This window comes from Lepidochelys olivacea (assembly GCF_965140295.1).
Source record: "Lepidochelys olivacea isolate rLepOli2 genome assembly, chromosome: 3".
Lineage (NCBI taxonomy): Eukaryota > Metazoa > Chordata > Testudines > Cheloniidae > Lepidochelys > Lepidochelys olivacea.
In genome coordinates this window covers 27953495-28097673 of record NC_140413.1, presented here as the reverse complement: position 1 = coordinate 28097673, position 144179 = coordinate 27953495, and the positions used below count along the sequence as shown (strand labels likewise).

General features: G+C 42.7%; 1 long non-coding RNA gene across 1 annotated transcript; it reads left to right on the top strand.

Annotated features, from left to right (window-relative positions):
• Positions 1 to 35957: 35957 nt before the first annotated feature.
• LOC311518930 lies at positions 35958 to 124715 on the top strand. The gene is made up of 3 exons (XR_014711147.1): positions 35958 to 36149; positions 42655 to 42757; positions 124598 to 124715. It is a non-coding gene; the product is annotated as an uncharacterized lncRNA (long non-coding RNA).
• Positions 124716 to 144179: the final 19464 nt, after the last annotated feature.

Below are 144179 nucleotides of genomic sequence, written 5' to 3'. Positions count from 1 at the left end.
TGTTCTCAGATCCAAGGGTTTGGGTCTGTGGTCACCTATGCAAATTGGTGAGGCTTTTTATCCAACATTTCCCAGGAAAGGGGGGGTGCAAGTGTTGGGAGGATTGTTCATTGTTCTTAAGATCCAAGGGTCTGGGTCTGTAGTCACCATGTCAAGGTTCCTCCCCCACTCTGAACTCTAGGGTACAGATGTGGGGACCTGCATGAAAAACCTCCTAAGCTTATCTTTACCAGCTTAGGTCAAAACTTCCCCAAGGTACAAAATATTCCACCCGTTGTGACAGCAGCCCTTACTTAGTAATACTTAGTATTATGAATAGTTAGAGTGACCACATGAATGAGTAATGGTTATTGGATAAGGACTTAAGGCTAGATTTTTTTATTAATAAGTTGCCTATTAGTCACCCTCAGTGTCAAGGGAGAAGCCCTGGAGCTAATCATTTGGCTAATGAAGTTACAGGTATTAGAACTGCGTGAGCTGTCCATAATAATCCAGCAATAAGAGGAATTTTTTTGCATGTAATCAGGACCGTTCAGCCTGCAAAATTACTATCCATTATTGACAATTATTGTTCTCCTTTGGAAAGAAACCCCATCCTGTTGCTGCAGAGAAAAATGAAGCTGGTAGAAAAGCAAAAGATACACAATGATATCTTTGATCTTTTGTGGCTTCAAGGAAAGTTGTTTCATCTTCTTTGCTAGTGAAGAGTAAGACATCTCTCCTCAGCAGAAGGATATAAACTATGAAGTGAATGAAACTATTAACTCTTACAGAATCACTAAGATCCTATTTGTCACCCTTGTAAAATAACAGTGCCTTTTAGTCTTCTGACAATACTAAAAATCCAACCAGCTGGTGGAGCCAACATTTCATTGGCCTCCTCAGGCAGTCTTGACTGTGGACACTCTTTAGGGTTTTTTACATGTCAGGGGACACCTATAGAAATATTTAAATGTATTTGACAGTGCCTTTGAGAAACTCCACAAACTATGTATGAGGGAGAAGATACATATTCAAATTTCCAAAGCCACCAGAAGTAAAAGAAGAAACAGCTCAAAATAAGCACTTGGAGGCATAAGGTGACAGTCTCATAAATTAGTGAAAGAAAGTGTATGTCTACACAGCCAAAAAAAGGTGTGTTGACTTGGGTTAGCTAACCTGGATTAAAATAGCAGTGAAGACATGGCAAATTTGCTTTTAACTCATATTAGCACTTGTGTTACAGCCTATCGGTGAGCCTGAGATTGAATTTGAGCGGTAACCCAATTAAAAGCTGAGTTGCCCTATCTCATTGCTATTTTAACCTGAGATAGGTAACCCAATTTAAAAACACACCTTAGTTTGCATTGTAGACATGCCTAAAGACTACATCGAGACAAACAGGGAGACTTTCAGAGTAAAGAAACATACCATAGCATATATACTTTTGGTATGGGCTGCAGAGGCTTACAAAATGTGGAAAATTAGGGTCTTAATCCAGAAATTCCTCTGCACAGTAGGGCATTGTTGGGGTATGGGTATAGAGAGCTGGGAGTGAGGACAGAAACATGTTCTGGATCTCTGCAGATTTTCAAGTAGACAACTGCCTAGCAGCTACTGCTGGTTTGGCCAACAGGCTGCAACTCTCTGCCAGGGAAGGGGATTGGTGCAGCTACTACAGTAAAACCTCTGTTTTGCTCCTGAGAGAGCCGTGTTGCCGCTGGAGAAGGAAGTAGCAAAGAAATCAGTACAGATACTTTGGGTCTCTGCACTGCCCCATAAAGGTTCCTGCCTCTATAATTGGATGGGAGCAAACTCCCCAGTTAAACAGTTTAGAGGGAACTCCATGAGTGCAAACTAGTGGAGTTTTTGTTGCGCCCATGAAGGATTTTGCTGTGAATGGAAACATATAAGCCAATTATCAGGATATAAGACCTCCCCTCAAAAACCAATAGCACCTGGTGAATTTATCATGACAATGGTAAATTGTAAGCAGCTTGACAGTGACTAGACCTATAGTACAAAGGAGTTTAACTGAAATGTAACAGGGAAATGAAAATCAATACAAGTGAATGTTGAGAGATATATTGTCCTACAGAAAGGGCCATTCAGGGGGAAAAAATGAATGAGGTAATATCCTTAGAGTTTAAGGAAGGTAAATCAATGAGAAAAGAACACTTGCAGGAACTGTAAGTGAAGTGGAACATGATGATTCAGAAGTACAGGTGTAATAAAACCAACTCCTAGGATTCTAGGATCAGGGGGTAGCCATGTTAGTCTGTATCTATAAAAACAACAAGGAGTCCGGTGGCACCTCAAAGACAGATTTATTTGGGCATAAGCGTTCGTGAGTAAAAAAACACTTCTTCAGGTACAGAAGAAGTAGTGTTTTTTTACCCACGAAAGCTTATGCCCAAATAAATCTTAGTCTTTAAGGTGCCACTGGGTTCCTTGTTGTTTTCCTAGGATTCTGTCACATTAGGAATTTGCAGTAGACCAAAATAACCAAAAAGAAAAGCATGGTCATGGGAGAAAAATATACTGTAGAAGTCTGGAAAAAGAAAAAGGTAGTGGTAAAAAAAGATGATTTAGTTACCCAAACATAATCCAGGACAAAACAAAATACACTATCTGAGTGATGCATTAATATTTGTAGACGTAGGAACATTATGAATGACATTATGAATTATAAAATAAGTAAAAAAATGAAATAAAAAGGATAGTTCTTGAAGATATGATTGGAGATGCAGGCGTGAAGAATCATTCAATAAGAGACCTTTGATAAGTTAAAAATTAAATGAAACAGAAAGTGGGAAATGAGGAAGTTGAAGTTCAGCAGAACAAATTTTGAATAATATGGGAAAGAAAGTAAGGCAATTCTGGTGAGAGGCCACAGAGGGGAACTGGAAATATGCCCACAGCCTATAACAGTCACTTGATAAAATTTATACCGTTCAAAGAAACAAACCCAGTATGAATGAATAAATGCAAATGTAATCAAATAAAGAAGCAGAATTATAAAACCTCAAGCAACAAGTAGTCCTCGTTAGGCAACAGAATGAAAATAAAGGAAATAGGAGACAATAATAAGAAAGAAGAAGATGGAGAAGAAAAGTCAAGGCAAAGAAGGAATGAAAAATTGTATTAACCTATTTAGGACATTAAAAATGTATTATGCTAGGAATAAGAAAGTGCTGAATGAAGGAGAAAGAGGCTGTTAAAGATTACAAGTGTAATTTTATTGACCGAAAAGCTAATACATTGCTAAAATATTATTTTCTTATCTTTCTGTTTATAACATAGATCTGAAGACAAAGACTATAAAGAGGGCTATATTAAGGTTAGATTTAACTTTCCCAAGGGAGGAAGAAGGAATAGTAAGTAACTGTGCAAACCTGAATGGAATAGTAAGGAGAGGTGTTATTTAAACTGTTATTAAATACAAACCTACATCAGCTGAAATATTGCTGGACACCAAAGGATTTCATCAGAGGAGAGTTCATACTATATGGAATAATTGCAGTAATCTATAACATAAATACAAGTAGCTAGTATAGGCTTTAACAGGAATTAGACTCAGAGTAATTGGAGGCTAGTATAATGAAAGCCACCCACTAAATCAAAGGAGAAGGCAATGGACCCAAGTGGGCTTCCCAAGCTCCTTCCAAACATGCTGTCATATGTTATAGACTAGAATACATTCTCAGGTATTCTGGTTTAATCCATCTCCTAATATCAGTAGCAATACAGCTGTTCAGATGCTTATTGTGACTAATGAGAAACACCAGTTAGGAAGGGAAAAAAAGATACATTTCTAAAATGCCTGCAGTCTTGGTCAACGGAAACCAAGTTTAGTTCAACATTTCCAGATCTCTGAAATTTCTTGGGCTATCTTTCAGCCTCTACTATTTACCATTCGTAGCACACATTGCACATTTTTAGCTACTTATTGAGTAAACATTTACTTAAAAACATATTGCAGCCCTCTTAAGACGCTTCTTCTGCTTCAGACATGCAAGGGATTCGCATCTGACTCTCTTAATTTGATATGCTATGGTGTGGCTATGTTTCCTGTACAGTTAACAAGGACTTTTACTGCAGCTGGCACTAGTGTTTTGTGGTTAAATTTGGCTGTGGTGGTGTTAGGTCATGAGTTACCATTAGATTAGGAGATCACTCCTTATCTTGCTCTCCAATGTTGTTTCGTTGTTCCCTTGTTCTCCTCAAGTCTGAATGGATCCATCTATTGTCTCTTGTCCGACACTTGGATTATAAACTCTTTGGGGCAGGTATCATCATTTTATTCTTTGTACAGCACCTAGCACAATGGAGTCCGAGTCCATGACTAGGGCTCCTGGGCACTGCCACAGTACTAATAATAATAATGTGATGTGTGGTTCTTAACTTAATTACATAACTTTCCACCTATATTTGACTGTGACATGAGAAAGTTCAGTTTGCTTCAAGTTTTATTTCCATATTTTGGAAATAGAATTGTGGTGTCTATTTTGAGTTTCATACTTCTTGTAATTTCACTGTTAAAGGGTAAGATCATAAAAAAAATTGTGCTCAGACCTCGTTACACAAGGAGGTTAGGTAGATTTATATATTCTATTAAAACTCTCTCCTTTTGGGTTTTGTCTGAGGCCTATCCAAAATGACCATTCCTGACAAGTTTCATAGGCTTTTGTTGATTTGAATTTAAAACAAATTTATTTCACTGAAGCATTTGTGCATTTCTACAGCAAATTAGCTAGTGCAGAGAAATGCAGCAGCTCAGAATATATATATTTCTGGTCTTGGTAGTATTTACAAGAATGGGCCCCAAGTCAGGTGACACTTTTGTTAGGGCTTGTTTACATGGGAAATTATTCCAGCATTATAGCAATTATAGTATTACAGCAATTATACCTGTATAAACCCCTGTGTGGACATTCTTATTCCTAAATAAGAGTACCTATTTCTAGTTTTGCTTACATTGCTCTGGAACATAGCTATGCTGGTAAAATTCACCATGTAAATGAGTCCTTAGATTTCTCCAATTGGATTATTTAAAAATTACCTCTCTTGTTTTAATATGGTGGGTTCATCCCTTTGTGGGCTATTTGCATCTTAAATAGATAAACCAGTAGTTTACTTGTGTCTACATTCTGAAAGCATTTTCATTCCTCTGTATATAAACTACCATGGCAATGTGACATTTCCTCAGCAGTGAAGAAGGGAAAATGTTAAAGGTACATATCAGAGAGGAAGATGCAGCTAACAGCTGCTAGGAGTAGAATGGCCACTTTAGGACTGCAATTGTGTGCCTATGCCAAATTTAAAGGACCAGAACCAGAAAGACATGCTTAGAGGAAAAAAAATCCAATTAAGGAGCGTTCGTATACCAGGGAGAGTAAAGAAAGATTAGAAAGTCAATGAAAGGTGCTTTTGAGCAAGAGGTTGCCTATTGTGGTACCTTATCACAGCTACAAATGACAGATTTTGGCCTTGAAAGTTGTTAATTATTTGCTTCATTTTGGCCTTGAAAGTTGTTAATTACTTGCTTCATTTGAAAATTAATTTCTCAACTTTTAAAGCTACTTCTTTGAGCAACAAGATAATTTACCCTTCAGCAATTTACCCTTTAGCTGCCAATCTTAAAGACAGTTTTTGACTTGATAAAAATAAAAGCTAATGGAAAACATAATCTTTGTCACAATATTACAATACAGACGCTCTCCGCGTTATGCAAACCTGACTTACGCAAATCCGCACTTATGGAAAAAGTTCCGTAAGCTAGAAATAGGAGGGTTTTTTTGTTTTGTTTTGTTTTTTTCGTAATGGTCGGAGATACATTTCCGATTTACACAAAATTCGAGTTACGCAAGGCATTCTGAAAGGGAACACTTGCATAAATTGGGGAGCGTCTGTATTAATGATGAAAACATATAAAGGGGAATCTTCCTAAAGTATAAAGATTGATACTTGGATATGGATGCAAGGGGTCAGATTCACTGGTATCTTCTGGCTGCTTTGCATTACTCAGATAATGCAAAGCAGACAGATATGTTCATAGATATGCATATAAAATACTTAATGTAAAGATGTCCTGTTAGGATCCAAATACATATATACAGTATTGCTTTAGTTTCTTCACTCCATTATAAAAAAAAATCCCACCCTTTATACTGCCAAAATATTCTCATCTGTTTGCTGAAGTTTAAAATCGAGATTTTACCAGAATACTATAATGTAGTCCAGCCCACCAGCAGAACACTGCATTCTGAGTACACTACAATATGAAACTGAAAAAACAGGTAACCAAAAAAATCGTTAATAGTTACAGGTCTCCCGAGTCAGTGCCAAGTGCCATTTGAACGTGATGAAAACCAGGGCCCCAATCTCGCACACAAATACATGCTTACACTATTGTGAATAGTCCCATTGATTTCATTGGGACTATTCGTGACAGTATAGTTAAGCAGCTGTGTAAGTGTTTGTAGGATCAAGGCCCAGGAATTGACACCAATAGTATATGCAGCTACAGTAAGAACCATATAAATCGAGGGTATATATATAAAACTTCCTTTAATAAGAATAAATATCCCATTTTTATCACAGAGTAAAAATATGCTGAGAATGATGGAACCTCTATAAGCACTCATCAAAACAAATTCACATTTTCAGTATGGAGGATGATCAGAAATTTTTCAGAGTAATATAGGAACTTTTAAACCTGTGTCAAAATACTAGTCATTTAAAATATATATTAGATATGCCTTTTCAAATATGCACCTGAAATGTCTTCCTTTCACTCTAATTTCTTATGTCCTTCCCTGAAAAATATATTCATTCAATGCACTGATAATACCACCATCTTCAAGGTATTTGAAGCTGGGAAGAATGCAGAAATTAGCATACATTATCTTTGACTTCTTTGATATGGTTTCAAAGAGGAAACATCTGTAAGCAAAACAACAGCTCATCTGAGAGCCAGAAATAAGTTAATCAATACTCTCTATGCATTTAAGTGTCAGGTTATTTTTTATGATTACCATTTGAGTTAACTTTAAAAATCTCCCCTAAGAATTATCTTGTACACTTACACAGTACACAATACAAACACCAGTGAACATTTCAGTGCTGGCGGATATGAAATAAAAGATGTATTCATGAAACAGACCTAGGAGTTCAGGTTATGGTAATGGCTCTTGTTTTTTTAACTTTGACAGCATGAAGACTACAGAGACTCGTTCTTTTAATAATTCAAATGCCCTAGTGTATTGATTCAGTCTGAGCAAATACAATATCCACAGTTAAAATATATATGTGGTTTTAACACATCAAAATCTCTCCCAATAGTGATAAGATTTTAAAGACTAAAATGACCCAAGTGGCAGTGTTAAAGAAAACTTTACGAAAGTTTCATAGAAGAACTGCAAGGCATTGACTGAAAGACACAGCCCCCATAATTGTGTATTATAGGAGTGACACATTTTTTCCATAGCCAGGACTACTTCTTAATATAGATTGAGCTTCTCAGGCCACCTCTCTTCCCATTCCCAAATCAGTGGGCTACCTCCCCTCCCATCTGTGGTGACACAACCCACTTATCACAACTTCAGCAATTGTTTACCAGGAAAAAGGAAACACATAAGCAGGATTTTTACTTGTCGTAATGAAGTTTAACATCTGCAAATGGGAAAGAACCAGCACCATGTGACCAGCCAAATCACTGTGGACCACCAGCAAATGCTATGCAGACTAGCCCACTAAGAGCCCATGGCCAATAATTTGGAAACCAATGTTTATTGCGTTTTCCAGTGTATCTCTATGGAACGAAGAAAATTATAAACAGTGTACCAAACATGAAATTTCACTATGTGAGATCATTTCTTGGCCTTCCTAAAATATGACAAAGTAGCCACATTACTATTTAAAGGATTATAAGCAATTCATCTTGTAGAGAAATGGGGGAAAGACTTGAACATGAAATAAAGTAAAACGTAAATTGAAATAATCATACAAATTACATCTTAGGCATTTGAGCACCTAATTCTGTTAGGCTCCTTGGAAAATCCCAGCATTAGAGCTGTATTCTGATTCATTTATTTATATTGATTAATCATAGAATCATAGAAGATTAGGGTTGGAAGAGACCTCAGGAGGTCATCTAGTCCAACCCCCTGCTCAAAGCAGGCCCAACACCAACTAAATCACCCAGCCAGGGCTTTGTCAAGCCAGGCTTTAAAAACCTCGAAGGATGGAGATTCAAACACCTCCCTAGGTAATGCACTACCCTCCTCCTAGTGAAATAGTGTTTCCTAATATCCAACCTAGACCTCCAGCACTGCAACTTGAGACCATTGCTCCTTGTTCTGTCATCTGCCACCACTGAGAACAGCCTAGTTGCATCCTCTTTGGAACCCCCCTTAAGTTAGTAGAAGGCTGCTATCAAATCCCCCCTCACTCTTTTCTTCTGCAGACTAAACAAGCCCAGTTCCCTCAGCCTCTCCTCATAATTCATGTACCCCAGCCCCCTGATCATTTTCGTTGACCTCCACTGGACTTTCTCCAATTTGTCCACATCCTTTCTGCAGTGGGGGCCCCAAAACTGGACACAATACTCCAGGTGTGGCCTCATCAGTGCCGAGTAGACGGGAATAATCACTTCCCTCGATCTGCTGGCAATGCTCCTACTAATGCAGCCCAATATGCTGTTAGCCTTCTTGGCAGCGAGGGCACACTGCTGACTCATATCCAGCTTCTCATCCACTGTCATCCCCAGGTTTTTCCTGCAGAACTGCTGCTTAGCCAGTCGGTCCCCAGCCTGTAGCAGTGCATGGGATTCTTCTGTCCTAAGTGCAGGACTCTGCACTTGTCCTTGTTAAGCCTCGTCAGATTTCTTTTGGCCCAATGCTCCAATTTGTCTAGGTCCCTCTGGACCCTATCCCTACCCTCCAGCATATCTACCTTTCTTCCCAGCTTGGTGTCTCCACGAAGTTGCTGAGGGTGCAATCTATCCCATTGTTCAGATCATTAATAAAGATGTTGAACAAAACCGGCCCCAGGACAAACCTCTGGGGCACTCTGCTTGATACTGGCTGCCAACTCGACATTGAGCAGTTGATCACTACCTGTTGAGCCTGACAATCTAGCCAGCTTTCTATCTACCTTATAGTCCATTCATCCAATCCATACTTTTTTAACTTGCTGGCAAGAATACTGTGGGAGCCCATATCAAAAGCTTTGCTAAAGTCAAGATATATCACGTCCACTGCTTTCCTGTTGAAATCCATTGGACTGCTCACATTGGACTACTCACAAAGCAAGACAGAGAACAGCTCTGCATGCATAGGGTGGCAGAGTTAGGCCCTTTGATAATTTCACTCTCTTCTGGGAAGCAGTGACTCTGAAAAAGATTTGGGGGTCATATTGGTTAATCAGCTGAACATGAGATCCTGGCATGACACTGTGGCCCAAAGAGCTAATGTGATCCTGGGATTCACAAACAGGGGAATCTCGAGTAGGTGTGGAGAGAGAGTTTACCTCTGTATTTGGCACTGGTGGAATACTGTCTCCAGTTCTGGTGTCCACATTTCTAGAAGGATGTTGATAAATTGGAGAAGGTTCAGAGAAGAGCCATAAGAATAATTAAAGGATTAGAAAACACACCTTATAGTGATAGACTCAAGGAGCTCAATCTATTTAGCTTAACAAAGAGGTTTAAAGGGTGACTTGATTGCAGTCTGTCAGTACCTACATGGGAAACAAATATTTTATAATGGCATCTTCAGTCTAGTAGAGAAAGGTATAACAAGATCCAATGGCAGTAAGTTCAAACTATTCAAATTCAGACTGGAAATAAGGTGAACATTTGTAAAGATGAGAGTAATTAATTATTGTAACAATTTATCAAAGGTTGTGGTGTGTGAAGAAGTGGTGATTTTCCCTTGTTGTATGTGAGCCAATGTGAGTCTTACTGTTGAGCCTATGTGAGTTTTACTGTTTTGCATGAATGCTGTATGTGCCTGTTTCCCTGTGCACTGCACCAGTGCCTAGGTGGTATGAATAAGGGTGTGTGACTTTTGGCTGGGACCCTCTGAGGCAGGTGATGCTACTCCAACTGTCTGCACATATGCTATGGCCAGTGCCCTTCCTAACCTGAGACCCAGGAGGGGGTTGCAACCAGGTGATGACCAGGTGACTCTTTGCCCGGGAAGCAAGACAAAGACCAGAAGGAGGAGCAATGGGGGTGTCTGAGGTCGGGTCACTGGAAGCTGGGCAGTCTGCCTGGGGGGACTGGAAGAGGGGGAGCCCAGGGCATCTGGCCTGGGACTCCCCAAGATGGAGTTGGCTGAGAGTCACTGATTTCTGGGCTAACAAGTTCTGTTCTACATTGTGTTCCTGTTGACTAATAAACCCTTCTGTTCTACATACTGGCTGAGAGTCACTGCTGACTGCAAAGTTGGTGTGCAGGGTCCTCTGGCTTCCCCAGGAACCCTGTCCAGGCAGACTCGCTGCGGGAAACACACAGTGTGGAAAGGGATGCTGAATACTCTGAGGTCAGACCCAGGAAGGTCGGAGCTGTGTAAGCTTCTTGCCCTGGTGACAGTATGCACAGGTAGAGGCAGGAATGCTACACCAGAGTCCTGGCTGGCTTCATACAGAGTAGTTCCAGAGCATTGCTCAAGTGACTCCGTAACATGGTGGATTCTCCATCACTGACCATTTTTAAATCAAGATTGGATGTGTTTCTAAAAGATATGTTCTAGGAATTATTTTGGCCAAGTTTTGTGTCCTGTGTTACATAGGAGGTCAGACTGGATGATCATAATGATAATTTCTGACTTTAGAATCTATGGGGTTGGTCCTGCTTTGAGCAGGGGGTTGGACTAGATGACCTCCTGAGGTATCTTTCAACCCTAATCTTCTATGATTTTATGAACCTATGAAAAAGAAACTCAGCAAAAAGTACCAAAGAACTGAAATGCATCTGTTGGGCTGCAAGCAGAACCGTCCCTTGGGTAGGGCGAATCAGGGTGGCTACTCTGGGCCCCATGCTTTGGGCAGCCCCATGGGCTGGTGCAATTGGCCGGCATGGTCGGTCCCGGAAGAGATGAATCTGTCACTTCTGCCCCAGGCTCCCACCCCCCTAGGGATGGCCCTGGCTGCAACTGACTGGAAGACAATATTTCTGGAAAAATGTGTCACTTATTGAAAATCAATAAGAACAAGAATTTTTAAAAAAATTGATTTGCACTAAGTACAAAATGACATGTGTCAAAACAGAAGTTGAATGTTAAGTGTCAAGAGGTACATTCAGTGGACTACAGAATATCACGGTGGTATGCACATATGCTTCATGATTATTTAGGCTCACAACCAAGATTTTGAAAAAGTAGAAGTCAGGATCTTTGGGTTCAGAGAAAAAATGAAGAGAGAAAGGCTTGAAAAAAGAGGGGGTGTGGCATGGGATATGGTGAAAGAGGTTACATACTAACCTTCCTTAAATTGGCATAGCTTCACTGAAATAGATCTGGCACAAAGTGATTAATGGTGAAGTTTACATCCAGGATAATATCAGTATGATACCATTTTACATCCATTTTTCACTGATTAAATGATGAGGCAAGATAGAATCTAGGTGTTAAGTCTCCCAAAATGAAAAATAAAATAAAATCAGAGCAGAACAATAAGGTAAAATTTTGAAAAGTGCCTAGGTCCCATTTTTGAAAATTTTACCAGATTGCTCTTTTCTGCTACTGAAAATGTCACCCTTACTGTTCTGCTCTGAATTATGTTTTGGTTCATGCTTATTTGTTAGCATTTTATCTATATACAATGCCAGGCAATGGAGAATCAGTTCCCTGGATTCTTGGTCAGAAAAATGAGGAAATGTTGCAAATTTCAGATGTATTCCTGGAGAGATAATCTGAGAATGGAGATGGGGAAGTACCAATGTAAGGAGGGAAAACCAGAATGGGGACAGTATTTGAGCCTGGGGCCACCCTCCAAATGGAGGAATAACTACAAAATGATGCAAGAAAATAAAATATTGGTTTCTACCATCCTCTACCATGTACAGATTCTCATCCTATGAATTGCTTCTTCATTGTGAAGGGGCAGTGTATAGTGGGAAGCAAGCAAGACCTCCATAAGGAAGGGATATACTCTCTCCAGGGACATGGAAGCTGTCCACAAGCACCTGAGCTGGCCTGTAGGAATCATGCTTTCATTGGCTGTATCACCCTGTAGCAGCTCAGTACCCATTACAGAGGGAACCCTCCAAACTGTATTTACTCCCTCTTCGATTTCCACATAAGCATCCATAAGCACTGCAGCAGATGGTACCAAAAGGTGTGACGTATCAAATCGGGTGATGCAATATTAGTATGGGGGTGACTATGCTAATACCCGTGAAGCCTATGAGCGTGCTCCATGTGAACTAAAAAATTCTAGAAGCCAGAACAGGTTTCAACTGAGTGGTGTGCTCCTGTAGTCAATAAAAGTGCCCATGAAGTCCATTTTATGCTGAGCACCTGCAGTGTAATACCTGACAACCATTTGTGTTATTCCACCCAGTGCTACTGATTAGGTCCATTGGATTGTGTATGGGGAGACCCTAAGTACATTGGGTATTATTCTGCATGACCCTAACATAGGTCATGCAAAAGTGGAAGGCTCCTTACATCATTTTCCCCTTACTGCATGCCACCCACATAAGGGGCAGATACAAACTGCCCCTAAATGTTCAAAGGCTGCGATACACTGATCAAGAAAAAAAATGTCTGGTGCAATAGCGATTAGTGACAACACTAAAACTATCAGCTCAATATCTGGTAGCAATCAGGAAAAGAAACAGAAGGCCAGAATGTACTGCAGTAGCAATTTAGGGGTAGAGAACATATCAGAGCAATGATCTTGGATCTTGGCACTATATATAGAAAGCTAATGAGACCTTACCTGGAGTATTGTACATAAATCTGGGCAATTTGTTACAAAAAGGATAGTAGCGATTTGGAAATTGTATAGAAAGAGTGTGAAAAGGATGATGGAGTGCCTCAGGGATTATAATTATTGTATGGAGTGAGGTTAGGAAAATTAGATTTATTGGCATTAGAAAAAATTAAAAGGGGACACGATTAAGGCACATAAAACTTTGAAGGGCACAGAGAAGGTTGATGTCGTAAAGCTATTCAGAGGGTAAAAGTCTCCCCAAATAAGAATTAACAAACTAATAGCTAAAAAGGACCCTGGGCATTAAGACTAAGTCTGCACAGGGATAAAAGACCTGCAGCTGGCCTGGGTCAGCTGACTTGGGCTGGTGGGGCTTGGCTCTGGGGCTGTAGATGCTTTGACTCGGGCTGGAGACCAAGCCTGAGTGTCTACACAGCACTTTTTCATCCCTGGAGCCTGAGCTCTGTGACCTCAAGTCAGCTGACCCAGACCAGTGTAGACCTAGTTTAAGGGAGCTCAGGAGATACTTTTGAATGCAGAGTGCCATTAATGTGCAGAATGGACTAGCAAATACATTAGCAGAAGCTATAAGTATATAAAATCTCAGAGCAAATCAACTGGGATGGATGGGAAAGTAATTACACCCCCATCCCACAGATATTTGGAGGACTGAATGGGAATGGAGACTCAATTACTTCTCACCTCAAAAAGTGCACCCTCTAGAATAGGATTGCAGATTTGGAGCACATTGCTGGCGCGGTGCACAGAAATTTCAGAGCCTCTGTACATGTTTTGTGGATGAACAGACAATTTCAGTCTCTATTACTATCTGTCCAGTGCCTTCCATTTTCCATCCCCTTTTTCTTTTAAAAATAGTGCTAATGAAAGGTGTCAGACAGAGAGGAGTTCAGGTGTTCCCACACTGTCCTATAAATACCTATTTGCTCTTTCAATGCTTTGCTCAGGCTGCAGGCACCGTTGCCATCTCTGATGGTGATGCCTGTCTGCTTAACACTAACTCATTTCACAGAAACTATCGGAAAGCTCTCAGGTGGTAATAACTTTGGTCACTCCCTTCCTGGATGAGATTCAAAGTGATAACCTAGAGGTGAAAGACACTATATCCCATTTCCATTCCCCTGAGTCATTCAATCCCTTATTTGCATCTTTTCACAAGTATTAACTAACGATTAAAAAGAGGATCTATATAGACTTCATCTCCTCCTTCCATCATGAGGTTCCAATCCTGCACTGCACAACACATGAGCAAACTGCTGTATGCATACAGAGCCCCAATGAAGTCAAAGGGGTTCTGTGTGGGCACAGCAAACCACTTGTGTGTTGTAAATTGCAGGAGCAATGCCTTATTGCACTAGTGTAACACATAATATTTACTAGTGTCTACATTTTATTTTTCTAAATTACCAAAAAATATCAAGACCTTTTGCATTTTTTTGTAAAGAGACTCTGAGGAGCTAACTGATGTAATCATGTTATTCTGACTCCTTTCTCTTCTGTTGAAAGTTAGTATGTGAAAGCAGCATTGAACTTGATTTATATTCAGTTTTTTAAATGTACTATTTCAAAGCTCTACATCAACGGGAAAATAGAGACTATAATTGGTTTTTATTTTTGTGCTATTTAGCAATTTTTACAAAAGCTCAGGCACTGGTGAATCATCATAAACTTCCCTGAGAAATGTTTCTTTTACAATTTTCAAGCAATTTCAGTTCTAGGGCAATGCTAAAGTTTAAAGTTCTATAAGTAAAGCCATTCAGTAGTGATATATTTGTGGAGCGACAGAAACCTCTAGGATCCAATATACTGTATATACATGCTTTGATGACAAAGGATAAGGGTTCAATTTCATTTGCACCAATAAATAGCATCGTTTAACACTCTGTGAAAATACTGTACTAGCCTTTGTGTTTTAAATGAACAGACTATATTACAGTGTCTTTTTTATGGTGCAGAAGTAATGTAATTCATGTAATTATTCTTTAATAATGTAATTGTGGCCAGGTGGAGTGAGGACCATAAAAAATATCCAGTAATGACAGGGTTATTTCTGCCTTGTAAATAGTATAGTAATTATAGTTGGAGTTAAAGTACTATGAACCACCTAGCATAATTGCCTTTGGATTTGTACTGGTGGCTTGAAGATGGAGGATCCTCTTTATTTATAGGCACAGAGGTAGCCACACAATTTCCATGTATGTAATGTAGAGCATTTATAACTGAAATTGATAGGGAATCAAATTATTAATTGCAAACAATTTACCTGCCAAATTTAGCCTCTGCGTGCATGAGTTGTCCATGAAAAGATCATGGTGCCTAATAATGAAAAGATTCCAAATTATCTGACATACTTTGTGTAAACAAATTTAGGATACTGCCTTGCTCGGAAGCTGTTTACCGTGAACATTCATTTGACTGTTCCGTATTCAGAATTCTGTAGCAAAGTGGTGTGTCTGGTCATTAACATTGCCTGGGGCTTTTCCTGTTTCATGACTGGAGGACCTAAACTTTATAAAGAGCTGCAGTAGCTGCACAAATCACTGAGGGTTTGGTTCCCTGAGGGACAGGCAAGGGAAATATTTTAGAGAGGCACTGCAAGAGTAGTAGAGTTCTGCTGGCTGGTAGCTTCCAGCACATCCTTAGAACCAGTCCGGGGCGCTATAGAATCAACCATATAGGAGAAAAATGAGCCTGACATCTAAAGATTCCCGTTGTGAGTAGTCTCCAGCTGCTGCTCATTCTCCTTGATGATGGTGACAGCACCAGTGGCCTCGTTTCCCATATGACAGCCCTTTGACATCACACTGACAGCAGATGTCCAGCCACAGGACAGTAAACATGTCCCTGCACCATCACAGAGATGGTTCCATAGGTTGGTTACTCCTGAGCTATGATTCAAACCCCACCCACATATCTGCCACAGTGCATATTAGGGGGTGCTGATGCATAAGCAAAGACTTTTCATAGAAAGAACATTTCCGTGACTTATAGTGTATCTCAAACACCCTTTCCCTCAGCCATCCTCTTCTCAGCACTGCTACCCTCCCTGGTCAATTGTATTTAATATTTTGTTGTTTTTAAAAACATTTGTTTTCTCCGTGGTGTGAAGGGGTGTATGGGGAGGTATTAATGGCAAGTCAAGCACTCCCAGCATGAATGGTGTTCTTATGCAAATAATAGTATTTGCACTAATAGGATCTCAAACATTTTCACAAAGTCTATTCAGAAACAAGAAAGCAAAAATGGTCAAATGGAGAAGAGATTCTCACATTAAATCACGAAGAAACATAGTTATCAGTTCTCCCAGCTTTATTCTGAACCAGGTGACATACAAGTAATACACATTCTTAAAAACAAACAAAATACAATTGTTATAATAATACCATCTACCGCCTATATACTGCAATTACTCTGTTTATAGGTTATTAATACAGAGCACAACCCTGCAAAATATGATTTCAATGAAATTGCTTGTAAGGGTAATTCATATGAGGAACTGTTTGCAGGATCAGTCCCTTGAAATTCATGATTGTCAGATGTAACATAAGAATAAAAGGAAAAGAGGAAATAATCTGGTGTCTTAGTGGCTGACTTGTTTGCTATAAAGGGGAGTGACAACATGCTTCTTTTGTAAGTTTGTACAAGGCATTGTTTCTCTCCTTTAATTACACTACTTTGAACCGCTAATCAGAGCGGTCCAGTATGGCTGCAAATCTGGCTGCCTAGCAGCTATATTACAGACTTAATAAACACATGTTGAGAACTGCTGCAAATAAGGTGTGCAACCATTCTCTCTCCATGGATGACGACAACCTTCTGGAGGCCAAGCTGAAAATCCACCACACTGACTGCAATGCAGTAACCATTACACTGTAGTTTGCAGTGGCTCATCTGTTGTGTGGTTAAAGTAGGTAATCAGGATGCCAGGTTAAAAAGATGTTTGTCATTCAAGCAGTCATTGAAGATAAAGGGGTGTAAGTACAATTCAATACTTCTTTGAAAATAAAAAGAAATTCCTTTCAAGAACGAGAACATAAAAAAACAAAACAAAAAAGAGGACAATGCAGCTTCAGGAAAGTCTTGATCAAAGATCTGAGTTAAAACCAAACTGCTGTAGAAAAATAAAACTGAAAACAACCATGTAGGACTATTTGGCAGGTAAAAGAAAAAGGGGGTTATTTTCCATTGCCCTGGACATTGTGTAATCACTTACACCAATGCAGTCTAGGTGTAAAATGCTACCACATCAGAACGGTAACACTCACTTTGAACTCATAAATGACAATGCAAGATCCAGGGCAATGGCGGATCAGGTCCTTGTGCAGCACAAATGAGAATAAAGAAAAGGAGTACTTGTGGCAACTTAGAGACTAACCAATTTATTTGAGCATAAGCTTTCATGAGCTACAGCTCACTTCATCGGATGCATACTGTGGAAAGTGTAGAAGATCTTTTTATATACACACAAAGCATGAAAAAATACCTACTCCCACCCCACTCTCCCGCTGGTAATAGCTTATCTAAAGTGATCACTCTCCTTACAATGTGTATTATGATCAAGGTGGGCCATTTCCAGCACAAATCCAGGTTCTCTCACCCCACCACACACACAAACCCACTCTCCTGCTGGTAATAGCTTATCTAAAGTGACCACTCTCCTTACAATGTGTATGATAATCAAGGTGGGCCATTTCCAGCACAAATCCAGGGTTTAACAAGAACGTCTGGGGGGGGTAGGAAAAAACAAGGGGAAATAGGTTACCTTGCATAATGACTTAGCCACTCCCAGTCTCTATTCAAGCCTAAGTTAATTGTATCAAATTTGCAAATGAATTCCAATTCAACAGTTTCTCGCTGGAGTCTGGATTTGAAGTTTTTCTGTTGTAATATCACAACTTTCATGTCTGTAATCACATGGCCAGAGAGATTGAAGTGTTCTCCGACTGGTTTATGAATGTTATAATTCTTGACATCTGATTTGTGTCCATTTCTTCTTTTACGTAGAGACTGTCCAGTTTGACCAATGTACATGGCAGAGGGGCATTGCTGGCACATGATGGCATATATCACATTGGTAGATGTGCAGGTAAACGAGCCTCTGATAGTGTGGCTGATGTTATTAGGCCCTGTGATGGTGTCCCCTGAATAGATATGTGGGCACAGTTGGCAACGGGCTTTGTTGCAAGGATAGGTTCCTGGGTTAAAAGAAAAGGAGTACTTGTGGCACCTTAGAGACTAACCAATTTATTTGAGCATGAGCTTTCGTGAGCTACAGCTCACTTCATCAGATGAATACTGTGGAAAGTGTAGAAGATATTATATATACACAAAGCATGAAAAAATACCTCCTCCCACCCCACTCCCCTGCTGGTAATAGCTTATCTAAAGTGATCACTCTCCTTACAATGTGTATGATAATCAGGTTGGGCCATTTCCAGCACAAATCCAGGGTTTAACAAGAGCGTGGGTGGGGGGGGGGTAGGAAAAAACAAGGGGAAATAGGTTACCTTGCATAATGACTTAGCCACTCCCAGTCTCTATTCAAGCCTAAGTTAATTGTATCCAATTTGCAAATGAATTCCAATTCAGCAGTTTCTCGCTGGAGTCTGGATTTGAAGTTTTTTTGTTGTAAAATAGCAACTTAGTGGTTCTGTTGTGTGGTATGTGGTTGCTTGTAAGGGTATTGTACTTGTAAGAACGCTAGATAGAGATCTTGTAGGTGTTTGTCTCGTCTGAGGGGTTGGAGCAAATGCGGTTGTATCACAGAGCTTGGCTGTAGACGATGGATCGTGTGGTGTGGTCAGGGTGAAAGCTGGAGGTATGTAGGTAGGAATAGCGGTCAGTAGGTTTCTGGTATAGGGTGGTGTTCATGTGACCGTCGTTTATTAGCACTGTAGTGTCCAGGAAGTGGATCTCTTGTGTGTACTGGACCAGGCTGAGGTTGATTCTTACAACTACAAAACCCACCTGCAGAAGTGAAGAAACAGATTGATAGAGCCAGAAGAGTTCCCAGAAGTCTCCTACTACAGGACAGGCCTAACAAAGAAAATAACAGAACGCCACTAGCCGTCACCTTCAGCCCCCAACTAAAACCCCTCCAACGCATTATTAAGGATCTACAACCTATCCTGAAGGATGACCCAACACTCTCACAAATCTTGGGAGGCAGGCCAGTCCTTGCCTACAGACAGCCCCGCAACCTGAAGCAAATACTCACCGGCAACCACATACCACACAACAGAACCACTAACCCAGGAACCTGTCCTTGCAACAAAGCCCGTTGCCAACTGTGCCCACATATCTATTCAGGGGACACCATCACAGGGCCTAATAACATCAGCCACACTATCAGAGGCTCATTCACCTGCACATCCACCAATGTGATATATGCCATCATGTGCCAGCAATACCCCTCTGCCATGTACATTGGTCAAACTGGACAGTCTCTACGTAAAAGAAGAAATGGACACAAATCAGATGTCAAGAATTATAACATTCATAAACCAGTCGGAGAACACTTCAATCTCTCTGGCCATGCGATTACAGACATGAAAGTTGCGATATTACAACAGAAAAACTTCAAAACCAGACTCCAGCGAGAAACTGTTGAATTGGAATTCATTTGCGAATTGGATACTATTAACTTAGGCTTGAATAGAGACTGGAAGTGGCTAAGTCATTATGCAAGGTAACCTATTTCCCCTTGTTTTTTCCTACTGCCCCCCCAGACGTTCTTGTTAAACCCTGGATTTGTGCTGGAGATGGCCCACCTTTATTATCATACACATTGTAAGGAGAGTGATCACTTTAGATAAGCTATTACCAGCAGGAGAGTGGGGTGGGGGGAGAGAAAACCTTTTGTAGTGGTAAACACCCATTTTTTCACGGTTTGTGTGTATAAAAAGATCTTCTGTACTTTCCACAGTATGCATCCGATGAAGTGAGCTGTAGCTCACAAAAGCTTATGCTCAGATAAATTGGTTAGTCTCTAAGGTGCCACAAGTACTCCTTTTCTTTTTGCGAATACAGACTAACACGGCTGTTACTCTGAAACCTGTCATTTTACAAATTAGACATCCTCATGTTTTATTACTTTACCTAACACATCTATCTCCTCCCAAGGAAAAAAATATTTAACCTATGATTGTAACTACAATATCACTCCATATTAAACTAAAACTAAATTAAAAATTTTGTCATGGGCCTGATCCAAAGCCTGATGACCTAGCTGGGAAGACTCAAATCCTGGACCCCTTCCGGAGGGGTCTGCTTAGAGCAATTGCCTTGAGAAAGAGGCTGGTGCCACTCAACCTCCACTTACTACATTATCTTGTTGTGTCTACCTGTTTACTGTGGAGGTTTATTTTGAATTTTTAGATGGATCTATCATTTTAAATTGGAAAACGGGATTCAGGGTGGGTATTCCTGCTTCCCTGTTTTTTTGGGTAGGATTGTGTCTGCTTTTTCCAGTAGACATTACCCCTTCCCTAGAGGGGAAAGGCCTAACAAGATTGAGAGGCTATGCTATCTGAAAAACAACAAGCAAACAAATCACACTCTTTCCAGGGTAAGAGGCTTGCTGCAGCCTTGATGTCATGTGGAATGAATGAGATGTGCATTCCTTAGAGGGGGGAAAAAAGGTGACTGAAAAATCTGAGTCAGCCTGAAAGATGTTAAACAGGAATTTTAAAGACCTGTGAGGTGCTGCTGTGTAACTACCATAGACAGAAGAAATAAACTAATGTCCAGAGTAAATACTCTGAAGCAATGTATTGCTGGGATGAAAACACAACTGATTAAACATGACCATAGAAACAGTATGTGGGGAGAAATTAAGCCAAGCAGATAAAATAATTCAATGTGCTTATGAAAGATAACGAGGCACTAAACACAATGGAAAGGTTTGAAAATAAAACTAGGTCCCACGATATGTTTGTCTTAAGGATGACACCAACTTTCTGATGAAAACTTTGTTCAAACCAATACATTTGTACAAAGTGTCTGAGCTTTGACAAGACAGCATATTTTGGCAAAATGTCATTGTGTCAAAGTTATTCTGACCAGCTTTAAAGCTTTGAATGCTGATATCTATGGCTATAAGGCTGTGGTTTGTGAGAGCCTGCAGGAAAGGCATAATAATGAATATTTACACAAGTAATGCATGGAAGTGGCAGCCATGACTGAGATGACCATGTAACGCTTAAGACTGATATTATACACAGACCCATGTGATTTAGGGATTGATCCAAAGCCTTCTATGGGTATGGGGACAGGCCCATAATGAGGACAAAAGAGATAATTGCTAATGGACCCAAATTCTAATGATGTAGAAAGAGAGAGCCTGAGCCTGTTCAAGAGGCCTAGTGTAATGCCGAAGGCCCAAATGGAGTAAAGCCCTGCTAACATAAAGCAGAGTTAGCAAGAGTCAGGCCATGTCAGGCCCTGAACTGTGCCTGCAAGCAAGCATCTGCTTTGTGTGTTTATCAGATACATGAACTTGGCAATAACAGGGCTGGCATTGCAGAAAACACAGGCACTCCTAAACACTAAGTATTCATGTGAAAATATACCAGAAGGGTAGTACCAGAACACCCCAATACAGGGTTATGATGTAAACACGCTCCCAGAAGATGAAACAAGGACACACTTATCCTTTTAAAGATAAGGGCAGGATGATAGGATAATGGATAGATATGTATTGATTGACTGAACAGGTACAAGGTAAGGGTGGTAACTAACCATGTCAGAGGGGCAATACGTAACTTGTTTGCATCAGTTTATAAAAGAGGGGCCTCAGAGGGAGTGTCTTTGTCCAGCTGAGGGGGGAATGGAAAGCCCTGCCATTCACTGAGCTGAGTCCGTTCTCATGGGCATACATGTGCTGTGTAACTGTAGACATTGATCTGGGGAGCTAGTACCATGTCGGTAATAAACCTAGCCAAGTGCCTTCACTACGGAACCTGGTATACAGGCTATCTGACCAGAGCCAGTGCAGCACGTAGGCCCAACACACACACAGCCAACAACTGACAACTCCTTTTATTAGAAACTCATTTTAAAAAGTTAATCTCTGAATGGAGTGTTTGCAGCTTTGTTTTTTATAATTTTGGCACCACTCCTTGTTCTGCTGTTTGCTTTTGTTGTTAACATTTTTGATGTTCAGTGAAATGAAACCCTGTTAGTACATTTTTTAAAATCTTTTACTCGATCTCTAATCTCTGGCATTATGCACATCTCTCACATCCTGTTATACAAGTGTTGTGCTATGTTTCCATGCTTAATGTAATAACCACTGCATCCCATATAAATGAATGCCTTCAGAACAACCTCTTTTTTTTAAAGCTTTCCCATGAATATGTATTGTTTGTGCTGCAGTTGGGTTTACCAATATCGCTAAAAACTTGTGTTTCTAGATATTTTAAAAAACACACCTACACATCAAGCATGTAGCTGGTCTATGCAACCATTTGTTCTGATCACAGTTCCCTTTGTGACCACTCAGTATGTATATTACATTCTGTTGTTGTCTTGCCTTAATATAGGCATTAATCCTGTGCATGTGTATATTATCCCCATTGACTTAAATGAGACTCATAAGAGTAAAGTTAAGCACATACTTGTTTATAGGATCAGAACCCTAGACTGTAAACCGTAAATTCTATTTTCTACTTTATGTATGCTAGTACAAAGGGGCACTAATCTGACTGGAGCCTTTAATCACATTACAAAATATAAATTTTAAACAGTAGCAGGGTTGGCCAATATTTGGAAAACAAATGACATTTTTCCATGGACGTTTTCATTGAAAAATCAGATATTGTTGACCTCTCCCTCCCTAGAGAATTTTTTTGGGGGATGGGGAGAATGGGGAGAGACAGGGGTACTTATATATTGCATGGCTGATTGAAGTTGCTTGATTTTTGAGACGTGTCAACATTTTGAAAACCTGTAAAGTCTTCAAAGATTGACAAACTTTTTTGACTGGATGTGACTAGGTCTCTAGAAAGACCCCTTTGCTGTCTGTTAGTATTAATGTCAGATATTTGTAAGACCTTAGAATTCATTAACTATTTGGTGGAAAAAAAGATTAAGGTACATCCACAGGTGAAAGATTAGAATGAACAGCAAGAGCTAGGCGTGATTAAAAAGTCTGGCCATGTTCTAGCAACAGCTATAAGGGGGTTGGTGGTTTGGGGTTTTTTTTTGGAGGCGGTGGTACTTGAATTTTTTGTGGGGGAAATATTGAAGTGTAGGTTTTTATTATTTATCATTTTCTCAAGGTATAGTGAATAGAATGTAAAATTAAATGGTGTCCCTCACTGTCATAAGAAACTCTTCTTCCATGATGCCAACAATTAATGATTGAGAATTAAGAATAAATATTAATAAGCCAGACTCTGCTTGATGGGTGTTAAAAAATATCCTGAGTCCAGAGAGTGAGCTGTTTCACTGGTGACAGAGGAGCAAGGGGGTGGTCCTAGGTTCAGAGGGCCTCAGACATAAAGATGCCTAAATGGAGGAGATGGATGGACTCAGATGGGACTGACTAAGATTAACTACCCCCTCCCAGCTAAAACAGTGGCATGAAGGCTTGTTTGCCTACCACATTTGACCTCCAGTTACTTAATCAGGCCTCTGAAGGGGCACTGTTCTCTACATCAGTGTGTCATTGAAAGTCCATTAGGGGAAACAGAGACAGAAATGTACCTGAAGTTCTGGTATACCTGAAGAGATGTATCAGGTGCCACCAGCGAGTGTACAGGGAGTCATACTAGCCTTGACAGAAGGGGGTGCATCAGGATAAGTACTCACCATAACAGGGGCACACAGGATATGACATATGACTATGCCCTCCTGAGCTTGCATCTCTAGTCTTTATACAGTAAAACATTCAGAAGTTTGAAGTTTGAGTAAGAGTTTGTCTACATGACTACTTGTTCATGGCAAGTTAGGCTGTAATCTACCCCACCCTGTGCATTGGTGTAAGGGGTGTCACTCACCTCTTGCGCACCTCCTAGCAGCTCAGTGTGGTACTGAAGTCCTTTTGGCACCCCCTGCAGGCTGGCCAGTCTTGATGGGTCTTTCATTGGCTGGCCCTCCAGCTAAATCACAAAGTTCAAATGAGCCTCTTCCAGGATAGGGAAAAGTCCAATAAATGAACAGTCCTGTTGCCCTCATGAGGGTCTTCAATTACAGCACTGGGTCCTTTAAATACAGCCCTTTGTTCAGGCTCTCAACTAAGCTCCTCCCATTCTTGGGGTTTATGCAACTGTCATCAGTAGGGCAAACACAGGCCTGCCCACTACTCCAGATTCCAATCCAGAGACCCTCTAAAGAGCAGCTACATACTGCTAAGTTTCAGTCCATCACTTCTTCCCTGGGCCTCTTCCTATCTGGCCTCCTTTAGCTTCACCCTTACCTCAGGGTTAAGCTTCTCAGGTCTTTTTTCCTCCTGCAAAGCACATCAGAAACAAACTCTGGTTTTCCCTTAAGATCTTTGGCCAGAGAGGAACATCCTTCCTCGCTCCTCTAGTCCCAACCTGGAACTGACCTACCAAGGCCCTGCAGCTGTTTTTATCTGAGCCTGCAGAGCTCTGATTGGCTGCTTCTGTGAGGCCACTCTAGGCAGGCCTGGAAGATCCAGCTTCACTGCTCTGTTCCTTCCCTATCACTGCCTTCTGGGGTGGGGTGTTGTAGGATTATGGGACCTCCTGAAGGGAATTGCAAAGACCAGGTACACCTCATTACAACTCATTAACAATTAACCTACTGTCTGTACCCATATATCCCAACTCAAAGGGTTGATTGGATTTTGTACCAAGTAAGAATTCTATTTCCTGCCAATTTGCAGGGAAGAACAATATACAGTAAATTGTGAGACACTTTCTCTGCTGCATTCATAGTGAAGAAGGTCAGAGTCAAGAAAAGGCAGAATCATATGATCTAGAAAATTGGAAAGATGGAAAAAAATCAATATATTCATAAGGATACAGAAGCCACAAATGTTAATATTGTTTGACTATTGATGTATTCAGCATATAGGTTTACCTTTCACATTTGCTGCTTACTTTGTGGTAGCATATTTTATGTACATGTAACCCTTCTGCCAGGCCGAGCTGATAGCAGCAAGGGCCGGGTTCAATACACAGGGGTTCCCTCTCATCAAAGCAAATGCAAAACTGGCTCGAGCCCCCACCCAGTGACCTGGGAAAATCTTACACACACCCCTGGGCGCCTCAAAGAGGCAATACTTCCCCTCTCGCAAGCACAGAGTCTCGGTGTAGCAGAGAATCATTAATAACATGAGGTAAACGGCATCAGCATTAAATTGGGAAAACAACACAACTAGTGTTTGTTAACCAAACCATGAGCAAAGACCCACCTCAGCAAATTGGGCCACGTCCTTTCCCTCGGGTTCTTGAGTCCTACAACCCAAACGTCTCTTGAGTCCAGCAATCCAAAAATCATCTAAAATCCAAAAAGTCCAGCCCCAGAGTTCAAAAGTTCATCTGCAGAGTGTTACTCCCCATAGAATCATAGAATATCAGGGTTGGAAGAGACCTCAGGAGGTCATCTAGTCCAACCACCTGCTCAAAGCAGGACCTATCCCCAACTAAATCATCCCAGACAGGGCTTTGTCAAGCCTGACCTTAAAAACTTCTAGGGAAGGAGATTCCACCACCTCCCTAGGTAACGCATTCCAGTGTTTCACCACCCTCCTAGTGAAAAAGCTTTTCCTAATAACCAACCTAAATCTTCCCCACTGCAACTTGAGACCATTACTCCTTGTTCTGTCATCAGCTACCACTGAGAACAGTCTAGAGCCATCCTCTTTGGAACCCCCTTTCAGGTAGTTGAAAGCAGCTATCAAATCCCCCCCCATTCTTCTCTTCTGAAGACTAAACATCCCCAGTTCCCTCAGCCTCTCCTCATAAGTCATGTGTTCCAGTCCCCTAATCATTTTTGTTGCCCTTTGCTGGACTCTTTCCAATTTTTCCACATCCTTCTTGTAGTGTGGGTCCCAAAACTGGACACAGTACTCCAGATGAGGCTTCACCAATGTTGAATAGAGGGGAACGATCACGTCCATTGTTCTGCTGGCAATGCCCCTACTTATACATCCCAAAATGCCATTGGCCTTCTTGGCAACAAGGGCACACTGTTGACTCATATCCAGCTTCTCGTCCACTGTCACCCCTAGGTCCTTTTCTGCAGAACTGCTGCCGAGCCATTCGGTCCCTAGTCTGTAGCGGTGCATTGGATTCTTCCGTCCTAAGTGCAGGACTCTGCACTTGTCCTTGTTGAACCTCATCAGATTTCTTTTGGCCCAATCCTCCAATTTCTCTAGGTCCCTCTGTATCCTATCCCTACCCTCCAGCGTATCTACCACTCCTCCCAGTTTAGTGTCATCTGCAAACTTGCTGAGGGTGAAATCCACACCATCCTCCAGATCATTTAGGAAGATATTGAACAAAACCGGCCCCAGGACCGACCCCTGGGGCACACCACTTGATACCAGCTGCCAACTAGACATGGAGCCATTGATCACTACCCGTTGAGCCCGACAATCTAGCCAGCTTTCTATCCACCTTATAGTCCATTCATCCAGCCCATACTTCTTTAACTTGCTGGCAAGAATACTGTGGGAGACCGTGTCAAAAGCTTTGCTAAAGTCAAGGAACAACACGTCCACTGCTTTTCCTTCATCTACAGATCCAGTTATCTCGTCATAGAAGGCAATTAGATTAGTCAGGCATGACTTGCCCTTGGTGAATCCATGCTGACTGTTCCTGACCACTTTCCTCTCCTCTAAGTGCTTCAGAATTTTTACCCAGTCTGGGTAAAAATGTGCGTGGGGGGGGGGGGGAAGAAGAGGTAAGGGGCACCTTACATGACCTGAATCCGACTGCCCCACAGGGCTTCACTCTGATCCGCTCCGCCAGCCCATCCATGAACAGCACCACTGCGCTCTAGATCTTCAGGCTCCCCACTACTTGGCACAATGCTCAGTGCTTTCAGCTCTTAGTAATTTTAGCTCTTTAGTGATTTCAGCTCATAGTAGTGGGAGCCTTAGGGCTGCTGCACCATAAGGCCAAAGGAATTCAGCACTATACCTGTAGCTAGACTCTTAATAGACCCAAAATTAGCTCTGACATGCCACAGTGGAGAGAGGCAGAGATGCAATTGATGTTTCAGGCCCTCACAAAGGGGCCCACACCACCAGGTACTAATACCTGTCTCAAGCTTCTCTCAATTCACAGAGTTTTGGCACCCATGTCCCTTGCCTAGCGAGTGCTACTTAGTTGATGGTGAGTCCCTCCATCATACAAAAGCAAATACAGTTCCACTCTCCTTTATTCCCTTAATCAGGGTAATAACAATTTATACTTCCTGCCCCAATAATAGAGACACTGGGGATCCCACAGCAGCCAAAGTGACCATTTGGGCAGCTATGGCCTCATTCTAGGCGGGGTGGGTGTGCCTATGCAAATGAGATCAGCCCCTGAAGTTCTTTTCCACAACTTGCCACACCTCACCACCACATGTCAAGGTGGAGCTCATCCTGACTCTGCTTACATCCATATTACGACTCAGAGCATTGTTTTAAATGTCAATGTGAGAGGTCATATTTTGTGGCATTCGACTAGAGAGGAAGCCATTGGTTATGTCTATGTTGTATCATATTAACTTGACTTTATGTTTTCTATAACCATGCTGGACTTTTGCCTCGATTTTTCATTGTTTTGCTGAAATGTCCATAATATTTTTGAAGAGGAATACACCATGTGGATTTATTACTACTATTTATTGCGGTCTGAATTGACTCCCACCAAAAGTGTGAGTATGGGACTTTTTCTGAGCTGCTCAGTGATGTGATATATGATTTATCCACACCAGGAGAAAAAAGTGACTTGGTTTAGAGTTTTTCACTTCTGTCTCCATATACACAGATAGAGTGAGTGATAACCTATTTCTTTTTTCGTGACATCTGAGATTATCAGAAAAGTTTAAATGCCTAAATCTGTCTAATATTAGTTATGATTGATGACTGATATCTTGTACCAGTAACTACCTAGAGATTACTTTCCTCAAAGATCTTTAATATACATATTTTTCTTAGAATGTTGATGCTCATAGTAAACTCCTTTGAAACAAAAATCTGATGCATTAACAATCCTGGCAGAATTAAACTGATTTTAATTACTTCTATTAATATCCAGATAAACATGTAAGGTAAAATATTCTAAAATTCTCTCAATCTCTCCTGTTGGAGCTGTTCCGTTTGTGTAAATAATTAACTATTTCATGGAGCAGGGACTTGAATCTTATTCCTCTATCATATGTGAGTGGCCTAACCGCTGGGCTATAAAGTACATCTCTTGACTGCTCTTTGGCCCAATGGATACTTAATTATTTATACAAAGTGGAATAGATTCAACAAGAACAACTCACTATAGAATACCCAATAATCTTATGGTTTCAGCACCCTCCTAGGATGTGGGAGATCTGGTTTCTAGTTCCTTGTCCATAACAGGTATTTGAAAATAGGTGTCCCATATCCCAGGTGATGCCCTAACCACTGAGCAATAGGCTACAATTGTGTAGGGGGTTCCATTATTTTTTCAAGAAGAAGGCTGATCTGGATTAGGTGTCTAACTGCAGGAGAGGTTTTGTGGCTGTGAATCCCAGTTGAAGAGAGGTGCCACCCTCTAGCTCCTCAGTTAGGTGCCTAAATACCTTTGTGAATCTCCTCCTCCTCCTCACCATTCCTATGCATTTAACTCTTGATTAGCTTCAGCAGCTCCTCACTTCACTTCTGTGAATCCCTTTGTTAGGTGCTTAGCTTTCTCCATACGGTGCATGGGAAACTTGGGTGACTAACTTGAGCTGTGAATTCCCCTGGGAAGCAGGACATGTAGGAGTTAGGCATTGTAATAATTCACTTTAGTGAATCTAGCTCTTTTCAAGATTTTATTCACCATCTTCACTTAATCCAGATCAGAGCAATGGTCTGTTCTACACAGTCCTGTATCCTGGCTCCACCCTGGCTAGAACTAGATGTTGCACAGAGGAACATACAAGAATCTTTGTAATGGGCTGCTACGGAATAACCTGTCCAGACGGAAAGTTTCATATGGACCTTAGGAAGTTAGTGGTTGGAATATATATGCAGAAGCATGAAGGTATATCCCCTTATATTTTTTATCCTTATGAAGTATAATTAGCCATATAGATGTCTAATCTTCTTTTGATTTTTGCTTTGAATTGCAGGAACAACAACTATTACCATGGTCTGTGCATGAAGTGTGGAGGGTAGAAAATTGAGGAAGACATTTGGCAGACCCACAGAGGGGAAAAGCAGAGGCTCCACTGAATTCTCTCATGGCTTATGAAGAGCAGACAACGAGCAAACAATGACTTAGGCATGCTCCCCTCAGCTCATGCCCAGTCTTCATTATTAATATTAGTGTAGCTGTTGTCTGTTGTTGGCTGCATGGGTGTTCTCTCTGTGTCCTGCGCTGGCTCTGGCCACATAGCCCATAGAGCAGACTTTAATTGAACTACCCAAGACCACACTCCGTTCAGTGGCGAAGGCACTTGGCCAGGTTTATTGTTAACAAAGCGCAATACTAGAGCCCAGTAGACTCTACAAGGATACTAACACGTGTGCCCATTACAATGGACTCGGCTCAGTGAGTGGTGGGAGTTGCCACCCCTCCCTTCCCCCTTGGATGGACAAAGACATGGTCATCATCTTCATACATTTCCACATATCCCTTCCTGCAGGTTGCATGCATGTGGGGTTGGAACTGTCGAGGGACTTGTTCTTAATGTACAAGAAGCAAGTACATGTGACAGGAGGTGTGCACACAGGTGTATTTTGATTCAGGGTACCATGTTTATACTGGCATAAAAGTTTCAAGGCTTGCATTACCACTAAAATATGGATAAAAAGGGTGAAAGTGCCCATAGGAAGTCCCATTTTCCTGAGATCTGTTTCACTACCTGAGTCTTCCTTAACACACAGGAACTGGAAATATTTCTATACTTGCTTTCTTGAGCAGGAAACCCCTACCCATTCACTGAAATCTGAACATAAAGCAAATGATTTTCTGCTTTCCAATCAACTCTATATAAATATTAAAATATTAAGCCGCCTCCTCCTTCTTCTTCTTCTTCTTCTTCTCTCTCTCTCTTTCTCTCTCTCTCTCTCTCTCTCTCTCTCTCTCTCAATAGAACAACGTTTTGGAAGCATTATTCTGTTATTAATGCTTATTTAAGCCATGGAAAGTGATTTATCCTGTTTCACTAAGAAACCTTGGTGCTTATACTATTCTTCCTAGGACATTGACATTTCAAGGATAATATAATATTCTCTCTGAGGAATAGTCGGTCCATGAAATTACTGAAAGAATACATGCTTATTCACTTTAACTAGCTATATTCTGGGGGAATTTGCCAGGTGTTGCCAAATTTATACTCTTCTAACTTAAGGCTAATACTTAGATGTTAGGGGGCTTATTCCTTCACCCACTTACTTCCCTGGTCATTCTCGCATGAACAGAGAGCAACAATACGCAAAGTCCAAAGGTGCAAATAATTCTATGTTTATTAAGGTGAACTTCCAGCAAGCATGATTCCAGTTTCCTTTCTTAGTGTCCCCCTTTCCAGCTCTGACACCACAGAGCCTTACCTGTGTCCCTGTTCCCATTCCCCCTCTTACTTCCTGACTGACTGCAGACTATATAGTAAAACTTGAGTTCTGCTTAGCTATACCTTAACCAATCATTTTACTGAAATTTAACTAACCAATCCTAACATATTGTAACATGATTATGTAACCAGTTATATCCCACCACCTTAATTAGTTTACACCCAGCAAAATTAATTATACAGCAGACAGAAACAATCACAGAACCAGACAGAGACTCTGCAAATAAACAATAGCAAAGTGGAACTATAATGACAAAACAATACAGAAGTGAGGATTTCACATCCCAGCTATTGATAAGTGAGTTCTTGCCAGACAGGATGCTATCAAACTAAGTTTCCTTTTACATTTTCTAGGCCACTTCCCTTTCTCTGAAGGTGATAGGACAGGATTGTATTCTTAACAGCCCAATAGCACCTTATTTCAATGTGACTAGGTTGGAAAGTAAGGATGTGACCGGTCGCTTCCCAGCTTATGGCTGCCTCTGCTGCTTAGCCAAAGGCCTTAGCCTAAGAACAGGGCCTCAGACTGTCACAGTAAGAGAAGGCCATTACACCGGCAGACAGTGAATTTATACCTCTATAACTAGCCAAGTGATAAGAATACACTAAACTCTTAGAGTATAGGCCTTTACAGACAGGCCTGAATATCTATATCCTAACACATACTAACATAAATTCTGCTGCACCAGTTAATTTTCAATAGACATGTACAATCTGATTATAGCTGAGCTGCTCCGTGGATTTAAAGGGCAGCATTTCTCACAATGTTTTTTACTTTTAAACAATTCAAAAAACTTAGTTTAAACACAGCTATTCTATCATGTGAAGCCTGCAGGCTTTTGTCAATCTTTACTGTTTCAAATTTTAAAAATAAAATATTTTTCTGGAGCTAAGAATTTCTGTCCCTTTTGATAAGCTGTATGTTTTTGTTTTTTTTTCTTTTTGTTTTGTTTTGTTTTTTAAACAGGCAGGCCTAGAATGAACATCTGTTTGTGCAGCTTGTGAATCTGCATATTACCCAAGATTTTAACTATGCAAAATAATGAGTAATACTTTAATCCATCTCTTATCTCATATATACTCAAACAAATTATTTCATGATGTTGTTTTCAAAGTATTCCCCATCTTCCACCTTTGTCAGAATTGATCAATTTGATTTTGCAGTGGTATTGATTATTAATGCAGCCTAAAGTAGTTTTAAAGAACTATTCCATGATGAGATTTGCAATGTGACTTCCTTACTGGCACTTGGTGTTAGTATTTTGAGCTAACAAATCTGTATCTCATTCCACCACATTTACTTTTCTTCAGTAACTGAATTCCTCTCTTCGATTTGGAATTTTATATATTCCATGGATATAGGGGCTGATTTTTTAAAAGAGTATCAACATGGCTTCACATTTGTTTGCCCCCTAGTAACAGTGGGCACCCCATTCCAGGGGAATTTACTTTTGGTGCAAATGATGGCATGTAAAATTCTAATGACCTGACTTGTTAGCTCAAAAAGGGAATCTAAATCAGAGTCCTCACATACAGGGTGGGCATTCTGTTAACCCACATGTATTTCCTGTAGTCTATAATAAATCCCTTTATGGTCTTTATACCCTCACTTCACAATACTGTTTGATTTGTCCTTTCATACTATTCATCCTCCAAACCATCCACTGTGGATCTAATGAACAAAATATGTGATATTTCCTTTTAAATATACTTTAAAATGATACTTGTCCTTTTCATTTACTTAGATAGTTAGCTCTTTGGCACCCAGACCATCTTTTTGTTATATGTGTTACAGTCCCCAGCACAACAGGGCACTGATCCCATGCAGGGGTCCCTGAGGTGCAACCACACTGCACAGAATAATACTGCCATATTGGTCATGCATTGGTTCAGGGGTGGAAGAACAGTGAATCAGGCACTTAAACCCAGATCCACAAAAGAATGTAGGTGCTTAACTCCTGGAGAGGGGGCGGAGCTTGTGCATCTATTGTTTGTTAGTTTTGGAAGCTCCTAGCCCAGAGCTGGGCAAACTACGGCCCGCGGGACCATCCTGCCCAGACCCTGAGCTCCTGGCCCGGGAGGCTAGCCCCCAGCCCCTCCCCTGCTGTCGCCCCGCAGCCATGCCGCTGTGAGGCGCAATGCTCTGGGCGACGGGGCTACAGAGCCCGGCCTGACCCAGTGCTCTGTGCTGCACGGCGTGGCTGCCTCTCCTAGTGCAGCCATGCTGCCAGCCACTGGTGCTCCAGGCAGCTCGGTATGGGGACACGGGGGGATTGGATAGAGGGCAGGGGAGTTAGGGGGGTGGTCAGGGGCATGGATAGGGGTCAGGGCAGTCAAAGGGCAGGGAACGGGGGTTGAATGGGGGCAGGGGTCTCGGGGGGGCAGTCAGGAAGGAGAGGAGTGGTTGGATGGGGCAGTGGGGAGTGGTCAGGGGACAGAGAGCATGGGGGGTGGATGGCGCAGGGGTCCCTGGGGGGGAATCAGGAAGGAGAGGGGGATTGAATGGGTATGGTGGGCAGTTAGGGGCGAGGAGTCTGGGGGCGGTCAGGGAGAAGGGGTGGTTGGATGGGGCAGGGGTCCCGGGAGTGGGGGGGTGGGGAGTCAGGAAGGAAGGGGGGTTGGACGGGGCAGGAGTCCCGGGGGGGGCTGTCAGGGGGTGAGAAGCGGGCGTGGGATCAGATGGGGGCGGGGGCTGGGCCATGCCTGGCTGTTTGGGGAGGCATAGACTCCCCTGTCTGGCCCTCTATACAATTTCAGAAATCCGATGCGACCCTCAGGCCAAAAAGTTTGCCTGCCCCTGTCCTAACCTATGGTGTTGGCTTTTGTGAATCCCATTCTTAGGTGCCTGTCTCTCCCCACACACTTTATAGGTGCCAACTGTGGATTATAGCTTTATGGATTCCATTGGATGACTAGGCACCTAAAACATAGGTTTAGCAATGCTCAGTGTTGCAATGTCTAAGTCATTTTATGGAGAGGAGCTCTAGTTTCATGATATATATTATATTTTGATGGTTGTAACACACTAAACACCGTGATGTACCAGACACTACTCATAAATAATAACAAAGCCATATTTTTCTTAAATCTTCCCCATTCCCCCTTAACTCCTCTTGATGTATGCATACTGCCTAAATTGTTCCTATTCTGCTGATTCTTTTTATACCCAACTCTGCAAACTGTGGAGTATGGAAAAGAAAGTAAATTCCATGGAGAGAAAAGGGCCTGGCACCCTGCGAGAAATAGGAGGGAAGCTCTCAGATGGCCCCCTGGTGGGAGTACACTGGTGGAATCTCCATAATCTGGAACTAGGAGGCATGACTCAGACTCTAGGGGATTACAGCACGGTGAAAGGATACTAAAACATCCCACAAAATCTAGGTCAGTTGAGAGGTATGTTCTTCCCCCCCTGGAATGGTAGATTACAATACATGAGTTTAAGGCACAATTCCACCTTCTGATATGCACACACAACTCCAACTGAATGCAATGGAAGTTAGAAATGTGTCCCTGAGATTAAAATTTGGCCTGTAGCTATTCAGAAACAAGTTTTCATAACCTACATTACCACATGCATGAACAGAAGCAGACCACATCAAGACTGAGGTTGCTGTCAAAAGAGGGTGGCAGAGGAGGAGATCCTGCTAGGTCATGCCCAGCCAAAAGGGGCATGCCAGCTGCTGAATCACTCTTCTAGGCTGCAATATTGTGAGCCAAATTAAAGCCTGGCTAAGAACATATTCCTTCCCCTCTGAGATGATTTATTCTGAATGTATTTTGTAATTCTCACTTTATGTAGAAAGTACAAAACATAGAGCTCTTTGTGGGCATGTCTACACTGCAGCTGGAAATGAGCCTCCCAGTGCAGGTAGACAGGTTTGGGCTAGAGGGGCTTGAGCTGCCATGCTAAAAATAGCAGTGTGAGCATTGTGGTTTCAATGGTGACTCAGGCTCTCATGCCCACCTCACCCCCTGAGCATGGGTGGCTAGATAAGTCTCTGCTGGAACTGCAATGTCTACATTGCTATTTTTAGCATGTGAGCTTGAGCTGAGCTAGCTTGAGTCTGTCTACTCGCACCAAGCTCCAATGTAGACATATCCTTAAAGTTCCTGTTTGTATAGATAGTCTTCCCCCTTTCTTTCAGCATCAGAGTAACCACTTTTTTTGTATTGTTTCTCCTTAAACGCCTCAGTTTTACTATTGCAGGGATTACCATCTTTACAGCAGTTAGCATGCACTAGTTGATTGACAGTGTAATCCACATTTTTATGTGATTGGGTGGCTGCTGTCTCCCAGGAGTGATGTGTTCAGGATCATGCCTTTTAAACAGAGATCAATGATAAATCTCCCATTTTCAATCGTGATGTTTACTCTAAGAAATTGACTCGGCTTTCTCTGTACTCAAGGGTAAACTTTTAAACTGGGGTCAAGTTTTGTGGAAAGCTGTTAATCACTTTGGTCTCCTCTATGGATGTTATCATAAGAGGATTTTAGGTTTAAGAGGTTTGATTGATTTATTATGATAACTCTTATGCATAAAAATGAATAGTCAAGCAGCATTTGCATTCCAATTGCTATTATTTAAAAGTAATCCTGGTTTATTCATTCCAGTGAGGTAAACTCAATCACATTATGAACATTTGACTCCCGTCCAGCAAGGTGATTTGGTGTCATTAGGTACTCATCATATATGAGTTTCACAGGTGGATAAATTATGATCCCCAGTGTTGTTTGTGTGTTAGGAGCTTTGTCCATGTGTACAAACACCTTGGTTATTGGGTATGTATATGGCTGCTTGGGTACACTTATTAAAAACCTATAGTATGCTGATGTGTATATAAAATGATTTAATGGCTTTCCCACAAAGAAGGTCTAATATTTAAATTCTTAACAAAGAGAGTTATTTGGATCTCTCTTGATAGTCATCTCTGGCCAATTTTGACAGTGTGTTCATACATAATATCATTTGGGTTCACTTCTCTATTAATTACTATTATTAATAGAGTTTTTAAAGATTTCTACTTTGCTCACCTTGTTCCCAGCTTTATATATTATTAATTCCCTATTATAAAATGACCACTTGTGTTCTCTTTAGATGATCATTTGCTTTCTTATTAAAGGCATATGTTTTAGGATCTTGTATCTTGCATGTGCAAGGTTACTAGTATTGAACAAGTCTGAACATGCCCAAGGTAATGTTGGTAGTGAGCATGTGCAGTAATTCTAAAGGTTTGACAGTATAAAAGGCAGTGTGCTGACAAGTAGTTGGAAAGTCAGGAGACGGCAAGTAATGTAACCGGGAGAAGTGTGACAGAAATTGGACACCAGCAAGAAGAGCTGCTAAAGAAGAATCAGAAACTGTGGCGAGAGAGAGAAGAAGAAGACCAGAGCAAATGGAGCTGACTGACCAGATATGAGCAGCAACCACGATTAAAGAAGAATACCAAAGAATTTATAAAGCAGCAACAGAGATTAAAAGAACAGGATGTAGAAAGTAAGCCTGTTAGGTTTTTTTAAACTATAATTTTAGTGTAGTCTACTCTACCATAGTATTTAATATATGTATACTTGAAATGTGTGTGTGTATTTTACTTGTATTTACTTATATAAAAAAAGTATAATTTAAGAACTGCTCTCAGTGATGTGTTACAAACTAGCCATTTGTAGCAAAGTGCTTGACTTAGAATCCTTTAAACTGTATAAAAACAACGAGGAGTTAGGTGGCACCTTAAAGACGAACAGATTTATTTGGGCATAAGCTTTTGTGGGTAAAAAACCCACTTCTTCAGATGCATGGAGTGAAAATTACAGATACAGACATAAATATATTGGCACATGAAGAGAAGGGAGTTACCTTACAAGTGGAGAACCAGTGCTGACAAGGCCAATTCAGTCAGGGTGGATGTGGTCCACTCCCAATAATTGATAAAGAGGTGTCAATACTAAAGAGAGGGAAAATTGCTTCTGTAGTGAGCCAGCCACTCCCAGTCCCTATTCAAGCCCAAGTTTGCAAATGAATTGTAGCTCTGCAGTGTCTCTTTGAAGTCTGTTTTTGAAGTTCTTTTGTTGAAGGATGGCTACTTTTAAATCTGTTATTTGAATGTCCAGGGAGACTGAAGTGTTCTCCGACTGGCTTTTCTATGTTATCATTCCTGATGTCTGATTTGTGTCCATTTATTCTTTTATGTAGAGTCTGTCTGGTTTGGCAGAGGGGCATTGCTGGCAGATGATGGCATATATCACATTAGTAGATGTGCCAGTGAATGAGCCCCTGGTGGTGTGGCTAATGTGGCTGGGTCCTATGATGGTGTCACTAGAGTAGATATGGGGACACATTAGGCAACAGCGTTTGTTACAGGGATTGGTTCCTGGCTTAGTGTTTCTGTGGTGTGGTGTGTAGTTGCTGGTGAGTATTTGCTTCAGGTTGGTGCACAGTTGGTAAGTGAGGACTGGCCTGCCTCCCAAGGTCTGTGAGAGTGGGAGATCATTTTCCAGGATAGGTGGTAGATCGTTGACGATGTGCTGGAGAGATTTTAGCTGGGGGCTGTATGTGATGGCCAGTGGTGTTCTGTTATTTTCCTTGTTGGGCCTGTCCTGTAGTAGGTGATTTCTGGGTACTTGTCTTGCTCTGTCAATCTGTTTCTTCACCCCCAGGTGGATATTGTTAGTTTTAAGAATGCTTGATAAAGATCTTGTAGGTGTTTGTCTCGGTCTGAGGGATTGAAGCAAATGTGGTTGTATTTTAGGGCTTGGCTGTAGACAATGTATCGTGCGATGTGTCTTGGATGGAAGCTGAAGGCATGTAGGTAAGTATAGCGGTCAGTAGGTTTCCAGTATAGGGTGGTGTTTATGTGACCATCACTTATTTGCACAGTAATGTCCAGGAAGTGGATCTCTTGTGTGGACTGGTCCACGCTGAGATTGATGGTGGGGTGGAAACTGTTGAAATCCAGGTGGAATTCTTCAAGGGCCTCCTTCCCGTGGGGCCATATGATGAAGATGTCATCAGTGGTAGCAGATGACAGAACAAGGAGTAATGGTCTCAAGTTGCAGTTGGGGAGGTTTAGGTTGGATATGAGGAAAAGCTTTATCACTAGGAGGGTGGTGAAGCACTGGAATGCGTTACTGTCATAAATATAAAGGGAAGGGTAAACCCCTTTGAAATCCCTCCTGGCCAGGGGAAAGCTCCTCTCACCTGTAAAGGGTTAAGAAGCTAAAGGTAACCTCGCTGGCACCTGACCAAAATGACCAATGAGGAGACAAGATACTTTCAAAAGCTGGGAGGAGAGAGAATAACAAAGGGTCTGTGTCTGTCTGTATGCTGGGTCTTTGCCGGGGATAGACCAGGAATGGAGTCTTAGAACTTTTAGTAAGTAATCTAGCTAGGTATGTGTTAGATTATGATTTCTTTAAATGGCTGAGAAAAGAATTGTGCTGAATAGAATAACTATTTCTGTCTGTGTATCTTTTTTGTAACTTAAGGTTTTGCCTAGAGGGGTTCTCTGTGTTTTGGAATCTAATTACCCTGTAAGATATCTACCATCCTGATTTTACAGGGGGGATTTCTTTATTTCTATTTACTTCTATTTTTTATTAAAAGTCTTCTTGTAAAACACTGAATGCTTTTTCATTGTTCTCAGATCCAAGGGTTTGGGTCTGTGGTCACCTATGCAAATTGGTGAGGCTTTTTATCCAACATTTCCCAGGAAAGGGGGGGGTGCAAGTGTTGGGAGGATTGTTCATTGTTCTTAAGATCCAAGGGTCTGGGTCTGTAGTCACCTAGGCAAATTGGTGAGGCTTTTTACCAAACCTTGTCCAGGAAGTGGGGTGCAAGGTTTTGGGAAGTATTTTGGGGGGAAGGACGCGTCCAAACAGCTCTTCCCCAGTAACCAGTATTAGTTTGGTGGTGGTAGCGGCCAGTCCAAGGACAACGGGTGGAATATTTTGTACCTTGGGGAAGTTTTGACCTAAGCTGGTAAAGATAAGCTTAGGAGGTTTTTCGTGCAGGTCCCCACATCTGTACCCTAGAGTTCAGAGTGGGGGAGGAACCTTGACAGTTACCTAGGGAGGTGACGGAATCTCCTTCCTTAGAAGTTTTTAAGGTCAGGCTTGACAAAGCCCTGGCTGGGATGATTTAGTTGGGGATTGGTCCTGCTTTGAGCAGGGAGTTGGACTAGATGACCTCCTGAGGTCCCTTCCAACCCTGATATTTTATGATTCTATGAATGTAATGCAAATAGAGGACAGGCGCTAGGGGACGAGAGCTGTATGTGATTGAGGTTTGAATGCTTTTTAACTTGCAATAAGGTTTATGTCTGATTTCTATTTTTAGATTATATTGTGTGGTAGACCCAGGCCAGTTGGGTACAGCAGAGTAGTCGAAGGCTAAACAGTTTTCTGTTCCCTGAGTGACCAGAGCAGGGGCTGCGCTAGAGCAATCAGGAACCTGCTAGAACCAGTTAAGACAGGCAAGCTAATTAAGACACCTGGAGCCAATTAAGAATATACTAGAATCAATTATGGCAGGCAGACTAATCAGGACATCTGGTTTAAAACGTACCTCCCATCAGTTAGTGAAGTGTGTGCAAGGAGTGAGAAGGCATGCTGCTGGAGGACTGAGGAATACAAGTGTGATCAGGCTTCAGGAGGAAGATCCTGCTGTGAGGATAAAGAAGGTGATGGGGGGTAGCCTTGGGGAAGTAGCCCAGGGAGTTGTAGCTGTCACGGAGCTGTTACAGGAGACACTGTAGATAGCTGCAATCCACAGGGCCTTGGGCTGGAACCCGGAGTAGAGGGCAGGCCCGGGTTCCCCCCATCCTCCCCAACTCCCTATTTGATATAAGAGGAGTTGACCAGGACTGTGTGTCCCACCAGAGGGGAAGGTCTCTGGCCTGTCCCCCAACCCACTAGGTGGGCCAGCAGAGTCTGCGGTGATTGTTCTCCTCCTTTTCCCCATGCTGGCCAGTGTTGAGGTTAGCCGAGTGAACGGCAGGTTTAAGCCACTGGCAAAAGTGGCCAAACTGAGGGCTGCCGTGAATCTCTGAGGTGAGCAAATCCGCCAATAAGTGCAGGACACACGAAGGCAGAGGAGGAACTTTGTCACAATTATAATAGGGATTATTAGCTTCTTTAATGAAATGATACTTTGTTTTGGAAGATATACTGCCTGTGTCAATCACGTTATCACAAGATTACATCTGTGTCCTCTAGTGTTTCCTTAACGACCCTGGAAACTCAGACCTCCTAAAGAATAGACTAAGGGGGCTATTCAGTGGGTTATTATAAGGGCATCCCCACATTCATTTTTCGAGGTAATAGGGTTCACTAACCACAGGCAAAAGCTTTCCTGCAGCTAGAGCTTAGCTAAAAAATACTGAGACCTAAATAAATAAAATGAGTCCAACTTTTTGTCTTGCACCTAGCAGTAGCAAGTCAGAGTGGTAGCTTTTTTACCCACTTTGCACTGATATAAATGACACAACATGGTGCAGGGCAATGCTGAATTGAGTCCAATATAGTCTTCTTTCAGCAGGTCACCTTGCACTTACATTCCACTGTGGGGCTAGCTCACAGCTCAGCCCAAACCGCAAGATATATTTTTGCAAGAGCTCACCATGCTTAGATAGAGTGATGAGCTCTGCTGCATTCCCCTCATAATGGTGTAGCTTTTTATGTGTAATAATTTTTATATAAACAACTTTTTGACATATACATAAATCAAGATTGAAAAGAGCAATTTTGCAAACAAATACAACTACATGGTCGAGGTGAATTCCTTCCTGAAGCATAAGATTTTTTTTAACTAGTTCTTCTGATAGTGTAGTTGCACAAAGGGACTTGCTGTGGTAGTGTGGGATTTGTTTTAAAAAGCTGTGTTTCTGTACTGTTTTCTTTGTCTCTGACCTTTTAGATGTAAGAATTCAGCTGTATTTCTGTAGGGTGCAGTGATGTGAAAGGATTCAAGATGGAAAATCTAACAGAATGGGAAATAAACTCTGCTGTAACATTTCATGAGGCACCAGATGGTGATACAGCAGATTGTCTTGCTAGTTCTCTTTGTCTGACTGTATTTGTGTTAAAGCTTAGGAAAATGCTTATCGTCAGTTGTGAGGCAGGTTTTTTAGATACTGTGCATATCTTCAGTAATGTCTCTTCTGCTTTATTCTCTCTCTGACTGGTTTATTGCTTAAATGGACTCCTGCTGTCTATTGGTTATACTTTCAAGTAAACTCAACATCAGATAGTGTCAAAATATTACCTGGTATTAGCAGTCCTGTAAGTGAACATTTCAGCACAACCAAGTGTTTTTAAATAACTTATTCCTACCCTGGATGCACTGTAGTCAATTAGGAAATCAGCACTGACTTTGATGGGTCCAGAATCAGGCTTTAGGAATCCATGTTCTTTTTAAGATAAAAGAGAGATACTGGAACTGTGTAAATGATAGTGAAGGAGATGGGAAAGTTGCCTCAGTCAGAGTCACTGGTCTCTTTGTGAGAATGGCAGGTGGTGTTACTAATTGGACAGCCATTTCACCATGGTTTTATCCTATTTCTCAAAGCAGTAATGCACCACCACAGTATCACTTTTCAACTTCTACTTCTTTAAGTCGGGTATTCTGCATCCAGCTATTTCCAATACCATTTATCCCCAATGATGGACCTAAATGATCGTGCAATACTTCTGAACCACTGCAGGCAATGCCCTGAAACTTGATCACACTGAGTAATTTCTGCTGCTTTGTAGGCTGATCCATTTTTTCTTTCCTGCAACAAATTAAAGGTGCCACGTAGCACACCACCATTGCTAAGTATACTGTCTAGATCGTGAAAATCCTGTACTTTGACTAATAGCAATAACCTTCAATTGACCTCTGGCTAAACACTGAAAGTGTAACATTCAGCTCCAGATTTCCTAGACTACCTTTCACTTATGCTTGATTACCCCAGTTCTGCTTGCCATATCCCTTGGAATAAAGGTGGAAGGCCATCTGCACACCAACACTTGAGTCTCATGATTGTTTAAATTGAGTCTTCTTTCCCCAGCCTGCAGGAAGGCAGAATACAACTCTGAGTTCTCAAGAAACCTTGAGAAGTAACAACTGGCAGAAACAGGCCTCTTATTTTTAACAGCAGTACAAAAAGGTAAAGATAAGTGGATGGTTTTCCTTTGCAGGCCATGATCCCTTTCATTTTACAGTGGTAGAACAATGACTGTTATTGACATCATTATGAGTAATGTCCAGAGAATATTTTTTTGTGTGAAAGATCTTCTGTTAAGGAGAGATGTGCTTACTATGGGCTAGACATTCTTCTGTGTAAATGCTCTTAGTCTTAAACAACTTTTGGTGTAATTCAGGCCAAAATGTCCAAACTTTCTGCTGAAAATAAATATATTTTGTACATCATAATATACACATGCTGCATAATTATTGATGCACTGAGGCACATTCTTGTGCCTTTGTCTGATTTATGATTTATTTAATGTCTTCATTTACACAAGCTGTGGGTACCCTCGATAAATGCATGTTACCCGTAGAAAAAACCTAATCTGGGAGCAACATAAAAGAGTTTTAATGAACCCCACTAACAGGGTCTGATCCTGCAAACATTAACATGCGTAAAGTTATGCACATACATGAATAGTCCTATTGACTTCAATAGAACTACTCACATATGTAAAGATAAGCCTGTGTTAATGCAGGATTAGGACAAAAACCACCAACAGAATCTCCTCCAACGACACCCATCTTCCAGTGGGCTGTGCATCCTGCCCTGAAGGTTAACACACTCAGTCTTTTGAAAAGAGAAGCTCCATGATGCCAGGGAGGGCAAGAAACAGTGGGTAGATACAGAGTGTGTACATAGATGTGTCTGGTTTTTGCAATTCTCAGGTGATCTGAGGATTTCAGGAACAGATCCCTTGCCTGAGAAAGATGAAAACACTGCCAGTACATATTCAAGAGTTTTCTCTATCCTATATGTGCTTTTGCTATACAGGGAGCACAAATGGAGTTAGGTGACATCAAAAGAGAGACCTGGTTACGTGTGAGCATGAGCAAGACAGTGGTGATGCAAATGAACAAGAGGAAGGCCTTCAGCGGTAAGTCTAAAATTCACACTTTTGCCTGTTAATGTTACATCCCATTCTTGCTTCAATGCCAAACTGCAAGATAGGGTTCAGAGAAGAGCTACAAGAATGATTAAAGGATTAGAAAACATGTCTTATAGGTATAGACTCAAGGAGCTCAATCTATTTATTTAGCTTAACAAAAGGAAAGTTAAGGGTGACTTGCTTACCATCGATAAGTACATACATGGGGAACAAATACTTGATAATGGCATCTTCAATCTAGGAGACAAAGGTATAACATGATCCAATGGCTGGAAGTTGAAGCTAGACAAATTCATACTGGAAATAAGACATACGTCACTGAGGGTTATTAAACATTGGAACAATTTGCCAAGGGTCATGGTGGAGTCTCCATCACTGGTTATGTTTTAAATTAAGACTGGATTATTTCTTCAAAAGATATGTTCTAGATATTTTGGGGGGTAGTTCTTTGGCCTGCGCTATACAGGCGGTCAGGCTAAACTATTACAACGGTCCCTTCTGGCCCTGAATCTATGAGAGCTGTCTGTGGGAGGAGTTTCAACCATGATTTGTAATTTCTTTGGTTGTTTTAGTATTGTTGATACCAATGGGTTCAATTATTTTATTGATAAGACATCAGATAAGTCAGTTCAATCAGTTTATTAAAACATAGAGAAATCAGCACAAAGAGACAGGTTCATACATTACCAATCTCTGGAGGACAGGCTTATAGCTGAAGTCTGTTCCGAATTTCTTACAACAACTACCTGTTTTTATACCCCACTTGTTTACAACAGATACAATATTCTACAGAATCCTCTTTATTAATTAAAGATCTTTCACACCCCTTCTTATGTAGTTTCCAATTATTTTGCAGGTCACAAGGACATCTGAAGGCATCTTATACGAGTTATCCCTAAAACAGATAACTAGCATTGCCCATATTTGGCAGGCCTTAACAGAATATATATCTTGTTTTTGCCATTTCCCACAAGTATAAGGAACAAGGGGCATACATAGTTTAACTACCCATGTATTTCCACTATAAATTTAAAGCATGCTGGGAGCATGTTTCATAGTTAAACAAGTTAGCAAAAATACAAAGCCTTTTAAAAATATATGATATTGGCTAACAATATCTTGTAAAAATTCACATAATTTAAATGTTTTCTGTATTTATTGGGGGGAAAGTTTCAAATACAGTACTTTTCATAATCTGTGTATCTCAAAGATACATCATCAGAGTTAATTACATTACATCATCAGAGTTAATAAATTATAACACACTATATTTTGAATTCCATGCTTTTCATAAAGCAGCTCAACATTAGTACCCTATATATTCTTACTTCATTGTAACTGCACAAATTGCTGCGGGACTTGGGAGTTTTATCCATAGTAACTCTCAAATCTCTTTCCTAGTCAGTATGCAGGAAGGCAGCTACTCCCATTTAAAACTCCTCTTTCTTCATTGTTTGCTACAGTATATGACTGGTTAGAGTCATTAATCTGTATTGAACTGCTGATTTCTGCAAATATTCCACCAATAACTTCTCTCTCACGTCTTGCAGTTCTGTTAATTAGGGTTGCCCTTTTCATATTATTTTTATTTTAATTTGTAGGCCACTTGCTAATTGTTTTTTTTCCCTACAATGGTTGCATGTACTTTTCTAGTAATTGCTACATCGTCCTTAAATGCTGCTTAAAAATGAAGTACATAATTCAAAGTGTGCTTTTTCCCCAATGCCCATCTAGGTGTTAATATAAATTCAGTTGGCACAGCTCTGCATTGATGATTTAGTACTGACCCCCAGAAGAAGTTCAGTTTCTTAACCGCTCAGAAACTATAGTAAAGGGCATGGTATAAGAACCTGAACAGAATAGAACAGAATCATTCTGCTCTGAGGTCAAGAATTTATTTAATTCCCTTCCTTGTATATTAATGGATTACCTTTTCCCCATAACATGTCTTTCCCTTGATATATTTTTAAATTCCCCTTAACCCTTTCAGTAGTATTAACTCATTCTCATTTGTTTCAGAGTAACAGCCGTGTTAGTCTGTATTCGCAAAAAGAAAAGGAGTACTTATGGCACCTTAGAGACTAACCAATTTATTTGAGCATGAGCTTTCGTGAGCTACAGCTCACTTCATCGGATGCATACTGTGGAAAGTGTAGAAGATCTTTTTATATACACACAAAGCATGAAAAAATACCTCCTCCCACCCCACTCTCCTGCTGGTAATAGCTTATCTAAAGTGATCGCTCTCCTTACAATGTGTATGATAATCAAGTTGGGCCATTTCCAGCACAAATCCAGGTTTTCTCACCCCATCACACACACAAACCCACTCTCCTGCTGGTAATAGCTTATCTAAAGTGACCACTCTCCTTACAATGTGTATGATAATCAAGGTGGGCCATTTCCAGCACAAATCCAGGGTTTAACAAGAATGTCTGGGGGGAGGGGGAGAGGAAAAAACAAGGGGAAATAGGTTACCTTGGATAATGACTTAACCACTCCCAGTCTCTATTCAAGCCTAAGTTAATTGTATCCAATTTGCAAATGAATTCCAATTCAGCAGTTTCTCGCTGGAGTCCGGATTTGAAGTTTTTTTGTTGTAAAATAGCGACTTAGTGGTTCTTTTGTGTGGTATGTGGTTGCTGGTGAGTATTTGCTTCAGGTTGGGGGGCTGTCTGTAGGCAAGGACTGGCCTGTCTCCCAAGATTTGTGAGAGTGTTGGGTCATCCTTCAGGATAGGTTGTAGATCCTTAATAATGCGTTGGAGGGGTTTTAGTTGGGAGTTGAAGGTGACGGCTAGTGGCGTTCTGTTATTTTCTTTGTTAGGCCTGTCCTGTAGTAGGTGACTTCTGGGAACTCTTCTGGCTCTATCAATCTGTTTCTTCACTTCCGCAGGTGGGTATTGTAGTTGTAAGAATGCTTGATAGAGATCTTGTAGGTGTTTGTCTCTGTCTGAGGGGTTGGAGCAAATGCGGTTGTATCGCAGAGCTTGGCTGTAGACAATGGATCGAGTGGTGTGGTGTGGATGAAAGCGGGAGGCATGTAGGTATGAATAGCGGTCAGTAGGTTTCCGGTATAGGGTGGTGTTTATGTGACCATCGTTTATTAGCACTGTAATAAAAAAAACTCAACCCCCCCCCCAAAAAAAAAAAGATCAGCATCCATTTGAGCACCCAAGTAAAGTAAGGACCGGAGTTTCAGAAGTGGTGGTCAGAGATCACACAGTGCATCACAGGCTTGCAAGAGCTCTACTTTCTTTGGAGTGTGGTTCTAACTGGCTGGACATAACAAGAGTTTCACAGCACCCTGCCTAGACTCTGTCTGGAAAGCTCATTCCTTAAAGGCACTGCCCCAAATACTACAGTCCCAATGAGGTCCTGGACTGATCGTGAATCATTCATAAGAAAGATTAAGAAGAGGTAAGCAGTTCTGACGATGGAGGGAGCCTTGAACAACAAGGAAACCAAAGGAGAATTTTGTTATGTTTGGATCCAACAGAGAAGGAGATGGAGCTCAGAGAATCCACAGTCAAATCATGTTAGGGAGGATGATAGTAAGGGAAGCAGACCTCTTAAACTGATGATTTTAGAAACTTCTAGCAGGAGGGGCCCGATTCCGTTCCCAGTTGAATCAATAGGAATGTTGCCATTGTCTTCAGTGGTAACAGGTTTAGGCTAATATACAGAAGCAGAGGGGAAGGAAGGGTGATCCAGTGGACATACTGTATTTAGGTTTTCAGAATGCCTTTGGCAAGGTCCCACACCAAAGACTCTTAAGCAAAGTAAGCTGTCAGGGGATAAGAAGGAAGGTCCCCTCCTAGATCAGTAACTGGTTAAAAGATAGGACACAAAGGGTAGGAATAAGTGGTTAGGGAAGTAAATAGTGGTGGTCCCCCTTGGACAAGTACTGTTCAACATATTCATAATCTGAGAAAAGGGAGTAAACAGTGAGGAGGCAAAATTTAAAGATGATGCAAAACTACTCAAGAAAAGTCCAAAGAAGACTGAAGAGTTACAAAGGGATCTCACAAAACTGGGTGACTGGGTAACAAAATGGCAGGTGAAATTCAATGTGGATAACTGCAAACTAATACACACTGGAAAACATAATCCCAACTATTCATATAAAATGATGGGATCTAAATTAGCTGTTACCACTCAAGAAAGACCTTGAAGTCATTGTGGATACTTTTTTGGAAACAGCTGCTCAATGTGTAGTGGCAGTCAAAAAAGCAAACTGAATGTTGGGAATCATTAGGAAAGGGATAGATAATAAGACCGAAAATAACATACTGCCTCCATATAAATCCATAGTACGCCCACATCTTGCATCGTGCATGCAGATCTGGTCGCCCCAACTCAAAAAAGATATATTGGAACTGGAAAAGGTACAAAAAGGATGACAAAAATTATTAGGGGTACAGAACAACTTCCTCACAAGCTGTTAATAAGAACATAAGAATGGCCCTATTGGGTCAGACCAAAGGTCCATCTCGCCCAGTATCCTGTCTTCTGACAGTGGCCAGTGCCAGGTAATGAATGAACGGAGGGAGTAATCATCAAGTGATCCATCCCCTGTTGCTCATTCTCAGCCTCTGGCAAACAGAGGCTAGGGACACCATTCCTACTCACCCTGTCTAATAGCTATTGATGGACCTATCCTCCATGAATTTATCTAGTTCTTTTTTGACCCCTGTTATGGTCTTGGCCTTCACAACATCCTCTGGCAAGGAGTTCCACAGGTTGACTGTGCATTGTTGTGAAGAAATACTTATTTTTATTTGTTTTAAACCTGCTGTCTATTAATTTCATTTGGAACTTTTCAGCTTGGAAAAGAGATGATTAAGAGGGACATGTGCCCCATCCCCTAATCATTTCCATTGTCCTCTGCTGGACTCAATTTGTCCCTATACTTTTGGTGGGGGGGGGGACCAAAACTGGATGCAATACTCCAGATGTGGCCTCACCAGTGCTGAATAGAGGGGAATAATCACTTCCCTCGATCTGCTGGCAATGCTCCTACTAATGCAGCCCAACATGCCATTAGCCTTGTTGGCAACAAGGGCACACTATTGACTTATATCCAGCTTCTCGTCCACTGTAATCCCCAAGTCCATCAATGGCTATTAGCCAGGATGGGCAGGGATGCAAACACATGATCTGAAGTGTCCCTAGCCTCTGTTTTCCAGAAGCTGGAAATGGGCTACAGAGGATGGATCACTTGATGATTACCTGTTTTGTTCATTCCCTCTGAAGCACCTTGCATTGGCCCCTGTCTAAAGACAAGATACTGTGCTAGATGGACCCAGTATGACTGTTATATTCCATGCATGCAGAAAATACCCAAAAATAGGGTTTCAAGAATGTGTTAAAACAGGGAATTAATTGAGTGACGTGAATGATGTGATTTGAATAAGAATTTGTTTACTTTACCCTAATCGCCCCTGACAAACAATGATTGCTTAATATCCTGATGGCATCTATGAGCAGGCTAACATAAGCAAAAGGAGTTGTTGGATGAGAAGGTGACTGATTCTATAACCTTGGCTGTGCAACCTTGCAGTGAATCACCCCAAACTGAGACTACTTAATCCCCTCAGTAAAGGGATCAGAAGCGGGAAAGCAGCTGTAAGGAAGACCTGGCTAAAACATAGGATTTCTGGTTTGTGAGAAATTTAAATATTTGAAACTTGGTTTAGTTCCAATTAAAAATATATATATATTCTAAATCCTCACACTGGAAATCCTGAAAACATTTTGTTTTGGAAACACTGGCACATGGTGTTTCTGAAACAAAATATGCTCCACAGGACCAGCTACTGAAACTGAGTCCAAGTCTACACTTACAAGCTTACAGTGACACAGCTGCACCAATACAGCTGTGCCACTGTAAGAGCACTCAGGTAGCCACATTATGCTGACAGGAGAGCGCTCGCCCATCGACATAATAAAACTGTCTCAACAAGCAATGGTAGCTGTGTCGGCAGGAGAGTGTCTCCCACCAGAACAGCACTGCGCATATGAGTGCTTATGCCAGCAAAATGTATGTTCGCTCAGGGCAGTGTTTTTTCACACCCCTGAGTGACAAGTTTTGCCATCATAATTGCTAGTGTAGACATGGCCTGACATTGTTAATTTCACATGAAAAGAATGCAAGAATGTCAAGTCAGCAGCTTCCAGAGTTGCCAAGTTTGGTAGCTCTGGGACAGTCCCCCATATAGATTATCCTGGAACTGGGTATCCCAGAGCTTCAAGGCTCTTGGGCCAGTCAGTGTGGTGGGGCTACTCTAGAGCTATGGCTTGACGCTTGAGGCTCCCAGCAACCTTCCAGGTGCGTTGGCAGGGTACTAGAATCATGCCTGTGATTGAACAAAATTTTGTCAAACCCAGCTGGCTTTTGAGACATCTTGTGCTCAATTAACTGGCATTTTCCAACAAAACTCTATTTTTGTCATACTTTCCAGCCACCTCTAATCTAACATTTGGCCTGAGTTTGACTCCACAACCCACTTGTGTTAGTGTCTCTGTTATCCTCATATGTATCATGGCTGAATCCTCATGCCTGTGTATGGGCCTGATACAAAGTCCATGGAAATCAGTGAAGAGACTCCCTTTGACTACCATGGGCTTTGGGTTATACCCTCAATAACTAGCACTTAGGCTTGTGTACTGGGCTTGTGCCACTTTGTGGCATTTGGTTTCGTTTTTGTCCTGGCCTAGCCTTTCTATACCACACATCTTATTATTGTGGCTGAGCAATGGCCATGCTTTTGCTGCCCAATGAGCACTGTGATGAGAACTTTCTTACAAAATGGTGTCTAATACTCTTTCCTTTTCACATGATGCAACTGAGATCTCCCTCACTTTTGGAAAAGAAGCCTCCCTCTCTCTATGCATTTTGTAGGTTTGATATACTGTCCTCCACAAATACAATGTATGCCCCCCCAAGTTTCCAATCTATAGAATATATCCAACAGCTTTGACATACCCTTAGAGACAGGTATGTGTGTACACACACAATAGTATCACACTATCAGATCTATCAACACCTCTAAATCTGTACACCTCTTTAAAAATATCTTTGAATTGCACAGAAAATATTTACATACTCACTATTCTGGCAAACATGGAGCCAGGTATAAACCAAGAATGCAGTTTTACTGTAACTGGCTCTAGTGTGATACAGGATTACATAGATCATAAAGTAGTTTTGGATAAAGTCTATTAACTGTCCTTGAGGGAGAGGGAAAGGAGTCCAGCCATGTCTTATGTTTACACTGAAACATTAAAAAGTAATATACAGTCACTCACATCTCTGCTTTCTGGTGAAAACTCAAACTGTAAATTCATTCTCTTATAACCAGAAAATTAAATCAGGTATCTTTGCAGAGTGAACAAAGTGACCTTTGATCCATGACAACTAGCAGAAAATCAAATTAAGCACCACATGGTCTTTGACTCTGTTGCTCATTAGATCAGTTCAGGGACTGAAGGAGAGTAAGGAAATTTTGGTTATTAAACTCTATCTCAGACCCTCATGCAGTAGATTTCTCCTCTTTCTCCCAGGGCAGAGACTCTTATTCTATCCAACAGGCAAGTTGCAACTGTCACATTGCCAAAGAGATAGGATTGTTTATTGCAAACATCTCTTACTTTGATTGGGAATAAGAAATGTTTCTTTGTATTCAAAACTCTGATTTGCTTCTCTGAATTCCTTCTCTGTGCTTACACCACAGGAAGGAAATCAGGACAGAAAGATGTTTACCTTTTATTTCCATTTTCTTGTCCTAGGCTTCTGCTATCAATAAGTTGCTACTGAATATGAACAAAAGAAACTACAATCATTACAGTCTCCCTCTGGATTTCCTTTTTTTCTGTAGTATACACTATGATTTTTACTCAGACAATATGGTCCTTAGTATTTAAAGCCAATAATTTAGGCGATACTATTTTGAGAGAGGGAATAGGATCACTTCCCAGGGGATACCTTACATTCCTGGATCTTACTTGAATCCTGCTCCCATTGAAATCAAATGCAAAACTCCCATTGAAGTAATTCTTCAGGGTCAGGCCACTGGCTTTTAGGAGAGCTGGTCAGGTTTTTCGGATAGAAATTTTGCTGAAAATTAATATTTGTTTTCTTTTTCACAATTGTTAACAGAAAATCTTGACTTTTCATTGGAAAACCAAAAAACAAAACCAAAAAAAAAAACCTACTGAAAACTACTCAAATTGTCAAGTTTTGGGTTTTCAGTTTTGCAACAAAAAAATAAAGGAAGGCAGACACTTTCCATAAAAATTGTTTACTTAAAAATCCAGTTTTCTGCTATCAAGGTTTGATAGCATTTTTGAACAGCACTATGCTTCAGTTGTTCCAAACAACATTCCAGAGCTGTATTACTTTTAGCTAAAAGTTTATTTTGGTGCAGATTCTGTTAACTGTAGAAGTCTTATTCCCCAACAGCCTACGAAGGAAGGGTCACACTGAATCAGACCAATGACCTATCTATCCTAGTGTCTATTACTCCAACAGTGGCCAATACCAGGTGCTTCAGAGGGATGAAAAGAACAGGGCAATCATCAAGCGATCCATTCCCTGTTCAGTCCCAGCATCTGGCAGCCAGAGGTTAAAGACACCAGGAGCATGGGGCTGCATCCCTGATCTGGGCTAATACACATTGATAGACCTATCTTCCATGAACTTGTCTAATTCTTTTTTGAACCCAGTTATACTTTTGGCCTTAACAACATCTCCTGGTAACAAGTTCCACAGGTTGACTGTGTTGTGTGAAGAAGTACTTCCTTATGTTTGTGTTTTAAACCCACTGCCTATTAATTTCATTGGGTGACCTCTGGTTCTTGTGTTATGTGAAGGGGTAAATCATACTTCCTTATTTACTTTTGCCACACCATTCATGATTTTATGTAGCTCTATAATATTGCCCCCTTAGTGGTCTTGCTTGTAAGCTGAAGAAGTCCCAGTATCTTTAATCTCTCCTCATATGGAAGCGGTTCTATGCACCTAATCTTTTTTTTTTGTTGCCCTTCTGTATACTTTTGCCAGTTCTAATATCTTTTTTGAGATGGGCTGACCAGAACTGCACACACTATCCAAGGTGTAGGTGTACCCTGGATTTATAGTGGCATTATGTTATTTTCTGTCTTAGTATCTGTCCCTCTCCTAGTGGTTAATATTCTGTTCACTTTTTTGACTGCTGCTGCACACTGAGCAGATGTTTTCAGAGAACTAGCCACAGTGATTCTAAGATCTTTCTTGAGTGGTAAGAACTGTTTAGACCTGTAGCAAGGCAATGACTCACCGTTGCAGCACCTCCTGCTAGTCATCCTGGGAATTAGCCCTTCCAACCCCAAGCACGCTCTGCAGGCCATTATCTTGCTTGCCGCTGGCACCCATGTCCCTCCCGGACCCTGGTGACCCTTTGCCTTGGGGTGCTGCCCCCTGGCAGTGTCACCACACTCTGGGTCTCCCCTCCCAGGGGAACCCCCCCAACCCTTTATCCCCACCTTGCCTCAGTGGCTACTGACGGTCATATCTAGCCCCCACACCCACTGGGGCAGACTGCAGTCTGTAAACCACTTATCAATGTGGCACAGGGGTTTGGACCTGCTGCCTTTGCCTAACCCCAGGCTACACCTCTGTAGCCTCAATACCTGTTTTGGGCCTTATCCAAGGCCTCAGCCTGGGGAGTTGCCAGGCTGGAACTCCCCAGCCCCTCTTGCCTTTCCCCAGAACTGGTCTACTCGGGTAACCTGCTCAGCTCCCAGGCAGCCAGATCCACCTCTCTCCACAGCTAGAGAGCTAGTAGCCCTTTTATAGGACCAGCTGTGGCCTGACTGGGGCGTGGCCCGAGCTGTGGCTGCTTCCCCAATCAGCCTAGCCTATTGGCTCCCTGGGGCAGCCCTTTCCCAGGGCTGTTTTAACCCCTTCAGGGCCGGAGCAGGTGACCACCCCGCTACAAGACCCCATCATTTTCTATATATAGTTGGGATTATGTTTTCCAATGTGCATTACTTTGTATTTATCAACATGGAATTTCATCTGCCATTCTGTTCCCTAGTTACACAGTTTTGTGAGATTCCTTTGTAACTCCTCAGTCTGCTTTGGACTTAACTATCCTGAGTAATTTTGTATCAGCAATTTTTGCCACATCACTGTTTATCCCTTTTTCCAGCTCACTTATGAATATATTGAATTGCACTCTTCCCAGTACAGATACCCGTGGGACAGTACTATTTACCTCTCTCCATTCTGAAAACTGGCCATCTATTCTATCCTTTGTTTCCTGTCTTTTAACCAGCTACTGGTCCACAGGAGGACTTTCCCTTTTATCCCACAACTGCTTACTTTTCTTAAGAGCCTTTGGTGAGGGACCTTGTCAAAGGCTTTCTGAAAGTCCAAGTACACTATATCCATTGGATCACGCTTGTCCATTTGTGTTTGACCCCCTCAGTCTTGTGGAAGTTAGAGGGACTACTGTCATATATGGAGTTAGTAAGTAAAAAGTGTTTTCAAAGGTATCAGAATTTGGCCTTTTGTGATGAAGCTGCTTCTAAAAACTGGATTCGAAATTTTACCTGGTGTGTTGTACCTACAAGTCAGTATTCTAATGGCTCATCCCTTCTGTTCAGCTTTTTTGCTATCAATTCAATTCTTCCTTCAGTGGATGTCTGCTGTAGCTAGCTGCATTTTGTGCAGATGAACGAGTATTTGCTCAAATATTTTTTGAATTCCTATAGATTCTCCCAGCCAAATTTCTTCCATACTGGGGTTCAGAGGGTGGCAACCCAGGTTAAAAACATTTTGAAAATGTTTCTACCATGCCAAATATGTAGGCTGATCAGGTCACCCTATGAATCTGGTTCTCTTTTGCCTCTACAGAGCCCTAAGGATTCGGACTAGGTCCCATACAGTAACCTTTATTGTCTGTGAATAGGAATCATCTGTGGAAGTCTTCAATGTTTGCTGAAAGAAAGGACTATGATATCCATTACTTTCCTGACTAGGATTTTTCCCAGCACAGAGATGGTATCGGGCTGATTGCATTATGGCATGATCAAAAACTTGGCTACTGCATCAATATCTGTTCTTCAGCAACCCACCAGTATATTGACAGACTAGAAGCCAAAAATGAATTTGCACTGTGGTTCGGGGTATATGTTTCATGTGTTATCACTTATGCTGAAGGGAACATAGGTAATGCCATACCAGATCAAAGCAGAGGTATGAAATACAAATTTTTCAGCCATAACCATTTCTGCACTCACTTTGATGTTGTGCTCTATGCATAGAATGGCCTTTCAGGACACCTGCCATGCCACTTCTCTCTTTCTCCCCATAAAAGCCTCTTCTGCTGCACCCCGTGTTAGAGGCTGGCTGACTAAGGATAAGTTCTAGGAGTTGGGGATAATTAATATATTATGCCCTCCAAAAAAAGTTACCCAGGTTATAAACTGTAACATGATTAACTTGTAAACCCAGGGAGGCCTTGTGCATTCTCTGTGTTTGGAAAGCACTGTGCACACTGCAGCGACTGCAAACAAATAACGGTGAATCATTGCTATCAATTTATTCTGGAACCTCTTGACCTCTCTCTTACAGTGCCTGCAAAACGCAGGGGATGCAGACATCTGTTTTATAGAAGCACATTTTCCAGTATAAATCCCATGCAACACTGCGCATCACAACCTATAAGTCTTCAGCTAAAACTCTCAGCCACTAGGACTACTTCAGGCTATTAGCAAATAAGTAGTTTTTTGTGAGCTTTGGTTCCTTTTTTAAATGTTTGTTTTGTCAGTCTGAGTTATGAGTTTGCATACTAATAATGCACCTTCCCTGAGCCAAGGCTGCAGATTGCACTTGGCAGTTCAGGAGTTGGACAACATTTCATAGGCTTTCAAGGCAATGCGGAGCACTGGTGTCTATAGGAGTTGGAAATATGTGAATAGCTTTCACTTGCCAGGCCCATGCTGTTTGAAAGGATCATGGGGTAGAATAATGGGTTGAGATGGAAAACATATCAGCACTACATATCAGCTTAATTTGAGCTGGTGAGAGCGAGGTGGGGTGAATTAAATATATTGTGGAGTACTTAAACGAATCCTCATGCTGGGTAACCATTACAAAAGCATTCTGCTTTGCCTTCACATTGAGAAAATCCTGGGCACTAGGACTCTTTAATCTAGCAGAGAATAGCACAACAAGCTGGAAGTTAAAGCAAAAACAAGTTCTACTTAGGAATAAGGCATCTCTTTAACACTGAGGATGCTTGTTCCAGTGGTTAAACTGCCAAGATAAGTGGATGGATTCACCATCTTTTAACGTTGTCAAAGTGAGACAGGATGCCTGTTTGGACAATGCTTGGTCAAACAAGTTACTGGGGTCATTCTATGTAATACAATTCCAGGAAAAAACACTCCATCATGCTGAAACCTATTGTGTTTATGCAGTCAGTAAAAAGAAAAGGAGTACTTGTGGCACCTCAGAGACTAACAAATGTATTTGAGCATAAGCTTTCGTGAGCTACAGCTCACTTCATCGGATACAATCACGAAAGCTTATGCTCAAATACATTTGTTAGTCTCTAAGGTGCCACAAGTACTCCTTTTCTTTTTGCGAATACAGACTAACACGGCTGTTACTCTGAAACCTGTCATTATATAGTCAGTGTGAAGCAATGGAAGCAGATACCAGCATGGCTGAGAGCTTTTTGTTCAGAATATCAATAGGCTGAATCATCATTAAGTTTCACAGTCTTTTGCCCTCCAGTTTAAGTTCTCAGCCATTTTGACTTTATGAATTACACTTGTGCAGTGTACATCTACACTAAGGCATCTATCTACGTCATGCCAAGAGTCCTACACCATGGTAACTCACCCAGTCACCACCCTTTCTCTACAGCTAATTTGCATGTGACAGTAGCATGGGTTATATAAAGGAACCTGCATAGATGGTGGATTACTTGGCCCAACTGCCATACCTGTGCGACAGCACGCACAATAACCCCAAGCACAGCCCCTTGAGGCAGTTCACACCCCTCATTCACTACCCACATACAAATCTCCTGGCACAACACACACATTCACTTACCCACCCTCACTCATACTTACCATAAAGTCATAAACTTGTGTGGCAAAGTCATGGGTCCATCACTAGTACAGGAGTAACTGGATGAAAACTTATGACCTTTATTATACAGGAGATATGACAAGATGACTTAATGGTCCCTTTTGGCCTTAATCTACAAAAACCTCAATTCTATAGATTCCTGTTTAATACTTTGTGTATTAAATTCATCTATGTCTATATTACCCAAAAAGTCAACGGTATCATATTTTCTGCTCAGTGATTGCTGAATTTGAAAAGTTTCATTCGCCAATTAAATTTGAAAGGTTTCATTCACAAATTAAATGTTTTCAGGCTGGTCTGCACTAGACAATGGACTACTCCTATGGCTGTTCCAAGCTGACTTTGGAAGATAGAAGACTTTTTTCGTGAAATCCTGGCCCCTTTGCAGCCAATAGGAATATTGTTATTGATTTCATTGGGCCCAGGATTTATCCACAGTCAATTACAAGAACTCTAGTATCTTCTTATGAAGCATCTGCTATAGGCCACTTTCAATGACCAGAATCTAGACTTATGTGGACCCTTCATCTTATCCTGTAACAATTCCCATAGTAATATAGCCATCCTTTTAAGATACATCTTACTCCTGTGAAAGACATTGCATGGTTGGTATTGGCATAAGTGTTCCCTTGCAGAAGAAACAAGTAGCCTGAATGGAAACTTGCAGCCTGTTCTATCCCTTTAAGCAATCCTAAGTGGGAAAGGGAGGGACAAGTGAGACACAGCAAACCAAAGAAAAGACCTAGTAGAATATTTTGTGGAGTGTCAGACTAGCCTTTACAAACTATGTGCTACAGCACATTCATTAGCAAATGGCTAACTTGAGGTCCAAAGTCTATTGTACACAAAACCTAGGACATAGAATCATAGAATCATAGAATATCAGGGTTGGAAGGGACCCCAGAAGGTCATCTAGTCCAACCCCCTGCTCGAAGCAGGACCAATTCCCAGTTAAATCATCCCAGCCAGGGCTTTGTCAAGCCTGACCTTAAAAACCTCTAAGGAAGGAGATTCTACCACCTCCCTAGGTAACGCATTCCAGTGTTTCACCACCCTCTTAGTGAAAAAGTTTTTCCTAATATCCAATCTAAACCTCCCCCACTGCAACTTGAGACCATTACTCCTCGTTCTGTCATCTGCTACCATTGAGAACAGTCTAGAGCCATCCTCTTTGGAACCCCCTTTCAGGTAGTTGAAAGCAGCTGTCAAATCTCCCCTCATTCTTCTCTTCTGCAGGCTAAACAATCCCAGCTCCCTCAGCCTCTCCTCATAACTCATGTGTTCCAGACCCCTAATCATTTTTGTTGCCCTTCGCTGGACTCTCTCCAATTTATCCACATCCTTCTTGAAGTGTGGGGCCCAAAACTGGACACAGTACTCCAGATGAGGCCTCACCAATGTCGAATAGAGGGGAACGATCACGTCCCTCGATCTGCTCGCTATGCCCCTACTTATACATCCCAAAATGCCATTGGCCTTCTTGGCAACAAGGGCACACTGCTGACTCATATCCAGCTTCTCGTCCACTGTCACCCCTAGGTCCTTTTCCGCAGAACTGCTGCCTAGCCATTCGGTCCCTAGTCTGTAGCTGTGCATTGGGTTCTTCCGTCCTAAGTGCAGGACCCTGCACTTATCCTTATTGAACCTCATCAGATTTCTTTTGGCCCAATCCTCCAATTTGTCTAGGTCCTTCTAGACAAATTGTCCTAGGTACCACAATAAATATGCAATAAATATGTGTACTATAGAAGGTTCATGATTGACTTAAGTAGGGCTGGCCAGAAATCAAGAATTCCATTTCACAAAATTGAGGGTTTTTTCCTCTTCACACTGGAATGAAATACGTTTCATGGGAAAACACAATAGCTCAGAATAGTCTATGCCCTGGTGGTTCGGGCACTCAGCTGGTATGTAGGAAAGTTAGGCAGAGCAAAGACTTGAAGCTGGGTCTCACACATTCTAGATGAGTAACCTGACATCTAGGCTATTGGCTGTTCTGGGGTAGGGGGCATCTCTTTCGCCTACCCACCTGAAATTCTATCCTGGACTGGAGGAAATGGTATTTTTTGACCTGCTCTAATTTTAACCATTTTGGATGTCTTTTGTTCATGTTTATTACATGAATCTCAATATCCAGTTCAGACTTTGTAAGCTGTCATTGTCCCAAGAATATGTATTAACCTTGAGCTTCAGAGATTATGTTTTACTTAGATTTTAAATTCAGTATATTTATAGCAGACAGCATGACTCTATTTTTGTTGTATCTATTTTAAGCAGGTTAAGTCCATTGACTTACATTTTTCCCCATGTTTACACATGTATAAATTGGCCTAAAGCCTGTGATAACTATTACTGTTTAAAATTCTATTGTCCAAGTTTTAGTCACTGATTTTTATTCCAGTGATTATAATTTTACATAGTCTTCTAATCATAAGCAACTTTTTGAGGATTTCCACAAGACAAAACATCTCAAACTAAACAACTTCAATGAATTACAACTTATTTTCAAAAGGAGACTTAGTTTCCTATTCTTGACTGGCTGCAATTTGAGACACTAAGACTTATCTCTTTACCTTTTTTTTTTTTTTTTAAGAGCTGAAGTTCTCAATACTGGATATTTAAATATTTAAAACTTTTAAAAATCTGGAACCCTATAACATTATTTTAATAATATAGCATGTCACAGTACACAATATAATAAATAAGTCTTCAAATCAACACAGCACACTATCTATTTTCCTGTAAACTGTACTGTCACCTGAGAAAAATGGTTAACTCCAGTCCTTACTCAGATGCTCTACAATACTGTCTCAAACTAGAAAATTTACTATGTAACAAATGATTCGATTATACAGGCTGTCACCCTCTTTGTCTGGCCAATCGCAAAAACAAGAGGAAAGTATGTGAAAGGGAGGCTCCTTATGACCTAAATAAAGTGTCCTGTTGTTTTTTGGATACTCTCTCAGGGGTTATGATAGTTAAAGGTATAACTAATCCTGGGGGAAGGGGTGATCTGGAGCAAGGGTTCTCAACCTTTTTCTTTCTGAGGTCACCCCAACATGCTATTAAAAACTCCATCGCCCACCTGTGCCACAACGGGATTTTTTCTGCATATAAAAGCCAGGGCCTGCATTGGGGGTAGCAAGCAGGGCAACTCCATGGGACCTGAGAATCTATGCTGCTCAGGCTTCAGCTTTGACCCCGGGTGGCGGGGTTTAGTGCAGTGTGGCTTTGGCTTTCGGCCCTGGGCCCCAATGAGTCTAATGCCAGCCCTGCTTTGAGGACCCTTTGAAACCTGCTCATGGCCCCACAGGGGTGCTCGGACCCTGGCTGAAAACTGATGATCTGAGGTTCTAAATCATTCATCTTGCTGAGCTGATTTTATAACTTATTTGTTTTGTATTCTATGGACTAAGACTAAGATGCTATATTAATTTATAAACATCTGGTAAGAGCACATTAAATACAGTACAACTATGATACTGCAAACACTGAGCCTACCTAAAATAAAGGGCAGAGGTTCTTAATAGTCATTAGAATGAGTGGATTCGTTTTAGACAATTCATACATTTGCAAGACCAGTTTAGGTCTTCAAGGAAAAATGCTTAAATTTAAGCATAGGTATTTTTAATATAAATCATGAACAGGTCACTGGCCTGAATTTTTGTTTATTGCCCATGACCGGTCCATGACTTTTACTAAAAATACCCATGACTAAATCACAGTCTTAATCATTATACACTCTGCACCTATTAATCTGAAAAATATTTCAGTTAACAAAGAGAAGTTAAAGTCTGGCCACATAAGATGTGTTGCTGTCCCATTATAAAATAGTTACACTTGTAGAGACATAATTAAATTCAAATTTTCATTTAAATTTCACACAATAGTCTTGACAAATACTCCCTTAAGACAGAATTCATTGCTGGCAGTCTGGGACCCTAGTTAAGGCTGGCAGTCAACTATAACTTGACTATCCTGCACTTGTCCCTGTGACAAAGAATAAGTACAGGGTAGTCCTTTATTTTTGATATTTGCAGATTTATAGATGCTGGTTTCCTTATTTTATTAAAATAGCTTCTGTTTGGAGTACCTTATAAGTTACTGTGCTCTCTTTTGATCATATATGTGCTTGGTATATGAAAAACAGGTGCATATATTTCATAAAGGTGAAGGGTGGAAATCTTAACCTACCATCAGGTATTGAATAGGCTTAATAGATTTTCCTTGAATGGAGAGATCAGATACGAATAGATGTCTTAGTGTGGTGGTTTGCAGGGTGAATGACATCTGTATGGTTTATTGACAGTCCTGCAAGATGCTGAGTACTTCTTTGGACCTGTATGTCTACTCCTACTAACTTTTAAATAGATCTTACATGATCAGCCCCTATATAGGAAATAGCATGTGGTAAGTGTTACTGTTTGGCAGGATTATATATGACTTTGGGTGCTATGCAGTGGAGTGGCTGTAGATTATTATGTAGATTATCACTGGGAAAACCTGAAATCTAAGTGTGGAACTTGTTTCCCATATCTGTGAGGGGCCTCTTTACATTGAGATCTTCTCCTTTCACACATGGAGAGTGAGGAGGGGTTGACTACCTCAGCATTCTCTATATTCAGACACTTAGAAGGATGCTCCACAGTTCTAGGGATAGACCAGGGATAGGACCAAGGCACATACTTGGTTCACCTCCATCAGAAGCCCAGATGATGAGGAAAAGATACAGCCTCAATCTGTCTCTTCCATTGCTCTCTCTGTGATGGGGATCCCTTTTTGTGTTCTCTTTCAGCAGAGACAATAGCTGATTTCAAGTTAACAAGGGTTGTATAAAATTCCCCCTTGGGAAGGATAGGACAAAACAATTAATAATGGTAGAGTGGCCATGCCTGAAACTGACTAGTTCCTTGGCAAATAAATTACAACTCTCTGCCCAGTTGTTTAACTTCCCAGCAGATATCTGCCATAGACCTTCAAAAAACACCCCTAAGTGACTAACTGGTTAGTAATTTATTACACAGTCCTACCTGAGTCCCCTGCATTGAATGCAAGGGACTCAGAGCTCCAATATGAAACTGGAGCAAAGCCTGTTGAGAATCTTTGGGTTAATTTTAGAGGCAAGAGCAACAAGGGTGATGTGGGTGTCTGCTATAGAGCACCAAACCAGGAAGATGAGGTACACAAGGCTTTCTTCAAACAAATAACAGAAGTTTCCAGATCACAGGCCCTGATTCTCAAGGGGAATTTCAATCATCCTGACATCTACTAGGAGAGCAATACAGCAATGTACAGACAATCTAGGAATCTTTTGGAGACTGTTGGGGACAACTTCCTCGTGCAAGTGCTCGAGGAACCAACTAGGGGCCATGCTCCTCTTGACCTGCTGCTCAAAAACAAAGAAGAATTGGTAGGGGAAGTAAAATTGGGTGGCAACCTGGGCTGCGGTGACCATGAGATGGTCAGGTTCAGGATCCTGACAAATAGAAGAAAGGAGAGCAGCAGAATACGGACCCTGGACTTCAGAAAAGCAGACTTTGACTCCCTCAGGGAACTGATGGGCAGGATCCCCTGGGAGGCTAATATGAGGGGGGAAAGAGTCCAGGGAAGTTGGCTGTATTTTAAAAAAGTCTTACTGACGGCGCAGGAACAAACCATCCCGATGTGCAGAAAGAATAGCAAATATGGCAGGCAACCAGCTTGGCTTAACAGAGAAATCTTCAGAGAGATTAAACACAAAATGGAAGCTTACAAGAAGTGGAAACTCGGACAGATGACAAGGGCGGAGTATAAAGATATTGCTCGAATGTGCAAGAATGTAATCACGAAGGCAAAAGCACAAGTGGAGTTGAAGCTAGCAAGGTATGTGAAGGGTAACAAGAAGGGTTTCTACAAGTATGTTAGCAACAAGAAAAAGGTCCAGGAAAGTGTGGGACCCTTACTGAATGGGGGAAGCAACCTAGTGACAGATAATGTGGAAAAAGCTGATGTACTCAATGCTTTTTTTGCTCGGTCTTCATAGACAAGGTCAGCTCCCAGACTACTGCACTGGGCAGCACAGAATGGAGGGGAGGTGAGCAGCCCTCAGTGGTGAAAGAACAGGTTAAGGACTATTTAAAAAAGCTGGACATGCAGAAGTTACTCCTGGGGGAATTCTGCCCCATGGAGTGTGCACAGAATTCATGTCCCCTGCAAATTTCTTTGCTTCCCCCACAGAAAAATGTCTTTCTGACAAGGAAGCAAAGGGAAGCTTCAAGAGCAGTCACACACCACTCCCTAGCTGAGCAGGTACATCATTTCCGGCACCCTGAGCAGCTGGTGGAGAGGTAAATAACTACAGGACTGGGGACACCCCAGCCAGTGACTTCTACCCTGAGCCGGGATCAGCTGCTAGTTTCAGCTGGGCTGGAGGCAGGAGAGGATGGGACTTCCTCTTTCCCTGCATGGAATGGCTGGGGCAGAGTCAGACCCACTCCCAGAAACCTCCCCCAACTGCAGGAAACTCAGCATCCTCCCCTGCTTCCTGCCCCCATCACTTCTCAGCTGCCTGGGGAGGGGTCTCTGTATGTGGAGCTCCTCCCAACCCCCATGCATCCCCCAAACTCCCATACCCAGACACCCCCACCAAGCCTCACCCCATACACCCAGAACCCACCCTAGCACTCCATACCCAAACCCCACCACACTGAACCTCAACCCTTTCCTCCAGACCCACACCCTTGCACCCAGACTTCCCCCCACCGAGCTCCCTGCACTCAAACTCCCACCCTGACAAGTCCCACCTGTTGCACCACCCAGAGCCCCCACATCCAGACCCCCACTACTACTGACTCCCAATTAGCTGCACCCAGGCCCCACCAAGCCCCACTCCCCCAGCATCCAGATCCTCCTGCTGAGACCCCAACATTCAGACCCCCTTTTCTGAGCCCCAACCACTTTTACCTGGAAGCCTCTGCAGAGTCCCATTGTCCCTAGACCTGGACTGCTTCTGTGCATCAAGATCCCCCCCACACACCTAGACCACCCACTGAGCTGCCTTCACCCAGACTGTCCCACACCAAATCCTCTCACCCCATACCTGGATCCCCCACACTGAGCCCCTCCACACATGGATCCTGCCTGGTTGAGCCTGCCTGCCCCACACCTGGTGCACCTATCACAGAGGGGCAGGGCACCAGGGTGTTTCTAGGGTAGTCCAATGTCATCTGCTGTGTCAGGGTTGGGTGCAGCCTCACCACTGAGTCCGTGTCCTGGGGGTGGGGAGGCTGCAGGATGATCTCCCACCTTTGTACAGCTTGACAAAGCCCTGGTTGGGATAATTTAGTTGGTGTTGGTCTTGCTTTGAGCAGGAAGTTGGACTAGATGACCTTCTGAGGTCTGTTCCAACCCTAGTATTCTATGATTCTATGATTTCCTTCCAGTCTTACACTTCTATTATTCTATGATGCCCAGGATCATTTGTGTCCATTTTTTATAAATGGTAACAATAGTGTCAGTGGATCAACCTGGAGAAAAGTCCCTTTATTTACACTAAAAAGAACTCTGCCAACACAGGACTGCCAATCAGTATTGTCTATATAAACTTCTGCTAGGATAAGATCTTCTCGATAAGCTTTATTGTGGCATAGAATTTTAATGAACCAGCAGACTTCCTTGGTGGTGACTGAGAGCCAGTCTGAAAGGGAAAACAGCTGAGGTCCATTGAGATGTACCATACCAAATGACTGATAATAAGGGTCAGAAAAATGTCTCTCCAAAAGCATATTGGGAATCAGGGCTTTGAAATTTACCTTAATTTTCTCATAGCCTATGGCCAGCAACGTCCAAAATACAGATTTCTTTTTTCCTGTGGTCATGAGTTCAAATATCTTCCACAGGGCTGTTTTCTTATTCAGCAATATTTTATATTCCTTTCTAAGGATAACTAATCAGGGGACCCATTATTTCTAATAGCTCTTGCCGTAGACTGATGCTGTTTTTTATAATCAAAGTAATGCAAATCATAACAGGTTTTTATCTTTTAGATGAAAATATCGTTTTTAGTGGTCAGACCACCCTGTAATTTTTTAACAATCACAACAAATACTATGTGAGCTTTCTGGATTGCTGGTTCATCAAAACTGGAATATAAAATATAAAGGGAAGGGTAACCACCTTTCTGTATACAGAACTATAAAATCCCTCCTGGCCAGAGGCAAAACCCTTTCACCTATAAAGGGTTAAGAAGCTAGGATAACCTCACTGGCACCTGACCAAAATGACTCAATGAGGAGACAAATTACTTTCGAAGCTGGGGGGGGGGAGGTGAGGGAACAAAGGGTCTGTCTGTCTGTGTGATGCTTTTGCCAGGACCAGGTCAGGAATGCTCTTCAGAACATCTGTTAAGTTAGTAAGTAATCTCGCTAGGAATGTGTTAGATTCTATTTTGTTTAAATGGCTGGAAAATAAGCTGTGCTGGATAGACTGTATATTCCTGTTTTTGTGTCTTTTTGTAACTTAAGGTTTTGCCTAGAGGGATTCTCTATGTTTTGAATCTGATTACCCTGTTAGGTATTTACCATCCTGATTTTACAGAGGTGATTATTTTACTTTTTCTTTAATTAAAATTCTTCTTTTAAGATCCTGATTGCTTTTTCATTGTTCTTTAAGATCCAAGGGTTTGGGTCTGTGTTCACCTATACAAATTGGTGAGGATTTTTATCAAACCTTCCCCAGGAAAGGGGGTGTAAGGCTTGGGGGGATATTTTGTGGGGAAGACATCTCCGAGTGGGCTCTTTCCCTGGTCTTTGTTTAACACGCTTGGTGGTGGCAGCATAGGGTTTAAGGACAAGGCAAAGTTTGTACCTTGAGGAAGTCTTTAACCTAAGCTGGTAAGAATAAGCTTAGGGGGTCTTTCATGCAGGTCCCCATATCTGTACCCTAGAGTTCAGAGTGGGGAAGGAACCTTGACATGGTGGCAGAGTGGTGGGATCATTTTAAGGTTTTTTTTTTTTAGATAATTTTGAGATTTTTTTTTAGATAATTTTGAAGCAGAAGCACAGTAGGATTTTAAAAGGACATTTTTTCCCCCTTTGGGCTGCTTGGAAACAAGTTTTAAGCTGAAAGCAGTTAGAGTTTTTTTGTCTCTGCCTGGGGGCCAGAGCAGCAGGCATAACAAAGGGATTTGTCTTTTTTGAGCTGGAGTTTTCTCTACCTCAAGGGAGGGTAGTTAACCTCCTGCAGGGAAATTCACAAGTTTTTCACAGACTTGAAGAGGGTATTTTGGTTTTTGTTTGTTTGTTTGTTTTTCAACAAAGAGCAACTAGAGGGGTTTTTCTGTCTATTTGCCTGGAGACAAAGGATTTTTCTGTAGGCTGAAATAGCTATCAGAGAACATAGGTATCATATTACAGCACAGCAAAATTTTACAAGCCAAGTTTTTTTTTTTTTTTTAACTCTCTGGTGTAAAGTTAGTTAAAAACAGAGAGGCTAAGATGACAGAATCCAAGGCAGAAAAAAGCAAAGAGGCTGCCCACAGGAGAGCTATGGAGGTAAAGGAAACAGAATGGAAGCATGCTGAGGAGCAAAGGGAGGCTGCGCACAGAAGAAAACTGGAGGCAGTGAAAGAGGCAGAAATAAACCAACAGGCTGCCCACAGGAGAACATTGGAGGCAAGAGAAAAAGCAATGGAGGCAAGAGGAAAAGAACTGGAGGAAAAGGAAAAAGAGAAGAAGCATGCACTGGAGATGGAGAATCATAGAATCATAGAATCATAGAATCTCAGGGTTGGAAGGGACCCCAGAAGGTCATCTAGTCCAACCCCCTGCTCGAAGCAGGACCAATTCCCAGTTAAATCATCCCAGCCAGGGCTTTGTCAAGCCTGACCTTAAAAACCTCTAAGGAAGGAGATTCTACCACCTCCCTAGGTAACGCATTCCAGTGTTTCACCACCCTCTTAGTGAAAAAGTTTTTCCTAATATCCAATCTAAACCTCCCCCACTGCAACTTGAGACCATTACTCCTCGTTCTGTCATCTGCTACCATTGAGAACAGTCTAGAGCCATCCTCTTTGGAACCCCCTTTCAGGTAGTTGAAAGCAGCTATCAAATCCCCCCTCATTCTTCTCTTCTGCAGGCTAAACAATCCCAGCTCCCTCAGCCTCTCCTCATAACTCATGTGTTCCAGACCCCTAATCATTTTTGTTGCCCTTCGCTGGACTCTCTCCAATTTATCCACATCCTTCTTGAAGTGTGGGGCCCAAAACTGGACACAGTACTCCAGATGAGGCCTCACAAATGTTGAATAGAGGGGAACGATCACGTCCCTCGATCTGCTCGCTATGCCCCTACTTATACATCCCAAAATGCCATTGGCCTTCTTGGCAACAAGGGCACACTGCTGACTCATATCCAGCTTCTCGTCCACTGTCACCCCTAGGTCCTTTTCCGCAGAACTGCTGCCTAGCCATTCGGTCCCTAGTCTGTAGCTGTGCATTGGGTTCTTCCGTCCTAAGTGCAGGACCCTGCACTTATCCTTATTGAACCTCATCAGATTTCTTTTGGCCCAATCCTCCAATTTGTCTAGGTCCTTCTGTATCCTATCCCTCCCCTCCAGCGTATCTACCACTCCTCCCAGTTTAGTATCATCCGCAAATTTGCTGAGAGTGCAATCCACACCATCCTCCAGATCATTTATGAAGATATTGAACAAAACCGTCCCCAGGACCGACCCTTGGGGCACTCCACTTGATACCGGCTGCCAACTAGACATGGAGCCATTGATCACTACCCGTTGAGCCCGACAATCTAGCCAGCTTTCTACCCACCTTATAGTGCATTCATCCAGCCCATACTTCCTTAACTTGCTGACAAGAATACTGTGGTTTAGCTTTGCTAAAGTCAAGAAACAATACATCCACTGCTTTCCCTTCATCCACAGAACCAGTAATCTCATCATAAAAGGCGATTAGATTAGTCAGGCATGACCTTCCCTTGGTGAATCCATGCTGGCTGTTCCTGATCACTTTCCTCTCATGCAAGTGCTTCAGGATTGATTCTTTGAGGACCTGCTCCATGATTTTTCCAGGGACTGAGGTGAGGCTGACTGGCCTGTAGTTCCCCGGATCCTCCTTCTTCCCTTTTTTAAAGATTGGCACTACATTAGCCTTTTTCCAGTCATCCGGGACTTCCCCGGTTCGCCACGAGTTTTCAAAGATAATGGCCAATGGCTCTGCAATCACAGCCGCCAATTCCTTCAGCACTCTCGGATGCAACTCGTCCGGCCCCATGGACTTGTGCACGTCCAGCTTTACTAAATAGCCCCTAACCACCTCTATCTCCACAGAGGGCTGGCCATCTGTTCCCCATTTTGTGATGCCCAGTGCAGCAGTCTGGGAGCTGACCTTGTTAGTGAAAACAGATGCAAAAAAAGCATTGAGAACATTAGCTTTTTCCACATCCTCTGTCACTAGGTTGCCTCCCTCATTCAGTAAGGGGCCCACACATTCCTTGGCTTTCTTCTTGTTGCCAACATACCTGAAGAAACCCTTCTTGTTACTCTTGACATCTCTGGCTAGCTGCAGCTCCAGGTGCGATTTGGCCCTCCTGATAACATTCCTACATGCCCGAGCAATATTTTTATACTCTTCCCTGGTCATATGTCCAACCTTCCACTTCTTGTAAGCTTCTTTTTTATGTTTAAGATCCGCTAGGATTTCACCATTAAGCCAAGCTGGTCGCCTGCCATATTTACTATTCTTTCGACTCATCGGGATGGTTTGTCCCTGTAACCTCAACAGGGATTCCTTGAAATACAGCCAGCTCTCCTGGACTCCTTTCCCCTTCAAGTTAGTCCCCCAGGGGATCCTGGCCATCCGTTCCCTGAGGGAGTCGAAGTCTGCTTTCCTGAAGTCCAGGGTCCGTATCCTGCTGCTTACCTTTCTTCCCTGCGTCAGGATCCTGAACTCAACCAACTCTTGGTCACTGCCTCCCAGATTCCCATCCACTTTTGCTTCCCCCACTAATTCTACCCGGTTTGTGAGCAGCAGGTCAAGAAAAGCGCCCCCCCCTAGTTGGCTCCTCTAGCACTTGCGCCAGGAAATTGTCCCCTACGCTTTCCAAAAAACTTCCTGGATTGTCTATGCACCGCTGTATTGCTCTCCCAGCAGATATCAGGAAAATTAAAGTCACCCATGAGAAGGCAAAGGCTCAGCAGAATGTACCAACAATATACCCTAGCAATCCTTCTTCAGGTACTGCTTCACATCCCAGGAAGTTCCCCACCTACAAGGCAGGCGATGATACTGAGGCCTTCTTAGAAAACTTCGAAAGAGCCTGCCTTGGGTACAGCATCTCTACAGAACAATACATGGTAGAGCTGAGGCCACAGCTCAGTGGACCCTTAGCTGAGATGGCGGCTGAAATCCCTAAGGACCACATGAACAAGTATGAACTGTTTAAAACCAAGGCGAGAGTCAGAATGGGGCTAACAACCGAGCATTCCCGTCAGCAATTCAGAGTCCTAAGGTGGAAACCAGACGTGTCATTTACCCAACATGCCTACCACATTGTGAAACATTGGGATGCCTGGATATCAGGAGCAAGTGTTAAATCTCCAGAAGATTTGCCCTTCCTAATGCAAATGGAGCAGTTCTTAGAGGGTGTTCCTGAGGAAATAGAAAGAGACATCCTAGATGGGAAGCCCAAAACGGTAATCGAGGCAAGGGAGATTGGAGCCAAATGAGTGGAGGTGGCAGAAAAGAAGAAAACTGGTTGCAGTTGGAGCAGATACCAGAAGGGACAACCTCAGACCACACCCTACTACCAGGGGCAACCCAAGGCCCCAACTGCACCCCAAGGAACACTCCAGACACCTTATCGTCCCGCCACACCGTTCTCCAGCAACCCACCTCGCCCCAGTGACCCGTCAGCTGGACGATTTTTTAAATGTAACAAGCCGGGGCCCAAGACCAGGTCAAAGCCCCTCTCAAGCCACTCCCCATCATTGAGGTTCCATTTCAGCCAGTAGCTGTGTATATTCTGGGTTCTCTTCTGAAAAAGACACACAGACGAAAGCAGTACATACTGATTTTCATGGAGTTTGCCACCCGATGGCCCGAAGCAGTAGCTCTAAGCAACACTAGGGCTAAAAGTGTGTGCCAGGCACTAGCAGACATTTTTGCCAGGGTAGGTTGGCCCTCCGACATCCTCACAGATGCAGGAACTAATTTCCCGGCAGGAACTATGGAAAGCCTTTGGGAAGCTCATGGGGTAAATCACGTGGTTACCACTCCTTACCACCGTCAAACAAATGGCATGGTGGAGAAGTTTAATGGAACTTTGGGGGCCATGATACGTAAATTCGTAAATGAGCACTCCAGTGACTGGGACCTAGTGTTGCAGCAGTTGCTCTATGCCTACAGAGCTGTACACATCTCAGTTTAGGGTTTTCACCATTTTAACTTGTATATGGCCGCTAAGTTAAGGAGCCATTACAGTTAGTGAAGCAGCAATGGATTTACACCTTCTCCAGGAACTAACATTCTGGACTTTGTAACCAACCTACAAAACACCCTCCGAAACTCTTTAGCCCTTGCTAAATAAAACTTACAGGATGCTCAAAAAGAGCAAAAAACCTGGTATGATAAACATGCCAGAGAGCGTTCCTTCAAAGTAGGGGACCAGGTCATGGTCTTAAAGGCGCTCCAGGCCCATAAAATGGAAGCATCGTGGGAAGGGCCATTCACAGTCCAGGAGCGCCTGGGAGCTGTTAATTGTCTTATAGCATTCCCCACCTCCAACTGAAAGCCTAAGGTGTACCATATTAATTCTCTAAAGCCCTTTTATTCCAGAGAGTTAAAGGTTTGTCATTTTTTAGCCCAGGGAGGAGACGACGCTGAGTGGCCTGAAGGTGTCTACTACGAAGGGAAAAGTGAAGGTGGCGTGGAAGAGGTGAACCTCTCCATGACCCTTGGGCGTATGCAGCGACAGCGATCCAGGAGCTGGGCACTAGCTACGCGCCGACGTTCTCAGCCACCCCAGGACTGACTGAATGGGCATTCCACTCCATTGACACATGTAATGCTCACCTAATTAAAGTCCAACCTTACCCGGTGTCTCCTCAAGCTAAAACTGCTATAGAACGGGAGACCCAGGATATGCTACAGATGGGTGTAATCCGCCCCTCTGTCAGTGCATGGGCATCTCCAGTGGTTCTGGTTCCCAAACCAGATGGGGAGATACGTTTTTGTGTGGACTACCATAAGCTAAATGCTGTAACTCGGCCAGACAACTATCCAATGCCACACACAGATGAACTATTGGAGAAACTGGGATGGGCCCAGTTCATCTCTACCGTGGAATTAACCAAGGGGTACTGGCAGGTACCGCTACATGAATCCTCCAAGGAAAGGTCAGCCTTCACCACACATGTCAGGCTGTATAAATTTAATGTACTCCCTTTCGGGCTGCGGAATACACCCGCCATCTTCCAAAGACTTGTAGATGGTCTCCTAGCGGGACTAGGAGAATATGCAGTTGCCTACCTTGACGATGTCGCCATATTTTTGGATTCCTGGGCAGAACACGTGGAACATTAACAAAAAGTCTTTGAGCGCATAAGGGAGGCAGGACTAACTGTTAAGGCTAAGAAGTGTCAAATAGGCCTAAACAGAGTGACTTACCATGGACACCAGGTGGGTCAAGGAACAATCAACCTCCTACAGGCCAAAGTGGATTCTATCCAAAAGGACTTTGGACTGTCCCAAAGTCAAAGACACAGGTCCAATCCTTCTTAGGCTTGGCCGGATATTACAGGTGATTTGTACCACAATACAGCCAAATCGCCGCCCCACTGACAGACCTAACCAAAAAGAAACAGCCAAATGCCGTTCAGTGGACCGAACAGTGTCAGAAGGCCTTTAACCATCTTAAAGCGACACTCATGTCTGACCCTGTGCTAAGGGCCCCAGACTTTGACAAACCATTCCGAGTAACCACAGATGTGTCCGAGCGTGGTGTGGGAGCAGTTTTAAGGCAGGAAGGACCGGATCAAGAATTCCATCCTGTAGTGTTTCTCAGCAAGAAGCTGAAATATTTCTGTGAACAGATGAATGAGAGTGTCAAGCTCTGCCCATGAAGACTCATAGAAGGGGAGCCTGATAGGGTGAAGGGGGTGGTCCAAGCATTCAGTGCTAAAAGAATAAGTGCTTTGGTGAAAAATACTGTTAACCGGAAAATAGGGCTGACCAGATGTTAACCTGTCGAGAGCAATACAGCGGTGCATAGACAATCCAGGAAGTTTTTGGAAAGCGTAGGGGACAATTTCCTGGCGCAAGTGCTAGAGGAGCCAACTGGGGGGGCGCTTTTCTTGACCTGCTGCTCACAAACCGAGTAGAATTAGTGGGGGAAGCAAAAGTGGATGGGAATCTGGGAGGCAGTGACCATGAGTTGGTTGAGTTCAGGATCCTGACGCAGGGAAGAAAGGTAAGCAGCAGGATACGGACTCTGGACTTCAGGAAAGCAGACTTCGACTCCCTCAGGGAACGGATGGCCAGGATCCCCTGGGGGACTAACTTCAAGGGGAAAGGAGTCCAGGAGAGCTGGCTGTATTTCAAGGAATCCCTGTTGAGGTTACAGGGACAAACCATCCCGATGAGTCGAAAGAATAGTAAATATGGCAGGCGACCAGCTTGGCTTAATGGTGAAATCCTAGCGGATCTTAAACATAAAAAAGAAGCTTACAAGAAGTGGAAGGTTGGACATATGACCAGGGAAGAGTATAAAAATATTGCTCGGGCATGTAGGAATGTTATCAGGAGGGCCAAATCGCACCTGGAGCTGCAGCTAGCCAGAGATGTCAAGAGTAACAAGAAGGGTTTCTTCAGGTATGTTGGCAACAAGAAGAAAGCCAAGGAATGTGTGGGCCCCTTACTGAATGAGGGAGGCAACCTAGTGACAGAGGATGTGGAAAAAGCTAATGTACTCAATGCTTTTTTTGCCTCTGTTTTCACTAACAAGGTCAGCTCCCAGACTGCTGCGCTGGGCATCACAAAATGTGGAAGAGATGGCCAGCCCTCTTTGGAGATAGAGGCGGTTAGGGACTATTTAGAAAAGCTGGACGTGCACAAGTCCATGGGGCCGGACGAGTTGCATCCGAGAGTGCTGAAGGAATTGGCGGCTGTGATTGCAGAGCCACTGGCCATTATCTTTGAAAACTCGTGGCGAACCAGGGAAGTCCCGGATGACTGGAAAAAGGCTAATGTAGTGCCAATCTTTAAAAAAGGGAAGAAGAAAGATCCTGGGAACTACAGGCCAGTCAGCCTCACCTCAGTCCCTGGAAAAATCATGGAGCAGGTCCTCAAAGAATCAATCCTGAAGCACTTGCATGAGAGGAAAGTGATCAGGAACAGCCAGCATGGATTCACCAAGGGAAGGTCATGCCTGACTAATCTAATCGCCTTTTATGATGAGATTACTGGTTCTGTGGATGAAGGGAAAGCAGTGGATGTATTGTTTCTTGACTTTAGCAAAGCTTTTGACATGGTCTCCCATAGTATTCTTGTCAGCAAGTTAAGGAAGTATGGGCTGGATGAATGCACTATAAGGTGGGTAGAAAGCTGGCTAGATTGTTGGGCTCAACGGGTAGTGATCAATGGCTCCATGTCTAGTTGGCAGCCGGTATCAAGTGGAGTGCCCCAAGGGTCGGTCCTGGGGCCGGTTTTATTCAATATCTTCATAAATGATCTGGAGGATGGTGTGGATTGCACTCTCAGCAAATTTGTGGATGATACTAAACTGGGAGGAGTGGTAGATACGCTGGAGGGGAGGGATAGGATACAGAAGGGGCTAGACCAATTGGAAGATTGGGCCAAAAGGAATCTGATGAGGTTCAATAAGGATAAGTGCAGGGTCCTGCACTTAGGACGGAAGAACCCAATGCACAGCTACAGACTAGGGACCGAATGGCTAGGCAGCAGTTCTGCGGAAAAGGACCTAGGGGTGACAGTGGACGAGAAGCTGGATATGAGTCAGCAGTGTGCCCTTGTTGCCAAGAAGGCCAATGGCATTTTGGGATGTATAAGTAGGGGCATAGCGAGCAGATCGTGGGACGTGATCGTTCCCCTCTATTCGACATTGGTGAGGCCTCATCTGGAGTACTGTGTCCAGTTTTGGGCCCCACACTTCAAGAAGGATGTGGATAAATTGGAGAGAGTCCAGCGAAGGGCAACAAAAATGATTAGGGGACTGGAACACATGAGTTATGAGGAGAGGCTGAGGGAGCTGGGATTGTTTAGCCTGCAGAAGAGAAGAATGAGGGGGGATTTGATAGCTGCTTTCAACTACCTGAAAGGGGGTTCCAAAGAGGATGGCTCTAGACTGTTCTCAATGGTAGCAGATGACAGAACGAGGAGTAATGGTCTCAAGTTGCAGTGAGGGAGGTTTAGATTGGATATTAGGAAAAACTTTTTCACTAAGAGGGTGGTGAAACACTGGAATGAGTTACCTAGGGAGGTGGTAGAATCTCCTTCCTTAGAAGTTTTTAAGGTCAGGCTTGACAAAGCCCTGGCTGGGATGATTTAACTGGGAATTGGTCCTGCTTTGAGCAGGGGGTTGGACTAGATGACCTTCTGGGGTCCCTTCCAACCCTGATATTCTATGATTCTATGATTCTATGTTAGTTATGACATTTAATTTTGCAGAAACAAAGGCTAAACCACTTACTAGTCTATTCCGCTTTGTGAGCATAACACCTTCTAAAAGAGGTTCAAAGCCTGTGTCACCTGGGGTACCTCCCACTGGAAATGCCAAGGTCAGGGAATGCTGCAAGAGGGAGAACAGATACTCACCAGTCTTGAGAGTAACAGTGAAATTAAACTCCCCAATCAGTCACAAACTTCTGTGCTTCTGGTCCCCCACACTGGTTATCAAGAAAAAAAAAAAGAAATCTCACAGACCTTATTGCATTTCAGTTCTCTGGCTCCCAATCAGGACCTAGTTACAGTAAGAAATGATTTTAAAACTCTGCTTGCTATACAAAAAGTTCTTCTGAACCCCAAAGGGTCAGCCACATTACCAGATCAGTATAAGTTTGGATCTTCCCCAAAATACCATGCTGCCAGCCAATCCTTCAGCATCTAAAACTAAAGGTTTATTATAAAGAAAAAGAAAGAATAAGAATAGAGTTATTAAATGGTAAAGGAGTCACATATATACAAAGATTCCAACTCAGTGTATCAGATTAGCAGTATTGGTGAGTTTGCTGACTTGAAAGTCCCTTTGGAATACATCCACAACTTGGATGGGTCATTCAGTCCTTTGTTCAGAGCTTCAGTTTGTAGCAAAGTTCCTCCAGATCTAAGAAGCTGGAATGAAGACAAAATGGAGAAGATGCAGCTGCCTTTTATAGTCCTTTGCCATGTAGCTTGTATTTCCTTTGTTACAAACACAAATTGCCCAGCACATGGCATGGAAGCCTTAGACATCTGTTCATATGCATGGCCTGCCCATCCCTGCATGCCTTGCTAAGTCATAAGGTGTAGCCCCTTGCCCTTTCAATGGGTTCATTGTGCAGCTAATGTCCCTTGATGGGCCATCAAGCAGGCTCAGTGCTGATGCCAATCTGTCTGGGAGTGTCACCCAGAGACACAGCACAAGTTTGGAAATACAGATATAACCTATATATCTATAACTCACAATACAAAGGTGATACAAACATATGAACAAGATTATCAGACTTGGTAAATTATAACATTTTTGCAGATACCTCACGCAGCATATCTGGCACAACTCACTGCAATTTTACAATATTGATATTCATCATATCCCAAAGTGTCCCCCAGATTCCATAGAGCATCACAGCCTGTGTAACAAGACAGTCTGCCCTCTAACAAGAGCAGCTGGCTTTGTTCCGGCGAGGTGCCCATCTGACAAAGCTGGACAGCATTTAGTGATTGCGGCTGATTCCTAGCCAGGGGGTATAAAGAAGAGCCCCAGCTCCGTGAGGGATCCCTAGAACTAGGAGAGGGCTAGGAGTGCACACTCCTTTGGCTGTAGTACAAGGCTGTGAGAGGTCAGACAAGCCTTGCAGACTCCCCCCATGTCCCCCATTAAACTACCAGAGGACCCCACAAGCCTAGTCAAGAACAGGACTGAGGGAAGAGCTACTAAATAATACATCCGGTGAGATAGTTCAGCAGTCTCCACACTGACTGAGATCACTTGGGTAGCAGAGTAGACCCATAAACTAAGACCTTTAAGGAACCCCGAGGAGTCACCGGCAGACTGTGAGCCATAGGTTACAGAATCACTAGTCTAAGGGGAGCCAAAAGAGGGGATTGTGTCTTTGGCAGTTCTAGAGCTACAGGTCTCCTGATTCAATTAGTTTTGCAGTTGTCTGTCTTTCAGCATCTTCCTATCATTAAAAAAAAGAACTCTACTACTTGGCACATTTAGGCATTGCACATATAATTCTAATTTTATTATTTTCAAATGAATTCTCTCAAGGCTGCTGTGACTAACATTGTGGGATTTCCAGGAAGTGCCTTTGCATTCAATTTGAATCAGTTTAAGACCAAAAAGGACCTCCAGATCATCTAGTCTCACCTCCTGTATTTCAGGCCACCAACCGCACCCACAAACAGTATCCAGCAACTAAAATGTGGCCAAAGTATTTCAGCCCCCACAAGACCAGACTATTATGAACCACATCCAGAGAACCAGGAGGTACAGAGGGATACGTATGTTTGTAGGCATCTTGAAGGCTCTAAGTCTGGAGCAGAAAGAAAGCAGTAGCACAGTTCAGTACCTGCTGCTGGAATAGATCCTTGTCCATATATCGTAAGGTTTTCTGTAACAGCCATCACCAAAGTACCAACATCTTATATCTTCCAATGTGCATATTATTATAAAAATAGTACGTTTTTAGTTCCATACACTTTTTCATCTGGGTTGGGAGCACTGTCTCCATGATGCAACTTGCACTTAACCCATGAAGTGTGAGATCTCACCTAGTACTAAAACCTGGTTCTTCTATGGAATGGACAAAACTAATTTGTTTATAGATTACATTTAATAAGAAACTATAAACTTTTCAGTGTTGTTCAGCTTAAAACACATTATCTTATTTTAACCAGTTAAGTATTAATAAACTCCTGTTCTTTATCAGAACAGCCTTCATTTTTGGAAAATTATAATTGTTTTAATGTAATTATCTTGAACTATTTATTAAACTGTATGAAAATAACCCTTGAAGGATTCTTCAGATATCAATACATCTTTAGTTATACCTGACAGAGTAGTGATCCTTATCAGTAATCACCAATCAATCTACTCAGAGCAAAGTGAACAATTGAAACTCTGCTGGGTTGTTAGAATGAGTTTGAGTCTGAACTGTAAAACTCTCACGCTATCAAAGGCCCTATTATGCAGTTACTGTGACATTTTCCTGGCCAAAAAAATGTGATTGTGGGTTGGGAAATAAAAAAAACATCCTTAACTTATAAAGCATCACATAAAAAGCGCCGGCAGAGGCAAGTATTGAAATCAATTACCCATGGGGCAGCATTCAGCTGCTTTAACCATGAAACCCTCCTCTTTCTGCAGTTCCCTGCCTCACTCACAATGTACCTTTAAACTTCCTGAAAAAATGTGGCAAGGTTGCTACAGACCATGGCCTCACTAACTAGACAACCCTGAATCACTCTCACAGCATTGTCCATCTTGTGCTCTGGCTGAGGCAGGGAGGACTATGGGGAAAAATATGATACACTTTAATTACATGATCACTTGCATATACACCTAAGTGTGTGAATTAAAATTAAACACGCAGAGCCACTATCCCCCGCACTTGTAAACAGTCTCTCTTTGCTACTGGAGGAATAGCATGGAGGGATCGAGAGCAGAGAATCTCCTGGCTCTTAGTTCCACTTCCTGGCACCGCAGTTATTGGCACCTAAAAAGAAGTTTCAGGGAAAGTCCCTCAACTCTGCACTGCTGGGCTGGAGTACTCTCAGTGCAGACAAAAATTGGACAAATTTTCCAAGATTCTAACAAAACTTTCCCGAGCGTGTGCAAACTGGATCTGGCCAAACTCAGGTGAATTTTCATGGGGATGGCATTGTAGTAAGAAGAAGGCCTGAAACATAAGCCTGTGTATCAGAGGCCTGGTATGATGCCTGAGGCCTGAACTAAAGTATTGGTCAAAACTTTGCCAACATGAAGCAAAGTCAGGTTGTGAGCAAGAGGCACACAGAATCTGCTCACAGACACTGGCAAGAACAGGACTAATACTGCAGAAACACACATTCCTAAGTAGTGCTAGGCACAAGAATATATACGCAAACACATTCCAAAAAGGTGGTACCAGAAAACCTCAATATCAGCACATTCCCCAAAGATAACAGGAACACACTGACCCTCCTTAAGGATAAGGTCAGGATGACAGCATGTTGGATAGAGATGTTTAGATCAAACCAAGAGGTACAAGGCAATGGGTGGCACCCTAACACATCTGTCATAAATATAAAGGGAAGGGTAACCACCTTTCTGTATACAGTGCTATAAAATCCCTCCTGGCCAGAGGCAAAATCCTTTCACCTGTAAAGGGTTTAGAAGCTAAGGTAACCCCGCTGGCACCTGACCCAAAATGGCCAATGAGGGGATAAGATTCTTTCAAATCTGGAGGGGGGACGACAAAGGGTTTTGTCTGTCTGTGTGATAACTTTGCTGGGAACAGATCGAGGATGCAAGCCTTCCAACTCCTGTAAAGTTAGTAAGTAATCTAGCTAGAAAACGCGTTAGATTTCCTTCTGTTTTTTGGCTTGTGAAATTTGCTGTGCTGGAGTGTGTTTTCCTGTTTTTGTGTCTTTTTGTAACTTAAGGTTTTGCCAAGAGGGATTCTCTGTGTTTTGAATCTGATTACCCTGTGAAGTATTTACCATCCTGATTTTACAGAGGTGATTCTTTTACCTTTTCTTAAATAAAATTCTTCTTTTAAGGACCTGATTGATTTTTCATTGTTCTTAAGATCCAAGGGTTTGGGTCTGTGTTCACCTGTACCAATTGGTGAGGATATTATTATCACGCCTTCCCCAGGAAAGGGGGTGTAGGGCTTGTGGGGATATTTTGGGGGAAGACGTCTCCAAGTGGGCTCTTTCCCTGGTCTTTGTTTAAATCGCTTGGTGGTTGCAGCGTTTTAGTTTTTAACCTAAGCTGGTTCCCAAGGCAAGAAAGAAATCTGTGCCTTGTGGAAGTTTTAACCTAAGCTGGTAAGAATAAGCTTAGGGGGTCTTTCATGCAGGACCCCACATCTGTACCCTAGAGTTCAGAGTGGGGAAGGAACCTTGACAACATCAGAGGGTGGCACCCTGATATGCCAGGGGTGATATGTAACTTGTTTGTTTTGGTGTACAAAGATGTATCTCAGAGGGACTGTCTTTGGCCAGTCTAGGGGGCAGTGGAAAATCCTGCCACTAACTGAGCTGTGTCCATTGTCACAGGCATACATGTGCTAGTGTAACTGTAGACATTGATCCGGGGAGCTAGGACCATGCTTCATCGGCAGTAAACCTAGCGGGGTGCCTTCATGTCTTAACAGATCTTGTGGTCATTGAATGGTTCACTTGAGGTCTATTGTGCCAGCTGTCTGTGCAGAACTGGGATAGCACAGTGAGAACACACACGCACACAGCTGAACATCTGATGACAGGCATAAGGCCCTTTTTATGCAACGTTGATGTCCCTGTCAAATCTTCAGTCCCTGCTCCAAAGCATGGGGACATAATGAAATGACTGTAGGGATTTTTTTAACATGGAAAAAACACTTTTTTCTCCCTAATCTTCTTTGAAGTGAATAAACTATTCAGCTGAAAGTTTCAAAGAACAATTGAGCCTGAGGCAATTGCCTAGCATGGCAAATTTCAGCTTGAACGGTTGAAGTCTAGCAAAGTTATGAGCAACTGAAAACAGGGTCTCTATACTCTTCACCTAAGCAGTGCCTCACTTTTTACACTGCTATTTATACTGATGCTAGGGAGGCAGGTGGTGTATGTATTCTACACACTGCAGTAAGGAGAGAGCATTGTAGACATACCCTTAGGAGGGAGGAACAAATGGTCTACCACCCATGAGGATCAGAGGCTATAATAGAAAACCTAATACAAGTCTCTTAGAGCTGCTATAAATGTAAGTCCTAGGGCTGAATTTACTGATTGCTAAGAAGGCACAAAGAAGCTGAAGTCAATAGATACACGAACACTTAAGTCAAGCTGAGGAGACTCAAAGAGCTTGGCTTATTTAGCCTAACCAAAAGAAGGCTGAGGGGAGATATGATTGCTATCAATAAATACATCAGAAGCTTAAATACCAGGGAGGGAGAGGAGTTGTTTTAGTTAAGAGCCAATCTGGACCCAAGAACAAATGGATATAAAATGGCCATCAACAAGTTTAGGCTCAAAATTAGGTGAAGGTTTCTAAACATCAGAGGAGTGAAGTTTTGGAACAGCCTTCCAAGGGGAGCCGGGGGGCAAAAAACCTAACTGGCTTCAAGACTGAGCTTGATAAGGTTATGGAGGGGATGATATGATGAGACTGCCTATAATGGCGTGTGGCCCATCAGCAACTGCCAGTAGCCAAAATCCCCAACGGCTGGAGACAGGACAGTAGATTGGGAGGGCTCAGAGTTTCTACAGATAATTCTTTCCCAGCTGTCTGGCTGGTGGGTCTTGACCACATGCTCAGGGTCTTACTGATTACCATATTTGGGGTCGGGAAGGAATTTTTCCCCGGGTCAGAGTGACAGAGACCCTGGGGTTTTTTTCATCTTCCTTTGTGGCATGGGACATGGGCCACTTGCAGGTTTAAACTAGTGTAAATAGTGAATTCTCGGTAACTTGAAGGCTTTAAACAATGATTTGAGGTCTTCAGTAACTCAGCCAGAGGTTGGAGTCTGTTTCAGGAGTGGGAGGGTGAGGTTCTGTGCAGGAGGTCAGATTAGATGATCACAATGGTCCCTTCTGAACTTAGATTCTATGAGCTGGTCATCATTGTGTTCTATGTTTCACAGAGTCCAAAGGTCACAGTGCAAACAAACATATTACAAAATGTATTTCTGATATCTGTTTTTCCTACCCCTTGCTTACCTTTTACCCTACCCCTGGTTTAGCTAGGCCAGTGCAAGCTTACCATGTACTGCCAAAACTTCCTTGTCACACTGTTCAGCACAACTTTAGTTTAGTTTACTCTTGCAATTTTGATCAGAAGTCCTACAATAATTGGTATATTTCTCCAATCCCCAGCTCTTGGAAAATTTGTGAATACAAGAATATTTACTTTCATTTCAGAGAAGTATGTTTCTAAACCGGGATGGGAAAACTTTTTGGCCCGAGGCCCACACCTGGATATAGAAATTATATTGCAGGCCATGAATGCTGATGAAATTGGGGTTGGGGTGCGAAAAGGGGTGAGAGAGATGGCTGGGGGTGCGGGTTCCAGGGTGTGGCCAGAAATGAGGAGTTCAGGGTATGGGAGGGTGCTCTGGGCTGGGGCAAGGGGATTGGGGGGGGAAGAGGGGGAGGGCTCCGGCTGGGGATGAAGGCCCTGGGGTGGTTGGGAATGAAGGGTTTGGGGTGCAGGAGGGTGCTTTGGGTTGGGATCAAGGGGTTCGGAGGGCAGGAGGGAGATCAGGGCTGGGGTTGGGGCATGGGGGGGATGGCTCAGGGGTGCAGGCTCCTGGCGGCACTTACCTCAGGCAGCTCCCAGAAGCAGCGGCATGTCCACCCTCTAACTCCTACGCAGAGGTGTGGTCAGGCAGGTCTGCTGTACGGTGCCCCATCAGCAGGCACCATCCCTGCAGCTCCCATTGGCCATGGTTCACAGACAATGGGAGCTGCGGGGCTGGTGCTTGGGGCAGGGGCAGCACGCAGAGCAGAGCCCCTGCCTGCCCCTATGCATAGGAGCCAGAGGAGGGACATGCCACTGCTTACAGGAGCAGCACAGGGTGGCCCCCGACCCTGCTCCCCGGCTGGAGTGCCAGAGCAAGGCAAGCCCCAGACCCCACTCCGCAGCAGGAGCTCAAGGGCAGGATTAAAAAGGCTGATGGGACAGATTCAGCCCATGGGCCGTAGTTTGCCCACCCCTGTTCTAGACCTTGTAATTGTGGAGAAAAGCTTGAAAACATAACTCAAGTGTACCCTTACAGGCTTAGAAATTAGAAGGCATATTTCCCCAAACCTCATGATTTTTATGCCATTCTCATGATTTTGGGGGGGCTAACTCATGACTTCTTAACATTTGGTGTTCGCTCTACAGCTGTCTCTGTGAGTGCAGTCACTTCTTACACCTGTGCAATACATTTACATACGACTTTGCATTGATAAGAGACCCTTCACCGTAGGCAAGACCCTAAACTTATATATATATATATATATATATATATATATATATATATGAAGACTGCATTTATTTAAAGATCCTAAAGAGGTCTGGGTTGATGATGTGAAACCCATCAGGTTTAGAAAGGAATTTAAAGTTAAGTAAGCAGGGAAAGACAGCAGAGTAGAGGATGGAGGAAAAAAGATGATCTTAAATGAAAGTGACAGCCTCCCACTGCTTTCTTGTATACTGCACATCTAGTTTAGTTGTAGGATGAAATACTGTAAAGGCTGATGGAATGACATGAGGTTGGCTAGAAGTTTGAACCTGATGAATGAAATATACTAAGCTGATCGTGGCAGTGTTTGTATGTCATCAAGTATGTTTATGGCAATAAAGTGACATTTCATTGTAGTTGATAACTATACAACAAATATGATGTGCTAACTCAGTACACTGTTTTCTTGGTAAATAATAATTTGTTTAAAATCGTTCATAAGTTTATAGAGGATTCCTATAGGGTTTGTAATATGCAGCTGCAATACCTCAGGCTTTGATCTCATTAGATCACAGATGCTAAGACGTGTCAGACCTTGTCAGTATTTGACTAGGAGACCAATAACAGGGGAAAAAACTGACTACTGACAGAAATGGTGTTGATTCTGTAATGGATTAAATAACAGAAGTTAAAGTGCTTCAGAGTCTTTGACTGAAACAAGTTCTATATTGAGCAGCTAGTTTTATTCTGAATCTTATTCTTTTGTAATATATACATTTTTGAGTAAATTTCTTCCAAAGACAGTGACATACCTACACAAATACAAAGAACTTCTGATGCCAAAATGCTGAACTAAAAATCTTCTCCTTGTGATTTTTTCTCCCTTTTCCCTCCTTAACTGATTGTCCAGAGATATTCAAAAGAATAGGGAATATTAAACAGATTTTTGTTTGTTTTTCCCCCCTAAGTTCCTCCAGTAACAATAAAGGGGGATCTGGTAAAAATAGATTAATTTTATGTTAATGAAAAATGTGCAATGCAAATCCTTCATGAGAGAACCATATGCTCCCCTGTGCATGCTGAATGGGCCAAATTCTGTTCTCATGGGGGCTTCACAAGTAGCTAAATATCAGTTTGACTCAGTGTGAGATACACAAGAGAAGAACCTGACCTATAATATGGGGGCTAGATCCATAACTAGATTTGATTTTTTTTAAGCAGGTATGAAGATGCCAAATAAAACTAGCTACATGCTGCCTTCAAATTATCTAGCCTATGTGTCAGACATTCTAATTGCAATTTAATATCAATTAATTCAACCCTGAAGGTACCATCCCTGTAAAAGTGGGATTTTTAGGTATGTTGCTAGGGAAATGGACTGACTTTTAAGTCCAATAGAGTTAAACTAGCAGCTAATAAGAGAAGAATCTGGCTCGCTTTCCTTCCCCCCGCTCGGCCTCCAAGCCCCTCATCTTTGTAACCATTTTTGTCCCTGAATGATGGATTCAGCTTGCATGCCTCATCTCTTGTATAAACCCACCAAAGGAATCCAAGATTTGGGGCGGGGGGTGACTAAAGCTTTCAGTGGCATCTAGATCAAGGTTTGCAATTACAACACATGCAATAGCAGAAGTCACTTATTGAAGAGAGTGCACTTTCTGTCTAGTGCTAACAAGGTATGATTGACAAGGAGTAAATCTAAAAGCTGCCTTTACTCCCTAATGGGTTTACCCGGCAGGCATGGACTTTGTCTTGTTATTTAGTTAATTTTTTTTCACCTTTCAAAGCACTCAGCAGTCTATAAATTAGAAATAGTGGCAGCAACTGTGACCACTTTGTCAAACCCCGCACTAATGAGGCTGGGAAGTAAAAAGTGTTTCTGAAAAAAATCTATTTGCTATGTTTCTGAGCCAAGATTTTTGAGTTGTGATAAAAATGGGGAAACCTTACATGAGATGACTGAAAGGCTTTGGCTTCTTTCGGTGACTTCTTTGGAACAGTTGCAATTTCTCAAAAGCCATTCTCAATACCTTTTCAGTTACCTCGTGGTTTGGGTTTTAGTAATTCCAGTCTTCTCATGAAATACTCACATGTGCATTAGCTCTTTTCTCCAAACCTCTTTTCATCCAAAGATTAACTGTATTGTAGACAACTATGATAAGGGAAAAAATAGATTCCATACACACAAAGAGAATAACCAGCCTTTTATTTTGTACAGTACCAACATTATTACACTAACTTACTAATACTGGGCTCTATTTACTAGAAATAAAGTGTCGTCTGCAGCCTTCTACAACTTGCAACTACAAACTAATACTGATTCAGGAATTTAAAAAAAAAAACACAAGTATTTTTGGCTGAAGAATATGAGTTTTCCACAGGGCCTCCCATTTCCATCAGCATAAACTTTCTGGATCTGATTACAAATGATCACTTCTACAGCTCTCCAAAAGATTCCAGTTCAGCGTGTTTTATGGAGTCCATCAAAAGCATGCTCTCCCTGGAGGAATGGAAGAAACTGTTTGTTTAGTAAGCCACAGACAGCCTTAAAAGCCCATCTAAATTAAAAATGGATTAAGGACATGGGGTCTTGAATCAGAGAGAATGGCTTTGTCTTGTTTGCATGGCTCCCTCAACAAAGGATGTTGCCTCCATATCATTGCTTAGAGCTGGATTAAATCCCTCTTGAAATATGCCTTCCTGTAGCTAATGGTCACAACTTCAAATGTTGGATTAATCTAATGTAGAGAGATACCTTAGGTGAAGATGCGGGTCGGGGGTGGAAGAGAGGCTGCTTCTCCAGAAGCTTGCGCTGTAACTTACATCTCAGCAAAGAGGTAGTAAAACACTACTGGAGCAGAATGTAGTGACTGCACCCGCTTTGCATAGCTGCAGATGACACACAGCATCAGACACTGGAAAACAGGGCATTGTTTGTTAGCAACTGGGGCTTTGCTGTGGGCAGAGGTACATTTTTTAATTCACTGGTCTTTGGAAAAAAATGGTTCATTTTCCACTTCAAACTTATTCCTCTCTTGTTCTCAATCAGAAATTTGTGGGAATAATACTCAAATTTCCCCATGAAGTAGGTAGGTTTTACAGATAGAAACAACAGACATAGGCAGATTTATCATCATAAATATAACACCAGCCAGAGAATTTCATCCAGTTACCCCTATACTGAGCCCAATAACTTGTTTGACTAAGGCATATCTTCCAGAAAGGCATCCAGTTTTAAAGACATCCAGAGATGAAGGATCCACTGCTTCCCTTGGTGGTTTATTCCAACGGCCAATTACCCTGACAGAGTTCTAAGAGCTTCTACCCTATTTCTAAAGATGAGTGAAGTGGAAAGTGTATAGAACATATTGTGGAATAAGTGTGATATATGGGTTCATGCAGCTCATGTAATGAGAAGATACATCTAAACCTCTGTAAAACATAATTATTAGGTAGTATTTTGTACTGCATGGGCAATACAAACACATTATAAATACCATAGTTAGGCATTCATCACTTCCTAGTTTTCTTGAAGGAGCGGGGAGGAAGGAAGTCTAGCCGTATAGATTTTTAGATATGTATTATGTCAACTAACTTAAAATGGTAATTAAAAGTTGTACTTTATAGACCAGGAGAGGCCAACCTGTGGCTCCGGAGCCATAGGCAGCTCTTCAGAAGTTAATATGCGGCTCCTTGCATAAGTGCTGATTCCAGGACTGGAGCTATAGAGGCCAACTTTTCACTGCTCAACTCCAGGCCCTAACCCCACTCCACCCTTTATCCCAAGACCCCCGCCCCTTCCCGCCTCCTCCATTGAGCCTGCTGCGCCCTTGCTCCTCCCCCCTCAACCCCAGAGCCTCCTGTACCCTGTAAAACAGCTGATCGCAGCAGGCAGGAGGCATGGGGAGGGATGGAGAGGCACTGATCGGCAGGACTGCCGGTGGACAGGAGGTGCTGGGAGGCTGCTGGGGATTGCTGATGTATTACTGTGGCTCTTTGGCAATGTACATTGGTAAATTCTGGCTCCTTCTCAGGCTCAGGTTGGCCACCCCTGTTATAGGCCATACACTCTGACCTTGTAGCTACAAACTCTTATGCACATGAGTAACTTTACACCTGTGAGTTGTCTTGAACTATGCATTTGAAGGAAAAAGCCCTGTTTGCTTAGTATTCCAGCTTGAAACTTCATCCAAAATTTAAATGAATTTCATAAAGCACCAGTTGTGTGAACTTTTAAAATTGATCATGCTCCCCTAGATATCACAGTGTAACTCTTAAAGTCCTTACTTCAGTGGGGATTTTGCCTGAGAAAGGAATGTATATGAAATTGAATAACAACTTGAGTGATTAGCCCAAAGTCTCTAGATGAGCATAACAAGTTCATGGAAGTTAAACTGGGGTTGGGGAGGTGGGGAGTGGGAGAGGCTAGACTAATTATGAATGAAGGCTCAGGATGGTTTCAAAGTTAGGCAAAGATAATAATAAAAAACATTTTGTAACACTTTGTTCAAAGCCTGGAACAGGCACTAACCTTCTTACCCTTAAAATGCCTCTGTGAGGTGGATGGGGAAATGGAGATAGAAAGGTAAAGTGATTTAGTTAAGGCCACACAGTTGCAGCAGAGTCAGAATTAGAATTTGGGATTTCCTGACTCACCTCAACCCCCAGGCTCAAGTCTTCAGGCTACACGGCTTTATCATAGCTCTAAATAGTTATGTATAGACTTGTGCCAGCATCTTAAAATCAGTAGCGACATAGGCCCCAATCAGCAAAGGCTTATGCATGTGCTTAATTTTTTGCAGTGTGAGGAGCTCCATTAAAGTCAATGGACCCTTGTAGGTTCAGGACTATAATCATGAAAGGATTTTTTAAAATATCAAAAATCATTTACTCACCCCAAATGATTTTAAAAATAGAAGGGAAAACTAATGATCAACTTCTTATTTATGAACTGATTGAATTACCTGCAAAACATTACTGGGTCATTTTGCTTTACAGAAGCTGAAGTATCTCCTCATTACATGAGTCAAAGGGAACTGTACATAACACTTACCCAACAAGCTATTTTATAGTCTTTCCACTTTACTAATCTTGCCTCAGCTCTTATTGCTTTCCGCTTGTTATGTAAACTGCCAGGAAAGAAATAATTTATCTCATTTTAATACATTTTACAATTTTTTATTGACCTCAATGGACTTTTGTCTGACTAAGTGTAAGAGGGTTTGATTTAGATTCCTGATCAATGAGACATCAGATAGTTCAGCTCAACTGGTTTTATTCATCAAAGGCAAATCAGCACACTACAGAAAAGCAAAAGTTAATACATTACCTCTCCAGAGAACAGACTTGCAGCTTAATCTATTCCAAACTCATAAGCCAAATTTGTTTTATTTTTTATACCCCATCTATTTACATCAAATAGAAAATAAACCAATTATTAGAGATCTTTTTCTCTTCTCTTTCTCTGTACCTTCTGTTTTCAGGGTACAGAGGCTTCCACCTCAATTATTTCGAGCACTTGAACCATATTTATCTAGCATTTTATCTAGTTAAAGGCACCTGTACCAATTATCCCCAGAAGGTAACCAACACTGATAGTTGGCATCACTTCTGAAAGGTTCTGCATACTAAACAGGGGTTACATATAATTCATCATAAGCTTAGCATGAGTGCAAAGCATGTTGGTAGTTTCGTTCATAGTTAGCATAAGTGCTGAGAATACAAAGCCTTCTAGAAGCCTGCTATCCGTGTCTATCCCCCTTGTCACACTGACTTAAGATCAGCATGGCATCTTTGAAAAATGAATATATGTAGCTGTTGTTAAGGCATTTAAATGAAGTGTGGGGTTTTTTTCAGCAAACTGTGTAAGTGACAGAACAAAATCAACACAAGTAAAATCAATACTACTTAAAAAACAATTAAAGCCTTAAAAATAACCTCTCTCCATGCTGCCAAACTGTCCTGCAGTGGCTGAAGACCATAAGCAGCACTTCAGGGCAGATTCTTAAGAGGCAGGGCACAAACACCAAATTGGTTGAGTTCTATACTTTGATTTCAGAACCCAATTATCAAGTGTAAACTCCTCAGGCACTTTAAGAGACATAACATGGACTCATAGACAGTGCTCTTGGGTACTCTATTCTATCTTGCCATCCACATGAGCTTACCTTTGTGATAGATGACCCCTTACACCAAGAAGCGCGACAGTATTCACATTACTCCCAGTCCCAAAGGAACAGTCACTTACCCCAAGTCAATCACACTTTAGCTCTCACACCAAAGACAACACTTATAGCCAATCCTTTTATAAACTATTAATTAAGAAAAGGAAATAAGAGTTATATACAAGGTTAAGTTCACATCTTAAATTTCAAAAAAGTAATAGAAGCTTCTATAATGAGCAAGCTCCGTATATCCTTTAGGGCTAACCAGTCAAGCACTGGGGATCTTTTACTTATGCTTGCCCCCTCAGAGTCTAAGCAGTATAAAAAATATTGTTCCTCCTTGTCAGGGCTTTTTTTCTTCTCCCCCTCCAATTCTGCTTCAAGTTGCAAATTCAGCTGTTGGAATTCACTTGCATGTCTCCTCTTCTTGGAGGGCAGGGGACAGCAATTAAGAAATGCTCTTGTCCCCTTATGTTGAATAATAGTTTGCCTGGTGTTGATGGGCCTCCTTTTTTGGGCAGGAGATCACATCTCTTGTTGGAAACTAGTATTTCACACATGTTAATGCTTCTTCCCTGTCTAGAGACTTACAGTTACAGAGCAAACACCTAAATATTTATCTTATAACAGGGGATACATATATGAGATTAATGCATGAAGCAATTTAGAAGTATCTGATGAAGTTTAAACACTATTAGAATTATACCAATTTTAACAATGCTAACACAGGTGAACCAGATTGATTCCAGCTATTTATTTGTCAGAGTTCAGTTGAGACCTATGGGCCTTGGCATGAGCTGACATCTTGTCTTCCAGCATCACAGATGTATTAAAGACAAGTATTTCCAAATCACCATCATGGATGAGATTATTCAAAGACTTTTGTGCATGTCACTGCTAATCTGAATAATATAGGTGTCTTTTCATCTGTTAATTTTTTTTAAGATTAATGGATCAATACGTACATGTATTAGCAGCATATGTTCCACAGGTTCATCCTGGTGATGGAGCTCACTTTGCATAGCAAAGTCATTGTGTTAGTTTGGAAGGGAACAGGCATAATTAGGGTTTGACCCAAAACACTTTGTACATGAAGAGTAAAACATAAATTTGAGTAGGAACATCACAAATGAGGTTTCATACATAAATTCCTTATAATTAGTTATACTGTCCATGCGTAATATAGGTCAACTTTACTGCTGGACATCACTACATGGTAAGCGTCACCGAACGAGATAGCGGTGGCTAGTTCATCTGTCACATTTAATGGCTCCAGGCCAGCTTGGCCACATACTGGAGTTGCAAAGCCAAAACCATCACATCTACATACATTGATATCCCTTAATGTAACAAGAAGTTGTGAGGCCATGCCCTCCAGGCTTGTGTTGCTGAATGAAATACCAATAGCTGTGGTAAACCAGGTGTTTCTTGTGGATACTTCCTTCTAAGTAACCTATTGAATCGACAGATGCCAATTTATCAAAAATAGCAGGTTTAGGGTCTAATATGGATAGAGGTACCATTAAAAAAAAATCTTGGAACTCAACACTTAACAAAACTGGGCAGAATAACATCCTTTGAGGATGCTGTTTCCCTGAGCCCAAATAAGAATTGTACTATAGGGAACTTGTTTGCACAATTTAACATACTGCTGGTTTACAAAAGTCTTTGATATATACTGCAGGCAATACCATCTGGCTAATTGTTCATCACTAATAAGATCAGGCAATTTACCCTTTTCCAGATCCCTTAATGAACTGGTTATGGCAGGTAACAAAATAAAAATCATAGAAAACGTTCACAGTTTGCTATTCACCGTTAGTATTAGAATACTAGAGTAGAAACATTATCTTGCTAGGTATAATGTATATAAATATCCCTATCACTCTCTTTCACAGAAATAGCACAAAATCTCATCAGACTGCCAGTACTTCTCAAGTTAGTCATATCTTTCAGAATGATCTTTTATTGCCTCCAAGTACATTGAGTTCCTCCTTGTCAGAAGGTTATAGCATAAATGTCAACTTTGTCTCAAACTTGTAAAAGTTGCGGTTGCAATTGTTTCATGCTGTGTGCTTCTGAAATATACTTCGATACATTTCACTTCTACTTGGAAAATACACAAATTATTGTACATAACACTGTCCTTTAAAAGTTCACTATTCAGCATGTCACCAGTACAAATGGGGAGGATACCAATGGGCCACGCATATGGAATCATCAGAAGGATAAGGCCATACAGTGTCAGCTCTTATGCCTCTGTGACAAAGCACTCCAATAATTGCTTTCTATAGAGAGAGATTCTACAGTCCAAGGAGCTAACAAATTCTAACTTTCAGAGCTTAAAAATAAAAAGAAAAAAAATAAAACTTCACAGTTTTCTGCATCTGCTGAACTCTGTATAACAGCTTTCAATGACTCATTGTTCATATGCTATGTTTACTTTTCAAACAATTATCCCTACAGTATCCATAAAAATAATACATCAGCAGAAACTAATAAGCTATTTCCTTTAATAGAATACAAGCACTCATTCAGAAGAATGGAAAAACTATTTCTATTCCTCAAATAAGTATAACTTATATAAAAAGCCTCATGAGCAATAAAATTAACATCAAGATCAGGTTCTTCTGTTCTATCTTCACTTACCTGTTTATTAATTAATGCAGCTCTAGAAATAATTAGTGAGATCAGGTGTGACTAAGATACCAAACACAATTTTTGGAAAATAAATGCAATAGTCAATAAAGCAGATAAAAATAATGTCCTTTTCTCTCTGTAAAATTAATAGATTAAGGCTCTATCGCACAAGAGAGAACAAATATTCTCCTTGAAAAACAGGTATACGGGAATAATTCCAGAAATTAATTACTTAGATATCGGTGTAGTTTAAACAGCGTGCTAACTGCTTTACAGAAATATGAAGACAGTCACTCTGTATTTGACATTGGTGAGACTGATACTGGAGTACAATGTATGGTTCTGATGTCCATATTTTTAAAAAAGGGACGTTGACAAATTGTGGGCGGTGCAGATGAGAGAGCCACAAAAACTGAGGTGTAAAATTACTTGAGATGTATTTGAGGTCTGAAGAAAATGCTTTACACTGACACCTGAGCTCAACTGTTTAGCTTGTCAAAAAGATTGAGAGGTGACTTGATTGCAGTGTATAAGTACCAAGACATGGAGAAAATACCAGGCACTAAATCTAGAGGAAAAAAGCATAAAAACAATGGCTGGAAACTGAAGGCAGACAGAGCCAGATTAGAATCAGGCAGACTTGTAACAATGAGGGTGATTTAAGCATCCAAGAGAAATGGAGGATTCTCATCTCTTGATGTCTTCAAATCAAGACTGGATGCCTTTCTAGAAGATGTGCTTTAGTCAAGCGCAAGGTATTGGGCTCAATACAAGGGTAACTAGGGGTATGTCTATACTGCCCACATCCACACCCCACCCTGAGACAGAGAATTTCAGAGCCTGGGTCAACTGACTTGGGCTCATGCTACAAGGCTAAAAATAGCCATATAGATTGTTCCCACTCAGGCTGGAGCCTGGGCTCTGAGACCCAAGTAGGGGGTGGATATCAGAGCCCAGGCTCTAGCTGCTAAGACCCACCCCTCTCCTTGGGTCTCAGAGCCTGGGCTCCAGCCCATGTGGGAACATCTACATGGCTAGCCCTGTAACATGAGTCCAACTTAGTTGACCATAGCTCTGAGACTCCTTGCCGTGGATTTTCATGTTCACTGTAGATGTGCCCTAGGGTAAATTTCTATGACGTGTACAGACGATCAGACTAAATCTAATGGTCCCTTCTGGCCTTAACATTTATTAATCTATTTTATAATCTAAACTTATATGAAAGTCATTAGGGCTCTGCACAGGTGTATCTATCCATGCATATTCTATTGTAGGTTTGGAGATTGTAGAAAATAGAGAAATAAAAGGGAGGCAGGGATGGGCTATAATGATACTTGCGTGCTTCAGCAGTGGGACTGAACTTGCATCTTGGTAGCTTCATGGGCTTTGTTTGAATTCTATATACTTGAAAACTACATTAAAGTAACAATAGGAAAGGGGATTGTTGGCCTTTTACTAAAACTTAGTTGGTTTTTTTGATTGGCCATCTCCTAGTACCAAAAGAAAGGGCCAATGGAAAATCAAGACCTTGAGACTGACAGTGCCCAGGGCCAATATGCCAATGCCCCAGGTCAGCCCAATTGACAGGGCAGGCAGGCCAAAGGGGGAATCGGGAGCCCTGGGTACCATCTTCAGAGTGAGCTGTGTGAGCCAGAGTGGGGCCCAGCAAAGGGGAGAGCACGTGCCCAACCTGAGCTGGGAGCAGAGCAGCACCAGTCAGAGCCAGAGAGGAGCAGAGCTGAGCTGAGAGCAAAGCCACAGCAGGAAGAGCCAGAGGGGCCAGAGAAGCAAACCAGAGAGCTGAGCTGGAGCAGAACAGCAGCAGTGTTGAGACAGAGTGGAGCTGGAGCAGGCCAGGGCCAATGGCAGTGAGCAGCTGGGGAGAGCAAGAGGGATCCTGGGCAGCAAGGGCCCATCGCAGGGAGATGTCACCAGCCAAGAGGTCTTGCTGGCTGGACTTGGTGTGGGGTTGTAACTCCGACGGGAGGGCCGATGCCAGGAAGAAGGGTCCTGCTGACTAGAACATGAGGTCATGTGGCCACCTCCAGAGCAAGTGTCCAATCTGTGGCATACCTACAGCACAGCCAGAGCCTGGAAAGGAGGCCTGGAATACGTGAGGAACAGACTATGAACTTCCCTTACCTTCCCAAGACTGCTGTTGTGGTTTGCTCATGCTCACAGGGTGGGGTTACTTGTTTCCTTTAGCCTTTCCCATTGTTTTCCTTATTTTTTTCTTAGTTGCTGTTTAATAAATTGTATTTCCTTTGAACTGTATATAGTGATCAATGTGTCAGAGAAGCATCCAGTGCAGAGAGAGAGAGCACCCCAGAGTGGGGACACCCTATCCCTGTCCTAAGTGACCATGACACGACTGGGGGTCGAGTCCCCCAGGAATCCTGGGCCCAGCCTTATGAGGATTATGAGGACCCTGCTGCATGGGAGTGAGGAAGGAGAGTCCCTGAGGTCAGGCAGGCCTCTGGGGAAAGGGAGTGGGAGTGAGGACTTCAGATCCTTTGGCTAGCTAATTCCATCAGTATAGTGTAAAAGCCAGGAAAGTTCCTCACAATAGTGGGACCATTCCCCCACTTACAAATATCAAGGGGGTTATAAAATGTGGAACAGTTTCAACAAGAGCAACTGAGGGAGATGCACCTCCAAATATCCCATAGTTCAGTGGTTAGGACACTCTGCTGGGGGATGCGAGTTCAAATCTGTGCTCTAAATCAAGTAGAGGGGGAACTGAACCTGTGTTCCACCTCCTGCCTGAGTGCTCTAACCACTGGGCCAAACATTATACGCAGGGTTACCATCTCCTCCCTACAGTTACTGATTTTTTTTCAAGAAAGGGCTTAGGCACCTAACTCCAGAAGAGGGTTCATGGCTGTAAACCACAAGCAGAGGGAGATGCCTTTCTCTGACCCAAACATAGTTGCTTAAGTCCCTTTGAGATGTGGGGCATAAGCCACACCCCTCTCCTCAGCACTTCCTAGTGGCTAGCTTAAGCAGTTTCTGCTCAGCATGGTGGCTTCAGTGAATTCCATGCTTAGGCACCTAGAGTTAATCATGGTAACAACGAATCTAAGTCCCCCGTTGGGACTCTTGCCTGCATGCTTAGGGTTGCCAACTGGCTAATCGCACAAACCCAAACACCATTGCCCTGTCCCTTCCTCAAGGCCAAGCTCCTGCCATGCCCCTTCTCTGAGGCCCCACCCCCGGCTCACTCCAGCCCCCGCCCTCCCTCCATCCCTCACTCACTCTCCCCCACTCTCACTCACTTTCATCGTCTTGGGGGAGGAGTGCAGGAGGGTGTGAAGGCTCTGGGCTTGGGAGATGGGTCCAAAGGTTTTGAAGTGTGAGAGTGGGCTCCGGGCTGAGTCTGGAGCAGAGAGTGCAGCAAGGGGTGCAGGCTCTGGGAGGGAGTTTGGGTGTGGGGTGCTGGTTCTGGGCTGGGGCAGGGGGTTGGAGTGAGGGAGGGGACGAGGGGTGATAGACCATGCAAATAAACACAGCAAAGTGGGAACTATAATGACAAAACAATACAGAAGTGAGGATTTCACAACTACATCTATAAAGACATAAGGGTTTCCCAGCTGTGTCTATTGATAAGTGAGTTCTTACCAGACAGAAAACTATCAGACTAAGTTTCAGAGTAGCAGCCGTGTTAGTCTGTATTCGCAAAAAGAAAAGGAGTACTTGTGGCACCTTAGAGACTCACAAATTTATTTGAGCATAAGCTTTCGTGAGCTACAGCTCACTTCATTTCCTTTTACATCTTCTAAGCTCTTCCCTTTCTCTGGAGGTGATAAATCAGATCACCTTCCTAACAGCCCCAGATTGCCTTATTTCAATGTGACTAGTTTGGAATGTGAGGATGTGACCGTTCGCTTCCCAGCTTACTGCTGCTTCTGCTGCTTGGCCAAAGGCCTTAGCCTAAGAACAGGGCCTCAGACTGTCACAGTAGAGAAGGCCCTTACACAGATTCTTTCTTTTATAACTCTATAACTAGCTAAATGATAAACATATACCTAAATTCTTAAAGTATAGGCCTTTACAGACAGGCTTGAACATCTATATCCTAACAAGTTATTTTTTGCACATAATTCTCATTTGTAAGTTCAACTTTCATGATAAAGAGATTGCACTACCGTACTTTTATTAGGTAAATTGAAAAATACTGTTTTGTTTTTACAGTGCAAATATTTGTAATAAAAATCAATATAAATGAGCACTGTACACTTTGTATTATGTTTTGTAATTTAAATCAATATATTTTAAATATAAAACATAAGTATAAGTATAAAACATCCAAAAATCTGATTTTTTAAATTATTTAATAGCACGATTAATCACGATTAATTTTTTAATCACGTGATTAATCATGATTCATTTTTTTAATCGCTTGACAGCCCTATTAAAAATCATAGCACAAAGCAAAAAAGTGGTAGCCACTCCTTCAAAGTTACTTAGGTAAACTAGTCAAACACTTCTAAAAAAACTAACAATCCAACTGCATAATGAATTTTGCTATTACTTGATGAAGAATGTGTCTGTATAGCATTATGGAACTGGTCTAAAATAAAAAAAGTTGAATATTTTTTTCACAATGAAAACATGGCAAATTTACCATATAATGCATTTGATCAGCTCTGATACTTTGAGTATATACCAGTTTGGACACTCTTAGACCAAAATAATCCATTTTATTAAAACCTCAACCCTGCATTGTAGTCCCAGCTGTGAGAATATAATGTTCTAATCCCTGACAATTTAGTTTTGAATTAATACTTTACAGAACAGTAAATTCTGAATCTCAGTAGACCAGGGGATTATATAGTTTGGCAGAGAAGAGGGAAAAACACAAGCAAAGAATAAGAATGTATCATTATAACAGCAGGGCACATAAGCGAATAATTCACAACCAATAGTTTATCCATGGAATATAGTTTTCTTTTCTTGAGCATGTTATGATTGTCTTCAATTTTTTACCTAGCCACTTTATTTACAGTATGCATTGATTTTCCAGTGTATTACAGGGGATTGGGCAACCACACCATGTCTGTGAAACTGTTGGCTTGATAGCTGCCTTCAGTGCAGGCTAAATGAGGGAACAATTAAATGTTCCTATTCTTAGTGATAGTAGGAAACCATCTCCCAGGGACCAAAGTGTATGTGAGCTTTGGCAATGGTTGGGCCATCCAATGCACGGAGTCTCCTGGGGGTCTGATAACAAATGGAGGGGTGGAAGATTGATTTGACTGCAGGTGTGTGTATCTACATTGCACTCTCCTTACTGTGGCATATAGAGTACATGCACTGCTAAAAATAGCATTATAGACGGTGAATAGAATAGACACCTCAAAACCTTAAGTATGTACCCTATGTGGCTTGCTATATACCCAAGCAGTGTCTCCCCATCTACAAAAGTTATTTTTAGCAGTGTAATGTCCCATTCCCTCTCCACTACCAGATTCTTTTCCCAGAAGGACTCTGGAAAGGGAAGGGAGTGGGGAAGAACTCTGAGAGCTCCTTTATCTGCAATAGGAAGGTGCCAGAGCCTTTCACTGCCAGTGGACACAGCATGTTTTTTTTCACCATGGCATGTAACTATACATACCTTGCTGCAGCCAGTGCTGTACACCGTAGATAACAAATCATAGAATCATAGAACTGGAATGGAATTCGAGAGGTCATCTAGTCCAGTCCCCTGCACTCATGGCAGGACTAAGTATTATCTAGACCATCCCTGACAGGTGTTTGTCTAACCTGTTCTTGAAAATTTCCAATGATGGAGATCCCACAACCTCCCTAGCCAATTCATTCCAGTGCTTAACCACCCTGACAGTTGTAAGGAAGAGACACAAAGTCTGCGAGAGAGTGACCATGGCCAGAAGTAACCCTGCTCCTTATGCCTCCCATCAGGTACAAAGAGATGGTCTTATTGCCCCCAGACTCAAGGCTCACCCCCCTCCGAATGGAACATGACTATTTATATTGGAAGGGGTGGTACCAAGTGAGGGATATTACAAGTATAATTCAGTTTGTCAAGAAGAGGAAGCTCCATCAGCATGTGGAGCTAGGGGTTAGAAGAAGAAGGGGTTCTATTGTTGTATAGAACTGTAGTTGGGCGAGGGAAAGAGGAAAACTATCAGCATATAGAGATAAGCCTGACTGATGTGAAGGGTTCGGAATATAGTTAAACCCTGTCTTCATATAGATATAAGCTGACTTGTGTGAAGGGCTTCGGAATATCCTTGCTTGTTTAGCCCCAATAAACTCATTGAATTGCCTGCAGATTGGACTCTGGGCTGTTATTTTCCAGTGACCTGCGTCTGGGAACTGAGAGGGAGGAGGGAGCTGGACTCCCGCCAACAACAGTTAGGAAGTTTCTCCTAACTAAGCCACATTTGCTGCAACTTAAGCCCATTACTTCTTGTCCAGTCTCAGAGATAAAGGAGAACATCTTTTCTCCCTTCTTGCAACAACCTTTTCTGTACTTGAAAACTGTTATCATGTCACCTCTCAGTCTTCTCTTCTCCAGACTAAACAAACCCATTTTTTCAATCCTCGTTCATAAATTATGTTTTCTAGACCTTTAATCATTTTTGTTGCTCTTCTCTGAACTTTCTCCAATTTGTCCACATCTTTCATGAAATATGGCACCCAGAATTGGACACAGTACTCCAATTGAGACCTAATCAGTGTGGAGTAGAGCAGAAGAATTACTTCTCGTGTCTTGCTTACAACATCTTGCTAATCCATCCCAGAATAAGATTTGCATTTTTTGCAACAATGTTACATTGTTGTCATATTTAGTTTGTGATCCACTCTGACGATCCTTTTCCGCAGTATTCCTTCCTCAGCAATCATTTCCCATTTTCTGTGTGTGCAACTGATTGTTCCTGCCTCAGTGGAGTACCTTGCATTTCTCCTAATTTAATTTCATCATATTTACTTCAGACCATTTCTCCAGTTTGTCCTGATCATTTTGAATTTTAATCATATCCTCCAAAACACTTGCAGCTCCTCCCAGCTTGGTATCATCCATAAACTTTATAAGTGTACTCTCTATGCCATTATCTAAATCACTAATGAAGATAGTGAACAGATCCAGACCCAGAACTGATCCCTGCAGGACTGCACTCAATGTGCCCTTCCAGCTTGACGGTGAACAATTGATAACTATTCTGTGGGAATGGTTTTCCAACCAGTTATGCACCTACCTTACAGTTATATTTCCCTAGTTTTGTCTAGGTTGTATTTCCCAGTTTGCTTATGAGACTGTCATGCGAGAAATTATCAAAAGCCTTACTAAAGTCAAGATATAACACATCTACTGCTTCCCCCGTATCTACAAGGCTTGTTTCCCTGTCAAAGAAAGCTATGAGGTTGGTTTGACATGATTCGTTCTTGACAAATCCATTCTGACTGTTACTTATCACCTTATTATATTCTAGGTGTTTGCAAATTGTTTGCTTATTTATTTGCTCCATTATATTTCTGGATACTGAGGTTAAGCTGACTGGTCTGGAATTCCCCGGGTCGTCCTTGTTTCCCTTTTTATAGATTGGCACTATATTTGCCCTTTTCTAGGCCTCTGGAATTTGTCCCGTCTTCAATGACTTTTCAAAGATAATCATTAATGGCTCAACTATGATGGCAGTCAGCTCATTGGGTATTCTAGGATGTATTTTATCAGGCCCTGGTGATTTGAAGACATCTAACTTGTCTAAGTAATTTTTAACTTGTTCTTTCCCTATTTTAGCCTCTGATCCTACCTCATTTCCCTGGCATTCACTATGTTAGATGTCCAATCACTACTGATCTTTTTGGTGAAAACCAAAGCAAAAAAGTAATTTTCACTTCTGCCATTTCCACATTTTCTGTTATCCCCACCCACCCCTCATTGAGTAACGGGCCTGCCCTGTCGTTGCTCTTCCTCTTGCTTCTCATGTATTTGTAGAATGTTTTCTTGTTACCCTTTATGTCTTCTAGCTAGTTTAATCTCATTTTGTGCCTGGGCCTTTCTAATTTTGTCCCTACATACTTGAGTTATTTGTTTATATACATCCTTTGTAATTTGACCTAGTTTCCACTTTTGTTGGACTCTTTTTTGAGTTTCAGATCACTGAAGATGTCCTGGTTAAGCCAGGGTGATCTCTTGCCATACTTCCTATCTTTCTTACATAGTGGGATAGTTTGTTTTTGTTCCCTTAATAATGTCTCTTTGAAAAACTGCCAACTCTCACAAACTGTTTTTCCCTTTAGACTTGCCTCCTCTGGGATCTTACCTACCAAGTCCCTAAGTTTGCTATGCTTCTTGAAATCCATTATCTTTATTGTGCTCTTTTCTCTCCTACCATTCTTAAGAATGATGAACTTTACCATATATAATAAGATGATGTAGTGTATGTACTTGTGTGTAAAGCTGTGGAAACTCCACAGAAGGCAGCAAGGAAGACAGGCAGTTGTGTAGTGGAGCATGATTAAAAAGTTGTGTTCCCTTTCCTTTTCTAGCTGATCAAGGAGGAAGGAGATATAACTTCCAGGAACATATAGACATTAACCTGTGTCCTGAGAGCTAATCCTTTTGGCAGCCAATGAAGCCACATTGGTCTAGCCAAGTCCCTGTAAGTGCAGCTAGTGTTGCCAAATGGATGGCTGCTATCGTATGATAGCAGTGATAACTCAACTGTCTTGAACAAATAGCAGAAGGAGAGAAATGTACTTCTGAGAGGCCATCTCCTCCTTTGGCCTTTATTTTCTTTAAGGTGAAAGAGGGAAATCTCCTAATGCCATGGAGGAGCAATCTGATTATATGCATGACATACAGTGGGAAGTCAGTATTGTGCCTTTAAGTAAGCTATGTCTGATGGAATATCTGATTTAAATATAATGCCTCTTCTTCCACAAGATGTTCAGCTCAGAGAGGACTGCTGACCACTGCAGTCCAAGACATGGAAATAGAAATACTAATGTCAGATGAAAGTGCTTCTTTTCTGTTGGGTTGAATATTTTCTGCTTGTTCTTTTTGTTTGATGTTTGTTCCCCCAAATAAAACTATTCCTGTGATTGAGCCACAGGCTTAGTTTGTTTCCAGCCATTCTGTTCCTCAAACAATGTCTGAGAAGGTATTCCATTTGTAGGAACAGATTGTGGCACTTTGATGCCAAGGAAATAAACAGCTCTTTTGCCAGCTTCTCTGTAATCCCGAGTCACACTCTCTCTTGCTCTTTTTTTTTTTTAAAGAGCTTGTTAATCACTTTCTTCTTTTAAATATCTTTACTGAATAAAGACTGAGAATGAACAAAGATAGCACCTTAAATGACTGCCCATTTCCCTATTTGGTGGTTTGATATAAGATACAAATGGCTGGATTCACAAAGGGGACTTGGATGTTGCAATACTGAGCACTGCAACTTTTAGGCACCTTGCCACTGAGTGGATTTCACAAACCCTGAATTAGGTGCTCAGGTTCTCTATGTAAGAAAGGGGAGAATTAGGCACCTAAGAATGTGATTCAAAAAAGCCAGCATGGGGAGTAGGGAGTTGCCTAGGCTAGCCATTAGGCCAGTCAAAGGAGAGGGTGTGTCCTAAACCCTGTCTCTCAAGGTGAGTTAGGCACCTATTTCCCAGATATAAGACTATGGACCCTCTTCTGCAGTCAGGCTCTTATACTTTCTTGGAAGAAAGATTGCATTGTATACCTAAGTGCATACAAAATGGCAGGAGGGTGGAAGGGGGAGAAATTGAATAGAAATTTTAACATGGCGTTTAGCTGAGGGTTAAACTGAACACTGGTCTAAAGAACTAAAGATGAGAGAATTCAAACTTTCTTTTGCCCTTGTCTGGTGTGAGGGAGACAGCAGGAAAGGCTCATTTCATTCTTCCTACCCCCAGCTTTAAGTGTGGAGTTCCTGCAGTGGCAAAACAAGCCCAGTGACCCTCAAAGGAGACCAGCATGGAACAGTTTCATATGACTGTGAAATGGATCTTCCATGAGCCAAGATCAGTGGGAAGGGAGGATGACCTCTCTTTAGCTTGATGGATAGAGTACTCCTTCAGGACACGGGAGACCCCTGGTGCTTGTTCCTGCCTTTCTCCTGAGGAGGAATAGAGATCAGCCACCTCTCAAATGAGGCTCATAACTACTAGTTATGGGATATTGTGATGTGGGGAGTCTCTCAGTGTCTCCTTCTGAAGTTGTTACACTTGAATTAAATATTAATTGGGCCAGTGAAAAAATGACTCTGTGGACTAGCAGTTAGGGTACTCATTTGAAAGGTGGCAGTTCCTGTTCAAATCCCTTCTCCCCCTTCCTGAGGAGGGCACTTGAACTGGTATCTCCCATATGCTGGGTAGGTATCCTAGCCATTAGGCTAAAAGTTATGAGGGAGCTCCTCCCCCTTACTGGGTTTCAGAGCCCAGACTCCACTCCAAGCAGGGTAGAAATAGCAATGCAGACATTCCCATAGTGTGAGCATTGTGAGCTCAACTCTGACTAGGGCTCTGAGACTTGCTGCTGCAGGGATGGTTATACATATTGTGACAAAGCTCTGTCCTTGCATCTGTGGGTCCCGTGTTTCCTGGCAGATTTCGCTAGCCTCAGAGGCTCACTGTGACCCTCCACATAACCCTTCTCTCTCTAGAGACAAGGGTCACAGTCTACTAAGCCATTTTCATCATAAGCCAGTGAGGAGAAGTTATCCTTCCTTGCACAGTCTCTGTTGTCTCCCAGTCTCAGTGATTAATCAGGGGGCAAACCCAGGCCCACCCTCTACTCCGGGCTCCAGTCCAGGGATCCTAATAGTATCAGCTATGGTAGCTGATCTTTTAGAAATGTGACATGTACTATTCCCTGGGCTACTTCCCCCACAGCAGCCCTCCCCTCCTCAAGCTCCACTTCACCCTTACCTCAGGGCCTCCTTCCTTGTGCCTGATATGGTGTGTACTACTCAGCCTCTCCAACAGCGCAACTTCCTCCCACACTCCTGACATGTACACCCACCTGACTAACTGGGAGGCTTTTAACTAGTTTCAGCCAGCCCCTGATTGGCTTCAGGTATCCCAATCAACCTAGCATTCTCCCTGCCTTCTGAAAAGTTCTTAATTGGCCCCAGGTGTCTTAATTGACCTGGAACAGCTTCCATTTCATTTATCCTGGTACCAGGGATTTGTTTAGCCTGGAGCTAATTTATCTATCTCCCACTACTTTTCTATAGCTATCTGGCCTTGCCCCGTCACAATATATAATATTTGCAGTGCAGATGCACCCTCATCTCTTATCCAAAGAGAACAGAGTACTTTACAATATTATAATTAAAAAGCCTCTTAGACTATGTCTACACTGTGAGCTAGGGGTGTGTGGTAGGGATGTCTACACTGTGAGCTAGGGGTGCGTGGTAGGGATGTCTACACTGTGAGCTAGGGGTGCTCATCTACACATATTTTCACTAGCTCAAGTATATAGCAATGTAGCCACAGTAGATTGGGGATTGGCAGCGGAAGAATGGCTGAGCCATACTGAATACATATGTACAGGTTTCAGGCTTTTGTTTTGGGCTTAGCTGTGCTCTCTGCTGCTGCTATTCATGCTACCATGGCTATTCTTCTATTTTTATGCATGCTAGCTCACTGAGTGTGTGCACAGAAGCAGGGGAAACTCACCCCTTAGTGTTGACTTAGCTTTAGGGCTAGTCTACACTGGCAACGCGTAGTGCTTTAAGCCGTGGCAGTGCTTTAACATGGCTTGTGTAGTCGCGGCAGCTCTAAAAAAAAAACATCTCCATGAGGGGCGTAGCTACCCGCGCTGGGAGCGCGACACCCACTGGTGCACTGTCTACTCTGGTACTTTACAGCACTGAAACTTGCTGCTCTCAGGGGGGTGTTTTTTCACACCCCTGAGTGAGAAAGTTGCAGTGCTGTAAAGTGCCGGTGTAGACAAGCCTAAATCTCAAGCTATTCCACTGGAAGTTGCTTTGTGCAAGTCCTGTGGCCTGAAGCTGTAGAGGTTAGGGAGCTCGCTACTGCCATCTGTTGGTAAATGAGGAAAGGAGGCCCAGAACTCCAGTGTCTCCACAGGGGAGAGAGTAAGCTATTGCTGAACAAGGGGAAACAACAAACTTCAGCCAGGCCTCATTTGCACTTTATTATGTGATGCTTTGGGTCATTTGGGTCAAATTCAGTTAAGTTTTGATTTTAAGCGTAATGAAACAAACTATTGCTGAGTGACAAAGGGGCAAGAGAACTGTACCGAATGCACCCTTGATAGGGGCTCACCTGAATCAAAACTTCTGTCTGGCGTGGTTTGATAGTGGAGCCTGGCTACAAGAGGCTGAAGAGAGGACATTGTTATTTTGTGGTGGGCTCCACTACCAAACCATGGCAGACAGTTGTTTCCCCTCGTGCACCAGTAGCTTACTCCCTCCCCTATGGAGCCACTGGAGTTCCGGGCTTCTTTTCCTCATTTACCAACAGATGGCAGTAGCGAGTTCCTTAACCTCTACAGCTTCAGGCCACAGTGCTTAGCTCTAAAGCACCAGTGTAGACACTCCCAGCACTGGTAGCTATGCCCCTCGTGGAAGTACACAAGCCATGTTAAAGAGCAAGTGGCAAGGACTCTTCCTGAGAGGTGTCCTTAAAGAAAGGCCTATACATATAAGATCACTAGCATTACTTTTATGGAAGTGAGAGCTTATTTTTCAGAAAGCTTCATTTTTAATGACCAGATCCATAATATTCTGGGGGAAAAAACATGGCTGGCAATTTTCAGTTTATTCTTTAGATTATGATATTGCATCAGGATGTATCACTTGTGTTCAGCCTGCATGAATTTCTTTGTTCTTAGGCAAGTCATGCTATTCAAACAAAAAAGATATTTTTATGGGGGAAAAGCAAGCCAACTAATATTGTCACACTTTAAGTGTTACTGAGCTACTGTAAGACTCCATCATGTCTTGGAAAAATGGATGTTATACACCATAATAAATATAATAAATAATAATGCGCCTAGGCTTGCAGAAGGGAAGAGAAGGTTTTATTAATATAGCCTGTGTCACTGTGGTTATTCAAGAGTTTTTCTTATCAGCTTTAAGCACCAGAATTTTTTTATGTTCAAATTAAAGTTGACACTGCTATAATGACTCAGTGAAGGAAGGCTTTCTGAATGAAGAAATTTCAGAAGTCAGGCAAATTAGATTATTCAGCTAATAGAAAAACTTCATAAGAGCAGCTAAGGGATGCCTATTTAAAATTATGTTAATTTAGTCAGAAATGTTGTATGTGATGAAACAAGAAAAAATCAGCTTAGGCAAAGAGCATAAATGCCTTCAGAGATGGAATAATAGTCTTATGAGCAACAAAGACCTCTTCCCATATGCAAAATGTTCTTTACCTTGACAAACTGCAGTGCAGTGATACAGCTCACACAAAAGCTGATAAATTCCCTTACATTCACCCTTACATGTAAGCTGGATGATTTTTATTACTTCCTAATAGCAAGTCAAGGGAACTAACAATTGAAAAACTGTTGTACTTTATTTATTACTTTCCAAAGTGGTTGCTTATTTGATACATGTCATGATTCCTCAAAAAATATACAAAATATATTATCAAATGTGACCTTTTGGGGTAATATTGTGGCCATAATACTTCTTGCAAAAGTTCAGGTTAAGTTTATGTCATAGTCTCAAGCCTTCTAGAACCTACACATTTTACAACTTTTTTTTGTGACAAGCAATGAAAATACAAATTCTGGTTGGGAACCAAAAAGTTTCATAGTCCTACACACTACAGAATATTTAACAGTCAGCTATTGACTACATTGAAGATATGCCACCAATTCTTGCTTAACCCACTGTATCTGGGAAAAAGACCCACTGAAATGACTAGAGCTACGCTGATGTAAAATTTGTGTAGGGAGAGAATCAGACCCATATTTTTACATTTCCCTCACCTTTCAGTCCTACGTCTCAGTTTGTTAATATGAAGGTTTCAAAACCATATCAAATGGGGAAGGAACCATGGCCCAGATCCTTAAAGGTATTTAGGCACTTACCTCCCATTGAAATCTATGGAAGTTAGGCCTCAAATGCCTTTGAGGGTTTGGGCCCGTGTCTATGCTTGTGCATCACCTAGCACAACTGAAGTATCTGGGTGCTATCATAGTGTACCAATGACTGTGTACCAATGACCAAAACTGAATCTTGCTTTTCTGCCAAACCTTCTTTTCTCCCTTTCTCTATCACTGCTGACACCATGCCACATTAAGTGTCTCCAAGCTTTGCCACCTCATTGTCATATTTTTAATTCCTCTCTAGCTCCACCTCCCTTCACATCTAAGGCATTGACAGATCCCTCTTCCATTTCTTACAGCAGAATTACCAAACTTCTCCATTGTTGCTGGATGCAGTGACTGCTATTGGAGCAGGATTCAGTAGGAATATAAATTGAAGATATCAGTATGTGAAATTAAAATAAGTAAAATCCTGTGTACCGGAACACTTCCACAGGCAGCAAAATCTAACTTATGGGTATGGGAATTTGATGAAACAGCATGCTCTCTCACACCCTCCTTCTTGCTCTTTTGAATTTAGACACAATTTTTCCTGTTTCTACCATCAGAAAGAAATTGAAATGTCTCCCAGCTAGGTTGAGAGAAAGTTTATACCAGAGTGTGCATAGAGAAGCTAGTTGGATACTTGCAGTAAACTCCATCGCCCCATTGGATAGATTAGCCTGACCTATCCAACTTTGCAAGTGGTGCTTGCAGTTTAAGTAATAAAATAGCTTAACTGCACTGTGTGGGTATGAGATGTGTGCTAGTCATGGTCCCATAGGTTCACAGGGGTTGTGAGAACCCTTCTTTCTATTCAGTATTCTTTGAATATGTACAAGGAATCCTGTATAGTGGGTGGCACATTTATACCCACACTACTGAAGAGCTGGGCCCTCTTTATAACAGTCTGAGCCAGAGCCTTTGACCCTGACACCCGCTTAGCTATAACTAAATTCTGCAATGCGTCCTGAAGATATAGTCTTCTATCAGGCCCCACTTTCTCTTCTCTCTTCAAGTTTATTACCTTGTTTCGTTCTTAACAGTTCTTGAACTGGATGCTTTGTCAACTCTATGCCCTTGCTTTCTGGATACTTCCTTGGCTCTGTCAGCTTCCAATTTTTAAAAGGATTTTCTCTTGGAATGTATCCAGTACCTTATCTGCCTGTTTATGGAAGCTAATAAAACAAATACTATGGGAGCCAGAGTGAAGTTTGTTAAGTTAGGTCATTCAGCTCTGAATTAACTGGCAGTCAATCAAAGCTCTTTGCCTAAAGCCTAAGAAAGTTTTGAGTTTTCACTTGTTCAACAAATCATTAATTCATTTAGTAATAATATGTTAGGATTGTTAACCACTGATGGTAAAAGTAAGGATTTTCAAGTGGGGACTTGCCACCTCAACATACTTAAAAAGGTAGGGTTTTTTTCAGATTATCATCCAGTCTGGTTTTGACAAAACAATCCCTTTTCCAGTTTTAAAGGGTCATTGTTCTGGCAGTCCTAAAAAATTAACTTTCTCCATGCATTAAAAATACCCCTCACCCTGCTGCCCATTAATTGGGAAAAGACTGTTATGGCAGTATGATAATCTCAGTCCTTTTTATAGTTCTTTAAATTGTTTTGGGGGGAACAAATTCCATACTATTATATTCATTATTACTACTACTATATTCTGTTTTGTTACGAATATGATACTTGATTAATGCCCCTGCTCAGTGAGCAAGCGGAAAGTTTTCAGTAAAGCCAACTCATAAATATGGTATTGTAACTTCAATAGACTAGTGTAAGGGACAATATTTTAGGACCTAATCCTGCAAACACTTATGTTTGTGCTTAACTTTTACTGGAACTACCTGTATACTTAATGTTAAGCATGTGCAGGAGTGATTGCAGAGTGGGAGACTCTGATACTATCCCTTGTAGTCAATGGGAGTTTTACCATAGACCTCAGTGGGACCAGGATTTTACCGCAGGAAAATCAGAATTTCCCAAGTTCAGAGTAGGAATCTCTTTGCATGGTGTCAATGGCTTCAAAGAGGTCAAGTTACAATTATCTAGAATAAAAATTAATATATGATGTAGGAAGGTGTTGGGTTTTGCTCTGTATACAACAGATGTAACGTGAATCATAGAATCGTAGGACTGGAAAGGACCCCAGGAGGTCAGCTAGTTCATTCCCCTGCATTCATGGCAGGACTACTTATTATCTAGACCCCATCCCTGGCAGGTGTTTGTCTAACCTGCTCCAAAAAATCTCCAATGTTGGAGATTCCACAACCTCCCTAGGCAATTTATTCCAGTACTTAACTACCTTGACAGTTAGGACGTTTTTTTTCCTAATGCCCAACCCAAACACCCTAGATACAATTTAAGCCCATTGCTTCTTGTCCTATCATCAGAGGTTAAAAATAATAATGTTTCTCCCTCCTTCTTGTTACAGTCTTTTATGTATTATGCGAAGGAACCACAGGGGAACAGAAGGGACCAATAACTGTTTACTAACTATATACAACAGGCAAGGCCTCACTATGTATATACACATGGATGCTTTAGCAGTGTCCTGGTGGCTTCTGAAACATAAACAGTGTAGTTTGTGAGGGATCACAAACTATTTAAACAGCTACTATCCAATTTCTGTATATTACAGTAAGTTGCAATTAAAATCACTGGCCCACCCAGATAACTGACCCAGCACTGGTCACTTGTGCACATGAAGACTGAAGACTATTCCTCATCCCCCAAAATCCCAATTTGAATGAATCTCAGTTTTCATTATTTTTAACATAAATATCTGGCCCATTTCTTTCTGCAGATCCTCTTGAAAGTCTACCTTGATTGCTACAGTGAAAAGTTTGTCCCTGTTTTTCTCCAAAGATCACCAGTTACTTACAATGCCCTACAGCCACCCAGAAAGTGCCTCTGTAATACGTGGCAGTCCTCTGATCTCAGCAAAGATCACAGATCAGTTTGTGACCATGAAGCAGTGCTGGGCAAACTGGCATTAAGATTCCCTGCAAATTCCCCCTCCCTACAGGACTGTTGGTTCCTCAGCTGGGCAGTCAGTATGATGTGTGCAAATAATGAAAAGGAAACTTAATACCACATGAGACTATATGTTCTACAGCTCTAAGTGCAAGGGACTCCAGCGTGTTTAATACCAGCTCTGACATTGACTCTCCTTGTGGCTTTGATTAAATCACGTACACTCTTTGTCTTAATTTCTCCATTGGTAAAATATGAATAATACGCTTACCAAATGGAAACAAAAGTTTCTGGCAGCTGAAACCTAGCAGTGACAGACCCCAACTAACCAGGCCAATTATCCATGCAATTTTTTTAAAGTATTGCTGTCTATAAATCAATCTCAATACAAACATTTTGGCTTTTGTTCTCATTCAGGAGGCCTGAAGAAACTCCACACTCCAACACGCCATTATAGAAAATTGGTTAAGCTTAGCTGAACCTTAAAGAATCACTTGTGAACCTGTATGGGGAGACTTTGGCAAACCAGTAAAGTGCCTGAAACCACTATGGCTTTTTGCTAAAAGCAGCCAAGTCAGCAGGCTGTACATTAGCCAAGTCAGCAGGCTTAGCTTAACCAAGGCAGGAGGGGGTGCCACAGAGAGGGCAGCTTGACCCTGCGTCCTTCCTGATAAGAATTGTGTTGAAGTTGCTGATACATGCATCTTAGAAGAGCAGGATGTGCCCCAGGAATGTCTATTGGGGCCTCAAGGCTGCAAACTCTGGAAAAACCCACACCTGGTTAATCGATAATCAGAAGGAACCTCTTGCTTGACCATTGAAACTGCTTAACAAGTTTGCTTTAAGGGATATGTCATTCTATTACTAATATATAAATAAGGGGAAAAAGTTTGAGGTAGTGGGACTCTTCAGGACTGGATTCTCTCTCTCTGGATGCATCTTGTGTTTCCCAGCTGTGCCACTCGACAGCCACACTCAGCTTTGGTAATTATCAAGGGTTGGGGGTGTTTTACTAACCTCTTGCAGACGTGTGTATAAGTGCTTGAGACTAAGTAAAGTTTAGCTTTAAGTGAAAGCACTCGTGTTGTCCTGTTTGTGCCAGCCATCTATTGGTTTGATGGCCATGTCTCCCCTGATTTATTTCCTGACACCACCTCGCACAGAGTAAAAGTTTTCAACAGCTTTGGGTTGAAAGAACCCCGGGTAACAGAATTTGGAGGCCTCAGCGAGGATTGGTAGAGAGGAAGTGTAGGGAGCCAGGGTTGCTCCCCTCTGAACCAGAGGGTAAAGAGCCACCCTCTCAGCCTGAGTGGGCTGGGCCAGACGAAGCTTACGCCAATTCCCGAAAGGGGAGAGGTGGGACAGGAAGTATAAAGGTGGGGCCCTTTGCCCAATGAGGAGAGCGCCAGGGAGGGAGACAGGCACAGGCTGCTCCCTCGCGATCCTGCTGCCGACCCAGGCGAGGCCCTGGGCCAGGAGGAACCTGACCGGGAGAAAGGCCTGTGGCGACCAGGACTGCCAGCCGCTGAGTACCCGGAGGACCTGGAGGAGCCTGGCTGTAGCCCAGGCCAGCGTGAGTCCGACACAGAGGGGGAGCTGGAGCTGCCAGCGGCAGAATACCCGGACGAGCTGGAGGGACCGGAGAGACCCGCTTGAGAGACCGGGTAGGAAGTAGCCCAGGGGCAGAACTGCACTGTGGGGGGGTATGTTTGGTCAGCGGGCGCAGATGGCCCCCCGCTGACCGAGCGGCGGGACCTTCGGCTCCTGCCACTGTCAGGGCCCTGGGCTGGAACGCAGGGGAGTTGGGTGGGCCTGCGTTCCCCTACCCCGGCCAGCCGGCCTTGGGTGGCAAAACTGTGCGCTACCAACCTGTATCGGCGCTCCCCTGCCTGAGGGGCGCGCTGCAGCCTCGGGCCGTCACTCCCCTGCCTGAGGGGCGCGCTGCAGCCTTGGGCCGGCACACCTTTTCCCTCTAATTCCCCAGTGCCCGAAAGGTGTGACTATCATAGAATCATAGAATCATAGAATATCAGGGTTGGAAGGGACCCCAGAAGGTCATCTAGTCCAACCCCCTGCTCAAAGCAGGACCAATTCCCAGTTAAATCATCCCAGCCAGGGCTTTGTCAAGCCTGACCTTAAAAACCTCTAAGGAAGGAGATTCTACCACCTCCCTAGGTAACGCATTCCAGTGTTTCACCACCCTCTTAGTGAAAAAGTTTTTCCTAATATCCAACCTAAACCTCCCCCAAGACTAAGACCCGCCAGTGGGACCATAGCTCTCCATCGCCCCCTAGGGGCTTGGAGGACCGATTGAAACCTGTCACAAGTGGTGGAGAATGTGGGCAGGCGATCCCTATCCCTGCAGAAAGGGGTGAGTGCGAGGGGGCCTCTGAAGCTCCCCTACTGGAAAGATGGAGATGGAAAGGCTTATCAAGTTCCTGGCTGAGAACCAGCAACAGCAGCAGCACCAACTCGTACAGCAGCTGGGGGCCCACCAGCAGCAGTTGCTTCAAACCCTGGGAGCCCAGCACCATGAACAACAAACCCAATGCTTCCAGCAGCTTGCAACTCTGTGGCCGGGGCCATGGTGGGGCTCAACCGGAGAGGGCAGCCTCTCCGATCCCTCCCGCCCCACCAATCCGTCTGGCCAAGATGGGGCCTGAGGATGACCCGGAGGCCTATCTGGTGACCTTCGAGCGGGTTGCCTCAGTGGCTGGTTGGGCACCTGACCAATGGGCGACCCTCCTCGCTCCATATCTGACGGGGCTGGCCCAGAAGGCTTTCTGTGGGCTCCCAAATGATGAGGCCGGCATTTATGCTCGAGTGAAAACGGCTATCTTGGATGCCTTCGATATTACCCCGGAGACTTTTCGGCGGTGATTTCGGGAAAAGGTCTACCCACCGGGTGCCAGACCCCCGGCCGTGGCCCAGGAACTGAAGGACACAGGTACCTGATGGCTCCGACCCGAGCGTCGAACCGCAGCTGAGGTGACTGAACAGGTCATCCTCGAACAATTCGTGCACATCCTCCCGCCCCAGGGGAGGGCTTGGGTGTTGCAGCACCGGCCACAAAGTCTGAGCACGGCTGTCGCACTTATGGAGGACTTTCTCGAGGCAGAGGCCCCGATAGGGCCGGCCGCCCGCCCCCCAAACCCTGGACCCAATGCACAGAAATGTCAAAGGAGGGGGCCTGCTTCCCAAACCAACGCACCCCACCATACCCGATGACCAGATGGTGGCAAGACCGAGTTTTCCCGATGCCCTGAGCCCACTCCACTCTCCGGCCCTGGTCGCTTAACCCGAACACTGGGCCCCAGCCAACTCTGCAGCCCCACTGGCGCCCCCACGCGGCCGGCGCGCCCAGAGGTAGGACCTTGTTTCCGATGTGGCGAGTAGGGTCATCTGCAACGGGGCTGTCCTGCGATGGACTACAACTTTGGCCTGGTGTGCACTGGGGAGTGACGGGCCCGTCCAACCTTTGTGGCCAAACTGACAGCTCCCATGGAAGTCGCCGGGGTCCCCGTGGTGGGTTTAGTTGATTCGGGCTGTGGGCAGACCCTTGTCCACCAGGCGCTCTTCTCGGACACCAAGCAGACCATTGGGGAAGTACGGATTCAGTGCATCCACGGAGAAGTAAAATCGTACCCCAGGGTTCGGGTCCCCATCACGATGAATGGAGCAACTCAGTTAATGAATGTGGCGGTGGCGTCATCCCTCGCCTATCCAGTGATCCTGGGCCGTGACTGGCCAGACTTCGTCGAGGTGCTCCAATCCCTACCCACCAAAGAGGCCTTTGAGGGAGCCCTGCCTGAGACAAAGACAGGACCTGACTCGAGCTCCGACCCTGGAGCTGACCCAGGTCCCACCCCCGGGCAGGATGGCCTGGAAATGGCCGGTCCTCCTTCTGACCTGGTGGACTTTAGCCAGGATCAAAGGGAGTACCCTACTCTCCGGTTTGCCTATGAGCAGCTGGCCCGGGTGGATGGTGAGGTCGTGGAGACGTGGCGCACCACCCAATGGCCCAGGTTTGAACTCAACCACGAGCGGCTCTACCACCTGGACCAAGACCCCCAGACCCAAGAGGTCCAGACCCAACTCGTGGTCCCCCGCATTCATCGTCAGGTAGTCCTGAAGCTTGCCCATGACATCCCGGCTGCCGGCCATTTAGGCAGAAAAAACTGTGGCCAGGGTCCTGGCCAGGTTCTTCTGGCCCGGAGTCCACCATGAGGTGAAGGATTACTGTGGGTCGTGCCCGGACTGCCAACATGCAGCCCCGGCAGGGGTACGGAAGGCCCCCCTGGTCCCGTTACCAGTCGTAGGTGTACCATTTGAGCGGGTAGCAATGGACCTGGTCGGGCTTTTCCAAAAAGTAAGGCGGGCCATCAGTACATCCTCATCCTGATGGACTACACCACCCGCTGCCCCGAGGCCATCCCCTTAAGAAGTATCACCGCCCACACTATCGCTGCGGAGCTCATGAAGATCTTCGCAAGGGTGGGCCTCCCATGGGAGATACTGACTGATCAAGGGACCAACTTCACATCTAAGCTGTTCCGTCAGGTATGTGCCCTACTGGGGATTAAGAAATTGTAGACCTCAGTCTACCATCCCCAGACTGATGGATTGGTCGAACGGTTTAACTGGACCCTGAAGGGAATGTTGCGGCGTTTCCCCACCCAGGACCTCCGCCAGTGGGACCAGCTGCTCCCTCCTTTACTACTGGCAATTCGAGAAGTCCCACAGGCGTCCACGAAGTTCTCCCTGTTCGAGCTCCTCTATGGGCGGCGACCCCATGGGGTGTTGGACCTCTTGAGGGAGACTTGGGAACACAACCCGTCCGCAACACAGGGTCTCTTGCAGTACGTCTTACAACTGCAGGGGCGGCTGGCGCAGGCGGGCGAGCCCAAAGAGCCCAGAAGCAGCACTACAATCAGGGTGCCCAGGCTTGATCATTTGGGCTAGGGGACCGAGTACTCCTCCTGCTCCCCTCAGAAGAATCAAAGCTTTTTGCCTGCTGGCAGGGTCCGTATGAGGTCCTCCCCCAGGTAGGGCCAGTCACCTACGAGATTCGGCAACCTGGTTGCCGTAAGGAAAAACAGATTTATCATGTAAACCTCTTAAAACCCTGGCAGGACCGGGAAGGGCTCCTAGTTGCCCCATATCCCCCCGAACCAGACCTGGGGCCCCATCCACCCGAGGAGGCGGATAATGGTGAGCCCCAGCTAGCAGAGACACTCACAGTCGAGCAGCAAGAACAGGCACTCTGCTTAGTAAGGGCATTCCCCAAGACGTTCACCACGAAACCCGGGCGGACTATGCTCACCTACCATGTGATCCAGATGGAACCCGGGGTGGTGGTCCAAGAGACAACCCGGCCATTGCCTAGGCGAATGCGGGAGGCCGTAGAGGAGGAAGTCCAGGCGATGTTGGATCTGGGTGTTATTGAGCGCTCCCAGAGCGAGTGGCGGAGCCCCATTGTCCTTGTACCAAAACCAGATGGGAGCCGGCAGTTTTGAATTGACTTCCGGAGGGTAAACGCCATTTCAAAATTTGACGCCTATCCGATGCCCCGCGTCGATGAGCTCCTTGACTGGCTCGGGGAGGCCTGTTATATCACCACTTTAGATCTCACCAAAGGATACTGGCAGATCCCCTTGGATCTCAGGTCCAAGGAGAAGACCGCGTTTGCCACCCCTTCAGGGTTATACCATTTCACCCGGATGCCTTTCAGCCTACATGGGGGCCCGGCAACCTTCCAGCATTTGATGGACCGGGTGTTGCAACCACACACTAAGTACGCTGCAGCCTACCTGCACGATGTGGTCATCTATGGCAATAACTGGGAGGAACATCTTAACCAAGTAGTGGCGGTGCTCCGGGACCTCCGCGCAGCCGGGTTTATGGCCAATCCAAAAAAATGCCGAATTGGGCAGGAGGAAACCACTTACCTGGGTTACACCTTGGGCCGGGGACAGTTCCGCCCCCTCATCGGGAAAGTCCAAGCACTCCAGGACTGTCCGGTGCCGACTACGAAGAGGCAGGTGCATCAGTTCTTGGGCTTAGCTGGTTATTACCGGCGGTTTGTACCCCACTTCGCAAGCATTACAGCCCCGCTAACGGAGCTCTTGACCAAGGACAGTCCCCGCCGGGTGCATTGGTCCAACGAGTGCAAGACGGCCTTTCGAACTATTAAAGAACGACTGTAGCGATCCAATACTCTTCAGCCCTGACTTTCATCCTGACTTTATTGTTCAGACTGATGCCTCAGGCGTAGGGCTTGGGGTGGCCCTCTCACAGGAAGTGGACGGGGAGGAACACCCGATTGTTTACCTCAGTCGGAAGCTGTTCCCCAGAGAACAGAACTACTCCGTCGTGGAGAAAGAGGCCCAGCCGTTAAGTGGGCAGTCGATGCTCTCCGTTACTACATCCTCGGGGCCCCCTTTATACTGGTTAAGGACCACGCACCCCTAAAGTGGCTTAATAAGATGAAGGACAATAATGCCAGGCTGATGCTGTGGTATCTCACTCTGCAGCCCTATGCCTTCACGATTCACCATTGGGCGGGACGAGACAACGCCAATGCAGATTTCCTATCCCGCCTCAGAGAGGTTGAGGACACCAGCTCCGAAGATCCGGAGCTGGATTTGAGGGGTGGGGTATGTAGGGAGCCAGGGTGGCTCCCCTCCGAACCAGAGGGTAAAGAGCCACCCTCTCAGCCTGAGTGGGCGGGGCCAGACCAAGCTTACACCAATCCCCGGAAGGGGAGGGGTGGGACAGGAAGTACAAAGGGCGGGGCCCTTTGCCCAGTGAGGAGAGCACCAGGGAGGGAGACAGGCACAGGCTGCTCCCTCGCGATCCTGCTGCCGACCCAGGGGAGGCCCTGGGCCAGGAGGAACCTGACCGGGAGGAAGGCCTGTGGCGACCAGGACTGCCAGCCGCTGAGAACCCAGAGGACCTGGAGGAGCCTGGCTGTAGCCCAGGCCAGCGTGAGTCCGACACAGAGGGGGAGCTGGAGCTGCCAGCGGCGGAATACCCGGACGAGCTGGAGGGACCGGAGAGACCCGCTTGAGAGACCGGGTAGGAAGTAGCCCAGGGGCAGAACTGCACTGTGGGGGGGTATGTTTGGTCAGCGGGCGCAGATGGCCCCCCGCTGACCGAGCGGCGGGACCTTCAGCTCCTGCCACTGTCAGGGCCCTGGGCTGGAACGCAGGGGAGTTGGGTGGGCCTGCGTTCCCCTACCCCGGCCAACTGGCCTTGGGTGGCAAAACTGTGCACTACCAACCCGTATCGGCGCTCCCCTGCCTGAGGGGCGCGCGGCAGGCTCGGGCTGGTGCTCCCCCTGCCTGAGGGGCGTGCGGCAGGCTTGGGCCGGCACACCTTTTCCCGCTAATTCCCCAGTGCCTGAAAGGTGTGACTAAGGCCCGCCAGTGGGACCATAGCTCTCCATCGTCCCCTAGGGGCTCGGAGGACCGATTGAAACCTGTCACAGGAAGGAGACGGATGGTAAAAACAGTTTGTAGTTTCTCCATTGCAATAGGAGATAAAAGACAGCGGAGTGGGATCGCTCCCTACAAGTTCCTATGTCGCAGTTCGCAAGTTAATTTATGGATACATTCCGTTACTGGGACTCAGAACTCAGGCTGATTGCCTGCTCGAGTGGAGAAATTATATCCAGAGACAGGGAACCAACTCCAGGACACAGCCCCAAACATCAGAGCTATCAGACCTTAACACTTTGCCAATGACACCATGGAGAGACTGGAGTCCCCCAGGTGGACCTGATTCTGACTGGTCATATTACTGTGTAAGGCTCTTTCACTGGTAAAAGACCCCATAAACCCACAAAAGTTTAAGCCCTGAGTCCACAGGGAAAGGGAGTTTGCTCTGAGTCCACAGGTAATGGGTACTTGCCCAGAGCCCATGGAGGAGTAGAGCCCAGAGCCCACGGAGGGGTAAAGTTAGGTGCTTTTTGCCTGGAGCCCTAGGAACTGGGGAAAAGGTGCGTGCCCTTGAATGTGTGAGTACCAGAGAATTTTGTGCTGGTAACTAATTCAATGGAGACACTGCAGGCAGCCTAAGGGCTTCTGGACTGAACTGATAGAGTCTAACACACTAAACAATAGCAAAGTACCTGTGCCTTATGTCAGAAAGGGTCGCTACCTATTTGGCAGAATGACCACCCCAGAGCAACAAGAGAGAAAGGGAACAAAGAAAAGGGACCAAGAGGGGTGAGAGCTAGTTGAGGAACCCACCCTCCTTGCTAAATTGTTAGTGGGACAAAGCTTGCGCCCATGGGAAGGGGCGGTTCAGGGAGGAAAGCAGGATCAGGCCCAGACAAGCAGGCAGGCAACAGATAAAGAGAGTGAGAAATTAACTCTGCAGAGGCTGGAGGGAATTAAGCAGCTGAACCTTGTACAAATGTTAACAGAAAAAGTGTTATAGTGAAAGATTCTTGATTTCTTTGCAGCTATTCTGAAGGCAAAATGGGCCCTTTTCCAGAGGAATGTTTGTAAATAAGCCAGGCAAAAAGACAGTCTGCTTTGAATCATTTGACTGAACAATTTAGTCAAATTTGCCAAAAGAACATAAGGGGTTTCCATTGGAACTTACCTGACCCCACATATATACCAAAGTAATCTATGTACAGCTGTGTAAAAATTAAAGCAGTGTAAGTGATGTGAAGCAGAAGAGTATGCTTGTATCTCTGTGTGAGTGTGTGTATATAGTTATACTATGTAAGTGTGTGGATTGTTTGGGACCAAAGCCAGTGCTCCTGGCTTGTGAAACTCAGTTTTGTGGGTTTAAGATAAATTGTTTTTTGGTTTGGTTTGGTTTTAAATAACACCACTAAAAAGCCATCTGAATCTTTCATTCAAAGTTGCAAAACTGAGAAACACTTTTTTTCTTGTGACTAGTGACTAGTGTTGTTGACTAGTGTTGTTTGGCTTTGGTATTTAGCATTTAACCCTTAAGGTACCTCAATGCTTTCAACAGCAAATAGCAAACAGTTCAATATTTTTTTAAAAAGACCCAAGTCCTGGCTGCAACAGGGCAGTCCAACCCAGGAGAATGGGGAGAAATTCTGGATCCGTTTTTTTTTTTTTTTTTTTTTGGTAACAAAATAGCAGTTAAGAGCTGTAGTATAAGACGTTAAAAAAACAAACAAAAAAAAAAGACAGTGCCCCTCTGGAGCAACTGCAGGGGTGAGGTGCACAAAAAAAAAAAGGAAGGAAGCAACATTAGAAACACTGAGTCTTTAGGTGGCTCTGAGTAATCAGACTGTCACTTTGATGAAGGTTCATAGAAACTGTGAGCACAAAAGAAACTGTTACACCTTATGTAAAAATTGATATGGCTAATATAATGTTATAGAAGTTAAACTATGAAAGGAATGTGCATTTTTTCCCAGGACATGTGCAGTGTATATTGCAGAAAGGGTAAAAGACATGCAGACAAAACATGCTACTTAACTAAAATCCTATTGGGGCTCTAAAGGAAGCCACAGTAGATTGTGTTTTCTTTTTCAGATCATTGTGTGTTTTGGAAGCAGAAGTTGAAAGTGAAAAGAAATCAAAACTCAGGTGGAAGTTGACTGTGTCCCCTTTTAAGAGAGAGTCTCTGACCTGCTGATGGCTTTGGATCCAAAAGCAAGCCAGAAAGCATCTGTGAAAATGCAAATTACCTTACTGGTAGAGGAAGGTGGAAAAAGAAGTCAAACCTAAAAATAAGAGAGGGACAGGTTAACCCTAAGTAGGAAAATATTCTTTTTGTGTGTGTATGCAGTGCTGAAATCTGAAGTTTTTATAGATTTGATGTTAATATTAAACATTGGGATAATTTAAGGTTAAGAAGTACCCCTGTAACAATGGATAGTGTGTATGATTTTTGAAAAAACCTTTAAAGTCATATGGTAATGATGCTTCTCAAATATTACCTGTGAATATACTTAAAACTTAGCACAGCAGAAAGAATATTACAAACTTGGTCTGCTGTATAAGAAGAAAAACTGAGGTACACCACCTCATGAATTTAATAACTGAACAGTGGGATAATTTCCCCTAAACTCTTAAAAGGTAGGAGCCATTGAAACCTGGCCTGCCTATAGAACAAACACACAGGAAAGCATGGGGGTAATTCCTCTGTTTTGCCTGCAATACGGTCTTAGGATGCATCAGGCGAGGTATTTCCAGTAGAGATAAGGAGGTGTTAGTACCATTATACAAGGTACTAATGAGACTTCATCTGGAATAGTGTTTGCAGTTCTGGTCTCTCATATTTAAGAAGGATGAATTCAAACTGGAACAGGTACAGAGAAGGGCTATTAGGATGACCCGAGGAATGGAAAACCTGTCTTATGAAAAGAGACTCAAAGAGCTTGGCTTGTTTAGCCTAACCAAAAGAATGCTCTCTACAAATGTATCAGAGGGATAAAAACCAGGGAGGGAGAGGGTAAGATCAGTACCAATGTGGACACAAGAACAAATGGATATAAACTGGCCATCAGGAAGTTTAGACTTGAAATTAGACGAAGGTTTCTAGCCATCAGAGGCGTGAAGTTCTGGAACAGCCTTCCAAAGGGGAGCAGTGGGGGCAAGACATATCTGGCTTCAAGACTAAGTTTGATAACTTTATGGAGGGGATGGTATGATGGGATAGCCTAATTTTGGCAATTAATTGATCTTTGACTATTAGCAGTAAATATGCTCAATGGCCTATGATGGGATGTTAGATGGGGTCGAGAAGGAATTTTCCTCCAGGGCATATTGGCAGAGGCCCCGGGGGTTTTTCACCTTCCTCTGCAGCATGGGGCATGGGTCACTTGCTGGAGGATTCTCTGCATCTTGAAGTCTTTAAACCAAGATTTGGGAACTTCAGTAGCTCAGACATAGGTTAGGAGTTTGTTACAGGAGTGTGTGGGTGTGATTCTGTGGCCTGTGTTGTGCAAGAGGCCAGAGTAGACGATCATAATGGTCCCTTCTGACTTTAAAGTCTATGATTCAATCAGCAAGGATATTTGTAAAAGGAATGGACATTTTAAGCAATCATCTGCCACCCCAAAAGGGATAGAAACATGTTCTTTTTGTCTTTCAGAGAATCAGGAAAAGCTGGTACCAGCTAAAGAGCAACCCAGAATACCATGGATCTACTGTCGCGACAAAGATTGTGTTTTGTGTTTTATGTTTTGTCTTGCTGCTAGCATTGTTGTGTATTGTGTTACAAAAACAGAAATACTACATTAGGCAGAAAAGGATTAACAAGCATTTTAACTGTATTTACAGAAACGCCAGTCTGTTAACAGGGAAACATCCTTAGGCGGTAAAGGCACATTTGAAAGCAAAATATTCATGAGACACAAGGTATATCTGTTGGTGGGAATAAAAGGATGGATATAAAGTTTTAAAGCACAAAGTGAAATTACCAAGGGGAAAAAGGGTATGCAAAAACATGGGTTACTAAAAGAATAAGACTTGCTAATTATTACTTCCTACTAAACTTCCAGCATGGAAGCCCAGCTGAATGCACCTGAGTGTTGTATGACATTGGATATAAGGAAAGAAAGGCCCAGTGACAGTATAGCTGCCCTAATACTATCTCAGTGTGAACTACTGAAGGCTATTGGATTTTGCCTGGCAGCCAGGTGGGGTGGGTAGCCTAAAGAAAAAGCTCCCAAGAAATGTATTGAACTGCTCTGGATGAAACTGGATTAGAAGTTGGAGTGCTGGATGCTACTAACATAGAGGTATTGGCAGACAAATGAAGTTATGCTATAAATGTTTCTGTCATATTATAGCAATTAGGGGATGTGATTTCGAATTTCATGTACCTGAATTTAAATATAGTCAGTTAAAAGTGTCTCATACTTTGTATTCTATTGTAAAACCTGTGCCCCTTGGAATGGATTTAACTGCTTTACAAACAGTGCTTGTACACCCTGATTTACAAAACCAGTTACATACTGCAAAACAGGAAGAGCGCAAAGTCACGGTTACTGTGCACCATAATACCAGTGAAATTAAATGGATATTTGCAAGAATTGGCCAGGGCCTGACACACCACTGGTGGGAAGTGTTATTGGGATGGTCCCCCACTGGCACAGGCATCCTGAATTTGACCCTACACCCCATCATAGTAATACTGGGGTGCCAAATAGAAGTGGTTTTTGTTACCAGCCTCATGACATGCTGGGTATAGCGCAAAATTTGGCAATTGCAAGTCCCCCAACAGATGAGTCAGTGGTTACTGCCACCGCCATTTGTGCCCCCGGGTAAGGAACATATCGAACTTGTCGCCCCTCCCTCAACTAGGAAAGGAGGCTAAGGCGATCCCTTGTCAATTGCTATGCTGGTGTGCTAACCATGCTCTATGGGATGCCAACAAGAAGATAATTTGCTCGGTCTCGGCTGATCTCAACTCAGATGCATCCAGAAAAGATGTGACAGCAATCAGGTAAAGGCCCCCTTGTATGAAAGGTGACCTTTAAGGAGGGGAAACTGTATGGGGAGACTTTGGCAAACCAGTAAAGTGCCTGAAACCACTATGGCTTATCGCTGAAAGCAGCCAAGTCAGCAGCTTAGCTTAACCAAGGCAGGAGGGGGTGCCACAGAGAGGGCAGCTTGACCCCGCGTCCTTCCTGATAAGAATTATGTTGAAGTTGCTGCTACATACATCTTAGAAGAGCAGGATGTGCCCCAGGAATGTCTATTGGGGCCTCAAGGCTACAAACCCTGGAAAAACCCACACCTGGTTAATCGATAAACAGAAGGAACCTCTCACTCGATCATTGAAACTGCTTACTTAACAAGTCATTCTATTACTGATGTATAAATAAGGGGAAAAAGTTTGAGGTAGTGGGACTCTTCAGGACTGGACTTTCTCTCTCTGGATGCATCTTGTGTTTCACAGCGGCCGCTGTGCCATTCGAGAGCCACACTCAGCTTTGGTAATTATCAAGGGTTGGGGGGTGTTTTACTAACCTCTTGCGGACATTCGTATAAGTGCTTGAGACTAAGTAAAGTTTCAAGTGAAACTTTTTCACTTTTTTTAAGTGAAAGCACTCTTGTGTTGTCCTGTTTGTGCCAGCCATCTTTCGGTCGGATGGCCATGTCGCCCCTGATTTATTTCCTGACACCACCTCGCACAGAGCAAAAGTTTCCAAGAGCTTTGGGGTGAAAGAACCCCAGGTAACAAACCTTCCCCCAAATCCTTAGGCTAGCCCTGTGCAATGTGGTATGACTGCAATAGACAGGCGTCTGTTGTAGTTTTCAGGAGTAACACACTTTTCACAGAGCTATCCAAAATTTACTGCTAGAAATATCACTTCTAAAACAGTGCTTTTCCCTGAGTGAATCATTTTGCTTTGGTTTGGTTTTTTAATGGGCAGTAATTCTGGTAAAGATGAATTTTGTGACCCTCGTGGGCACTGAAATTGGCGGTACCAGAGGTTAGTAAGTCAAAAACACTTGATCTAAGTCCTTGGCTAATGTGTGTTCATTATATCATATAATCTATTTTATCTTTGTCAAAAATCTTTGCAATTCCAATTTCATTTTATCAAAGTAAATACATTATTAATAGTAATGGAGTAGAATCATATTTTTCTTTTATATGTCTGCTCATTGTAAGTATCTTCAGCACACTTGACAGCTGAGGGACAATGTATTGATTTCTTCTTTAGTTTCAGCCATAAGGCTGGAAGTTTGAGAGTCAGCCAACCATTTGACAATTCAAGATGAGTTGTGACCACAAAAGATGTGGGTTTTGTTTTCTCTCTGATGGGACTATTCTTCAGGCAAAGGTGATATGTTGGCAAATTTTAAAAGCTGCTCTAATGCTACCGAACAGCTCCATATATATTAACACAAAAATCCTGTGTTTTACATTAAACTGGGACACAACCAGCTGAATATTGAATTCATCTCCTTTGTTTTTTTAAGATGAGAGTGTAACTGAATGGGTACAATGCATTGTAACAATCTTTAAAGTCATCATGAGGCTTTAAATTAGTATCTTGTAATAGATTATAATTGCTATCTGCAGCACACAGACTGTAGGTCAGGCCATCTGGCCTCTGTTCAGCTTCTACCACAGACTTGATGTGTGGCCTTGGGCAATTTGCTATAGGCTTGTGAAGAGAAGAGTGGGTCAAGATCTATTGGACTTCCTTACAGAGTGGTTGGAAGAATGAGATACTGCTATGAGAAATTCTGCATAGGAAGAGAAGGCAGTGAAAAACCAGTTAAGACAAAAAGAGCCTCCAGGGAGAAGTCTCTATGAGATGGTGCTCTACCAAAAGAACAAAGAACTTTGCAGTGCCTGGAGAAGGGGTGAAGGGCAGGAAACTTCTACATAACCCAAGAGGGGCAGGAGAAACACTTGTTTGAATGTTTATTTGAATTTTCAGTTGGACATCTGTTCCCTTCCAGTGTAACAAAAAATTAAAGTTGACCTTGCAGAGGGTGTGGCCATGGAAAATTCAGACACCTATTGAGTTCCTGGGGATGGGTGTCCACAGGTCCACACACATCTAAAGGCCCCTCCTCCAGCCTAAGAGGAGGAGCTACTGACCCACAGATGAGAGGAGATTGGGGGACAACTAATGAAAGACAGGGACAAGGGTCATAGGGTCAAAATTAGGGAGCCCAAGGGAGACACAGAGCAGAGAACACTGGACAGTACCCATTGCTCCTCAAAGGCTTCCAGGGAGCCAGTGGGTGTGGCCCAGAGGAACTCTGTTGGGTGTGCGACCTGAGGAAGGAGTGGAAATAGGCTCCACAGTCACAAAGCACCTCCCATCCAACACCAGGAGGAGGTTGACAAGGAGGTCTCACGACTTCATGGGGCCACAGATGGGGTGAGTGTATATTACAAGGTGTGGGGAAAAGTGCAACTAGAACCTAAAGAGAAGGTTCTGGAGGTGCCGTAAAAGGGGCTTCAACCTGGCACATTCAGTGTAACTATGTTCCAGGATCTCCCTCATGCCACACGTTTCAGGAAGTGGGGGGTGAATTGTGCCAGGTACACGCCTGTGTTCATGGCTCTGTGAAGGCGCTTCCAACTAACTTACCCAGTGGGCCATGGGATGAGGGTGGAATACAGACTTACCCTCCACAGGTGGTAGAAGGTCCCATCTTGTGATGTTGGGGCGGGATATGAGGGTGAGAAAGTGAAGGGTATGAGGCACAAATATGTACAGCTGTTTCCTAGGCACAGCTCAGAAATGAACCAGCTGCAGGTCACACAGCTGGTTTGGGTGGTCTGGAGGGTGCAGCCAGAAGGACTTGTGGGGCAGGGGCCTGATGCTGATGTCCAGAGGACCAGGCATGAGGGGCAGGCGGGGAGCACCCTCCTGCAGGTCCCACTCAGGAAAGGCCCGAGTGGCAGGCGGTAAGGCTGCCCTCACCTCCTGGAGTACGTGCTGGTGGACACATGCCAGGCATGAGGGGTGGAGAGCCCCATAAACCGACTGAGCACTAGGGGATCCACCAAGTCCCCCCAGTTATAGTCCAAGAGGTCTCCAATATTTGTGGTACCTGCCAGGACCAACCTCCAGCAGACCAAGGGGGAGTCCACCACCTGCACACCCAGCTGAAGGTTGTGTAGCAGGGGCTCTGCAAGGAGGTCCTTCCCCTCCTTGGGTACCATAGACCTCGTAGCTGAGACCAGCTTACAGCCCTGGAGACAGTCCTGGTAGAAGACTGGCAGCTAGGAGAGGTATTGTGGAAGACCCCCTCAGATGGAGATAAATGAGATGGAAGATGTAGATAGGCACAGATGAAGACTATGAGACAATAGGGGATTCTAGAGTGGAAGAAACCTGGCAACACCTTGGTTGTGAGTCCTTCCTATTACAAGCAGTCACAGAATAAGAATAAGAATTGGATTGGGAGAAGACAGTGCTGTGAAACACAAACAGGATGTCAGAATATTTAATCAATTGTCACTGTGGAATAGTCAAAAATGAGTATGGGCTATGGAACCCCTGTCTTGGTTTAAAAGAGAAGACAATGTTGAAGTTGATTAGAAGGGACAAAAACCAGACTGAAGAGGATCCCAGATGAAGTTAGGGGAGAGGAAGACGAGACAATGGCTATACATGACTCATTCAATGAGCATATGGGTAAAAAGGAGAAAAGAAACTGAAGAGACAAATAAGGACAGTTTTTCTTTTAAAAGAAGGGAAATACTTGGACATGGATTTATTTAGAGGAAAGATCCAGAGAAGAGAGGTTTTGGGTGAAGGAGAGGGAGAAGAAGGAAGTGAATAGGCTGGATAGAGAGGGAGCAAGAGAGGGTAGTCATGAAGTGGGAATAGGATCAGGAACACAGGTGAGGAGCTTCAAAGGAGACAATAGCGGAGCATATAATTACTTATTATTATTGCAAATATAAATCAAAGGCATACCCTAATCACTGCTTCACTTACACCTATCACCCCCAAGCTGATGTTTTCACTTTAAAACTCATTTTTGGGGGAGGGGGAGGAGAGGGAATGTGACGAACTGATATGGCAGATGCAGGTAACTGATTGATTACCTTTTGAATGTTCATTGATTAGTAATAAAGAGTGAACTTTTCTATTACTCCCAAGCCCCTCAACTTCCTGAGCTCTGAAATATCCTCCTTGAAAAAGGAGGTATTTTTCTTGATGCAACACCAGCTACCATGATTACTGGCCAAGGACTGGTATTAAAATACAGTAACCCTAGCTGAAATCAAATCAGAGCTGTAACAGCTGAAAAACTCTGATCAAAATTAGTTTTGAGCAGGCTGGTCAAGGCTGGATTCAAATACATTCCCAGCAGAATAGCAAATAGATTAACTTTAAATTTTAGTCAGTGAGAAGCACTGATTCCACCCCCCCTTGTAATACAAGATTGTTCTTTTTGGAAAAACACAAGTCTATAACAGTTAATGGACTGAAAAGAGATTGACAGTGAGTAACTGGGAAATGAGCAAAGAAATGAAAAAAATATCCTTACAAATATGACACTGCTTATTTTATTACATATAACATATTAATGTATTAGGAAGGAAGGAGGCCCTAGGATGGCTTTGATCAATCAGCATCTCTATTGTTGTGGATACAGACTAACACAGCTACCCCTCTGATACATCTATAGCTAGAATCTGTTGCATGCAGGATTTCTTCTACTTCCTGAACCCAACTCATTCATGAATATGCTCATGGGTGCAACCTCTCTTGCTGCCTTTTATAGCCTTTCCAAGTATTTTAACACTGGTGAGTGTTTGTATATTATCTGTACATGTTTGTGTATATGTGTATAAATATACAATTATATATAATGTTTGAAGTTGCAGTTCAAAAACAGGTGACAGACTGTTTGTGTCAGGTATAGTGTAAGCTTCTCCAAACAGCACTGAGCCAAAAATCTGTTTGTACCTGCACCATTGTTGTGACTTCAAATCTTGTGCTGTTTGTTGTGTCAAACTGCATGGTGGCTTTTTGATGGTCCTCAAACTCAAATTTGTGATCTATTTTAGAGTTTGAACCTGGCTCTACAATGGTGAAAGTTGTGCAGTCCCTAGTGGGGGACCATCTGCTACTGTTCAAAAGTTTGTTTCCCAGACCTGAAGAAGAGCTCTGTATAAGTTCAAAAGCCTATCTCTCTCACCAACAGAAGTTGGTCCAATATAAGATATTACCTCACCAACCTTGTCTCTCTACAATTCAAATAAAGCTTTTTCTCTAAAACTCTTTTAGTTCCAAGTTACTACATTGTTCAGTTTTGTGCCCTTTTCATTATGAAGCCTGTTACCTTCCTGAATAATTTTTTGAAATCCACCTTCTCCATCCTCCTTAGAATTGTACTTCAAAACTGATTATATCTCCTAATGCTAATATTTTATTGATGACAAACCTGATATCTGTAATGCTCCAGATGAACATTCTTTAACGTCTAAGGATTTTGCCAGCCTACTGGTATTTTTTTTATGTACCATTTCCAGTTCTCCAATATCCTTGTAGTATGGAACCCGCAATATGTGTGATTTAAGTACCTGCTGGATGGTGCCATAATGATTTCTTCTGATCCATTAATCTGTTGATAGTTTATGTTGCTCTGTTTGGTTTCTTGACTACTTGCCAGAAATTGGACACACTTTTAATTTTCTGCCTGCTATCTCCCCACATCTCTTTACTTTTCTAGTAGTATAAATCCATTCAGATAATCTGTGAACAGACAAGAACTAAACTCACCAAATAAATTATTTGAAGTGAATTGTTCCCTGAGTGTTATTGTGTATACAAGTCTAAAAATACAGGAACTTTAAAAACACGCTGTAAGGCAAACAGTAGGATTAAGAGAGAAACACTGGTATGTTGTATAGGAGAAAATGCCACCAGCTCTGAACCAAATGTTCAAAATCTCTTTAATTCAGTACTGTCAAGGTTTATCCTTTAAACACAAGCCTATTTTAAGTCACTGGCAATATTGGAGTTATAGGGTTACAAGGGACTTCAAAGGTCATCTAATCTAACACCCTTCCAAGATGCAGGATTTGTTGTGTCTAAACCATCCAAGACAGATGGGTAACCAGCCTCCTTTTTAAAACCTCCACTGAAGGAGCTTATTTCTCTTAGTCATAAACTATGGTGAAATAATCTTATACACTGTGTCTTTTCCCCAGCAGAAACTGATGTGATCACTATACATAAAGGAAAAAGTTTTGTAGAAAACTTCTGTGCATAAGTCAAACCCATTATGCTTATCCAACCTAGTGTGACCTCAGTGAAAAGGGATGTGGCTTTATAGCCAATGTTTTGACACATTTCTGAACCCAGTGAAATAAGCCCCTCATTGTTCAAATGCATTGATATTTACCTGGTATGTTAACTTTCCACTGGGCATCAGAAAAAGTCCAGCAATGAGTTAGCTTGAACTCCCTTCCCACCTCCAGAAAAATCACACCACTGAGCCAGTGGGAAATTCAAACTACTTCAAGTATGGTAACAAGTGAAGCTGTGGAAACATAAGGGCGCAGTCAGCATAGCATTCAGTGGATCATGATCTTATTCCAAACATTATTTTATTTTTGGTATTTGTGGGGCTGTCCTAAGGCATATAGTGTGTGTCTGTGGAAGGAGGGGAGGAGAGAAGGAGGAGGAAGAGAACAGCAAGAAGGGTTGTGGGAGGGAGAGGCACTGTATGTGAAAGAAAGTATAAATTCAAATAGGGTAAAAAATGTCAATGAATCCAACTTCACCACTGAATCTCTATGGCTAGATATTCCTTGGTTGAATAATAAAAATAATGCATTATACACTACAGACAACCTGACCAGAATGGTGATGGTGATTGTGAAGTACTTCAGATTAAAGAGGCTATAAAAATAAAAAACTCAATTATAATGAGGGATTTCTACTGTCCTCATATTGACTCAGTATGCATCACCTCAGGAATTGGATGCAGAGATAAAGTTTCTTGATACCATAAATGACTGCTTCTTGGAGAAGCCAGTCCTGGAACCCACAAGGGGAGAGGCAATTCTTGATTTAGTCCTAAGTGGAGCACAGGATCTGGTCCAAGAAGTCAATATAGCTGAACTGCTTGGTAAGAGTGATCATAATATTATTAAATTTAACATCCTTGCGGGAGGAAGAAGAGGAAACACCAAAGAAGCCCACCACAATAGAATTTAACTTCAGAAAGGGGAACTACACAAAAATGAGGAAGTTAGTCAAACAGAAATTAAAAGGTACAGAGCCAAAAGTGAAATCCCTGCAAGCTGCATGGAGACTTTTTAAAGACACCATAATACAGGCTCAAATTAAGTGTATACCCCAAATTAAAAAAAAAAACATAAGAGGACCCATAAGGTGCCACCATGGCTAAACAACAAAATAAAAGAAGCAGTTAGAGGGGAAAAGGCATCCTTTAAAAAGTGGAAGTTATATCCTATTGAGGAATATAGAAAGGAGCATAAACTCTGGCAAATGAAGTGTAAAAATATAATTAGGAAGGCCGACAAAGGATCTGAAGAACAGCTAGCCAAATATTCAAAAAGTAATAGCAAAAACATTTTTAAGTACATCAGAAGCAGGAAGCCTGCTAAACAACCGGTGTGGCCACTGGACGATCAACATGCTAAAGGAGTATTCACAGAATATAAGGCCATTGCAAAGAGACTAAATGAATTCTTTGCATCGGTCTTCATTGCAGAAGATGTGAGGGAGTTTCCTAAATTTGAGACATTCTTTTTAAGTTACAAATCTGATTAACTGTCCCAGATTGAGGTGTCATTAGAGGTTTTGGAACAAAATGGTACATTAAACAGTAATAAGTCACCAGGACCAGACGGTATTCACACAAGAGTTCTGAAGGAACTCAAATGTGAAATTGCAGAACTACTAACTGTGGTATGTAACCTATCATTTAAATCAGCTTCTGTACCAGATGATTGGAGGATTGCTAATATGACACCAATTTTTTAAAAAAGTCTCCAGAGGCGATCCTGATAACTTCAGGCTGGTAAGCCTAACTTCAGTACCAGGCAAAAATTGATTTGAAACTATAGTAAAGAACAGAATTATCAGACAAGTAGAAAAAACATAATTTGTTGGAGAAAAGTCAGCATGTTTTTTGTAAAGGAAAATCATGCCTCACCAATCTACTAGACTTCTTTGAAGAGGTCAACAAGCATGGATATAGTGTACTTAGATTTTCAGAAAGCCTTTGAAAAGATCCCTCACCAAAGGCCCTTAAGAAAAGTAAGCTGTCATGGAATAAGAGGGAAGGTCTATGATTCTATGATTCCTCTTATGGATCAGTAACTGGTTAAAACATAGGAAAAAAGTGTAGGAATAAATGGTCAGTTTTCAGAATGGAAAGAGTTAAATAGTGGTGTCCCCCAGGGGTCTGTAGTAGGTCCAGTACTGTTCAACATAGTCCTAAATTATCTTGAAAAATGGGTAACAGTGAGGTGGCAACATTTGCAGATGACACAAAACTACTCAAGATAGTTAAGTCCAAAGCAGTTTATGAAGAGTTATAAAGGGATCTCACAAACTGGGTGACTGGGAAAGAAAATGACAGCTGAAATTCAACATTGGAAAACATAATCCCAACTATACATATAAAATGATGGGGTCTAAATTAGCTGTTACCACATAAGAAAGAGACTTTGGAGTCATTGTGGATAGTTTTCTGAAGACATCTATTCAATTTGCAGTGATGGTGAAAAAAGCTAACAGAATGTTGGGAATCATTAGGAAAGAGATAGATAATAAAACAGAGATTATCATATTGCCTCTTTATAAATCTATGGTACACCCACATCTTGCATACTGCATGCAGATCTGGTCACCCATTTGCAAAAATGTATACTGGAACTGGAAAAGGTACCAAAAAGGGCAACAAAAATAATTAGGGGTATGGAACAGCTTCCTTACAAGGAAAGATTAATAAGACTGGGACTTTTCAGCTTCAAAAAGAGACTGTTAAGGGTGGGTGGGGATGGGGGGGATATGATAAAGGCCTATAAAATCATGACTGGTGAGGAGAAAGTAAATAAAGTTATTTCCTCCTTCTCATAACACAAGAATTAGGAGTTGCCAAATGAAATTAATAGGCAGTAGGTTTAAAACTAACAAAAGGAAGTATTTCTTCACACAATGCACAGTCAACCTATGGAACTCTTTGCCAGAGCATGTTGTGAAGACTATAACAGGGTTCAAAAAAGAATTAGGTAAGTTCATGCAGGATAGGTCCATCAGTGGCTATTATCCAGAATGGACAGGGATTCAAAACAATGCTCTGAAGTATTCCTAGCTTCTGTTTGCCAGAAGCTGGGAATGGGCAACGGAGGATGGATCACTTGATGATTACCTCAAGTTGCAGTGGGGGAGGTTTAGATTGGATATTAGGAAAAACTTTTTCACTAAAAGGGTGGTGAAACACTGGAATGCGTTACCTAGGGAGATGGTAGAATCTCCTTCCTTAGAGGTTTTTAAGGTCAGGCTTGACAAAGCCCTGGCTGGGATGATTTAACTGGGAATTGGTCCTGCTTTGAGCAGGGGGTTGGACTAGATGACCTTCTGGGGTCCCTTCCAACCCTGATATTCTATGATTCTATGATTCTACCTGTTCTGTTCATTCCCTCTGGGGCACCTGACATTGGCCATTGTCAGAAGACAGGATACTGGGCCAGATGGAACATTAGTCTGAGCCAGTATGGACTTTCTTATGCTATATTCTTGTGTTCTTTTTCCTTTTCTTACCTTGATAGAGAATTTATGCTTAAACTTTTCATTTACATTTAAATTAAATCATTTAAACTTTGGAAAACTCATGACTGGTCTCTAAAGCAAGAGACTTGCATTATTCAGAGTCTGGAGAAATCCAATATTAAAAAATAGTACATTACATAGGCCTGCATTGGGTGGGGATTATTGTATAGCAAAGGACTTCAGTTCAGTGCTTCAAAATCAACCAGAGACACACTGTGTTGATATAAAAAAAAGCTGACTATTTTGACTTCCCTAGAAGAGATGTTACTGTGTTTTATTAGCCAGGACAGAAATTTCAGAACAATTTTTTTCACAATTTATAGGGCTAACAAAAATTCTGAGACTGTTTCCAAGGTAAGAAAGGAATCAATTAATCCAATTCTGGAAAAAAACAGCCTTTTCATGTGAATTTTACTGACAGCTATGACAAGCAGGAGTTGTGTATCTTCATCTTTGGTCATCTGATCAAAAAAGGGATTATTATGAGCTTTGAAGATATCCATGGGGAATTTATTACTGGAATTTAAACTGCTCTTTTACCATTATGTACAGATCAGGGCCTCAAATTATTTGCTTATGCTAGAAAGAAATAATTAAATTGCCTATTGAGGGCCCAATCCATCTCCCATTTAAGTCAATGGCAAGATTCCCATAGATTTCAAAAGAATATTATTGGGATCTGAACCTGACTAAGAGTAACTTTTTTTTCTAATTAGGGTTTTTTTTATATCCTGTATCAACATATGCACTTGGCAGTGTTGTGGGACTGTTTAACAGAAAATGTAGATACAGGATATAAAAAAAAACCCCACTAATTAGAAAAAAAAAGTTACTCTTAATCACTAAGTCAGGTTCAGATCCCAATAATATTCGAATTTGGTTCAGAGTTGACCAGAATGACCATGAAAGGTCAAATCCAGGAACCTTCTGAGAGGGATCTGGCACAAGACGTTTATTATTTAAGTCTTGTTTAGCCAAATCTGCTTTCCAAGCCTCCTTCTGATCATAGCCTGATTGCATGAGGCTAAATGAATGTTCCCAGAAAGGCTTGCAGGAAGTAAGACATTGCAGGGGGGTGTTGCAAGGTCTTGATGAATAGGAAGACATCTGTTTTCCTGGATTTGCTGAGCTCCACAGAATGTTGCAGCAGTTCATAGAATCATAGAATCATAGAATATCAGGGTTGGAAGGGACCCCAGAAGGTCATCTAGTCCAACCCCCTGCTCAAAGCAGGACCAATTCCCAGTTAAATCATCCCAGCCAGGGCTTTGTCAAGCTTGACCTTAAAAACCTCTAAGGAAGGAGATTCTACCACCTCCCTAGGTAACTCATTCCAGTGTTTCACCACCCTCTTAGTGAAAAAGTTTTTCCTAATATCCAGTCTAAACCTCTTCCACTGCAACTTGAGTTCAGAGTATCAGTGGGCGAGTGATCTTAGATAGGACAGGTAGCCATGGTGTTGGAGTTGACTTGAGGGTTCCCATGATGCACCTCATCACTGTATTTGGCTGGGTATTCACAAGTCGTATATGGCTGCATCTGCTCCCTACCAGTACACAATATTCAGCTATTGAATATACAAGTGCTATTGCAGATGTTCACAACACTGATGCTGATGCACCCTAGGTTGTACCTACTAGTTTCTGGATTATGTTGGCTCTCATTTTTATCTTTGCAGCTACCTTCTCAAGATTATCATGGAAGGAGAGGGTCCAGTTGAGTTTCACTCAGAGATATGTTGGAGTATAATCATGTTGCACATTTTTACCACAGAAATCTACCTTCAGTGTGTTTTGGGGACTCTTATTATCATGATGAAATGTGCTTGCTATTGTTTTTCCAGGGTTTGCTTTGAGCCTCCATTTCTGGAAATATTGTTCCATATTTTGGTGGTTCTCAATGTCATAGAGGTTTGATGCTTGGATTCTCATGGCAAGATCATCTGTATATTTTCGTGATTTAGTTGGAGGCATGTCACTTATGTAAATATTAAAAAGAGTTGGTGCAAGTACAACGGCTTGTGGTAGCCTGTTGTTTATGATACGAGGTGAGCTGGCCTTATTATCCAGGTACACCCACAGACGTCTGTTACTCAGCATGGTCCACAGCTGTCTAAATGTTTGGTAGCAAGGTATAATTTTAGCAAGTTTCAGCATCAGGCCCTTAACCCATAAGGTATCATATGCAGATGAAAGTCAACAAATACTATACCAGTCTTTAGGGTTTTTTTGATAGCTAGCCTCAATGTGTGTTTTGAGTGCCAGAACTTGGTCACAACAACTACATTTTGGCCAGAAGCCTTCCTGTTCAAAAGGAATAATTGTTTCAGTAAAAGGGTGTATTCTTTTGAGGATGATACGTTCAAGAAGTTTATAGGTCATACATAAAAGAGAAATTGGCTTCCCACTTTATCAGGGGGATTTCCAGGCTTTGGAATGGCAATTACTATTGCCTCATGCCATATTTCAGGGTTCTTTACTGTCCTTAAAGAAGTGGGGTACAATGTTGCTAGCCATTGGAGTCCTTTGGGGCTGAGATGGTGGAGGAATTCTGGCGGAATACCATCAGGGCCTGGAGCCTTCCCTTTTTTCATTGTGGCAAGTTCTTCTTTTACTCCCTCAATGCTGACAGTGGAAGGTTCTCAGGGGATTAATGCAAGTGTTTGGTAAAGTCATTGATACACTTCTCTTCTTGTGTGTTTATCAAGTAGTCCTTTTGTGTATCCAGTTTGGAGGCTATTGAGTTAGCTGGATTTTTGGTGGCCAGTACTCTGTGGGATTAGCAGTCCCAAGACTTCATAGTAGCATCCAGGCTTAATGACTTGAACATGTAAAATCAAGGTTTTCCATGCAATCAAGCCAGTGCTGGCATTTTGTTGTGTCAAGGGAGTATAGCAGGGCATTTGCGGTATGAGAGCTCCTGATCTGATTGTATGCCGGAGCAACTCCTGCATCTCTCTCATCCAGCAGGGAGTGTGCTTTTTCTGGAAGCCTCAAGGAATGTTCTTCTTTCCTGCTACTTTCAGGAGCCCTGCAACCCTTGGTCTTGCTGGAATCCTTGCAACAGTTCTCAACAGTCTCTTTGTAGGCATGCCAATCAGCTTTAGCAAAATTCCATTGTGGTACCTGTTTTGGAAAGAACACAGGAATTTCAATGCCTATGTAGATTATAGGCCTGTGTTGGCTATTTGGAAATAGCGATAGTATTTTGTGTTACGATGAGAGTGTTTCCACTTTGGTCTTTAGACATGAATTTTAGGTCTGGATTGTACCCATATTGCCAGTGGCTTGAATGGAATATGGATTGTTGTTTTAGTTCATAGATTAGTTGTAAGTCTTGTGCAGATATCCAGTCCGTGAGATCTTCGCCATTGGTTTCATTTGTTTTAAAGCCCCATATAGTGTGGTGAGTTTTAAAATCACCTGCATACATGCCTGGAATAGGAGTGCTAGTTTTGGCTATCTTGTGCTAGGAGCTTTATAGACGTTGTTAATGTGGAGCTCCCCTAATTTGATAGTTGTGGTAAATGTGGTCTCCTCTTCAGTTGATGGAATAACATTAATATCTGTGATGGTGTCCTTGATGTATATTGCCAAGCCATATTTAGGATGATAACGACTAGTCATTAGGTTGTATCTGTAGATTCGGTAGCGCCTAGCCTGTTGGTCGTTGCCAACATGGGTCTTTTGCAAGATGAGGATATCAATGTTGTAAGTCTTCAGCAAGTTTCCAAGGTACTCACATTTTGCCAATGAGAGTCCTTCAACATTAAGTTACAAAGTTCTTATTCCAGGGCCTATCTGGCACATTGTATGGCCCTGAAGAGGAACCTTAGGATTTGTTGGGTTGCTGCTCTGATGACTAGGAAATTGCTGAGCGATGTTTGGTCACTGAGTTGATGGCATTCATTGTGAATTCTCACTTAACAGAGTGGGCCCTGTGAAGGCTGCCATCTTCCACTCATTTGGCTCAATCAACATCAGGTGAAATTGTAGTTGATGCTCTAAACCAGCCATATAAAAGAAAGAAGAAGAAGAAGAAGTTGCAGATGGAAACTTTAAAGAAAATATACTGTGCTATTGCTAATGTACCATACAGAACTTTAAAAATTCCCCTTTTCTGCTTCCAGTATTTTTGGTCCTTAGTTACAATTTAAAGGTAGTTAAGAAAAAAGTTCACTCTTGATATATGATCCCTACATGTAATATTAAAAGCAGGGATGGCAGCATCACTTAAATTTAAGGTTTCCTGACATTTCTCATGATAAGACCCTGTTTTCAGTTGCTTATAACATTGCCAAACTTTAACTGATATTTTGAATGCTAGGGATCTGCTTCAAGTTGATTTTTTCAAAATTTCAGTCAAAATGGTTCAGTCTTTTCTGAGAATGAAGCGAGGATTTTTTAAAATTATTTTTTATAATGTTTGAGAAATTCAGGTGACCTTTTTGTTAGCTTTAGCACTCCCATGCTGTGGAATCTGAAATGTGAGAGGGTGCTGGCCTTTGCATCTGGGATGTGACTTTTCTTATCTGTGTAAAAAAAATCTGCCCAAATTTGGCTAAATAACAAGCCTTTGGGGGCAAAAAAAAATGCAGTTTGCACATGCTTAACAGAGATTTGCTTGTGGATCGCAGCTCTGTTTCCTGATGATTCCATCCACATGGGCCATGCTCCAGCCCAGGGCTGAGTAGGACTTTCCCTGTAATTGCCAATCCCTGTTTCTGCAGTATGGACACCTGAACTGAGAGCAAAGCTGTGCTCTGAATGATCCCCTGTGGGGCCCAAGCAGCCTAGGGGAGAAGTTGCCTGACTCAAATTCAGCAGGGACAAAAGTTGGAGTTTGGGGGAACAGGGTGTGTGTGGGGAGCTTGGTGGTGGAGACTGAAACTGGTGGCTGACACAAGGTGAGAAAGGGAGACTGAGACTGGTTTGGGAATGGGAGGGAGATGAAGAAATAGTGGGGGCACAGGTAATTAGGGCTGGTTTGGCAAGGAACCAATGTGGGGGGTGATTGAGATTGGTTGAGGAGTGAGGGTAAGAAGACAGGGATTAGAAAACAGTGGTGTGAAGGAAAGGAGGTGGAGGGGAAAAGGAAATAAATATGAGGAGCCAGGATGTGAAGGGAGAACTGGGAATGGCTGGGCAAAGAGATTGGTTCAAGGAGTTGGTGGACATATGCTGATATTGGATGAGGAGACTGGAGACGGAGTCTGGGACTGGGGACCAGTGGACATGCAGCACGTGGGTGATGGGGACAACTGGAGGTCATGATGGGAAGAAAGACAGATTGGACGAGGAGCCTGGAGAGTTGAAATGGGCAAGGAGATTGGAGACAAGGAAATGGGGTTGAACTGGGAATGGCTGGGCAATGAGACAGGGAGTGGCACAATGAGGAGAATGTGATTGCGTTAAGGATCTAAGCTGCAGAAGACACAGAAATGACACAGGGATAGGTGGAGGGAAGGGGGTCAGGTTTGGGAGAAAAGACAGATGAAATTATGCTTACTAGGGTACAGTCCACTCCAAAGCCTGGAATGGTTTCCAAGATTTGAGTCTCACCGTTCTTCTGCTGTGAGCAGATATGTATGAAACCCACTGGCTGAGTGTCTCATCTCTCTCTAGTGCTGGTCCACAGAAAGGATTAAAACCTACTACTGCTGCTACTTACTCTGTTAACTCAAGTGACAGAGGTCTGTGTAGCAGTCTAAAGGTCCCAACCCTGCTGATGACTCATCTGGGAGTGAATAAGATGAACTGGAAAAAAACAAATTCCCTTTTTCTACCTTGAAAGAACAAATAATATTTCAAATTCAAGCACTCAGAAGTTAGGAAATGTAAGAATTAATGCAAGTACAACCTTGTTTCAGCCCCATGGACATATGCATTATGATTCACTCTTTAATTATATGATTACATATGATTTTTTCCATAGGTCTCCTGCCTTATTCAGTGCACAGGATTGACCTGTTCAGGGGCCATGTTCATTCCCAGAAGGTTAACAAATTCAGCTGTTATAGATCACTGGGCAACATTAGTTCAAAAGGCTTACGGTGCAATCTTTGTTACTTCCATACAATATATATTTTTTTATCATTAAATGCACAGGATGGACAATACTTCCTGAATGATAAACTATTCCACATAATGGAATGAGTTGGTGTCATGAGATTCCCCACATGTTCACATCCTCTTAATGCAATAGAAGACTGAGAATAATTGTGTTTGCAAATTAGGCTTGCATTTGCACAACAACTACTTAAAACTCTGGTCTAATAGCTACACTTTTCAAACTGCATTCCCTGGTTCATAGCAAAATCTAACTGATTGCATGAAATTTTGTATGCATAATATGCCACATACCTAGCTGCTTTAATGAAAATAAAGGAAAGACAAATTTCCCTCTGGGACATGTTGGCTATTCATTTTAGCCATACACATGACATTGATCAAAATGATTCATTATATGGGCTGTCTAGGTGACTAGATCTGTGGAAAAATGAAAAACAAAACCCAACTCCAAAAGCTTGATATTCTAAGGGCAATATTCCAGATTCCCTTCAAGTTGGGCTCCAAGTAGATAGTAATGGATGGTGTTGCTCTTTGTCCAACTCGGTTTGAATCACTACTTATGACTTTCAGTGTCCCTGTTCCTATAGTGTCCCTATTTCAGCACAGGCACTGAAATAGGGACAATCTGAAAAAAGTAATATGGGAAACAAGACTTGTAAATCAGTTCATCAAGGAAGATGCTTTTGAAGAATAAGGAATGAAGGGCAGTACATCTGCCAGGTAGATTTTAAGCTGGTGAAATGTCTGTTGCTCATAAGTTTTTTAGAGTTGAGAAGGCTTTCGTGGAAGTGTATAGTTAATCAGAAAATAATGTTTTGCTCATGTATAATCTCTCCCTATCATTCTTTATTTGATATAGGAAAGAATTGGAATCTTTCATCCACAACCTCTAACACCAACTTCAAATGGTGCAGATAAAGTTGAATCCAGGTGTAAAGTATTATCTTTGTATTTGTATTTTATTTATTTGAAAAAAGACCAGAGCAGTGAGGTTTTGCAAAATCAAAACCCAGCCTCCTTGGCACATCTCTCATCTTAATATTTTAGTTTACATGCTGTCAAGGTTCCTTCCCCACTCTGAACTCTAGGGTACAGATGTGGGGACCCGCATGAAAGACCCCCTAAGCTTATTCTTACCAGCTTAGGTTAAAAACTTCCTCAAGGTACAAACTTTGCCTTGTGCTTGAACCCTATGCTGCCACCACCAAGCGTGTTAAACAAAGAACAGGAAAAGAGCCCAATTGGAGATGTCTTCCCCCCAAAATACCCCCCTCAAGCACTACACCCCCTTTCCTGGGGAAGGCTTGATAAAAATCCACACCAATTTGTACAGGTGAACACAGACCCAAACCCTTGATTCTTAAGAACAGTGAAAAAGTCAATTAGGTTCTTAAAAGAAAAATTTTAATTAAAGAAAAGGTAAAAGAATCACCTCTGTAAAATCAGGATGGTAAATACCTTACAGGGTAATCAGATTCAAAACAGAGAATCCCTCTGGCAAAACCTTAAGTTACAAAAAGACACAAATACAGGAATACACATTCCCTCCAGCACAGCAAATTTCACAAGCCAAAAAAAGGAAATCTAATGCATTTTCTAGCTAGATTACTTATTAACTTTTTATAGGAGTTCTGAGCTGCATTCCTGATCTATTCCCAGCAAAAGCATCACACAGACAGACAGACAGACCCTTTGTCGTTCCCACCACTTTGAAAATATCTTGTTCTCATTGGAGATTTTGGTCAAATGCCAGCAAGGTTATCTTAGCTTCTTAACCCTTTACATGTGAAAGGGTTTTGCCTCTGGCCAGGAGCGATTTTATAGCACCGTGGACAGAAAGGTGGTTACCCTTCCCTTTATATTTATGACACATGTAGATTAAAACAAGTTCTGATCTCCTGAGGCTGCATCTTTCTTCCATTCCCAGTTGTAGTTTCTGAAGTGTTTCACAGAAAATACCTGCTAGAAGAAGGGAGACCAGGGGGAGAAAAACTCTTGAGATGTCAGACTCTTTAAATATTACACACATAAACCTATGTTAGAAGAATATCATTAAAAATTTAAGCCAAGCCCTCAACATTTAAGAAATGCCAAAATTAAAGTTGTCCATGGAAGTTTAATTTGGCCCCCTTGTGCATATTCATTATGATACAGTCCATTATCAGATACTACTTTTATTCATTCAATTAATAGGATGGACAATGCTTTCTGAATGTGGAGCTATTCAATATTTTCTTTTTTCCTCTTTTTTTATTGTGTGGCCATATGCCATATTTACTATTCCTACACTTATCTGGAAAGAGAATTATTAATTTCCTTAACGGTTCTTCTTTGGCACCCATCACTTTAGTCTATGAGTGCTTCACAGACATAACACCTCTGTGAGATAAGGGAGTGTTACTCACATTTTACAGAAGGGGAAGGGAGACAAAGAGAAATTAAAGGAATCCTAAGCTGAGATACCTAGGGCCTGATTTTTTCCATAGTAGTCACCATTATAGAGCTTTTTATATGTTCAAAGCACATCTCTCATTGACTGCAGTTGCAGCTGTGAGTGTTCAGTACTTCTACAAGTCAGACCTCTGGGTCTTAAATTGTGCACCCAGAAAAGGCGGCTATTACAGAATAGCCAACAGAGCTATTGTTTCCTCATGCTCTTACACAGTGCCTTGCTATCACACTACCATTGCTATATAATTAATTCTGCTGGTGTCAAGTAAGAAGATATTTTCACAGTAGCATTGTGCTGCCAAAATGTCTACATCAATAAGCAATACATGGAGCATTCCTTAGGGTAACATACTTGTGCCAACCCCCATATCTCCCTCCCATCCCCCCACTTCTGCTGCAAAAGTTACCCTCTAGTAGTCCATGTCACGGGGTCACACACCACACTGGCACCTCCGGCTGGGCATTTTGGGTATTAACTCAGTCCCAGCAGGTGAGCCCTCGGGTGGTGGTAGCTCTCCCATGCTCATCTCTGCCTGCAGATCAGTTACAACTCCTTTCTCTTGGCATCTGCTTCATGTCACAGTCCTCTGCTGTGTCACCATCTGGTTCCCCCCGCTTCTGGGGACTCCTCTAACAAGAGTCCAGCCACTTCTCGCAGTGGCTTGGCAGTGCTTCAGTGGCTGGGATGCAGCAGGCCCACCCACTACTCCAGGTCCCAGCCCAGAGACCCCACAAACACCAGCTTTCCGCTGCCTCTTCTTTCCAGCTCGCTGTTCCCTGAGCCACTTCCCTGGAGCCTTTTGCTCCTGCCTCTGGCTCCAACTCCTTTGCCCTCTTCCCAGGGCCTCAAGCCTGTAAGTCCTAGCAGCCCACCAGGAACTCTCCCTAGCTCCCCCAGCTCACTAGCACCTGCCCTTCCCCAGGTGTTAGTCTTGCTGTAGCCCTCTAGGAAGCCAGTCTTCCCCTTGGGCTCCCTGCAGCAGACTCCCTGCTCTGGTCTGCAGCTTCTTTTTATATGGGCCAGGTAGGCTCTGATTGATTGGTCCAGCCACTGCCCTGATTGGCTTGTCCAGCCACCACCCTAATTTGCTGTTTTCCCTGCAGCCATTCCTTTGGCTGCCTGCTGCTCAGCCTTCCTTGGCTGGTTTTAACCCTCTCTGGGTCAGTCCTACTGGGATCCAGGAAGTGGGCGGGCGGAGCTCGTCCACTATGAAAGGATCCCCCCCCAGCCTAAGGGGGAGATCCACAGGGCCTGGAGAGCCAAATTATTACGGGGGACAACTCATGAAAAACAGGGACGGGAGTGCGGTCAAAGGGTCAAACGAAGGGAACCGGACGGGGACACCGAGCAGAGAACCCCGGAAAGCGCCCACCGCTCCTCAAAGGCCTCTCTGGGTCAGTGGCGGGCAGGCACCCTGTCACAGTCCAATACTTGGGTTGAATCACTTTTACATAGCCTTGAAAAAGTAAAGCAATCCTTGCTAGGAACAGAGTAAGAAACATTATTAAAAAAAAGTCAGGATTGTCCCTTTCAGGATTAATAAAATGGTTTGGTTACTGGTCGTCTTCTTTGAACCCATTCCAGCACATGAGTGCTTCTCTGAAGGAACTGAAACTAGAGTCTCTTTCATCCCTCCAAATGGGATACAATTTAGTATGTTTGAAGAGTGAGAACAGGAGAGTGACAGGCTAAGCTTTAATGTATCTTGAAACAATTAACCTAAAAGAACATTACTATTGCAGAGCACTGTGGTTAGCACTGAACAGAGATTACATTAAAGAGCATACCACAGAATGGAGTGAATGCTTCATGTCCAGTTACTACTGCCCCAAATTGAACAAGTGGTCATAGAATCATAGAATCATAGAATATCAGGGTTGGAAGGGACCTCAGGAGGTCATCTAGTCCAACCCCCTGCTCAAAAGCAGGACCAATACCCAATGGTCTTAGTATTCTAGGTCATTTCAAAGCTTTCAGTTGGCATAAGGAGTAGCATGGATAGCAAAGTGTATGTCTCTTTGGAAGTCACTCAAGAGTGAATGTGGCTCTTTATTCTGTTGTAAATGCAAATGAACAAAATTGGAAAAACATCTTTTCATCATGTTCCTTTTAGAAAGACACCAATTAACCTCAGTTGTTTAGACATGATTACTTTCCCCTTGCCCTCACTTTGGGAGAGTAAATGAAAAAAAATATTATTAAGCTAGCAATATTTGCCTCCAATTTATTTTGTGAAAAGTGGCTTTGGAGCTGAAAAGAAGTTTTTCCCTCACTTGTATACTGTTTAGTATATGGCAGTGTAACCAGTATGCCTCAACTCTTGTCTACTGGTGAGTCCTTTGGCTTCTTTCTTTGTGTCTCTCCACTGTAGCCTGAAGGCAACATAACCTTCAAGGATTTGACCAAGACTGAAGAAGGAAGAGAGTAGATGCTGAAACTTTTTACTGTTCAGCATCTCTCAGGGTATGTCTATACTGCAATTAGACACCTGTGCCAGCTGACTTGGGCTCGCGAGGCTCAGGGTAAAGGACTACTTATTGTTTTGTAGATGTTCAGGCATGGGCTTCAGCCTGAGCTCTGGGACACTCCCACCGCTCAGGGTCCTAGAACCTATGCTCAACCCTGAGCTCCAAAATCTACACTGCAATTTAACAGCCCCTTAGCCCAAGTCCCATGAGCCAGTGTCAGCTGGCACAGGCCAGTTGTGGGTGTCTAACTGAAGTGTAGACATACCCTCAGATTTCTCTTTTTTCTCCAATGATGTCTTTGTGAAATTACCCAAACAGTAATCATAAACACAAGAGTTATTAAATACTGAGATACAATGACATTTTAAAAAACCTTTCTCTTTTTTAATCTACCTATACTCATCCTTCTCATAAACTAAGCTAGATAAGACATTCACAGCTTAGTTACAGAGTAAACAGAAAATGAATAGCTTATATCCCTAAAAAGCAGCCGCCTCTCACTGGACACTTTGGTCCACCTGACAGCTTCCTTTAGTGACTAGATACCAAACCCTTGCTGTGTCCAGATATCTCTTACCTCCTCCTTCTTATGCTCCTTTTTCTACGTCAGCTTATGTGTCCAGACCTGCCTCCAATCCCCATCCCCCTGACTCATTATGCATTGTTATGATATATGAGGCAAGATAACAAGATAGAGCTCTTCCCCCCCCCCCTCCCCCGGAAGTATGTCCTGGGACACACAGGGATCTAGATTGAATTACACAAGCCTACAGGAGAGAGGGAAGGCTCTAGGGTATGGGCAGTATATGATGCATTGAGTTCTTCCTTTTCCTTTTATCTTAAGAATTTAAGTCCCACCCCATACTTACTCTGATGTATTTCTGGCCAAGGAACATTGACCAACCTACAAGAACTCCAAATAAAGAGAGAAAATGGAGCAAAACAAATGGAGGACTTGGAACAAGAAACTACCACATAGGCCACACAAGAACCTGATTTGAAGGCAGTTAGGGTCCAACACCAAGCTCTCATCAGGTTAGCACAAGTCTGTGTACCCGAGCTGGGAATCACAGCCCTAACTCTAGTGCTGACATAGCCACACTTTCAGCCCAAGAGGATGTTTAAAAAAGAAAGTTACGAGCAGGTGAAAGCTGGAGATTGTTATTAAGGTGGTTACAAGCTCTGTATAGCTTTTGGGACTGCAGTACCCATGTGGCCAACATTTTCACAAATTAAAGCCTGAAGTTAAGTCTTTAAGTTCATATTTAGCTACCTAAATGAGGCATCATTTTCAAAGGTGGTGCGCAGTCAGCAGTTTCCATTAACTTTGAAAATCAGGCCATTTAATTAGATGCATACTGTGACACTGTGCCAGAAAGGGTTAAGCGACTAGCAGGCTAAATGACCCAAGTTCAACCTTTTAAAACATAGTAGACAAGTATATAAACGGTAATTAGAGCCATTTCTTATAAATAACTAACAAAACTATGTTAGATAGTCTAGAGCTTTGAAATACAAACCTGTATTGTAGAGAACTAATTGTAAATAGTGGTTTTATTTGTATGTGTTTTCCTATATCTTGTTAGATGTTAACCATATAACCAGATTAGCTTGTGGATGCCAATTCCCTTTCATGTCTTAATTACATTATATTATGCTTGTGGATGGTTCAGTTAACCTTAAGATCAAAGATGTAAGATATTGCAGGAAATAATATTACTTACATTGTCTACAGCTTAAATTGTCTGTGCCATAATGGAATGCCTTGATAGTTTGAATTGATAATTGCCTTATGTTAATTATACTACTAGTTTGTCTATGTATACAAAGGAAAAGGGATTTTTTTACTTCAAAGCAACAATGTGCATTACCTATTCTTCATTCAGGGAATGCCTGCTGTGTTATACTGTCAAGAGGCTATTGTAGTCTGCCAGAGATCTATAAAAGAACTCTAGGACCTGATCCTGTTATCTCAAGTCTGCTTGGACTTTATCAGGGGAGGTTATGAGTCATAAGACTGAGATCTCTAGGTATCCTGGACTGTCACTGCAAATTCTTAGGGAAGGATTTGAACATACTCTACACATGAACTGCCTATTTAAATTATAACCTGTGGAACTGATTCTGAAAGAATTTTTTTGCAACTCAGCGGCTCACCATCTCTACGATGAAACTGACGGAAGCACTTTTAACCAATACTCTCTCTCTCGTTCTTCTTTTTTTAATAAATCTTAGTTTCATTAATAAGAATTGGCTGTAAGTATGTACTTGGATAAGATTTGAAATATTCATTGGTGGGTAATGTGTCCGATCCCTTGGGATTAGTAGAACTTTATATATGGTGAATAAGATTTTAAATAATCCTCACTATATTTGACTTGGCTGTCTGGGTGGGAGCCCAGAGCTGGATTGCTTTAAGGCAGCAGTGTTTTTGGCTTCTGGGTAACCAGTAAGGTATTGTAGAAGCTGTTTTGTTGCTGTCTTGGTGAATCTAATTATTAGAATAACCATCAGTGTTGGGGATTGTCTGCTCCATTCTTTGCAGTTTGCCCAGATAAAGCAATCTCAGTGTGCCCCTCTCAGTGACCATGGTCACACATGCTATAGACTTGCAGCAAAATTTTCAAAAGCTCCTAAGGGATTTAGGAACATAAGTGTCACTGGGACTTATGCTCCTAAGTCATTTTGGAGCTTTTAAAACTTTACTCTTGGAGTCTGACTTTCATCACTCACTTCTGACAGTCTTACAATGTATAATATATGATAGTGCATTCAGTGTTTTGGTGTTACTGCCACACTGGAATCATGTGCAAATTCAAACTGCAATTTTCCTGGGAAAAAATAAAACTAACTCTGGACGTTGGATTTTTCTATATCCAGATGGTTGGCTTTGAGTATCAGTGTCTGGTTCCTCTCCCAAGTTATTAATGCAGAATTTGCACTGGCAATAAAAATGATGAGATGGGGGAAGAAAGATCTATCTTCAAGGTAATTGTCTTTTAAATCCAGTCTGATTGCCATGCAGCATGTGAAATCAGCTGCACTGCCAAACAGGTTGACAGCTCACTGTGCTGAATTCATTAAACACAAGAAAGAAATTCTGCCCTGGATTTTCCTTATTTTTTAATCCTTATTTGTTACAGCTTTATTGGCAGAAGTAGATACAAAGTTCTAAAATATATCACACATGCAGTGTACAGTTCTTGAGCTTGTACAACAGAAGCTTCCCCATGTAGCCAAAAAGTGACGGAGAAATGGGAAGTATTTTTGAGAATGGCCAGAAGATATTGCCCTAAAACACACCATTATTGAGTAACAATATCAGAAAACAAAAATATTTCACTTTGGTGTGAATAACAGCAACCCATGTCTTCCTTCTGGTTATATAGTGTCCTTGTATTCCTGCTCATCGATCAGTGTTCCAAGCCCAGTCTTTGAAATAAGTTCTGTAATCATTTGGAGATCATACATCCTGCAGCCTTTTCTCAATGTAACATTGTCATAGGTCTTGTCACAGGCTAGGCTGAGTCCAAGATTATGCAATCCAACTTTGAGGTTGACAGGTACTTTTTTCAGACCCGACAAACAGTATGTCCCGTTAGAGTACTTGTTCATTTAGCATGTCTGCCAATGAATCTTATATGGTTTCTGGGTCAATATATATTTACCTAGAACACATATAAAATATTTTAAAAAGAATTTACAAGTTAATATTTGAGTTTCAAATCATTTAATTGATTTATGAGCTGTCATCCACAATTTCACTCATTCTTTTTTTGGGGGGGGATCTGTCACTTATCTGCAATATGTGCTATTTCATCGTTGTGAACTTATATGTAAATTAAGC